At 42.6% G+C, this 135076-nt stretch overlaps 1 protein-coding gene across 3 annotated transcripts; it reads left to right on the forward strand.

Moving 5' to 3' along the window:
* Positions 1-45164: 45164 nt before the first annotated feature.
* MBNL2 (muscleblind like splicing regulator 2) lies at positions 45165-118048 on the forward strand (the record flags this gene model as incomplete). 3 transcript variants are annotated; one of them, XM_082337935.1, is made up of 9 exons in its annotated part: positions 45165-45338; positions 82733-82897; positions 85992-86192; positions 87365-87622; positions 94161-94214; positions 94868-95021; positions 98368-98403; positions 99821-99915; positions 115129-115251. In XM_082337935.1, 9 exons carry the CDS (start codon positions 45165-45167, stop codon positions 115141-115143), a joined length of 1152 nt encoding a protein of 383 aa, XP_082194061.1. In that variant the 3' UTR covers positions 115144-115251. The 3 variants fall into 3 exon arrangements, with proteins under 3 accessions (XP_082194061.1, XP_082194060.1, XP_082194062.1); XM_082337934.1 differs by lacking the exons at positions 94161-94214; positions 98368-98403; positions 99821-99915 and having other exon boundaries at positions 87365-87628; positions 115129-118048; XM_082337936.1 differs by lacking the exons at positions 94161-94214; positions 98368-98403; positions 99821-99915; positions 115129-115251 and adding an exon at positions 97228-97265 and having other exon boundaries at positions 87365-87628.
* Between the last annotated feature and the right edge of the window lie 17028 nt (positions 118049-135076).

The raw sequence follows: 135076 nt of genomic DNA on the forward strand, positions 1-135076 counted from the left end.
AGGCGAGTACCTGTCTTCAGCTGCTAATAACGCATTTCCTTAGGTCATGGGTAATTCCAGAAGCGTATTGTCAAAGTTGCCTCAGTTTTTAAAAGCCTGAAAGGACCTACTGAATAATTAATGGTGTCATTCATAACCATAGCAAAGAGATTGCTAATTTGGGACCTTATTAACAAAACTTAGAGGCTAAAATATAATTAAGATCAGTCAACACGGCATCCCAGATGGTAGATCTTACTACAGTTCTTTTGCTGGGGGAGGTGTCTGTGCTTCTTCACTTGCTTTGAAAAGTATGTAATTCTGAGCGCTGAAGGTGACTGTGTTCACATAACAGCCATTGATTCCTTCAAAGCTTCTTAGTCAATACCACAATAACACTGATGTAAAAGAACTTCCATTATACGAAATTAACATTACATGGATTGAAAACTGACTCACTGGTTGATCTTCAGATGTCACTGTTAATGAAAAGACATAAACAAAGAAAATTATTGTGATGAGGGTTTTTCCCCCAGAGATCGATTTTTTTTGCCTAATACTTTTATCAATGATCTAGACAACATAAAATATTGTGGTAAGTTTGTAGATGATAGTAGTTATTGAAGAGCATGTACTACTTTTGCCAGTGGGGCTGAGTCACCTGATTGAGAGTCACAATTCAACAAAAAGGCAAATTAAAAGGGCCAAATACAATGTATTCCACAAGGGATCCGACCAGACTAGCTGTATCTACGGGGCAGGAGACTTGAGATCAGAAAGGAGTTTTACAGTTTGAGGCTTGAGAAACGCAGCACGTGTGGTTTAGCAAAGACTGAAGAGAATTAAACTGACTGCTAGGTATAGCAACGAGCAAAGGTGAGATCTCAGTCAGGGCTGGCTTCTGAACCTGCATGGCAAAGGTACAACACTCTTCGGTGGCTGGAAATTTGAAGTTGGCTAAAAACAAACTTGAAATGAGAGACAGCGTGCTAGCAGCAAACATAACTGTTGGAATAGGTTATTGGGGAAGGTGGAGGACTCATGCTTACTAAGTGGGTGAAAACCTAATCAGAATTCTTCTCCATGCATATAGTTTAGCCTAGTTTCAGGATGGATGGTCATAGTGCTGCATGTTTCTTTTGGTTGAGAAGCCTGTGAGGTTACGTGCACGCAAGTAAACTGCACAGGGCAATGGTAGGGGCTCAGCACTGGCAATTTGCATTGGTCCATGCTGTTTAATGACTACCTAACACATGGTATAGTTACACGACAGCTAACATGCTTTCAGACACCACTGACCATGCAAACAGACACCACCGTCCCCTAAGCTCAGGGAATAACCGCGCACACCAGGCAGCACAAATGTAGCCAGCTTTATTGGGTGCAGAAGAAAGTTTATCCATCTGCATGCAACCCACGCTGTGTCACTTGGCCATAGGGTCAGAGAAGAGTTGTATGTAGTAGTATAGAGATGTCCCTCTACAGGCCTGCTGGAGGATATAAGCACTGTATTGCCCTGAGCACGTTCATTACATGTGCAGCTCTTCATTAAGACAATGAATGTATTAAAATCTTGTATGTCTGGACTTCAGCTGGTTGGCTGTCACAGTAAGGAAAGGCTCCTCTCTCGTGCACAAGAGCCCAATTGTATTTTGTGGGCAGAGGGTTATCTCCCTCTGACACACTGGAAATGAGTCTTTCCTAAAGCTAGAACATAGGTGGGAAAGCACTCGTTTTCTGAAATCATATGGAGAACCTTCCTTCTCAGATGCTTGTCTGCGAACAAAGTGCCAAAGCGTACAACAAATTTACAAACGGGAAAGAATTTGCTTCCAAGTCAGGGAGATCCTATCTGGAGCACAGGGCACAGGTTTTCTCTTAGGATCATCTGGAGATATGGCACCACTGTAGATTGAAGAAGAAGCCAGCCCCTTGATCAACCTTAGTTTCTCCTTTTTTTTTGAGAATAGCACACAAAGCTCAGTCTGCTGTGGGACAAGATGGCTTCTGCTGTGACTGCTGAAGATGAGTAACAAAGTCATTGGGCTGTCTCTCTGTGGCTGTGTCTTGAGAAAATTTAATAGCACATGGCGCATGGTGTCTGTAATCTACTGATCCATGATGGCCTCAAGTGCTGAAACAATGAAGGTCTGTGAAACTTCTTAATAAATGTATCATGAAGGTACTGGAAGTATTATTTCCAAAAAGCATCCTGAACAGATGGGGCAGATGCCCCAGTTGTCATATGAACATATTTAATGTTGCATACATGAAAAAAGGTGTTGCAAAACTTGTACAGAAGCAGCAGCTTGCAGACTTGGTTTCCTTGGATGATGGCATTGCACAAACTTTGGTGAATTGTTTATGGAAACCTGATGCTCCAGCATTAAATAATAAAATATTTGTTCAATTAACTTGCATGAGTTCATAGGTTAAGTAAGTTTCATGTTTTCTCCTTACTATAAAAAAAAAGGAAAGAAAAGAATGAATTATAGCACTGGCTATGAATCCTAATGGCCTCTGTATGTACATATAGGTGCCCACATATAGGAAAACTTCATACTCAGCTGAATTTTTCTGTTCTTTAAAAAAATGGGACAGGGTTGAACTGACATGACTGCCTTTGAAACAACAAATTAATCTCAACTTGTGTAGACAGGCATAACGTCAGTGAAAGCATGCCAACTTTCCCTTGCTGCAGCATGTGAATATATAGATACTAAAAAGGGTCTTTTGTAAAGTTTCTTTTTACTGGTAGCCTTGTAAATTAAGGGGCAAAGAGAATTCATGCCTAAACTTAGGAGTTTGCCATGATCTAAAACAGGTTGTTGGCTTTTCTTGGTACCTACTATTATTCAATTAAAAGCACGGCTTATGCCAGTATGGGCTCAAGTTATTTCACTCCATACATCTTCCCTTGTGTGAAATTCCCAAACTGACTTGAGGCTCCAGAGAAAGGGGCTGCACAGTGTGCAGATCATGTACGCCACATTTCTAATGTCATGTACAAATTGAGCAAATTCCTGGAATCCCAATGTTTGAAATTCACGTGTGGAGACACAGGAGGGCACCACTGGGCGGGGGATGGCTGCTGGTGGAAAATTGATGTCTACGGGCACCTTCGGCAGGCTAGCTCCTATGAAGCTCCTGACTCCAGGCAGGGGACGTGGCTGGTGGCCTCACGGCAAGCCCCTGAGGTGCAGGTGGTGCAGCAGGGAAGCGCAGAGTGGAGACCAGAAGAACGGGCTCTCATGCTCTGTTAAAAGATTTGACAGATCGGCTTTAAGTGTGCTCAACATTTCTGAATATCGTTTTAGTGTTTTGTAAAACATGGATGGCCCTATTCATACGCCTGGTTTTAATGGTAAGATATCTTGAGCCTTTGTGGTATGTTCCCAGTAAAAAGTAATAATACAAATAAGACAAAACCCCCTGCAAATATGAAAGAGTTAATGGTCTTTAACTTTGTCTTGCTTTCTCATCAATTTTCTAGGCTGCAGCTTTCAAAGTAGGATAATAATGACCAAGCCTCATTAAACTGACTTAGAAATTATATTTTAAAGAAACATGCAGAATTAATGATCCATGTTCTAATATCAATAAGCCACTTCAGAATGTACATTGATAAACTATTGCTACTAAAAAAAATACTCTCAACTGGTGGAGAGTATCCAAAATGAACAAAATGAGGACAAGTGCTTAGTAGGCACTTAGGAAGACATGAAATTCATACAGGGAGCAGCTGGCGAAGAAAGGTGCTGCTGGCACTGGCTCTCTACACAGTCAACATGAAGTTACCATTGCAACAAAGACAAATCTCGTTGAGGATTTATTGGCAAATAAGCTATATGTAAGTCACCATTGACTATTCTTTATTCATTACTGTTGAGGCTTGGCTGGTCCACAGTGCCCTATTGTGGACATTACATTCAAGTGTCTGGAGGAGAGCGACGAGAATGAAGAAAGTTTGGGAAAACATGACAATTTGAATCAAAAAGAGAAGTCTGAAGGGAAAATATACCTCATGATAGCTTTAGATGTATATGTAACGATTGTCATAAATAGGATAACATCAGTTGTCCTCCACAATCACAAGAGGAAGACAAAATTTAATTGGGTTAATTTGCAGAAAGAGGGGCTTGCGCAAAAACAGTTAATGGGCACAGTAAGTTGCCTGACGAGAACAGGCCCTTCACTTGAGTTTTTTAAAAGCAGAGTAAAAAACATGTTGGATTTGCCCTGAAATATATTTAATCCTGCTTCACTGTGAGCAGATGCCTGATAGAAGGCCTCAGGAGATCCTGCGTTTTATGATATCAGCTGTGTACCAAAGTCTTATTGATGGAACGTCCTGTGGAGGCTTTCTGCATACTTAACATCTTTTTCAGTTCTACCTTCTCTCATTTAACAAAGATTAAAAAACAAGGTGCCAGGAAAATTTTTACAATCTCACTTATTTTCCTTCATGGAACTGCCATTCACCAAGACCAAAATCGTATAAATGGAGGGAAGGAATGGGTAGAGATGTTGGTGTTGCTGCTCCTGGTCGCCTGGGGACTACCGTCTTCAGCAGTGGCTTACGGTGGAGCAGCAGCAGCAGATTTTTTTTCTTATTATTTTTGCCCCTTTTCAAAGCCATTCTTTCCTCCTCCCAACAGGGGAGGGTGCTTATTGTACCTGGTGGCATCCTCAGCTAGGCTCTGGCTGGGCTTTGTATTTATTCCATTTATTTTATTTCCCTTTCAAAGCAGAGCAATATTAACATACTTTTTCTCATTGGTTATATTCAAGCACCTTTATCCACGGGGTCGCCCTGAACAGACTGGTTAGAACTGGTTTCCAATTAGCCTTAAAATATTAATTCATCATTCTGCTCATTACTTTAAAAAAAAAAAAAAAGGATTTTCTTTTTGTCTCTTTTTCAGCCTCTGAATGCCGAAGGAGGCAGCCAAGTTGAAAGGCTCACTTTCTTTCTCAAAATGTAACGCACTTGGCAGTAGCAAAAATCTGAAAGTTCAGTTACTGATTCTTGCAGAAGACCTGAGGGATAGACTAACACAATTTAGTTGAAAGTGAAGTGCAGATGCTTTCTGATTTACCCTTACACAGTGGTGCTCCAGCAGTTTAGCTCCACTCAGGGTGGGATCCAAAACGCTTGGAAACGAATTGCGGGGTTTGTCCGATGAGGCTTCAGCCCTTCCAGCCCACAGAGCAGGGGCTGACCGAGATGGTGGGGAACGAGGGGACCGCAGGGGACCCACGGCCGGAGTCGGCAGTGCCCCGACAGCTCCGCTGAACCCCACCTTTGGCTTCACCCGGCAGAGCACGAGCGCAGTTTGACGGGCTGGAGGCAAACCGGGAACCATTGCAGCTCTCCTCTCTCTCTGGCTGGGGATACTCTGTGGTTTTTAGGGAAAGGTGCCAACCCTTGCTCCAGGGAGAGCAGCTTGCAGGAGAACAGGGGCCGAGGGGTACCCTGGGCCTGCGCTGGCTGCTGTGGGCGAAGGGAGCGCACTTTTTTGCCTGTGAACGTCACTTAAGTGGAACAGAAAATGTTCACGAATTCGGGTGAAAAATCTGGCGAGAACGAGCTCTGGGCGCCAAACCACGCGCTTGTTTCCCCTAGGAAATCGCCTGCAGTCATGGTGACACTCCGCGGCTCCGGCAATGAGAAGGAAGCAGAACAACACGCCTCACGCCCCGCATTTTGGCCCCTCCGCTGCCGCCCGCCTTGTTCTGCGGAGGAAACGCTCGGGTTTGTCCCCGGGGCGGGCCGGGCTCCCGGCAGACCCCCGCGGGGCCACCCCCACCCCCGCCGGCGCCCGGGCCCCGGCCCGCGGCCCCGGCCACCGCGGGACGGCGCGGGGGCGGTGCGGGCTGCGGCGGGCGGGACCGGTCCGGCCCCGGGGCGGCGCGGCGCGGCGCTCGGCCCCGGCAGGGAGGGGCCGGACCGCCCCTACGCGAGCAGCCGCCGCCGTCGCGGTCGCGGCGGGAGAGGTGACAAGCCGCTGCACGGAGCCGCCTCCGCCGGGTGGGAGAAGCGGGTGCCCCCCCCCCCCCGCCCCGCTCCCGCCTCCGCCGCCCCTCCGCGCCCCGCTCCGAGGTAAGGCAGCCGCCCGCGCCGCCGCCAGCCTCCCCCTGCCGGCGCCCGCCCCCGCCCCGCGGCTGCGGGGGCACGGCGGGGAGGACGGCGGGTCCCGCGGCGCCTCCGGGTCCCCCCGCCGCGGGGCCGGGCCGGGCCGGGCGGGGACGTTGCGGGTGCGCGGCGGCGGGAGTTTCGTTTCTCCGCCGCCCCGGGGAGGAGCGGTGGCGGCGGTACCCGCGGCCCCGGGGGGAGCCTGGCGGCGGCCCGCGGCGCCTCCCTGCGCGGGGAGCGGCGGCCGGGGCGCGCCCGGCCGAGCCGCTGCCCGTCCCGCCGCACCTGGGCGGGCGGCGGCCGCCCCCCAGCCCGCCTCGGCCTCTCCTCCTCCTCCTGCTGTCGCTGCCGCCCCGCCGAGGGCGCGGGAAGGCGCCCCGGGCCCGGCGCTTGCCGGGGTCCCCCCGCCCCTCCTTCCCCCTCGGCTTTTCTGGGGGAGCCGCCGCGGCGTGGGACGGGGCGGCGGGCGCTGCTGCCCGCCCGCGGCGTCGGGTCCGGCGGTGATTTATGGTTCGGGTAGCGCGGCGCTTGGCGCGGCGCGCTTGCGGGGAGCGGCGGCGAGCGGGAGCCCGAAGTTTCTGTGACTTCTGGAAGGGGGAGGGCAAGGGCTCCGTGGGGCCGGGGCCGCCCCAGCGGCTTCCTCCAAATCGCCCCCCCCCCGCTCCGTGCCCCCCGCTTCAGCGCTGCGGCCGGGGGCTCGCTGTGGTCAGCAGTGAACGGCGCTGGGCAGGTTTTGGCGGGGGGCGGGGGTTGCCACCCGTGAAGGTGAGGGTGACAGGAGGGAAAAACTGTCAGAAATCAAAATGTTTTTCTTACTACCAGTTCTGTGTAGAAACCCTGGATGTTTATTCCTTGTGCGTACATATGCCTATATTTATCTGTGCATACATGGAGTATATACCCATATTTTTTGAGCTATGAGAACATTGCCTATAGGCTTCTGTTTCCAGATGTTTTGTTTTCTGGTTCTTTTAGACATACTTGCATTTCTACTAGGAGGGGAAGAGGCAGCAGTAATGTTGCTGAATATGTATTTGAACAGTAGCATGGAACAACTTGTATGCCTTTAATTCAGCTGCAGAGGATATCCATGTGGGATTAATATACTTAAGCGATCATGTCACACTGACGTATCTTGTTCAGGCTTGTAGATTTTTAAAGCAGTGTGGACTTGTAGGTAGTAGCGGAAGTGTAATTAATTTTAAACATGTGACTTGGCCTAGTGCTTATGCTTTTAACGCAGTATTCGTACCTTGGCGAATATGCATAGATTTAGCCATCTGTCCTCCCTTTTCCCTCTGCGTGTGCACATACCACACTGTGCAAATGAAAGAAGTACCTGTAGTAGGCTTTAGGGCCAAATATGTATTTAAACTCTCCTGGGAAATCCTCTAAAGTTACTGTCAAGGACTAGTGGAAAGCTTCTTTCGTACAGTTTTTGAGTATGTTTTAAAAAAAAGAAAAAGTTGCTTCAGCATCAGCGATGCCAATTTGTAACTTGCATTTGGCGTTAATGCTATTTGCATACATCCAGTACAGCTGATACTGCTGCTGGGAGGCATGTAGCTCTTCCCGCTGCGGACAAGGCCCTTTTGTGTAGCGTCAGCTTCGTATGCTTTTAGAGGGTGTATGAACCCCGGGTAGAGCCCTGCGGTTTCTCTCTCCTGTGATAAGGCGGTCAGGGGGTGCCAGCCGGTGTTGCTCGCTGCAGACCTTGGCAACAAAACTTCTGACACAGGCTGGAGCTCTGAGTTGGGGCGCGTCAGTCTTTGGCGCTTGCTATAGTTGCTGGTGTATGTTACGGCTCACCTACACGTGCGTGAAATTTGGAATAGTAGTGGGCTACAGCGGTGATTTGCAGTAGCATGAGGGTCTGTCTGTCCATCCAAGGTAACTTGGCGGGACGGTGGTTATACAGTAATGTTTTCCTGTAGCCGAAGAGATGGGCTGTTTTGTCATGGTATCCCTGCTGTCGCCACAGGGGTGGTCCTTCTGCATTGTGCAGATCGGTGGGTGGATGACATGACATGTGTCACCTCAAGATACTTTCCCGCTGAAACTTACCTCCTTTATCATTTACGGCCCTCTCTCCGGAGAAGTGGCCTGTTTTTTAGACATGAGCAGACCTGCCAAAATCTCAAATCTTTGGCATTGGTATGTTTGGGATTGTGAGTATGAAATCTTCATTTCAGCATCATTTTCTTGAATTTGGCTTTTGTAGAATAACAGTTGTCATAAGAAGATTAAAAATAAAGTCTACTTGCTGCTAACACTTGGGTGAAATTTTCATCTCTTCTACTACAGCTGCTCTGTAGCTTCTCTGCTGGTTGTGGAGTCTCTGGAATTGTAGTGTGGAGTACTGAATAGACTGCTTTTTCTACTAACCTAGGGATTCTTAAACTGTGGTATACCTGCCGTAGCAAAAGTGGTACGTGAATCCTGCCACCGGTGGCACGTGACTGCCATTTTGGGCTTTTTCTTGGCTCCAAGACACTGGAAAGAGTTCTGTTAAAAATTTATGGCAGGAAGAAGAAAAAGCGTATTAAATTGGTATTCCCATTGCTGCCTGATGGTGTTAGATGTTTTTGCATCCTCTGGGTAACTCTTGGAATCTTAGCAACACTGCATGATTATTTTACTCCTTACGCTGCCGAGTAAAATTATACAGCCTAATTTATTTAGGTTTGGCATGTTCTCACTGAAACTCATGCCATGTTAGGTGAATGAACAGTCTGCTTGTTTATATTGCCTTTTTTCCCCCCGATTTTAATAGGCCCTCTTAGGTCTTATTGTGGTTCTACTGAAAGGCTTCAGATTCTGGTCCAACCTGCCAATAAAAACAGAAATAAAGAACCATGAACCATGTTAAACCTGTTATCGAAGAAGGTGTTTTCATACTGTCAGTTATCAGGTTAGAAATCTCACTTCAGATGGCTCCAGCCAGTCCTACAATCACATTTACTGCTCTTCTATAAATTTTTTTTCTGGCAGTTTATTGTTAGCTGTCTGGGGCTGAAGTACTCAGGACAGATGTGAACACGCTACCTTCATCTCTGCAGAATTACAAAGTAACCTAATTGGCTTCCAGATCTCACTGTATCTTTTGTCATGTCCTTCTATCATAATTCAGACTCTTTCTGTCTACTTATTACTCCTTTCCAGATGTCTTTTTACCAACCGAATCTTTGCAGGATCACTTCCCCAGCTGAATTATTATTCATTTTCTCAGAGGCATCCAAGAAATAAAATGCCTGATGGCATTTTCTTCCCCCCCTCCCCTTACCTTTCTTCAGTATTCTCCCACGTTAATTTGCAACTTTACGTAAGTAGAGCTAGTTAGAAAGTGTTCATTAAAATGTCATTGAAGTGAAAGTCAGGAAGAGTGTTGATCAAAAATGCTTTTCAGTTTCAAGTCACTCATTTCTGGTGAATAAACCTTTAAAAACAAAAACAATCTCTTTCTTTTCTACTGCTCATATTTCCCCTGCGCTTTTTGCTGTCTTGATTGTTGTGGTTGGATTATTTGTGATAACTGGGTTTGACACAATCAATTCGCTTATGGCTTCAGAGAAATGCAATATCGAAACACTCAACTAAATTTGGAATAAAAATGTAGTCGGTATGGCTCAGTCAGCTATGGGTATGAAGAACGAGTAGACTTCTTCAGAGAGCTTAAAGTGTTGAATAACTCAACAGTTTATCCTGACTTACCGACATTTTTGGCTCATGTTGGGTGACTGGTGACGGTGATGATGGTCGGGGACTGTTCCTCTGTGGAGCCCAAGGTAGCCCTTTTGCTGCCCAGGGCCGGGGCCACAGAGAGCCATAAGATTGCAGGTAGGTGTTTGAGCACTGTGAGGATGCAGCCTGGAAGACGGGAGGATGATGGTACGCAGCTGTATTACTGAGGAAAGACATAGCATGTTCTGGAGTAATCCAGTTTCCTAGGCTGGAAGGCTTCATGAGCTGCCTGCAGTGTACTGGAGGTGCAGGTCACTCTTTGCCTAGATAGAGCTGAGACAGCAACACTGTCATTGAGTAATGTTTCAATATGAAAGTATAATGTCAGTGTAAAGTCCAGAAATACTTCTGACCTATGACCAGCTGGAATCACGTATCTTAAAGCAACAAAACCAGGGTCTGTCTGTGGCTGCAAACTCTTGACGGTGCTTTCCTCTGCTTACCACCGAATTCCAGGTTTAGGTTTAACTTCAGCTACTCTTCCTCGTTTTGATGGTTCTGCAGCTGTTTGTGCTGAAGGATAAATAGGTCTGTTGTGTCTCCACATTGAGAGAATTTGAGACTGTTTCTGGCTGGTTCACCTGGTGGTTTGATGCTGATGTTAGAAAGCAGCGTGGAGGGAATTGAGCTCTGTAGGTGTCTACAGGGGAAGGATCGAGTGATGGGGGAGCAGCTTCCCACTTCTGCTAGATTGTACTGCTGCTTTTTTCCCCATTGCTCCTAGTTTATCTGGGAAGGACCCAGACTGCTCATCATATTTTTGTGGGCCCTTGTGAGGTGTCCCCACCCCCCTGGTGAGAGACAACTATTACGTGCCTGATGGTTTCAAAAAGGAGGTCTGGGAGGTTGAGTATATATCGGCCCACACCTCCTCGGACAGGAGATAATTTGAAGTACAGGCAGGCCCATGTCGTCCCTTTAGTTTGGCGTCCCTGGTCTCTAGCATTAGGTTTGTTTAAGTGAGCCGATAGCTGGCTTTGTTACTGACCTTTTTCAGGAATGGGAGATTTGGCAGTAGCCAGTGGTTGCTCAGGACAGTATGTCCATGGCGAGTTTCTTCAGCAATGGTAGCACTATTACATTTTCAAGGAGGAAGGAAACTTTCGAGTATTTTCTTAATGATTTAAGACTGGAAAGAGTATGGGTTGAATTCACGTGTCTCAAAAAAACCCTGTTTTAAGGTACAGGGGTGTCTACTTGAGTTGTGTAAGCTGGCTGTTGGTGGGTACGGGTGAAGTGCATTTTTGTTACCTGAGAGGGCCTTCCAAGTGCGCACAAGATTTTCACGAAGTAGAGCATTTCCTTGCAGTGCAGTTTGTCTATATGGACGTCATAGGCCCTGAGCATTGAAGGCCGTAACGCTTTGATGCGTTAATTATTTCAGCCTTTATTTGCTGTTCTCAAATCTGGAATTTCTGTCCTATATGTGTATATGGTGAGATATCAAAACATCAAGGTGATTTGGGGGTTCACTAATGGAGCAGTGGTTGTTAGGAGTTGACTCTATTTTGATCATTGCTAGTGGTACTAGTTTGTGGTTCCCTGAGCCCTCAGGCCCTTGCCCTGTGGGCGGTTTGTGAGCTGGAGAAGATTTTGGAGTTTCTTGGTCTTTGCTCTACTGAGGCTTTCTGTAATTCCTGAGAAACTGGACATTCTTTCACTTGTTTGAATGAGGTGATGCTTTTTCCATAACAGCAGTAGTGTTGTGATATCCTTAATGTTCAACTTCTCTGTCAAGGGTCAGGTCAAAAATATGACCAACTCCACAGGTCGGACCAGAAGTGACCTGTGAAGGTGCCAGGGGGACTATGAGGAAACTGGCTTTTCATACAAAACACGAAAATATTAATTTGGGGGACTTCAGCATGTTCAACCTTGTCAATGTATGTGTTGAAATTCCCAAGATTTATCATTCTGGGACATTTCGCTACCTTCTGTTACAAGATATTAGTGCTAGCCTTCATAAAGCTGTTCGTTTACTCTAGTCTTTAAGTGAATAAATGTTAGCTTCAGCTTTTCAGATTAATGAAATCTAATAAAGATGCCTTACTAGAGGCACCTTAGATTTCATGTTTGCAGAACAGGTGAACGAAGTGCTTCCTGCCATCTGCTTGTGCTTGAGTCTTTGATTCAGTATTGTGAGGGGAGAAAAAAGACATGGGATTTAGATCTCATCTAGGCAGCTTTGGGTGATGCAATGCATATCAGGTATTTCACTCTTGGGATTGTGTATTGCCTGTTGGCAGTTAGAGGTAGGTCTTATGTTACTCAATTCATTCACTTAATTTCATAACGCTTAATGCTCTTTGCTTCCTGTTTGTGGTGGAGTGTATTTCTCCTGCTACTTAAGGCTTTTAGAAGGTATCTGATTTCTCTGGTTCTTTTCCTAATTCCTTCAACAGCCTATTCCAGTTTATACCATGGCAGATGAAGTGGGCTGTGCCATTCAGATTGCTGGGTGCCACGGGAGAGGCATGGACACCCTGTGATTCTTTCTGGAGGTGCAAGCTGTTGAATCCTGGGAATGGTTAGACCTGGATCTGCATCCTGTGGCAGCAGTGGCGAGTGTGGACAGAGTGAGGGGCGTGACAGCCGTAATGGTAAGATTAAGGCACATGCCAGCAGAAGGAGGTGTTGTCGGTGGCTTCAGTCAGTCATTTCCTTGAAATAACATGTCCTCGCTGTTGTGAATTAGAGGAAGGGGGAAGAAAAATCAATACGCTCTCTGAGCTATGAAGAGGCCTCTTGACTAATAGCGTGGTGGTAACTGGAAGCCAGAGCTGGGTGGAGCTCAATACTCCTCCCTCATGAAGCAGCAGAGCGGTCTGGTCATCTGAATTGTGGCCATGGCCCTAGGGCTGACAGGAGGATTATTACAGCATTGTTCTCGCTTTCTACAAAGCTTACCTCTCATTCTTCTTTACAAATTTCAAAGATGATTGAAGCACTTTTTTCTTATGTGGTACCAGCAGTGCCAAACCTGCTTGAGCTGGTCCCTGCTGCTGCCGCCGAGTCCCTGGTGGTGTTTGCTGCTGGAAACAAACTGGAAAGGGGGAAATGTCAGTTTGTGTAGTACTGTGCAGGCGGCCCTTAGGAATGAGACAATGAGTTTTCTAAACAGGAGGAATGATTGAAACTGCTGTAGTTCCACTTTGCTTACTTCAGCAGGATTTTGTCAGTGGGTTCATAGTTACTTATTGCTTTCTGCATAATAGACTGAAAAAAGGAGCAGAATGAATGGGATATTCTTAAAGGTGGTTTTGGTTTGTTTTTTTTTTTTTTTTCTTTTTTTCTTTTTTTGAGTGCCAATACACTTGAAGTTATGTTGTCTCAAAAAGAAATCTTTGAAGATGGCCATAACTGGAAGCATCTGTGTCAAATTTTGGGTTTTGAAGGACCTATAAAGAACTCTTCTAGAAAGTAAGCACTGGTAACTTCATTTTTTTGTTGTTAGGTGGCTTGGTCACAGATATCTTTGTAAAATGGAAGTGCATTCAATATGCAAAATATCTGAGAGGACTGAAATAGTAAGGTCTAGAATTCTGTGGACCTTTCTGTGCAGGATCCAGAGCTTTTAACCTATCCCTTCTGTCAGCAGTTCAAAGAAGAATCAAAAGAAGCAAATGCAAAACATCTGAGTGATATTCCCTTGTATAGGCTGCCAACAGTAAAGGGAAGAGACAGAAATAGAAGTCTCTTTAGTTCATCCATTGGGAACTGAGCACATGGTCACTGCTTTTGTCAAAGGCAGTACTTCTAGCTCAAATGAAGTTCTGTTGCCGTGTCGAGATCCAGTGAAGAGCTACTGTTATGAATAAGGGTCTAGGTTGAGGGAACTGGGCTGCTTTAGTTGGATGGAAAGGAGGCTAAGGGACAATCCAGTAGCTGTTTACAGCTGTTTATAGCTACTGGAGGATGGCTATAAAGATAAAAGGGCCAAACTCTACTTAGTAGTGCCAGATGGCAATGCCAAGGGGCAATGACAACAAATTGTTGCTTTGGAGATTCAGGTTGGATGTTGGGAGAATCTTGTTACTGGGAGGGTAGTGCAGGACTGCAGCAGGTCATCCAGAGAAGCTAATATCGGTCCTCAGAGCTTTTCAGGACTCCTCAAGGAAAAGCTGCAGCTGACCTGATCTGCTGTTGATGATAGTCTTGTTTTGAGTCAGAGGCTGGACTAGGTAACCTCCAGAGGTTTCTTCCAACCAAAGTTTCTAGGAGCCTGGCTCCGATTCCCCAAAAATGAAGAATTTTTTAGAGAACTTTGAACTGAGCTGACCAGCTACTGTGGGATGCTTGGTAGTAAACTTAATTTCATGTCCTCAATACAGCTTTTGTAGTTCATACAATAACGCTTCAGTGACCAATACCGAGATGAGTATCGTTGGCCTAAGTATTTATGACCTGAGGACCTGCAGGTTATTTTTGTCAACAGATTTCATTTGGTCTCACCTGGCCCAGAGGGAAGGGGCAGAACTCTTTGATGGCTAATACTGCCCAAACAGGCAAACCCCCCCTTGCGGGCCTGCCAAAGATGGCTTCAGGGGATGAAGTGGCATCATGATCGCCAAGAGGGCAGGTGGACTGCAGTGAGATTGACCTTATGATCTAAAGTTCATAGGACTATACACCCCACAGCAAAAGACACGTGTAATCTTCATCTGGCGCTTTTCCTCTGCGGTCCCTTTTGCCTAGTACTACCTTTAAGTAAGCCAAAGGTAGCAGACAGGATGCCTTCTAATCTTATTTTGGCTCTACTGATGTGTATTAGTGCTAATATTTTATCATTATTAGAGTTGGTATGAGGGGGAATAGCCAAATGAATGGCTTTGTCAATTGTATAACACTCTTTTTGAGAGAGGGAGGGAGAGGAGAGTCAGAGAAAAATACAGAAGAGGTGAAGTACGCCATGTTAGAAAGCTGGATGCTATCCACTTACAGACTTTTCCGTACAAATAAACTCTCCGTTCTATCTTTGGACCTCTGGTGAATGAAGTCCTGTGTGCATTTTGATTTTTGAGGCATGCTTTCTGTAATTTACTTCATTTTTGAGGTGGCGGGATTAAATCTTGACATGTGCTGCTTGAAACATGCTGTCGTCAGAGATCAGGCTTTTGGATGCCATTTTATCCCACACCTAGTGCTTCTGCTAGAGGACCTTGTTTCTTGCCCTTCATTACTCTTACTTGTTTGCTTATTTTTCCTGAGTGAAAACAATTCTTTTTCTTCCTGTGTATACAGCTACTCATTTTTTGGTTTCTGTTACGTGACATTGGGAAAAATGAAGGTTCATGATCATGTATCTAATATTATGTGGCAAAGTAATTAGGCAAAGATCCACATGTAATGTTTAAAAACATTATACAAATAAAAGTATCCTGGCACTTCACAGTAATCAGAGCAAGCTGAAACAAAACAACCTCTTTTGAGGTGAAAATGCAAATTTGGTGCAAAACTCATGACTGTTGAATGCATGTAACTGCTGTTTAAAGAAAAGCTTGCCTATGTGAACACAAACTCATAGACTTCACAAAACAGAGCTGCCTGCTAACCAAAAGACTAGTTGCTTGCCAGCAGTTCACTTGGCATAGCTTTCTCCTACCTGTCATCCATACTTCACAGAAAGAAATAAAACCCTGTACTTACATACTCCAGGCCTTCCCTCCTTGCCAAAGTAATGCTTTGTTAATTATATGGAGTCCTCTGCTCTTACATGTGCAGGTTATTAATGGCTGTAAAAGGGTGAGGGATTCAATCCTACTCTTACTGATTTTTAAAAAACAAAAATTATCCAATTGGCTCTCATTTTCTGTGAAGTCTCCTGGAGCCTATTTTCTCTGCTTACAGTGGAGATTGCTTGCTGATTTTGATGCATGCCTCTGAGCATCTACCCTATAGGCTCAGGCTGTTAAGTGGCATCTTGTAGGGAAACGGGAGCTAGCATCACCTGTTAAATAGCAATGGGATGTTTTACACCTGTATTGCAGTAGTGTGAGAAAACAATAAGATAATTTTAATGAATTAGAAAGAGTGAGAGGAATTATTTTTGTGCTAATTGAAGATGGGAAAATTAAAAATGTGGCTTAGTTTCAGTGGCATCTTTTTCCATTTGGGTTTATAAGGGAGTAATAAAATAGAGCTTTTGGATTTGAAGGATAATTAGAGAGTCCTCATTACATCACTGGTCAGAAGATTTATTATTTGCAGCCATTGCTTGAATTATATGCAGGATCTGGGATCCATTAGAGGCTGATAACTGAAGCTTCAGAGAAGATAAAAAAAATATTTGGTTTACCTGCAGAAAACGTAATCTTCTCTCAGGTAGTTACATGAAGTATTATTTTTGGTAGTTTAGGAACCTTTTAGAGGACAAATCTTGCTCTTGTGTCTTCCCAGTAGGTTGGCTATTATGGGAAGCCAGCAAATTCTCAGGATAAGGGGCAGAAGTTTAATATATGCATCCTCCACCTATGCTCCCTGAAACACAACAGGGTTTTCCTATGCCCATGTGACTTTGTGGATGAGGTTAGTAGGTTCTCTGACACAGTGATTTATCAAATGGTTTCCTCCTGTTGTGGGTTTAAATAGGAGCTGCTCCAAATCTGAAGCCAGAACAATAGCTATGGAGGAAATTAGTCATGGAGGGATCTGAGGAGGAAGGAGCATGTTTTTATCAGCAATGGAAGAACTTCCCAATACACAGGGGTCTTGCTAAAGATAATTTAGGCATTAGTGAGTAGTGGCAGTTTATACCTTCTCATTGTTTCCAGCTGGGTATTAAAGACTAAAGGGTACAATGCTTGCTTTCTTCTTAATTTGACACATTTGGAAAGTATTCTTCATAACCACGTGGATTCAAAATACATTTTTATGAAGACTTAAGCATTTGGTGTTTATTTCAGCTGGAGTGAGAGGCTTGGGAGACTTCCGTAAGATAATTCCCTGGTTATGGTGGATGCTGTACAAAATAGGGGGACACGAAGTCAGTTAGCAGAGAGAAGGATTTATCCTGAATTTATGATATATGTTGCTGGCTTAAATAGCACTTGTGCTTTTACCCTGTGATTCCTTGTGATTTGTAAAATATCTATTCTGAGTAGGGTTCAGCGGTTGAAGATAAAGGATTTCTGTTTTGTATGTAACCGTTTTACATTCTGCTAGAAGAGTTGGGAAGATCTATTCTGATATGTATTGAGGAAATGATTTACATTTTTGGACGGGTACAGGCACCTAAATATATGGCATCTAAAATGACACTAGACCATTTTATATCTGGGACATCTGCACGGGGCTGGCAGATACAAGCCAGGACATACCAGTAACCCAGTCTTCCCAGCAGTGGCCACTGGAGGCCAACAGGAATTCCCTAGGGCATCTAAGAAGGCACTAGATGTCTGGTTTGGATGACTAAAATTTAAATGTTAATGTCTTAATACTTCTGTGATTTGGTATTTCAAATCAGCAAACTGCAAACGGCTTTTTTTTCAGCTGTCATGAGGAAAAATAGAATCGCTTTCCTGGAAAAACTTTTGCATAAGTCTGCATTCTAAGAGTAAGGCAATATAGGTGGTTTGCCAATTTATTTTACCTAGCTTATTATTTTGCCAGTTTATATTACCTAGTTGATATAGACAGAGTCAGCAAGATATTGGTTGTTTTACCAACCTTCCCTCCCCGCAAAAATGCCCCCCTCCAAAACCGAAAAGAAAATCAAGAGGAGGATCCCAGTCCAACTCCTCTTAGGTTAATTTGGTGTCAATCAGTTGTTCAGAGGAAGAAAGCGTGAGTGAGTGAGTGCAAGGATTGATGTTCAGTCAGGGGGGAAAAAAAAACCCTGGAACATGTTCAGCATAGCTTAGAGAACAAGCTTATGTAGCTTATATAGCAACATAGCTGGAACATGCTTATGGCAAGCTGAGGATTTACACCAAAGCTGTAACTGTACATTGTCAAAATACAGGTGTTCTTTAGCTATATGTTAATGTCTTTAGTTATCTTAAATGAATTTGAAAATCAAAAGTGCTATCCCGTGCATGTAACTTAAGTGTCTAAACATTTATGTTCCTGATAAAGCTGCTTCTGTACTAATATTTCACCTCACGTTTAATGAAGGACATGATAGAAGGAACTTAAGGGTGACCATCTCAGGTAGCCAATAGAGAAACACAGATGCTTTTAGGATATGAGAGAATCTCTTAGAATAGCTACTTTGGGATAGGATGAATCACAGCCCACAAATGCCTATTTCTCTTCAGTGACTATAAAGAGAGAGGGGGAGTAGAGTGACTCAGTGAGATGTGGTTGTTTATATTTGGTCAAATATATTTCAAGCTAAGTGCACAGGGCTACAATCCAGAGGCAGCTCAGCTCTCCATGGCACCTGGGATATGTCTCTCAAACATTCAGCTACAAAGCCTGGTTGGAGTGTGCTGCAGCTCTCCTCTGGCTGGTGCCTTCATCACCCTTCCCAACTGGAACCACCCTGTGAAGGAACGGTGCGCGTGTACTCAGTTTTCCTCCTGATGGGGAATTGGTGTCATCCCAGAATAAAGTCAGGATGCAGACTGAACCTGTGTGTTTGGATCTCACAATTTAGACATGGCTTAAATTCCTTGTGCAACCAGCGGAAGGAGACAGGGGATTTGGAAGGCCTCCAGAAGCCACCTTAATTTTGGTAAGACTGAATCCTAACATGTAACTTGAATATATGCTTCTGTGGTGTGTTTTCATTTCATATTTCTCTCAGCATATATGATGAAAATAGAATAGTCTGTTTTCATGTCTGTGCACAATCAATTTCCAGTTTTCCTAGGTTAGGGAGATGTTGGGATGTCTGGGTGCTAGGAAGTTAAAACAATTGAAATCCTGAACTTAAAGTTCTTCTGATAAGCATGTTATTAAAAGCAGATTTAGACCTAGTAGTGTCCTTCCAGAACAGCATACCTGCTTCCAGTTAGTAACTTGAATTTTGGCATTACTCTCTATTTTTCTAACTTATAATGATTTCTACCATCACTTCAGCCCCAATAGAGAGACCAAGAGAGTGTGTGAGGTATTTTGCAAAGGCTAGCATCAGTGGTATTATGCATGAACGTCTAGGTGCCTAGTTTTAAAATCTTGGCAGCTGCCTTGACTTTTCTTTATGCTGTCATCCAGACCATAGCTACCAAGGTTGAATTTTGCTGGCAGTAGCAGTTGTGGGAAGTTACTAAGGGAAGAGTCTATTACTGACACAAGAAATAGTTCTGCAGTTCTCCTTGCCATTGCTGAACTTACCAAAATGTCACTGTTACCATAGGTCATCTATGCAAGGCTCAAAATCATTCTGCTGTACTGAATGTCACATAAGTTGCTTGGTGTCTTCAATGTTAGTGTTAGATATATTCCATGCTTCTTGCAAAACTCCCTTTATATTGAGAAGTTTTGTTGTTTTTGGGATTAGACCTCATCGCTATGATTCAAGGGTAAAGAATCCAACTGTGTGGATTCTGCATGTTCCAGTTCTCCTCCTTTTTACTGCTTCCAAAATAGTCCACTTTTCTCCAGAAGTTATATCTACACCCTTCAGAAAATTGTGTGTAATAGTCACCTTTAGCAGCATTTTCCCCTTGATTCATTAATTACAGGAGCACGTCAAGCAGAGCAGATGGCATTTTCTGAGTTGGGAATGTACTTTTATTTGTTATTCTTCATTGTGTTCGACATCTGAATTTCTCAGCTTCTCTAAGATAATGTCATCTTGCAATTAAATATATAATACAATTGTATAAATTGGCCTGAAAATTGAAATCCTGGCCTTTTTCTTTGTAACTGATGTGAAAAATGAATGGGCGCATGGGCACATCTCAATTTGAGGTCAGTCACTTTGGAACTCCTCTCTTCTCAATGTACAGAGCAGGTATTTTTAAAAATCTATTTTTCTTCAGTCCATGAACTCATGCCTTATTTGCTGCACACTACTCAAGCGCCATTTTTGAGAAAGATCATACATTTTCTCTTGACCTTTTTGATGGGGCCTAACCGAGGGGTTCACAAATGTGACGTGATTTATTTTCAGCACGCCCTGTTGAGTTGAGGGGCTTCTGATCTTTTGGCAAGGGAGGAACTAAAACATAATAACCCACGTGAGGAGCTGGGTGGGCACGTGGCTGCTAGTTTTGCATTCATGATTCGAGAGTCCTGGGAATGATATCTGGGAGCACCTCAACCCTGTTTGACTGCAGTTGAAGCTCTGCAGTGGTCAAAGACTGGCGTATGCGCTGTGAAGCGGTGGTGCTGAAATAGGGTCATGCAGGCAGTGCTGAACCCTCGCCTTTTGCGGGGTTGTCTTAGTGACTTGTCTTGGGATTATGGTTTTTGGTTTTTTTGGGGTTTTTTTTTGAGGTAACTTGCAAGTTTCCTCCCTCTTTAGAAGCAGACTAACGGACCACAAAAGCTCTCGGTGTGTGTTGCCGTATGAATGTGCACGTGGTCTGTGGGGAGGGCGGCTGGCTCCTGTTGACTGGTGGTGCCAGTGCTGCTTACTCTCCCCAGCTCCTCATCCAGCGTCGGCCCCATCTTCTTCCTTGTTGTAACCTTCTGCTTAACCAACCAGACCCAGGATTTCCAGACTCTGGCTCTTGCATCTCATCCTTCCTTTCCCTCTCATTGCTGTCTGTCCCTCTTCTGCCCAGCTTCGTGTCACATTTTGGTCCACCCGACCTTTCTCACACCCCCTCTGCAGTGCACTCTGGAGGGCCTGTCTCCTGCACGTCCGTGGGGCACCAGCCGAAGGGTCATGAAAGCAACAGGCAAGGTTGTCTTCCTGCTGTCAGCTCCAATGTCTGGTCTCTGGCAGATGGGAGCAGCAGTTACAGGGGAAATCCTGCTAATCTCCTGTAACTTGAGCCCATTACATGCTCAGTCGCACTGTGGGGCTGGTGCCTTTCCAGCCACATACGGACGGACGGCTGGAGGAGGCGGTGGACACTTACTGCAGAACATTTGCTGAGGCTTTCACTGTAGAGATTGGGGGAAAAAAAATTAAAAAGAGGTGTCTATCAGCTGAATTTTAGCAGGTTTTAATGCTTTGTCAAATAGGAAAATATTTTCATAAATATAGCAAAAAACGTAGCCTTTACTTAACAAGAAAACAACCAAAAAAGCAAGGGATCAGCACTCTGCCAAATTTCAGGACTGCCCCGACATGGGCAGGGGAGCCAGAGTTCCCCGGTGAGTGAGTTACAAGGGTGGCAGAGCAACATGTTTTTGTCTAGGCTATCTCAGAAATGGGCAAACTGTGTTTTGGCAGAAAAGTAAATAAATCCTGCAGCAGATGTCCAGCATGGAAAATTTTTAACACAGGCAGCTCAAGTTTGGCAAAGTCAAAAGAATGTGGAAAATACCGACAAGATGCACCAGGCCATCTTAATAACAGATGGATTTACCACCCCTGTCCCCGGGGTCTCCCGAGACCCACCAGAATCAACTATTTGGGTTTTTTGGGGGGTTTGGTTTGTTTTGTTTTCTTAAATAGGGCAGAATAGAGCAGAGTGGAGGGGGTGATTGAGCAAAGAGCGACGGCTGGCTGGCAGAAGCCTCCCTGGCAGGAGCGCATTTCAGCTGTGCCAGGGAGGGGAGGGTTTTCACAAATTGGGTGGGAGATGGTAGAGCCCAAAGGAGAGGTTTTTTTGCTTGCACGACAGAGGAATAATGGATTTTTGGGAAGCTGCGTTTATAATATGCAAAACAGTCCATAGGAAACAATGGGGCCTTGGGACAGAGCTGCCAGTGAATGAGCGCTTTGTTTTCCTCTTGTCTATTCATATTTCTAAACTTTTAGTGGAATTTTAAACACATTTTACACATTTTTTTATGTAATGGCTTGAACTGCATACACTGCTGTCTAAAGCAGTCTTGCACTGCAATCTTTATCCCTTTCTGGATGAAGATTGACTTTCAGCTTAAGCTCCTTTTTGTATTTTTCTTAATTGCAACTCTTGTTCAATAATCCTTGGCTGCTTTGTTCTCTTGTTTTAAAACTTCAGCAAAATTTGTGGGAAAACTGATTGACAGCAGACCTTGTGTACCAAGCATATCGAGCTGCCCACAGTTTGACTTGAAAATGGCAACTGGTATCATAGTCCTTATGCCAGGACCTTGATACAAATGAACATCAGTTGTAAGCTAATCACACAAAGCGCAGTTTAGATGCTGCTGATGTGATTTGTCTGCCAAGGATATTAAAACACCATCATATAGATTATGTTTTCATCGAGAAGCATCCCATACCTGCAGTCCCTAACAACTGGTCTCAAATATTCGGAAAGACGTTATGCGTGTATTGCTGTTAAATACAAACACTGCACAGTAAGATATGCAGTATTAAAACATTACTGCCTGAATTGGAGTGTCTTTCAGCTGCATGTTAACCAAACAATCTATCCTCTATTTTTATGATGCACAGCTCACCTTTACAACCAAGACAGCATCATTGCAGTTCTGCAGTTTTGGAAACGTTGTTTGTGCAAGCATTTACGATTAGCAAAAGCTTCGAAAATCCTTCTGCAAGAAATGGTGTAGCTGCTGTTGCAGTGGAGGGGAAGGGAGTTGTTTGCTTTTGCTGCGTATGTTATTTCACGGCCTTACCTCGCCAGTAAAACTCCTTCCCTGCACGAGGGAAATTCCTGGTTCATCGGTATGGATGCATTGTTTTTACACATTGGAAGTGCTGTGTTGCCGTGTCAATCATCCCGTTCGGATCAGTTTAAGAGCAGTCGGGCTGACGAAGCTGGGTGTGATTGGCTGCCATATGCTGGGAGGGCTCTGGGAGAAGGAAGGGCTGCAGTCTTTCAGCAACAGAGTTTAGGCTGTGTCTTTGCTTCATCATCTGAGGAAAAATCCCCAGATAAGCCACAAGGCTTTCTGAGCGCGAAAAAAAAAAAAAAAAAAAAATTACGGGCTGCTCATTGTTTCATGTGAAAATTGCTTACCATGATGCGATGGGAAAGATACGGCTGTTTGTTTATATCGGATGTTCCTGTTCACATTGGGAATGTGCCGACTAGACAGGGCTAAACAAGGTAGGAGGGTCGTTGTCTTTTATTGAATGTTTAAAGAGTTTGCTGCAGTATGCTGCATACTGTATGTGTTGCTTGGGGGAGTCGGGGAAACAACGTTTCTCCGGTGAATATATTCTGTTTGGGTGCAATAGGTGGATTTTATGGTAACTTGTTTTCAAAGGGAATTAATTTCCCATGTAAATAGCTCTCTTCGGAAATAGAACGTGAGTATACGCATATTAAAATAACGCAAGTAAAAAAAGAAATAGGTCAGTGTGTTTCAGAAGTGCTGTTACCCTAATTGGATTTTTAGCTGGGCTGTCGTCTGGTAGTGCTTCCTAGCTTTAAGAAAGAGAAGGAGTCAACCTGGAAATCTGTGAAGTTTATAGCAGATACGCTTGAAGATTTAGGTGAATTAGACTGGCTGATCTAAATAATTCCCTATCGAAGGCTTTAACTAAAGCCAAGACTGCCTGTCTTAGACGTGTAGGAGCCATGCGACGAGATGACAATATTTTACCCCATTATAAAAGTATGGGCGTTTCTGGCTGCACCGTGATTCCTTGTGCTCTTGAAGGCAAGCCGGGAGAGTTTTTCATATTGTAGTTTAGCTGAGTGTTTCCCTTGCCCTTTCCAGGTCTTTGTCTCGCCAGCAAAACAGAACCTGTACACAAAAACAAGGAAAACAAGGTTAATAATACGTGCTGCAATTATCTGATCTTTATACATTTTTAATGAGAGAACACACAGCTAGCAGAATAATTTAATGAGCAGGCTGGCTTTTAGAGCAATGATTTCACTGTGCTGAGGCACATCAACTTTCTTGCTGAGGAGGAGCCTCAGGAAGGAATGGAGATGATTTATGTTAAATGCTCTGGAGAGAAGGAAAAGGGTTATTTAGGTAGAAGTCTATAAAATTCTGGAATAATAGAGGAGTTATTAATTATTATTATTTATGAGATTGGAAGCAAACTTTACCGTCATATTGCGGGAGGGGTCTGAAGACATTGCCTCATCCTGTGACGTGCTGAAGCCTGTTCAACTTTTCTTAGACTGCCATATGCATTGGTGGTACTCAGTGCCTTTCAGGATCCCACCCAATTAACCACCTGAATTAATATGCTGTCTTCAGGTGCCTTAATAGCAGCATCGTTTATATGTACAGTATATAACATAGCTTTTTCTTTTTTTTTTTTCCAACGTTAACAGTTGGTGAAACAGCAAGAAAATGTTATCATCTTGTTTCTCCTGTAGTAGCCATGAACATTGTATATAAGTATTTGTATTGAAATAGGATGTCAATAGAAAAATTAAGTGTATGAGCTGAGGAAGACTAAAGATTAATTTCTTAAAGAAGAAGTTAAGTGAAAGAACCTTTTACTGCCTAGAAAAGCTTTCAGTGGCGTAATTTTGGAAAGTTTCAAGATTATTATTTTTTTTTTATCCTAGGAACAAGTTACACTAGTTTTAGTATTGCATAAAACAGGCCCTTCTAGACCAACTGTCCGTCCCCCCACCCTTTTCCAAGGAGAAGTACAGGACACGGGCTCAAAACTCCCGATGTCGCCTCCCAGCTCCTCCCGGCTGCCTCTGCTCAGAGGTTTCAGATTCAGCTTCCCCCTTCCCTGGCTGAATACTTGCTGAAGACCTGCAGCTAGGTTGTTGACACATCTTCAGTTCATGAAGCGGTTATTTTTCAATGCTACGCTCTTCTAAGTAAGATCAACCTCGCATCTTTTGAGAAATTCAAACTCTGCTAACAAGTGAAACACATGTCAGGGTATAGAGCATCATCATTAAAAATCTGTGGGCTATGGATATGTATGTTTAACTGCCACTATTGATGTTTAAATGTGTTGTTTGTGTGCAGAGTGTGTTAAGCATGTGAGGCAAAGATTGATAATTAGAAGCAAGTCAAATAATCTTTTTCAAGCTATAAAATGTGAGCTGAATTTTAAATTTTTGCAAATAATACTGTTTTCATGCAGAGAAAACTTTTTCAGTCTTGTGTTTTGAGACTGTCTCTTACTTTCAGATAATTTAAGTGGCTGGTTTTTATACCTTGGAGATTGCAACGTATAGAATTATCCTCCTTATGCCTGGCTGCCAAAGTGAAAATTTGCTTTCATCACTCAATCAAATAGTTTGTATCAAACTATTGACAGACAATCAAGTGACAAAAGGATTTAAAAAATATTTTCTGCTCAAGGTGTATATGTACTACTACTACTATATGGATAGGTAAGTGGGCTTTCATCTTGGAGGGTAGAGGTCACAGTAAATGTTCTGTATTTACATTCATTATGTAAATAGTTGGTAACAAAAGTATTTTGGAGCAGATTCTAGTACCTCTTTTCATTTAGTAGTATCTTTTCTGCTTAATTGCTCTGTGGATTTCATCAGAGCTATTAGTGCAGCGATGTCTTACTGTGCGCAGTCTGTCTGTTTTCAAGGAATAATTACTCTGTTTGGAATTAGTTTCTTCATTTTCCTAAGGTAGGATTTTCTAATGAGTTACAGGTCCTGAAGCACAGTATTTGACTGTAGAGTGTTTGTAAAGTCAAACCAAGTTCTTCATTTGTAAGCATACATTTTATAGAAATCTAAGATAATAGTGTGCTACAGATGTGGTTTTTCTGAGCAAGAAAAATAGCTCTAATGTTATGTGGGATTTCAGGCACTCAGGTCTGGTAACTCATCTCTGCTGTGAATGAATATTCTTCTCTGTTGCTCACAAGTATGTCAGGAATAATCGGCACTGTGTTTATTTGTAAAAAGCTCTGTAAAATGTTCCATTTTTATAGTATTGAGAGATGAGAAAAAGACTTAGTGTTCAAATGAAATTCTTCATTAATGATTTCACATACAGTTTTAATCTTCTAAATCATTAGTTAGACACATGGCTAAGATTTAAATTTGACATAATAGCTATTAGTGATACCTTGTTTTCTAATGTTGCTAGAAATTTCTGACTTTGAGGATTTTTTTTCTCCTTCAGGGAAGAAACACTTTTTTTTTTTTTTTTTTTTAAAAACCCAATGATTTTTTCCCCTTTTTTGTGAATATGGCTGTTTACAAAATTGTAGCAAAAGAGAATAAAATCACTTGCTTTCGAATTTGTTAGTATTTCTCTTTTTAAAACCATTTTCCAGCCTTTGATTGTGAAGCTCATTTTGATGTGTTACTTTTAATACAATATGTTATGTTTAATACAATTTGTTATGGTTAACTAGTGTGAGCCAGTGCTATGTAACTGGTCTGTAAACAGGCTGAAATTATAGCCTGAGGAAAATAAAACTCATTTCAAGAGGGTGTCAGTGTCGAAAACTAGTTCAAATAATAGTAGTATTAACTGCTTGACTAATTAAACTAATCTTCTTATACATTATTAGCAAATGCAGTGACAGTTGTTGGTTATTGATATACGGAGTCCGAAGTCTTTTAGAAACAAACCTCTTGCCTCTATTTCGGGTAGAGGGTGCATGAGGAGAAAAAAATCATGCAGCCCCTTTCTAGAGTCTGCCAACTTCTTAATCTTCCCAGTTTTTTTCTTATTATTCTGTTCTTAACGAGGTCGTTAAAACACCAAGCTCTCCCTCTGACAATGCTGGTGATGTGAAGTTCTTAGTTCAGTATTTTGGGCATGCTAAAAAAGGAAAACTTTGGGACTGTGAACATTGAGGAGCATACCCAACAGGAGATTAAATGCAAAATCCTTATAACTAGCACAAAGAAATACTAATTATGTAGGGGACTCATTGTGCTACTGATGATTACTAAAGCTGTCGAGAACTGCCAGTGTGCGGCTTGCCGCTTCTGCAGAAGACCTGTAGGATTCCTGGAGCCGTGAGTCTGGCCTGGTGGGTTTGTGATTTGCGAGTTAGAAGAGCTCAGCTGTAAACAAGAGGGATAAACACACGTGTTCACACTCCCCCCGCCCCGACCCCCCGCCCCGCCCTATTTTTATACTTAAGTGTATGTCCGCAAATCCATACGCACGTATGTAACATACACACACTCTCATAACAATACCATTTTTCATTTTTGTGACTTTTGCAATGCAAAACCAATAGCTAATAAAGACAGTAGGAGGGATTTAGCGGTACAGTTGTTGCGTAAAGAAATGGGTCAAGAAATAGGAAAAGATGGTTCATATCATAGTCTATTATTTTTTTTCTATTTTAGATCAATAATTTTTTAGCAGTTTCTGGGCAGATGATGAACAGTGTTTCAGGAAGGTCTGGGTGTCGCACATTGCTGAACTCACAGATAGAGACAAGGTTGGTCTGGAGGTTCATATGCTGTAAAATCTTCTCTCCTGCAGAGAGTACAGCGCCTCTGACAATAGGCAGAATTAGAGAATACAGGTAAGGAAAAATACAGAAATGTTTTCCCTCTGTAGTTTTATGGAAGGAAACTAGGACTCAGTTAGAAATGCCCCCTCCCCCCGCCCCCCCCGTGAATTCTTTTTCAGTATTTTTGTTGTGTGTGATCACTTTTAAGATATAGGCCTAGAATTTTATTTCTTTTTTTTAACCCTCTAGCATTCTCTCCTATCCAGGCTGAATACTTTTTTTTTCCTCTGGGTTTCTAAGGATTTTTTTTTTTTTTTTTTTTAAATGCTCTGTTATGTATGTTTCGGGTATACCAAATGGCTCAGCCTGCCCCCCCGTACCCCCCCCCCCGCCCCCCCAATTTCCTGAATCTGTCATGATTTTTGCACTTTATAGGTATTATGGGCAGTGTACTGAACTTAGTCTAAAACTAACCTTAAATTGCAAAGTGGCAGGATTTCTGTTTATTTTCAAGCACTCAGAAGGATGGTTTTCAATGCTCTGTTTCAGCGTGTTGGGTTTATGCCTTAATGCTCTCCTCTGGCAGCTCTCTGTGGGAGTCTCCTCCTGACATCGAGGTGGGGGAAGCAGCTGCTTTGTAGGATATCAAAGCTTAGTTTTAGTCCATTTTAATCTCTTTTGGATACTCCTTCCCCCTTTTCAGGTGGTCTGCGGTGCTGTTAGCAGCAGCTATATGCATATTGCATCCCTACAGCCGCACTGGTTTGTCAGCAAACACCTCTGGCCGTGCCTCCGGTGGGACGGGGAAGCCCATTGCTGGCGGGAGCATACCTCTGCGCCCCGTTAGTGATTCAGTACTTCAGCACTGCCTTGCTTTTATTTATTTAAAAGGCTGTGATAACTCGTACAAGATTTCCCTGACGGCTGTGTTCACCCGTGGCACAGCATCCCCAGCTATGGCCTCTGACTGCTGCGAGGGGAGCAGCGCTGGCTTTCCCACCTTCATCTCCTTGCCCTGCAGCCCAAAAGCGGTGGGGCCTGGGCACCTCCTCTGGCTGGTGAGAGGCTTTTGCGGAGGAGGACGCCGGTGTGTGGGCTGCTTGTGCTGGGGATTGCAGTGCTGCAGTCCTTATTGGCATGCTGAACATGCGCCGGCAGCACGGCGCGCCGCTGTCCTGGAGCTCTAGCGCTTGCGGTTAAAAACTTTTCTCTTCACATGTTGGGGGTTTTTTTGGGGTTTGGTTTTTTTTTGTTTTGTTGTTTTTTTTTTTTTTTTTTTTTACGGTTCGCTGGTGTATTTTAGTCCCCCTCTGCTAATCCTAGGACACACTTTGGGGCTGGATTGCTTTATTGCCATAATTTTAAGGGGGTGGGGGGAAGCCTAAGATTTTCTTTGCCACAGTGGGGAAGCGATGAAAGGTGTTGAAAGTGGCTGCACTGATGTGTTTATAAAGCCAGTGCTCTTTTTTTTGGCTTTTTTTTTTTTTTTAAGACCTCATTTAATGCTCGTGACTTTGTGCAGTGAGGCCACTTTCAAAGGCGTTGGTATCCACAGTAGCAGCTCTTTGAAGTGGAAATGCCAGCGGGGGACAAGCTGGTGACTTAATCCTTGGTGTAAAAAGTCCGAAGTGGTAAGAATTCACAACGTCTCCATCTCAAGGGGGGAAGCTGGAGAGCAATACCTTGAACTAAATCCATCTCCTGGACCTGAACCTCACCCGTGGAACTGGAAGTGGTTGGACACTTCTGTAGGATGTGAGGGATCTCCCTCCTCTCTTTTTCTGGTTTCCCTCTTTCTTTCTGTTCTCCCCTTCTCTCCCAAGTCTCTTGAGGAGCAGGACACAACCACTGAAGGGCAAGGGAGTGAGGCCTGAGAACAAACACGTGTTTCTGCGAGGTTTTTTTGCCTTCCTAAGTTACTAAGTCATCCCTCTGGAGTGCAGAGCAGGTGGCACAGTCACTCGTGCAATCTGCCGGTCCTTGTGGGCATGTGTCTGTCTGGTTAGGTCAGTGGCTTCATGGTGGCCCCAGGAGATAAAGCTGTGCCTTCACATTCTGAATAGTCCTTTGAAGGTGCTCGTCACCCCTTTGGCATGAGGACAATGAAGGAGATTGTGGTTTTTGGTCACCAGTGATACATTTGAGTGCCTGAAGATAGGTGGAACGAGTCCGCCATCTCCAAAATCTGTTTGTTTGAAATAGGAGATGAAAGTGTTGAGTTTCTCATGGAAGGGCTTGAGGATCAGTGTGTCCCTCTGGGTCCGTAGCCAGCCCTGGCTGCAGGACTAGGCTGCTTGTAAGGTGCTCCTGTCCCGAGGCGGAGAAGGCAAAAGGGTAAGCTGAGGACAGGAGTACGTGCCTTCACTGGCACATGACTCTGGCCATTAATCGCCAGGGGTGAGAGACTTTCTGAGGAGGACTTTCCTTCTCAACCACTGAATTTAGTAGCCATTGGTGATTCTGATGACTATTTAAATAATCTGATTTTTCAGGTTCAAAAGTTATTTTAAACTTGTTCATATTTTTGACCTTCAGTACATCACCTGCCATTTAACTTCACGCTCTAGCTGTTTGCCATATGCAAAGATAACATATGTCTGTTGTATGGCTTCCTGACGGGTAATTCACTGACTGTCCCCGGCCTCCTAGTCAAAATTTAGTGGTCCTCATCATCAGTCTGTATGAATGTCATATTCTTTCTATTGTCAAAAGCCTCGCCGTTGCCTCTTTGTATAGGTGAGCCTTTCTGTAGCACTGATGGTGCCGTTGCTGTTCTCCCTCTCTTTTCTAGCTCTGCAGTAATTTCTTTGAAATGGGGGGGATCTAACTTGATTTATCACTCAAGAGTTACGTGCTCCATGACTATATGTAGTGGCGTAATTCCTTTCTGTTTTCCTTTGATATTGCCAAATGTTCTGCTTGCTTTATACTCCATCAACTGCTGAGTATTTTGCTGAAGTTTTCATTGAATTGCCCGTAATGTCCACAAGATCTTTCCTCTGTAGTAGTGTCTTGTTTGAACCTAGTGTTTGTGTGTACTGTTTATTATTTTTGTTTTTTCCCCTCATCTGCATTATTTTGCCTATCTTTATGTTAAACTCTGACGGCATTTTATCACCCAGTGTACTCATTATCATGAGATCCTTTTGTAACTCTTCACAGTTGGCTTCAGGTATGACTTTGCAAAAATTTCATGTTAACTGCAAACTATCTTTTATTGTTTATGGTTATGTTGCAAAGCAGAGGAGGACAACTTTGTGGGTAAACTTCATTATGAAAATTACAGCAGATTATTAGAAGTAAAAGCATGATATTTAACCATGTGAGTTTGTTGGGTTTGGGGGCTTTTGTAGAATTTGTTGACCCTGAACTTGTGCTCTGACTTCAGTCTTTATGCCATCTGCAAATGCTTAGCACTTTTAGCTACCCTTTTAAATTAAATTTCTTTTAATATCCATAAGAGTCACGTCATCATGAGAACTAGGTCCCACAAAAATCATCAGCTTACAAAAGTGAGATGTTTCATTTGCTTTTATTTTGCTTAATTTTGAGCTTTTAGGATTTGTATTTTATAGCTTTTCTCTACAGTTGTCAGAATTGTACTCTTTAATAAAAAATGACAGTTCCTTGTAAACATATTTGTAGGTGATAAGGCTTTATGAAATGCACTTGATGTTTTCAGGCTTCCAGTGAAATGGGTGAGAGGTACCGTGGTAGGATTGTGTAGTGGGTCCTTTAACTTGAGGATTCGTGTTGTACGAATCAGTATAGATGTGGGTTTTTTTTCTTAGAAATGAAATTAAAATGGACTTAGTAGCAATGGTCTGCTTTGGTAAAGATAACCACCTGTATCTCAACCCTCTTGGCCTCCAAACACCAAAATGTTAGCAAACTTCACTTAGGGGAAAGGTAAATGTGATCATCTTTTGAAGTGCTTCACTGCAACGTAAAAATGATTGCCCTGAAATAGGACTTTAGAAACAGTGGGCAAGTGTCTACTTTTCTGATTTAAAAATGCTAAACTTTTTTATTTGTCTGCCTGTGTTGACTCCAGTGCTGCAGTTATGAAATTTAGATTGCATTGCGCCTTGTGCATCAGCAGGAATGTTCTTTAAAATTTTCCTGGCGGACCTTCCTCATCTGGTGAATGTTTGGCCATAATGAAGCCAGAAAAAATCTGGAACCTGAAATTGTGTGTTTCCATCCAACTTTACAGAACCGTAATAATTAAATTAAAACAAAACAAAACACCCTCTTAATATCTATAATGAGTGAACTTTGTTCCTAAAAGCATAGAAGTAGAATACCACTGCATCTTTTTAGTCTCTCCCTTTTCTGTCTTTTCAGAGTATAATAGTGCTTTTTTTGGTAGCGGACAGGCAGTTCTGTTCAGTTGCTGTAAAGTGGTACCATGGTTACTACTATTTCAGATGATGGGGAGAGGGATAAACATGGAGAAGGGCCTTTCAAGTAGGTTTTCAAGATTTCTGGAGTTTATGCATTGTATTAAAGTGGGTATCTCTGTGAAAGCCAAATAATGGTAATGTATACTTTGCAGCCCATAAAGTTGCAGAGGATTGCTGGAGGGCATAATTTTGACTGAGAAAGAGTTGGTTAATTTGTCTGGGGTTTTCTTCTGGTCTGGTTTGATTTTTGTCTCACCTGCTTTGTCCTGGAAATACTCTATGAAATGGAAAGAAGTTCTATCGAGCGTCAGGCGCCAGCATGTGTACATAGGCTAGAGGTAAGAAGATAAAAAATCTCTAATTTGCAAGCTAAGCAAATATTGCATTAAAATGAGGCACATTCAACACAGAAATCTGTTAAGTCATTTTTGCAAAGCTGTTTTTTGGAATAGAAATATGTGTAAGCATAACAGCAAAAGTCCACTTTTTATGTTTATAAATGGGCAATTTTTTATCTCTGAATATTATTGATGTTGTTTATTTGACCAAATCCAAAATATTTTTTGTGCTATTTATTGACTTCGTAACAGAGAAAATTTGACATTATCTTTCAAAAACAGTGCTGTCTATCAAGGTGAGATTTATGCAGGGTTAAAGGAAATTTTTGAATTACAGTTTAACACAGAAGTTGTGCAAGGCAATACAAATCGTACAGTGCAAAATGAAATGTGGCTTTAAATACCCATTTGGGACTAAGCTTGGAGTACAACAAACAAATTAAACCTTTGAAAAGGACAAAACTGTCGAGACTTATTTTAACCAGTCCAAATTTTCCACTGCAATGTGAGCAGAAAACTCTCTCTTGCCAAAATCCAGTTTGCTTGTACTCCATGTCATGAGCGTATCCGTCCCTTTGGGAGCACTGGTGAAGACCAGGCTGTGTTTAACAGTACTGCCATCCCCAGCAGGAGGGAGAAATCTCTGCGGTTACAGGTAAGCAGAGATAGTAGAAAATGGCCTGGAAAAGTGCTCTGTCAAAACATTTCTGGGAAAAGTATTCAGTTTTCACTGAAAAAAAAAATATTGCAATTCTTTGTCTCAAAGGATGAAAGAACTCTTTTTCAACTTTCCTATTGAAACACAATTTACTATGTATTCGTGAATAAATGTGTGCTTATCCATGATAATATTTAAGTTATGATAAAATGATTCAACCATATGAAAATACAGTGTTGAGGTGGAATTGTTTCAATATTGCTAAAATACTTCTACTTTTCCCCCCCAATATTTCCATCTTTCAATCTGAGGACAGTTTTCAACAAGACATAATGAGAGTAGGAAAGACTCTTTCCTATTCCTCTCTTTCCATATTAAATAGCTGAGTGAAAATAGAGAGGGATTGTCATTTAAATATTGAGAAAATTTTTTTTATTTAAGGCAGGGACATGCCTGGGTCTGGGACCTAGGAGTACTGGACTAACACTGCCTAACCAGTCAGTATTGCTGCCTGAATCCGTTCCCTTTTCAACTTTTAAGCTAACAGAAATGAAAAGGAAGAGTCTGTACATTAAAGTTGCTTTTACAAGAAACTAGCAGGTTTTTTTCTTTCATTCCAGAAATCTGAATGTAGTTTATATCCACTTTTACTGTTGCAGACAACTGAACTATGCACATGGCAGAAAAATGTGTATGAACTCATCCGATGTCCTTACTGTAGACTAATAAACTTTCTGAGTTTGTTCCTGTGCATCCTCTCTGTCCGTTGTTCGAAGTACTTTGTCTCCTGTTACTTATTAAAAAAAAAAGTCTATTTTCTAAAATGAAACTGGGTTAAAAAGTAACTTTCTTCAGGTGGCAACGGGTGGTGAACTTTTTGGACCAAGGGAGACGCGTTACACAAATTAAAACAACAGATCGATATGACCCATTTTTATTGGGTCAGTGCTGCTTAATTGGTGCTCAAGCAAAAAGGAAGGTCAGTAGCAGTAGTGCACACCAAACCCAAAATTCATCGTCCTAGAGGTCAGGAAAAAAAAAAGCGTTTGCTCTGGTAGGCAGTATCCGCAGACAGTTACTGTGCTCGCCTTCCAGTTGTAACTCCATTATTTGCCTCAGGATTAAATAGGAGTTTTCAAGATTTCAGGAAAACAGAAATTCACCAGAACTTGCAAGTACTTTGGGAGAAGCTCTTCTTTGTTTCTCTACCACCAGTTGCAAAAACAATTTTGGAGGAATAGCATTCTCTTTCTGAACTCATGATACCTATTTGACAACAGAATAGTGGTTCACTAAATGCAAATTTATTTTATTCCAGCGAGAATAAATTTCCATTTTTATGTATTCTCAAACACAACACAGGTAGCCTCTGAGGTTTTAAATGTTTGTTTGGTTTTGCTGTTTGCTGGCATTTTTTTGTGTGTGCGGACAAATAAATGGCATGAATTTTGAAAGAAAAGTCTTTTACTGTCATCTTCACATTGAGCTTGATTAGATATTTTCTTTATCCGCCTTGGAGGACCCAAGATAATCAGACAGGAAGCAATCTTTCTGTTCAAAACATAAAGAGGCAACTGACCTTCAGCAGGGACCAATAACCTGTTGAATACCACTTTTTTTTTTTTTTTTTTTTTTTTCTTTTTCTTCTTCTCCAGGGCTGTGCCAAAAAAACCCCATTACTGGCTTCTCCTTGACTGGGAAGGGTCTTTGAAAAATGGCTTTTAGTGGAAGATTTCAGCTTCTGGCATATAAAATATTGCTGTGTGAATGTTAGCATAAAAACATTATTTAAAAAATAATATAAAATTGCCTTTGAAGGTACTTGATAACAATCTGCTATTCCATAGGTGACTTTAAAGTTAGGTTACTGGTCTGTCTTTTTAACTGCTGTAAGATATAAAGTATTCTGACATAGACGCTTAATCTGGCTTTGCAGTATGTCCCGTGAGATATGTAAGAAGTAAAGCACTTGCATATGTTCTGCTTCGTGAGGATTTCTTTACTTTTGGAAGTAAATAAAACTGTAGTTGCATGTTACATGCATACTACTAATGGAGAGATAAAGGGGAATTGAATCCTTGTGATAAAATGCATGCTGATGAAGGCTTGCTTGGGCAACCCTCTGAGAAGTAAAGACACTATTGAGGTTTTTTCTTTTCCCTGTTGGAGGCACTTTCCCACTGTGATGAATTGCTGTTTCCAAAATGTGTTTGAGATGGTTGTGAAATGCTCTGGGTCTGGCAGAACACGATCGGAGTGCCTCGCTTGGGCTCCTTTGAGTACGCTCTGGGGTGTTTCTCCTTCTCTGTTGGATCGCTCAGAAAGCGTTGCTTCTGGGAACGCTCCTAGGAGATGCAGCTTGGGGTGCAGAAGAAGGGATCTTGGTGCTTCTTCCCCTTCTGGTAGGTTTTAAAAGAGCTATTCTCCAAGCTCCACTTTGACTGGAAGGAAAAGGCACGTTCTCTCTTCTAGTTCAACCCATTCAGGGGTAATAAAAAGACAGTAACAACACAGATTTACTTAAGGGGTTTTGTCATCAGTCATCTTGCTTCCCAGCTCCATTTGCTGTTTTCAAATTTTTGTAAATCTCCAAAGTCCTGAATGGTTTCCTTCCGTATCCATGCTCCTCTCCTGAGAGTCCAAGCTTTTGTCAACAATTGTGAAAACCAGTCAGGGTCCCTCTTGGTATCCTACTTCCTACGCACGTGATGATGAAAGACTCTTCTGACAGAGCAGCGTTCAAAAAGGGACTGGGCAATGCCATGGAAGAAAAATCCAGTGAGACCTATTAAATACAAAGACATCAGTTACAGGTTGCTGGGAGAAGATTCATGGAAATTATCACACTCTGCCTGCCCTGGTTTTGCACTCTTATGTAGACAACTGATATTGGCTGCAGTTGGAGACTGGACATTGGGCGAGATGGACTTTTTGGCTGACCTGCTAAAGTCATCCTTATGTACTTTGGTATCGTGTTCTCAGGTGAAATGCAAATGGAGAAAACAGCACAGAAATGCAGGTATTTTATTTCAGAACAGTGATGCTGCTTGGATTTTGTGCGGGGAATCTGTTCAGCAGAATGGGTTTAGCACTTAAGAGGCGGTCGGAGTTAATAGCATTAGGTAATGCTCTTGCTGCCCTCGCCTCAGGAGCTTTGTTTGGATGTGCCATGCAACTTCCCTGAGCTGGGTAATTTGTGGGAGTATATTATTAATAATGCTATTGGCAGTCTTAAACATATTTTCAGCTTGCGAGTTCAACATATCTTAATTTACATGGAGTCCTTGGTTTATTCCGACCTATCCTTGTCTTTCAGTGTAAAGGGATGCTGTTTGTCACATAAACAAATACCTCGCTAAGAGTTCTGCCTTCTGGGCTTAGTGTGAAATTGGAGTAGAGAAAATAGAAAATTGTCAACAGCCTGAGCTCTTTTAAATTGTGCTCCTGTGTAACAGCATGTTATCGGTCCTTTGGCAGGTGAGAACAGTCATTTGATCACATGCTCCCTCTATGCCAGTCTATAAAAATTTCACAGTACTTAAGCACACTTTTCTATAAATATTTTTACAGTCCTAAAAAAAAAAAAAAATAAATACAATGCACGTCTGCAGCTGGGTGTGAGTAGAAGCTCCTAATGCACTGGGGTACCTTTCCCTGGGGAATTGGGTTTGATTAATAGCTGTTATGTGGTGCACTCTGCCAAAAGCAAAACATTTGTGTCCACAAGAGGCCAAGTGATAACGTCATTGCTGCCGGGGATGATTAACTCTGCTCACAGAGGCACAGAAACAGAAATTGCTTTCGTCCTCTTGTCAAGGTGGGAGCAGAATTTTGTGTATGAAATTCATACTGCTAGAGGATAAAATCAGGTTTCTTTGGACTTAGAAACAAGAAATGTTTAAATTACAGACTGTGAGAGAAGGCACAGACCAAGAGAGGAGGAGAAGGTTCAGTGGATGAAAGTCGTTGCCAAAAAAAAAAAAAAGTTTGCTAGAAGAAGAAAAACTGTTTTCTGCAATTGCATTTTAACTGAAGCATAATAAGCATTAGTCTTATCAGCATGGCTTCGAAGCACTTTGATGTTAGAAGATACTCTTGTGGGCTCCAGTCGTCTACTGACTTAAAGTTCAGGAGAAATATTTCATGGTTCATTAGCAAAGAAGTACAGTGGATCGCTGAAAAGGTCCCAGGCTGTGCCTCTTGTTTCGCAGTTGGCTGTACCCCTTCCTCCTCACCTGCTTCCCCGGCGACAAAGGACATTAGTGTTATTATATTCTAAAGCCAGCTTCAAAGTCAACCGGCAGGTCTTAATAGGAAGCTCATTGACATACTGTAAATAGTGTGGGACATAATAAAAAGCCTGAATCTGGCACATTGGTGATCTTGACAAGGAGAATATGGCTCATTTAGCAAAACTGGTATTTGGAGGTCATGCTCAGTTTAAATAAAACAGACCGGCATTTTCTAACCTGTCCCTGGACTTCTGTTGGCTTAACTAAAATAGTTAGCATCAACTCTGGGTAACACGTCCATCTGAATTACAACTGACAAGCGTTCATCTCTGGTTGTATAACAGGCAAAGGAAGATGTTGCAATAGTTATCTCCAAGTCAAGCAAATAAAATAAATAATGGTTCTTTTGTAAGTCAGGACACTTTTGACTTCAGCAGAGTTCAGGTCATATTAATACAGGAACAGGGATTAGAATTTTAGTGTTTTTGGCTCCTGGCCACTTGGTCAAACTAGTGGGCTGCTTCTCTGATAGGGCAGTTCTGACTTCTTCCTCATTTGAGCAATACCGGTTTGCTCAATGCCAAATGGAAACTGCTTAACGTCTTAACAAATTGGAAAAAACCCTCAAAATAATTAAACAAATGTGCACAAGTTTCATTTGAAATTTATGGAAGAAAATGCATTCATCACTTTCTGCTGTAATTGAATGTTTTTTCTTAAAAATGTTATGGTGGCAGAAGGGTTTTCCATTCTTATTTGCCATCAAAGAATGGATGATGTTTCATGGAAGTCTGTCTTGTTTTCTCTTGTTTCTTGAATATAGGGAATATTATTTTTGTGACTTCACAACAGTTTGGAAAAGAGCCAGATGCCTGATTCTGCTTTTAATGCTGTAATTTTACTGAACTGTGCAAAGACATTACTAAACTGTACTGTATATTGTCCAGTCTTACTAGCTACTCTAATATTAGTCTACATATCAAAAATATGAATGAGATGTTAGAAACTGATTCAAGAGAAGAATACGAAGCTGGCATAGTAGTCAGTGATAAATGATACCTCTCTGCTATCGCATCATTTTCTGATCCTGTTTCCTAATGTGGTGGGCTGGTGGAGTGAGAAAAGCCCATCCGCTACATGAAAATCTCTTGCATGTTCTCTCTTTCAGAATGTAATTTATTTAAATGTGATTAACAAGCGTACCAACTGTCATATTATTTGTCTGTAAAATTACTTGGTTTTTTTTCATTCACGTTAGGATCTTTTGACATAAGATCCTCTCTGTATTGGTTAGTGGCGGATTTTGCATGGCGAGGCTTAAATTAGCGTGCAATGACTAAGAGTCAGCCTTGCTCCCCAGGGACAGGGAGCATGTCCCGTGGGATACCGCGTCGTAATTACAGGAGCCTGCACCGCGGAGCCAGACCTGCCGCAGGTGGGGCGCGAGGGAGGGAGCGGGGCCGCAGCCGGTGCTGTCGTGCCCCGTCACGCCTGCTCTGCTCTTTACTCCCGTCAGATGTGGGGCACGGGCAGGTGGGCATGTCTCGGTTGAGTTGGCCAGCACGCGTGACGCGGGGTGCTTTATGCTGCTGTGGTGGCTTTATTCTGCACCTGAGGAGGCAGATCGTAACGGATCCAGCTGTAGCCTAGGATTAAGCTGCAGCCTTGCTCCCCTCGGCAGGGAGTCTGAGGGAGGGCAAGAACACAGCACAGGGGAGTTAAGGCAATGGCACGTAGCTGGAATTGAAAGCAGTGCTGGAGTGCGCTCGTGGGATTGCGGCGGTCCTTTGGCGTGCAGCTTCTCTTCGGTTTGGAGGTCCTGAATGCTATTTAAAGCACAAACAATGGGGAAAAATGTTACATTTAAAAGAACGCAACAGTGAGGTTTAGTTGGAAAAACTGAAGTAAAGTCCCACCATCTTTTGGACTAAAGCACCTGCCAGTATCTCCTAAATGCATGGCTGTGTCCTGAGTGCTTTGAAAGTGGAGTCCACTGTGCAGCTGCAAACAAGAGGTACAACTTAGTGGGATTTGGATGCCTTTTCCTGGCCTTAAGGGTTAGGATTCAGTAGTTGTCAGTCTTTCAATATCTGTATTTCCATTGTGAGTGTTCAAGATACTTGACTTGATCTGGTTATAGAAGGATCCCTACGTATTAGACTCATACAGGGAGTCTTTCCACTAGGTTTTGGCTATAAACGTAGTGAAATGCAAAGCAAGTTTCCTTTGCGAATGTGGTCAGCCGCTGAAGGAGCGGTGGCTTTTTGAAGGAACACAATGCTTGTCAGTAGTCTGAAGATGCATCTGTAGAGTGGGGCACATTGCTTCATTCTTGTGTTTGGATGTCATGGGATATCCTGGGACATCTGGGAATGGTTGTATTTTGTCCCACGTTACCTGGGACAGGCAAAGTCACTGACTCAAAACTAGTAAGTCCAGGCTGAAGGGAGTGGCTAAACTGAGGGTATTATTTCTTATAGATTAGTTTCTCCTGGACAAATAGGAATGTCATGAGAATCTGAGTTAAGGTAATATGTGGTTAAGACGTTGCTGGTTCGTGAACTTGTATTGTGGAGTGTGAAGCCAGCGATTGCTTACAGTTAACCATGTCTAAGGGTAGAGAGCCTGTTTTCTGCTGCTTACAACTTCCAGTCAGAGCTTGAAATTTCAACCTGAAGTTCTTTGTGCCTAGTGTCTCCTGCAGGGTCATTGGTTTTTTTTCTTTGTTAAAAGATTCCTGAAGTGAATTTAAGACTATGGACGTGATTTTCTGGAAGTGAGCAACATGAATTTGTGTTGATGTGTAAGCATATAAAAGTTGTAGCAGCTACCTGCTTTGGGTCAAAGGCTTAAAACTGGGCAGTACCATTTCCCTGGGATTAGAGATATGACTTTGGTCCTCTTGAAAGCATTCCCACATTTGGCTAAGCTAACAGTCTCTCTCTGAAGAGTTGCAGTGTATACGTGCTGGGTTTGAAAACTAAGTTTTCAAGACATTCTCTTGGCATTAGAGTATCCAGCAGGTCAATTTTGGTGACTGTAGGTAGGTCCTGAAGGTGAGTTTCATCCCACCTGAGTTCAGGTGTATAACTGAATTTGGGCAGCAATCTGTTCTGACAGTCAATGGGTTTCTGCCCTGCTAGTGACCTAAGAAGGAACAGCCTGCTTCCACAGCATAGTGAGTCTTTGTTGGGGTTTTTTTTTTTCAATTATTTTTAAAATTATTTTTAAACCAGACTATTGTAAATGATAAAACTTGTAAAGCTAAGTACATTTAGCACATCTCTTCTAGCTTGCTGGGAAGGAAGAGTTTGTATGCTCTAAACTGTGGAATCCCTCTTCAGTACAACTGAGGGTTTTCTAACTTTTTAATTCTTGACTTTCTGGTGTATATGTAGAAGAAAGATATGGATCATGATGATAAACTTTGACAGTCGGAGCAACAAATTGAGCTCCAGTCTTGACATCTCTTACTGAAGATTTTAATGTGGTGAATAATAGAGAGTGCTTAATTCTGTAAGAGTAAAGTGAAAAACTGCTTTAATGCCTTTTGAGTTAACTTAGTGGTTCCAGTAGAGATCTGTGTTGGGACCATGTAGAGGACTCTGCCCCTTTACTGGATGTCATCACCTGCAAAGTTGACTTTTTGAAGATTAAATCTTCGCTCATTACTACGCGTTATCTACTGAAGTATTCATGCTTCAGTCCAGGAAGTCTCAGCTTCCCCACTAGACAGATACTACATAATCCATTGCCACATAATCTGTCTGATAAGTAAAACTAGCGTACCAGAGCAGCCCCTATTTTGTATATAGCGAGAGCTCCTGTTTTCCAGCCGAGAGATCCAGCTGTTTGTAATACGGCAGGGCTTTGTGCTTGCTTGCAGCTCCTAAAGATGCTGGCTGCCTATCGTTCCTCAGAACGAGAACGTTTTCTGGGAGCTCCTAGTGTGTGTGTGTGCTTTGCCTTGTTCAATAATTAAAAGGATTTTTTTTTTTACTGGCAAGTTGTTTTTTTTTTTTTTTTTCTTACTTGGAAAAGGAGAAATGATTTTGTGGTTTAGAACAGAAAGAAGATCTGAAGCCTAACACAGGCTCTTTCCTGCTCTCTCTGGAGAACCTGAGATTTGCAAAAGCCTCCTACTCCTCCATGCCTTGCTAGCTTTCCGCAAAAGGGAATTGATGCTTATCTGAAAAGAGGGGTCTAAAGCTAAATAGTTTCTACAAATACATGTCCATGAATTTATTTTGCTTAGCATATGAAAAACTGCATTTGTAGATGTGTATTCTGGATCAATTCCATTGATCCAAGTGTGTGAGAGACTGAAAATAAACAGCAATAGTTGTAAAAAAAAACACCAAACAAAATCAGTTCTTTTATACTTATTCTGTTGAGTGCTTTCTTCAGCTTCAGTAAGAACATTTTGCGTCTCAGTTGTCAATGTGTAAGTTTTGGTAGTTTGTTTAGCTACAGTGGGGAGTGTAGGCTTAAGTTGGAATCATTAATGACAATAACAACAAAACAACTAAACAAACCCCCAAGCAAATGAAAAAGCAAACCTTCTGCCTGGATGAGGGGCCCCGTTGGTGCTGAGGGCTCTAGGCTGGTGAGATCCCGTTGGTTTTGGCAGGACAGCTAACTTTGACTGATATGTTGGGACACAAATAGAAGTTAGAAGTAGTGGAAAGAAGAACAGAGTTCACATTTGCTGGAGGCCCTGGTGTTCTCCATATGGGTGGGTTTTGCAACACATAAGGTCAGGGTGGGCTGTGATGTTAGTAATGGCCTGTGGTCTGGAAGGCATTTTATTGAGGAGTAGTATTGTATTTTCTTCTGTAAATCCCATGTTTCTTTTCCCTCATTTACTTCCCTCTGTTTACCCAAACTGCTGGATTTTCTCCTGTAACCATAGTGTCTTCTGCTTTCCTTCTAAAATTCCTTCTTGCCCTTCTCTCCCCTAGTGTTCATATCCTCCCTCCATCTTTCTTCCACACCCATCTTATTTTTGCCGCGTTTCCCATGAAGCCTCTCCCTTCCTTCCTTTTCCACAACCAGCCATTTCACTTTCCTACCTTCCACTCCCATTTTTTCCTTCTCTTGAGCTCTTTCCTCATACTTGAACTCTACTTTCCTTGGTTCCTTCCATAATTTTTTTTTCCCCCAGTTTGTCTTTCCTCTCCCTTCTCCTTGTATTTCTCCCCTCTCATGTTCAGTCTTTCCAGGTGGCATCTCTTCCTTCGCCCTCCTGGTGCAGGTGATGGGCAGAGGAGGTATGGCAGCTGCCTAGGATGTGGTCATGAACACACAGGCCATGTAAGTGGCAGGGATGAAGCACTCCAAATTCTTCTGTCTCCACTGTGTTTGCACCTGCCTCCTGCTGAAGGCATGGCCTCCTTCGGAAAGGTCTCAGCTCTGTCTCTCCTAAGCCTGCATCAGTAGAAACTGCTGAAACACTCAATGACTCTTGAGAAATCAGATAGTGTTGTTATTTTTGACAAGATGTGGATTTTTGAGACTAACTTTTCATCCCTTTCTTTAGAAAATGTTCATGTAGTAAGAAGATAGGAAACAGGCTGATGCTGTGTTTCACTCCTCTTCTACCCTCTACCCCTCAATTGCTTTTTTGGTATTAATTCTTGCTGCAGTCTCACGAATCTGGTATGTGATTCCGTTGTGCGCTTTTTTTAAAACCATGGCTACTGCCATTTATATAACGCGTGCTGTTTGCTTCGCCGCCATGTGCAATGTCTGGTTTTCTTCAGTCTTAACACCTACTACTTGAGAAACGACTTTGTCAATTTTAGTAGTATGCAGCCCGGCAGAGTATTACTACTTGTGACTTTCAGCAGTGTGTGGCATAACATTTACCCTTTTCCCAAAATTTCCGTCTGTCTCCTACATCTATTACTGAAAACCGTTACTGACATTTCGGAGTTGGAATGGGTGGCTCTAGGGAGAATATTTCCTCTCTTACATTTAGCCAGCTAAATCATCAGCCCAACAAGCTATCAGCTCAACAAGCTCTTGTGGAGAGGCTCACCTTGTCTTCCCCCCCTCTTTTCTTTTCATCAGTTATGAGTATTTTCTCACCTCTTTGTATGTTTTCAGCTTAACCTCACTCTTCATTGATGCTGTGGGACAACATCAATGGAATATTTATTTGAGGACTATTTAATTCATATACTGTACTATGCCTCAATTGTGTAGAATTATTTAAAAATGTACTAATTTTATTGCAACTTGTTATTCTTGATGACCGGCTAAAGCTAGCTAAGTATCATCCAGAGCCATCTTATTGCACATTGGACTTGAAACTGAATTTTTTTAGCAATTAGCACTGGATTACCTTTATTCATGCTAGCAGTAGCAAATTTTGGTGTACATATCAGTCACATAGTAAAACCCTTTCTGGTAGCATTATTAAGTAATAGAAAAGCCTTTTGATGTGAAGACCTGGAAGTCAGAACTGGGATCTGTTCCTGAAACTGTGTGAGTAATTCTTACTCGCATTACTAACAATACTGACTTCAATTAAAATCAGATGAATCCAAGCACAGAATGGTAATTATTCTGGCATGGGAAAGCTGACAGTGTTTTTAGAGCTATTTTTATTGATGTATTTTAAAGCCTCACTTATTCCAGTCCTTCCCCCTTTCTTTATTCTTGCACAAAAATAATCCATCAACTGTTTCTGGCTGTTACCTGCAAAGTGAAAGTTGTGTTCCTTTGAAGCTGAATAGGAGGAAACATCATGTCCGTGGTTTCACTGTCTGCATATAAAATATAGTCATTTATTAAAAAATATTTGTAATATCTAACCCTTTGCTTTTCAGATCTGTTTATCTATGAAATATAGATAAATACCTATCTATCTATAAATATAGATAAATATCCTAGGTATTTTATAGTCCCCAAATAGCTTAAGGTCCATATTTCAGTCTTAGATTTTGATGCTGAACCATGTATTTGTAAAGGTACGTGAAGGCTACTTTAATCAAAGGAAAATTTAGATAAAGACTGCTTCATATAAGAAAGAACTCATTAGAGAACGATGACATAGCAGTGAGCCCTTTCATGAAGCCTTTATGAAACAGCCTTTAGCTTAACTGGGAAACTAACTCTATTTTCTGGGTATGGAAGGGGTTTTTTTTTTTCCCCTGTAATTTTGGAATGACAATTTTTTTTTTTTTTTTCTTCCTTGAGAAACAGAGGGAGAGACAAAAAATCTGAACAGGATACTACTGTCCTCATTTCTAAGGAAGAACAAATAACAAGTAACAGCTTATAATGTAGTAACACAATCTAAAGGGCCAAATGATAAATTAATGGAAATGGGTTCTTGTATATTGTTTTGGAGACTAAGCACATTAGATTGAATTGTTTCACAACCAGCATGCCTAATTATTGTGTCTGCCACATTCATCTATTTAAATCATTCCCAACTTTTGGATTGCTGCCTAGAATATTAGTGCAATACATGTTTCAACTGGTTATTCCCTTGTTGCGCGTGACTTCACGAAGGAGACTGATTTTGTTTGGAAAAAAGAAATACAAGGGAGCATTGGAAGTATGTTTATAATAGCTGATAAAACGGGTTGATAGGTTTCGCAATGTTGATTTGAATGAGTTGCACGTGAACTGATACTGTATTTGTTTTGTCAGGTCAGTGACTTAAAAAGTGCCTTTGTCAAGTCACTTTTATGAGCGAGGACTGCTACGCCCGTGTTCTCAAAATCCTGTCTTTGCCAGCCAGACATTGCCTTCACCTTACACCTGGCGGAAGATACCTCAGCTGTCTCCATTTGCCAATTAGTTGATGGGAAACTGAAAGCAGAAAAAGAGGAAGAGTAATTATTATTATTCCTGGGACATGAACAAATGACTGCATTGCTTTTCTTGTGTAATCAATACCAGCAAGCAACTGTCAGAGAACTACTATTCTATCAAGGAGTGCCATTGCATTGAAAGACCTTGGCTTAAAACTGGTACATCCGTCATACAATCAACCACGTGTTTTACAGACAGAAATGCGACTGAGCATGGTTTTCCCCAGCCAAAAGTCTACAAGCGGGACTTAATGATTGATGAGTGACTGCTTGCTGATAAACTTTCTCTGTTTATTCTGCTTGGTGTGCGCTGGACATCGTTAATCGTCCCCCACTTTTTTTTTTTAACTTTCTTTTCAATTGGAATTGAAATTATTTTTTTCTGGTTGTTATTTTTTTGTTGTGTTATTTTTTTCTTCTTTTCCTCTCCCTTCCCTTCATCATTGGTTTTGGAAATTTCTTTGGCATCATTCACTTGACAGCAATTTACAAATTTGAAATCAGCTTTTCATCATGGCTTTGAATGTTGCTCCCGTAAGAGATACAAAATGGCTAACATTAGAAGTGTGCAGGCAATTTCAGAGGGGAACTTGTTCACGCTCTGATGAAGAATGCAAATTTGCACACCCCCCTAAAAGTTGCCAGGTTGAAAATGGAAGAGTTATTGCCTGCTTTGATTCCTTAAAGGTAAGAAAAAAAAAACTTTCATGTGTAGTGAACGTGCTACTACATTGTACTGAACGTAAAATGTGAAATGATGAGTTACAACTAGACCAGATTAATTAGAAAGTGATTTGTTCTTGGTAAGATGTATATTAATACACATGTTATTTGTCATAACTTTTATTTATTGAAGCTTTGAAAAAATTTCTTTCTAAGGATTGTCTTTTCCTCTGTCAATATGTTGTTTACAAAAATTGCATATGACTGTGGGATACAGGATTGCTTACAGCTGGTGGGACAATTGTATTCTCCCGAGTACATTTTATGAATTATAATTGTTTCATGGCAAATGAAAATACACGGTGGCACACTACATTACCAGAGTCCTAATGAAACAAATCACATGGAAAGAGCGCAGATTCTTTTGTTTAAATCAACAGAAGTAAGAAAAGTCTATCCATTACTTCAATTTTGACACAACGGGTTGTTTACCCTTGGTATTGGGGACTCTCAGATAAATTAATAGCATTGATAATGACATGTATGGGTAGTGCAGAAAGCAGTGTAAGTTTAGAACAGAGTGAAGGGATTCTCTGCTTTGGAGAATATTTAGCAATTATGTTGTTAGGCCATCAACAACTTCTGACTTCCTAATGGCATCAGGCACGCTTTAGAAAACTATTTTAAAAGTTCTGTGAAAATACTTGTGTACTGCATAAACGAAGATTAATGACCCTGTGGGATTTGGGGAGTACAGAGTGTTTTTCTGTGATGATACATTTGTGTTCTCATGTCAACAGAAGGAAAAAGCTTATTTCATATAAATAATTAAAGGGCAAAATTGAGCATTTCAGATTTTATTTTGAAAGTTTTAGTTGTGGCTTTGTCTTTGGGGCATGGGAGAATGTCTTGGCTTGCTTTTTAAATTTAGCTCTGTAGATCAAAATTTTGGTTACTCACCAAGAACTCTTACTGTCAAAACATCAGTGTGAATGAGAAGAAAATTCAGTGTTATTTGAAAATATTAATTTATTTTCATTATAACTTTTTTTTGGTGTAACGCAAGATAATTGTGCTAGGCATCTGTCTTCTGGATTTTCTTGTTTCTCCTCTTCTTTTGAAGATTTAGAAGAAAGTAACTCGGGGGAAACGTTTGTGGGGGGGTTACGTTCTGTATATCCTGCAAGCCAGGACTGCACCTTTGGAGTCATGGCAGTATGTCATCGAGTGCTATTAATGACCTTAATCCACGGATTACTGCACGATAAACTGTAACAGCTTCTTTGTAGATGTTCTTGTATATTGGTTGCCTGCCAATGGGATCTTTTTTTTTTTTTTTTTTTTAAACAGGCAGGCTAGCGTCTGCAGCAAATGGGCAATAATCAGCTTTTACAAAAAATAAGCAAGGCTGTAGAAGTTTTTTTAAATACAATTTTTAACTATTGTAGAGACTCGGGGCTGTGGCTGGGAGGCTGGAGGCAGGCAGGAGGGCTCAGCCACCCCTGGGCTGGCAGGGCGGTGGGTTTGCAGTGCGAGAGGTGCTGCTGCTGCTGCATCATCCTGGCCGACGGGGCGATGTGCCTGTCCTTGCTGCCCAAAGACAGCATTGCTCTCCCTGGCAGTGTAGGGCACTCACGGCAGAGGTGCCAGCTATTCAAGCTGGAGACTTTTGTGCAGGAATGGTTATTGCTCGCAAATCGAAACTGGAGTCACAGCCTAAGCTAATAATACCATGAAGAGAAATCCTGAGGGATCTCTGTGGATAACTTACTGACAACCAGCATCATTGCTCAGTGGAGAGAAGTCCAAAACCATGTAAAAAATGTAGTCAAAGCAAGCAGGCGTGTTTTTGTGCTAGTATGGGAGGGCATCTGCTCCCAGGGGCCAGCTCGCTCCAGCCCGGCTCTGGTGGCTGAAGCGGTGCTGCGCTGTCCTGCTGCCCGTCATCACCCTCTTCCCAGCTGCCAGAAGGGAGCATGCACCTGGGCCTCCCATCTTGCATTTTCTAGTTGAGTGTATTGGGTTAAATTGCTGGTAAAGATGGGATTATACCAAGAAGCCAGACTGTGGCCTGAAGCAGCAGAGGTAGTAGAGATTTCTTCCTGCCAACCCTGCTGCAGGCAGCGGGAGATCCGATAGCGGGACAGCGACGACGATGTCTTCGATTGCAGCTCCTTGCTGCTGGGCATGAGTTGGAGCCGTGCGTTTCGGTGTGCTGCCTGACCCCGCGGAGCATGAAAACCTGTTAGGGATCACTGCGAGTGCATGGCTCTTGGCTGTATCAGCTGGTATCCTCACAGCCATTACCTTCGTTATTCAGAAGAGTGTTTGTAAATCACCATATGTACAGCAAGAATATGCCTGGTTAGCTCGGTTTGCTCATACTGCTGGTTGAAGGACTTATGTCATTAGTCACATAAATCTATTTGATGCGTAGCTTTCGGAAGTACTGGTGTTAATCATACAGTTTCAGAATAAGGCTTTGGCACTCAGCAAGCAGGATAACTTTTCATGTAAATAAAGAAACAGAACAGTCTAGAATTATAGATAAAATCAGAATTTAATTAAAAAAAACCAAGAGCTGTTTTCCTCGCTGAACACTGAGCCACACTTTAATGCAGGCAATTATTTAGAGTTTATTTACATAATACCTAGAGCTTTGGAGACTTAGCGTTTTAACTGTCTTGGTTTGGTGTACCTGCTGTAAAAATAAATTATAGCAAGTACATTGAGCCTCTTTGAATAAACATCTTCCTACCCAGAGAAGACAGAGAATTTTTTTAGTTTCAGATTGAGGTATGTGTTACATTTAGGTGGTACCTGGTAGTTACAGCTACTCCCTAAGAAGTCAGTCAAACACAAGATACAGCACTCTGAGACAAGCTTTCTTTTACATGCTGATAAATCAAGAGTCCCTGTTTTGGGAAGGGACATGCACTCTCCTGCATGCCGCCTTCTTTCCAGATTTCCAGGGTAGATGAGGGAGCATGGTATCAGTATCTGCCAGCTGGACCAGATCAGCCAAAGCACCAGTGTGGAGCTACGGGAGAGAGTCCAGCAAAGGGCCAGAAAGATGATGACGGGTCTGGAGCGACTTTCCCATGAGGAGAGGCTGAGAGAGCTGGGACTGTCATCCTGGAGAAGAGAAGGCTCAGGGGGATCTCATCAGTGCATATAAATACTCAAGGGAGGGTGCAAAGAGGAGGGAGCCAGGCTCTTCTCAGTGGTGCCCAGGCAAGGGCCAGGGCCAGAGGCCGTGAGCACAGATTGAAACACAGGAGGTTCCCTCTGAACATCAGGAAACACTTTGTCACTGTGAGGGTGACCAAGCACTGGCACAGGTTGCCCAGGGAGGTTGTGGAGTCTCCATCCTTGGAGATATTCAAGGGCAGTTGAAGGTCCTTGGGCAGTTGGCTCTGGGTGGCCCTGCTTGAGCAGGGGGTTGTATCAGATGACCCCCAGAGGACCCTTTCAACTTCAACCATCTTGTGATTTTGTGACCAGAAGCATCTTCCTGCTGACTTGCCCAGAGCCTTGTTCTAAGCTAGCAACAACTGGCGTTGGGACGGAAGGAAATAGTCTCAGCCAGGGACGCCTGCTCCCATGCTGTGCCACGTCCTCCTCCCACTACTGGTGGGTGTGCTCCCACCACTGACTTTGTGATTGGGCCGTGCACCAGGTTGGGAAATGGATTGTGGTTAAATCTAAGTAGTTGTTGTAGCTGCTGACAGAAGGGAGAGGGGCTGTGTGATACCAGCAGAGCACTAGGTCACTTCTGCTGGTGATAGTGCTGTGGCCTTAGCCCAGGCTTCTGGAGTAACATGATTGCATCAGAATCCAAATTTTCCCCTATTAAAGAAGTATATTTGTAGGTCTGTTGGTTCCAAGTAAAAGGTCAACAGAATTTAACGGACCCTGTTTGCTTTTAACTCAAAAGGGATTTTTGGCTCTGCATACCTGTCCTTGCAATACTTGACTTTAAACCCAGCAAAAGTTGCAACAGCAACCCACTGGACTGATTACAGTTTTGGGGATCCAAAATGCTCACTGTTGAAGACTGTCTGGGCTCTTAATATCCTTCATCTGTGAGATGCTTCAGGCTAGACAGAAATAGCTAAAGACTAATGAGCCTGGTTCAGATTCAGGCCAGAAACTTGCTGATTTCAAGCCAGGTTCTGCTGCATGGGCTTCTGAGATGTGGCTCAGCATTTATTTCTTGCTCTTTGGTGAAGGACAGAGCCTGGTGTGTTCTGAACAGGGCATTTTTGGGGTGTTAGGAGAGTGTAGGTGGATTATTCCTGTGCAGCCGATGGATGTAGCAGTCGGCCAGATGCATGCCCGTTAGCTGGTCATAACATTGCCTTCAGCAACGGGGCTCCCTCCAGCAGAAGCCACTGTGACTTGGCCAGCCAGTGCAGCCATGTGGGCATACCCAAAACTGTACTGGGCAAGTGGCCTTGGTGAGCTTAATTTAAGGATGAAAGTATCTCCGAGCTGATCTGGTTGACTGTGCCTGAGGTGAATGAAGGGACGCTTCCATGGCGAGGCCCAGAGCCATGCTGGTGGGTGGGAAGATGGAGGATGCAGAGGAAGCACTGCCAGAGCCGGAGCCTCATCTGCTGCCTTCAACCCTCCTGAAGCTTTTTTGGAGCCCTTACAGGCGGCTCCCCTTTTGGATGCTGCAGTGTTTGTGCAGTGGGAAGGGTCTGTGAAGAGGCCTGTCTAACCGGGAAGTTTGAATTTCAGGAACTGCTCTGTTTATATTTTTATACTTCTCGCTGGGTTCAAGTAGCTTAATTTAAAAGTGACGAACCTGGATATATAACACTTAATATATCACATTTAGATCCCTCCAGGTTGGACACTATAAGCAAACCTGTTTTCAAGGCTTTCTTGTCCTGCCGGTAGTAAAGAACAAAATCCTTTCAAAGGAATACTAGTATATAATATAATGTCTGGGGACACGAACATGCAATACTTTGCTGTATTTGAGCTGGAATTAAAAACAACAACAACAAAAAACACATTAAAAAGAATGGTGTCATCTAGGAGGGGGAGATGGGAAAAGCTTGGCAGATAAGAAAATACGATCATGTGCAGTTTGCTGGGAGTTGACTCTCATGTTTGCAGGCAAGTCTGGGTTTTAAATTCTGGTGTTATTTTTCGACTCATTTATACGCTTTCTGCAGGTCATCTACTAGAAGGATATGTTGTCTAAGCTAATACAGATTACAGAGGAGGTATCCTGAAGATACTGTCATTGCAAGTTTTATGGTGGTAACAAGAAAATGAAAGCTTCTTTAGGGCTACAGATGGCTTTTTCTGTGTTTTTTATCTATTTACTAGTGTCTAAACACTTCGAACTGTTCTATTTATTGAGCCAGCAGACTAGTGTGAACTGTTCATTTGCATTTTCATGAAAGCCTTTTAAGAATATGCCTATCTGGTTGCATTTGGCACCACAGAATAAAAGGTAATTGAAAGCTGTACACAGAGACCTGTTTACCAAGTTAAAAGGGTTCCAGGAAAAAAGAAGAAATTTTAGGAACATCCACTTCATTGAAATGTCTGGAACTGAAAAGAATCTGTTTAAGATGGCCTCAGCTTTATTTAGAAAAAGGAAAAAAAAAAAAGTCTTTATAAAGTGAGCAGGCTGTTTGTAAGAGAGTAAGCCCAGAGTTGGTATGCAGTAGGTAGTCATTTGCCTTCCTGTGATTCTTTTGTGGGTCTCTAAATGTTTTACAAATGTCAAGGACTCAGGATCATCTCACACTTTGAAGTAGGCGATGCGTGCTCTCACTTGGCAGGTGAGGCAGCCTGGACAGACTGTAGATGAGCACCATATGCAGAGGGGATTGGCTAGTTTTGTCTGTACTAGAAAGCATTTAAATGGGTGTTTATAGTGTTCTCACTGGCTGAATTTCTGCCCGTCGCCTGGTTATGTGGTGTGACACTGTTCAAACACAAGGTGAGTTCAAGGGCTGTGCCTACAGCTGGTGGGGAGGAATGACTGAAACGGGCAAATTCATTTCTCCTGGGCAAGAGAGTGGCTTAGTCCTTCTGGGCCCATGAGTTTTGCCTGCTTTGCTGCACAGTGACCCAATTTCAGCAGGATTTCAATTCAAGGGCGGGTAATAGGCTGCTCTTTTCAGTAGTTGTGGGCTCTGGAGACGTGGAAGTTGCAGGCTGAAACCTTCCAGGTGGGGGATGCAGAATTCAGATCTCGCTCTTCCTGCAGAGCAACAAGTTCAGTCACATCCTTTCTTTTTCACCCACCTCATGTTTTTTCTTGTAAAAAGTCCAATAAACTACAGGTAGTCTGAGAACACCACCTGGCAAAAGCTTTTGTGTGTCTGAGTTGCTGCAAAGTGTGGGCATGAAGAGAAAGTGTCAATCAAGGCCAGTTTTAGATGACTGAGACTTAACTCTGTAGGCTCCCTCTGTATGCAGAATAGCAGTGGCCATCCTGGGTCAGACCAAAGCCCCATTTAGCCCAGTGACCTAGTAATGGCCAGTAGTGGATATTTAGGAGGTGGTGTGCAAACACGCAGTGGCTTCCTGGAGTGCTTTGCTAGCTCCTAGTGATGTTCTGCTCAGGGACATTGAGAGCCAGGCATGATATGGTTGTACTTAATAGTTCTCAGTGACCATCTTTCCCCTGGATTTGTCCCGCTGCTTTTTGAACCGTGTACACCTTCAGCACCCACAGCATGCCACAGCGAGGACTTCCACAACTTCATTACTTATAGCGTGGAAACCAACTTCTGTTGTTCATTTCCAACCTCCTCGTCTCATGGATACCCCCAGTTCTTGTACTGGAAAAGCAGAAGAGAATCTCCTGTGAATTGTCCTAAGGATGAATCTGGATGGGTTTTTTCCACTGACTTATCTCTGGAAGGGGCATGTTTCTCCCCAGTGAGTTCAAAGGAAGTCTCATGAGAGAAGACTCGTTGTTTTAAATCTACTCCATGAAAATACTGTTGCCAGGACAGGTATGATTCCTGAAGGCCCTGCCTTTTCAGGCTATGGGAATTTTTTGGCTTAGAATAAAGTGCAGAGCATCAGATGCTGCATGAAATTATGCCATCCTATTTCCTGAGACTATACTTCACCTTATATCCAACCTGTGCATCTGTGAGCTGCTGCTAAAAAGAGATGGTTACATCCAGTCCTGTGTCCTATCACAGCTAGCTCCCCTTTTTTATCTTTGTTCAAATGATCATGCGGCCATGTGACTTGTTTGAGTTGATCCAAAGGAAAGGGAAGAACTGCATTAAATGTAAGGTGAAACTTATGAATTTAGGCAGCAACATCTAGCATAAATTGAGATACAACAGGGTTTAAGAAAGGGGAATCTCTTTCTGAAGACATTTCCCCCCCCCCCCCCCCCCCATGTCTGAGTTTAGGGACTCTTAGTATTCCCTGCATTGTCAATCACCTGTTCTTGTTAGTTTTCTGCAAAAAACTCTATTTTTATTTTCGAGTTGTTTCCTGTAGTCCTCCCAGCACGCACAAGTTCCTTTACCACTTCCTTTTCCCTGTTTGCCTCCCGTCTATTCACGTACCTGTCACCATGCCAGCTCTTCTGGCTTAACTAAAGGTAGGGTTAAAAACCAACTAGCTGAACTATTGGGCGGACACCTGTAAAAAAAATCGATGAGCTTGGCTTAATTGGTTAGGAGAGAGTCAAACAAAACTGTAATAGGCCTTTAACTGTTGTGTTACATGGTGTTTAGCTTTTTTTTAAAATAAATTTAAAAAAAGCCGTGGACATTTACTCACTGCAGAGTGGGCCGTGCCGTTCTCTAGGACTTGCCCCTCTTTCGAGAGGGACATTTCTCATCTGTTTCGGAGCAAAGTCCGGAGGCGCAGCTCAGCCCCGTCGCCGTCGTGTTTAGCCCGCGGGAGCGTGCAGGGGCAGGAGCCGCCGGCAGGCTGCCAGGGCTGAGCCGAGGGCTGGCACCTGCGGCAGAGGGGCACTAGCCATCAAGTCAGCTCGGAGGAGCGAGTCCTAACCTGCTGCTGCTGTCTCTGCCCTCAAACTGCAGCTATGAAAAGCAGAGAAGTTGAACTGGTTGAAGTTCATTATGTAGGCTGTTAGAAAAGCCGGGTGTCTCCTTCAGGCCCTGCTTTGTTTCCTCGTTTGTCTCTTTCAGCAACAGCACTGAGAGCTTGAAGCTGTCCTGGCTGTCACCTGTATCCCCTGTCACCACCTGACCTGTCAGGTTTTAAACCTGTGCACCTTGTTTTAACTTGATGTAAGTTACATTCACAGAGGAGAGCCTGGCTGGACACTTGCTCACTGAGCTACCCAGACCCTCCTTCCCTCTGAAGGCATGGGAAGCCCCTCTTCCCAGTTGCATGATTCAGTGGCATAGCCTCTCGGTGATCAGAGCACATGCCTTTCACAAGCAGGAGACCTGTCGCAACAGCTTGTGCCTCCTTTGGCCCGTTACAACCGCCCGATGTGAGCGAGTGGGTGTTCACTGCCAGTTTTCACTGTCGTTTTTGGTATGGTAGAACTTGCTGAGCAGGTCGCCTGGCCCCTGGCCTGGGGAGGAGGATGAGCACTAGGAGCAGAAATGGTTGAAAGAAAAAGCACTTAAAGAACAGTAACTGAAGGATGTAATAAAATATATCTTCCTGTTCACTGAATCGTGTTGTCCTAAGGGACTAAAATAGCATTTAGTAGGTCCTGGGCAGTGGTCTTGCTGGGTTGAGTTAACTCCTGGAGCTTGCTGCTTCCATAAACCCCAGTGGAGACTCGCAAAGAGCATTCCCAGGTAGTCTGCCATACCCCTTCATCTCTGATGCAGCTGCCACTCAGTTATCGGTCTAAGTCTGATTACATGAAGAAGAGCAGCTAGGCAGACTAGTTAGAGCTGCAGGAAACCTTGTGTGAAAGGGCATGGTGTTTGGCAGATATTCTTCAGATTTTCGGGCACTCGGGGGTGCTTCATATGCCCATCGATTCACTGTGTAGTTTTTGTTGCTGCACCAACCCGTGCTCCCCTAAGCTTTATAATAATCAGTCTGCGGGTGTAGTGAAGTTAAAATTCAATCAGAGTCTCTGACTCATCCTGTCACTAGGATTTTGAACACAAGAGCAATTGCTCGCTGCCCACTCCTCCCCCACGCTCCTTATTAACTCAGGTCACTGTTCCCACAGGCTTGCTCTCTTCAGGTCTCCCCACCTACTCCTTTATTTTTCTGGCAGGTGGTTCCTCTTTCGTTCCAGGCCGTTTTTTTCCCCCCCTTGGCCCTGTGCATGTAGCTTTCTCTCAGCTCAGGCATCAGCTGTTCTTCCCAAGCTGTTATACTTCGACTGCATCATCAATACAAAGGATGGGGTTGTGTTCAGATGCAGGGAGCTTCCTGATGTAAAAGCCTAGCAGAGACAAGACCCATGTTCCTATTAGTCCAGGTCATCCCCAACACTGGAAAGGTATTTTTAAATCTAAAAAACCAAACACAACAAGAATCGGGGAGTTTATTTGCAAGTCTGTTTGACAACCATACCCTTCTCCCAACTCATATCTCCTCATATGAAGACTGGCACCTTGTTTTTGAGGAGGTGGATTGTATTAGAAATCCATTGCAATAAAAGGAAAGCTGTTGTGATTTTAGAAACACATCGTTGAAAGGCTGCTGTGAGGTACCTCTCCCACAACTGAAATGCAAGAGGAAATCATAAGCATCTGTTTTCTTCCACATTGATGTGTTTCTGGTGGCTGTGGGCATGCTGTGCCACCCAGGATTAGATTCCTGCAAAGACTTGACTGCAACAAAAAAGAAATTACTAACGGGGAGAAGAAACTATCTTCTCATCTGCTTTGTCCATGAGCTGTATGGCAAGGTGGTGTGAACAACGCCCGAAAAGTCAGATAGTCCTAACGCTTGGAAAGACGGATCATTGAGGAGTAAAAAGAAAGAAGTAGACAGTCAGTAGAAAACAGCGTGGAAATGGATGAGAGACATAGCAGCTGTGGTGCAACACCCGTATGTGCACTTGGCAGCTCCAGGGGCCAACAGAGCCGTCCTGCTCCCTGTGGGCAGCCGTAACCCTGCAGGCTCCCGCGTTGCTCCGCAACATGGCGCTGTGCAGTGCCGCGCTCCTGACGGAAAGATGACCTGGTGCAGTCACCGCAGTCACCGCACGTACCCTTTTTCATGAGGCATTACACGTTTGCAGCCTTTGCTTCCTCCTGGGCTTGTTTGGCTTGAACAACAGGGGATCTACAGTGTGCGGTGTCGTGGCAGCTGCACGGATGGCCTGGGCTAGCAGCTCATCAGGTGCGCTGCTGCCACCTCACCTGCGTGTCCCATAGGCCAAACACTTTTTAAACTTTGTAAAAACCTAATTTATTTACTTTTATTTGAAATTCAGTTTGGGCCTTGAGCACTCTGCAGTGAAGCTGTTCCTCTGACTGAATGGGTTCACGTACCATCTTACATGTTGTCAGGAGAGGAGCTTTCCAAGTGTCAGTCTGGTGGCACCTGTGACGATACACGGTGGCCATAAGAACAGCTCAGCTGTGATTCAGAAGCTAACTGAGCTGCTGGGACCTTCTCTGTTGGTCCACAGTGCGCCAAAAACTAAAATCCAACGTGTCAGACACTAGACCAAGCGCCACTGGCTCTTGTCAAACAGGCCCCTAGCTCTCACCCCCAACCAAGTAAAAAACTCAACAAGAGCCAACTTTTTAAGCTAGATGTAACATGTGGAAGTCAAGAGATGTATAATGCTTTTTTCCCTAAGATCACTTTCTAGATTAGGCCATCACTTTAAAATTAATATGGATTTATTTGCTGTGGATAGGACCTGAGGCTTTGGGCTTGATTCAGTTGCACAAACAGAAGCATCTGATAGTATTTGAGATGCCCTGGAGTGCTCTTGATGGCTTTCCAGTGACATGTCAGAGGAGCATGTCATATCTGCTGGCACCACGCGGAGGTCCGGGATGTCCCGGGGTGCTCCAAATGGTCCTGCTGACTTCTCTGTGGCAACAGACTGAAGCCCTTCTCGGGAGGCTGCGTCAGCTCTTGTACTAACCGGAGACTCTGACGTCAACTGCTTTGAGTAAAAAGGTGGACAATGTATTTGCCACAGTGATGACCTGGCTGAGGGGAAAGCTGGGGTATAGGCCAAACCCAGAAGAAACTGTCTTCTGTAGCAGAAGAATGCCCTTGTGGAAACCAGGAAGGGGGTGAACATTTTCAGCGTGTATTTTATAGTTCACCAGTAGTAATGCTAACAACTAATGTAAACTCATTAATTTGAAATAGTTGTGACCCATGTAACTGGGCTCGTCTTTTGCTATCTCTGACAAGAAAGAAAATCTTTCTGGGCATAGGGATGTTATGACAGTCAACTCAGTCTATTTAAAAAAGATTGGCAACCTTTTGCAAATTGAAATTGAATAGCAACCATAACTACCTCTTCGTGGAGATTTTAAAGCCAGAAGTTAACCAGAATATGGTCTATGCGTTTGAAAAACTATGAACGTTACAAGAAAGAAGTCCTGTTTCCCTGAGGCATAATTCTCTATTACTTCATGTGCAGATGTGAACATATGTCAAGTGCCATCAAATATGCTTGTAGTTGGTTTCTGATACAAAATGGGAAAAAATATTTTCTTTTCAAAGGGTATCTTAACGGTGATTTTCCTGAGGTAGTGGGTAATAATGAGTGTCATGAAAATGCAGGCTACTCCCCAAACGTATTTTGCCTTACCTGTGTGCTTCACAGGACTGGTCATACAATATATGTCAGTGTTATTAAAAATGGAGGCATGGGGTTTGCATGTGCAGAGGTGCAGGTGTGTGGATATAGCTATGGCGATACTGTGAGCATCTGTAAATTACGGTGTTGGTATGAAGGTGATTTTCTGCTTCATGCTGAACACATTGATGCCGTTGAAGTTCTAGCCTGCAATAGTCCTCAATATAAATCAATACAAATATTAATTTGCTGCAAAACTCTCATTACTTCAGTGAGAGCAGCGTTAGCTGATTCGTGTGCATGAACCGGTTTGTGTTCAAAGTGCAGGTAAAGTCTGTGGTTCTCTTTCTTTGATTGAACCTTCTGGCTAGAAGTGTTTTTAGCCTGGATTCTTGAGGAAATGAGGCTTACGCAGTCAGGCTGCCTCTCTTTCCCTCCTCCCCCACTAACTTATGAACCCACTGGCCAGTTTTAGCCAAGGTTGACAAAGAGATCATAGTCTCCAAGAATAAATAAGCTCCTACAGGTTTTGTAAGAACAGGCAGCCAAATAGTAGGGTGGAGAAGGAGGGAGAGACCTACAAGCCCTCCCAAATGAAAGAAGAGGTTCTCAGAGAGCGCAGGCAAGAGAAGATCCTTAAAACTCAGTTAACCACAAGGAAGACGGGTTTTGGGATTTGCAATCAAATGTGTAAAGCCTCTGCCTTCATTTGTGCCGGTGCTTGCAGCGGTACCCTTTTAATGATACTAGCGGTCTTTGTGCTGAGCAGAGCTGTTGCAGAGGACTACTTGCAGTCATTCCCTCTTACCTTCAGTCTCCACTTGCTTGTTAAGCATAGTTTTCATGATATTTTCCTTTTTTGACCTTTCCAAATAACAGATTTATCTTACTGAGTTGTCGGTACTTACCTTTGCTTCTTTTTCTTCAGGGAGAAGGAAATTTCCGTTAGCTATGCAGGTTTAGGTCTTATTTTAGATGGGTGTGCAAGGCAGTGAAAGGGTCATGGATGGTAGGTGGGGAAGGTGACACTCCTCACTGAAGCTGGCTGTTGTATAGAAAGCACCATAGAAATTATAAAAGGCAGTAAGAGAGAGCAAGAGAAGGTGTAGCGCTCTAGAGTATGTGGTTAGAGCTCATCTGGAAGGAGGGAGTTTGCAGTTACCATCTCTGCTGCTAGGTTTCTTGAGGCATTTTTTCTTTAGACAGGCACTTGATGAAGAAAGTGAAAACTGTCCTGGAAGCAGAGGTGACTACGTTTTATGTAAGAACCATATGCCATTTTGTCCTGAGCTCTTAGCATCTCATTTTGTTTTCAGGGCAGCAGCCCACAGGGCTCTTCCTGTATCCTGCTGCAGGTGTAAGCTGGTCTTTGGCATTACTCAAGGCTGGCCTAAGAGATGTTTGCTCTTTCTTTCTTCTCCCAGGCTTGACATTTTTGCAGTGTAATTAAGTCCTCCACTATTCCATGCATAGATGGTCTTTTAAACAAGTACTACTATAAAAAAACAGATTTAGCCAGCTTTCCCTAAAGCGCCAACAATACTATAAGTAGGTTTTCCTTTATCAGATATTTTAGCATGCCAGCTGTTACAATATATGTAATGTGTTTAATGAGCAAGGGAGTTTATTATTAGGTAATTGAATAAGACTCTTCTTTCTAATTAGTTATTTGCCTTTCAGTCCTGGATGTTGCCAAAAGATCCGCTGTGATCTGTGTCAATTGTATCTTGGTGTGCTTTGATTTGCTGTAAAGCAGCTGTGCATCTCCGGGATGCACGTGAGAATCAGGGGTGTGAAAGTAGCCAGCGAGTTTTTTATGTGAAATGAGAAATATTATCACCAAGTAATTAAGTAGCAAGTGAAGGTCAATTAAATCATAACATATCTGTAAACATGGCCAAATTCTGTTTAGTGGGTTTACTTATTGATGTAGATGTGGAAATACCAAATGGAAAAGTAGTGCAATAAGTTAATAAACGTGTAGCTTCTTTAGACGCTATAAAGAAATGATGGCAAATTGGGTTTTGGTTCAGTTCAACATAAGTTAATTAACTGATATACCTAACAGGTTTTGTTGATCCCAGTGTGCTTGTGATCTTAGACTGCTTTATGGCTTGAAACGAGATGCGGGTAGAGCAGCCCAAAGGAAGAGAAGGTGACACTGGGGAGGCAGCAGAACCCAGTAGTAGGCACCGGTGCCCCGCATTGCTGCGGATGCCAGGAGGAGACCACAGAGAGGACAACACAGTTTTGGAAATGCTCCGCTGGTTTTTCAGCGACATTTGTAAGAATAAAGCAGGCGCGTAGAAAGGGGAAAGCTGCGGGCAGAACTATGTGCTGCTGGTGCACGTAACGTGAAGCAACCTTCTTTCTAATCTTGCTGTTTTCTGGTATGATGATAAAAACCAGCTGGTACAGAGAGTATGGGAATGCCAGTGTTGTTATTAGGGTCTTTAAGATGGTGTTGCATGTTCTCTGGCTTGGCTGTTTAATTCAGACTGGCTTGGAGAACAGTGTTATCACACGGATTAAAAATCTGCTGTGCAGCTATAGACAAGGAAAAATGAAAAAAGACCTTAAGTGATCTGAAGGGAGGGCTGAAACGTTCTGATTTGGCATCTACAGGATCATTATTAAAAATGATTAGTTTGATTTTTTTTTTACTTTACGTTTCTTATGTGCATACTGTATGCAGTTAAGACCCCAGTTTAAATAGATAACCATAATTTATCAATAAATACAGTAACTTTAACATGCTTTCTCTTCCTCAAAGAATGTGGAGGGGATGTGCTTAAATTTTATTTAATTACAATTTTCTAAATGTGGTATTTTTTTCTGTTTTCTCGATAAGGCTGCATTTTTCTGACAATGAAGCACAGACCTCTTAAAAATCTGTGTAAAATTTACAGTATTAGTAAATCTTTTCTTAGTTATAGTTCTGCTATGCGTATGGCTTTCTCTTATACCAATCTTAAAATTAGTGAGTGGTAAATCAGAAGATATCAATCTTTATACATATATTTAAGCACACCTCTGCTTGCAAAATACTTGTATCTGTCTGTTTTGAGCTGAAATAGTAAGTCTTCAGTCTACAAGTCATAGTAACCACTCATGTCATAGCAGACCTCTACTGGATAACAAATAGATAACCATGGATATTGGAAGATGTTTATTTAAATGGTGGCTTTTGACATGATGTGTTGTGTTATTTGAAGCAAATTGTTCGACATCTCTGTCCCTTTGTTTTCCTCTTTGTGAAAGGGATGTAACTGTTGGGTTTTTTTAATTTGTATTCTCTTTTTCTTTTAGAAGTAGGAGAAATTAATAAACTGTTCAAGGTTAGTAAGGAGAGACAATACTTTCTATTAGACCTGTGAACATAGCTGGGAAAAAAACAGACAAACTTTTGTGCTCACACGCCCTTCTTTGGGTCGTATTTATAGTATAGAGTGTCTTGGAAATACAGAGCATGCTTGTCAATACTCACTCGTCAAGAAAAAATAGCATGTTAAAATATCTGGAAGAGGCTGCATCTGTAATGCAACTCATTATTCACCTAGGAGTCCATGAATACAGAGAGAGACGCGGAATATTTAGCGTGTGCTGTGCACTAGAGTTGGTGGACCCAGAATGCATTGGACGTAGAGTCATGCCTGCAGTGCAATGGCAATTTGCCTGCAGGTTCCTAACACCCAAAAAACTGGTAGACTAGGGTGGAGCGGTAGAATTAAGAGGAATTAAGAGCACCGTAGATTGCTTCTGCAGCTCAGAGAAGAGATTCATACCCAAAATTACAGAGGGACCTTTATGTACCTCTAGCAGCTTGCTGGTTGAAGTGTAAGTTGGAATCCAATGCTCAGGGGAAAAACAGGTCATTAATTTAGGTCCCCTGGATGTAGTACCTAAAGTCGGGTCTCTCCCTTTCGAGCTGTTGGCCCAGGTGTTTAAATTTGGGCTCCCCAAAGTGGAGGCAGGTTGCATGAGGAGCCCCTTGAGTGAGGGACACCTCCTAGCCGCCTCGCAGCTGCACCCAGAGCCCGGCGCTACGCCGAAGGCTTTGCAGAGAGTGGGTTACAAGTGCTGATTTGCACTGGAAGTGACTAACGTCTGCTCCTGCAGGGAGTGAGACTTCATTTCCAGCTTTTTTAAAAATAAGGCATGCCAGAGATTCTCAAAACCTATCAAGCACACAGTATTTTTGTTTTCATGCTAGGGTATCTGCTGAAGCCTGATGTAATCTTCTCTGTTAACTTCTGAGTGGGAAAGTGTGCTCTTTTGTTGAGGTTTTCTCTAGTCATCAAAGCTGACCCTTGAAAGGTATACGGTAACATCTGAAGGCACTCTTTCCTCACCTTTTTCAATTTTTACCTGTAATGCAGCTCTTTGGTGTGAAATTGGAGGCTCAAAAATCCAGTGAAGTTGATTGTTTCTTTATTCTTTAATAGATATTACATATATATGATACGTATTTTCTATATATGTTATCTGTTTTATGTTTATATATCCTTTGCCCCGCCTGCTGCTCAGCAAAGGTTTTCCCTTCAGCATCCCGCTTCAGTGTTTACGCTCAGTGCTTTGCTGAGGCAGGATGAACCGGAGCCCACTCAAGTGCTTTGCTTATTAGTGGTCTATTGAGCAAGGACTTCTGAATCCCCGATGCCATTCTGGTACATAAGCAGATAACCTATTTTATTAATGACAAGTTAGAAAGATAGCTTTGAGGGAGTTGTGGAAGTCAGAGATTTCCATGCTGGTTTTTTTTTCACAGGCAGCCACATCGCCTCCTCGCTAAAGTTATTTACTAATCTCCATACTAAATGTGGGTGGGGTTTTTTGGAAGGATTTTTTTTCTGCTCCCATCAGAAGACTTTCCTATAGCTTCACTTCTCATGTGCATTCTTCTCATTTCCAGCGTGGATTTATTCACTGCCAGTTTAGCTCCGTTCAGCTGAATGCCACCGTTATTCTGCAGCTGAAGCAACTGCGTTCACCCTTCCCGCCACTTCTCCCTGCCGCCCCAACTTCTCCCGGGACATTCACTGGAAGCAGGCATACCCCTCCTCAGCCTTTGTTTTACTCAGCTGAAAAACCCCACCACGCTGTATTTCTCTGCTTGTAAGACAGGTTTTCCTTTCCTTGAGTCACCTTGGCAGCCCTCGCCTGTGCCTGCTCCAGGCCAAATCCATCTTATTTGGATGTTGGTGACCAGCAGCATGCGCAGCATTGCAAGTAGAGATTCACCGCAAGAGAAGAAGCCTTGCCACCACAGCCGTCTGCCTTTCCTAGACAGTCCTTGTTTGATACATCCTTGGGGCTGTGATTGCCTTTTCCACGGTTTGTCAGACCAGTGTCTCCACCGTCAGTCAGTGGTTGATGAAAGCATCCATGACACTTGCCTCTGCCACGGCCAGCTCCATCCCCAGGTTATAGCTGAACACCTTCCTTATCTGTGTCGGCACTGATGTGTGGGGTTCATATACTTTGTTCTTTCATACTGGTTTTCGTTCTCCAGATTTCAGTATCTTCTGTCATACCCTGATTCTTCTCTCTTTCCATTGCCAAATGAGCTTGAGTCATCGGCACATTTCATTAGTTTATCTGGAGCTTCTGAAAAACACAGATCTGGTGTCCTGGAGATATGAAGCTTAGCAGTGTAATCAAAGTGGTTGGTTTCTGCATCGGTGACTTTATAGCCCCTCCAGCCTATGTCCCCATGGATGACTTCTGCTAGGACTGATCCCATGTCCAACTGAGCCAATTGTAAACCTCCAGTTGATTTCATGGGGCACTTCACTGTCCCCACATTTTCTGTACCTTTCAAAGTGCAGCGTATTTTGCCTGTTTCCAGTATGGTGCCTTAATGGTTGTTCCCCTACCTGGGGAATTAAGTGGAACAGGCTTTCCCTCTGTCTGAGGTATATACTTTTTGAAGCTGTATTTATAAATCCATTAACTTAAATACTTTGGGAGCTCTCAGCTGTGATATCACAACATGAATCCCTACCTGTAGGTTTCCACAAGAACCCTTTCGCAGGAGAAAAGCCATTGACGCTCATAGTCAAGGGTTCTTAAAAATTACCTGGCCAGTGATGTGCATCAATGTGTGCTGTCACTGTTTCTGTGAAATAGCAAGTGAGATTCTGTTTTTTTCTTGCTCCTGTGAGCTTCTTTTCAAAAAAAAAGAAGAAGGAAATCTGTAAGATTTATCTTCCCCTCAGTTCTCTTTATTTTGAAAGGAATGTTTCATGCTTTTGCAAAGGGTGTGTGTGTGCTGGACTCTGTTTTCTTTTGCTTTTTTTCCCTCTTCTGTCAAAATTCCATCTCTGTTTTCCATCAAGGATATGTGAAAAATATTTTCAATATATATCATTAAATGGTTTCCTTGTTCTTATACTACTCCCTAGGCATCTGCTGCTGATGCTTTTGGAAACAGGATACTGGGCTGGATGGACCTTGGTCTAACACAGTACAGCTGGTTTTATTTTCTTAAACGCTGAATCATTTGTCAGAAAAAGTGATTTTTATTTATTTACTTGTATGCAGCTGCAGTGGCTCTTGAGAAACGGAGTCTGCGGTTTGCTCTTGAGAACATGAAGGAAAATTCAGAGGTGTACAACAGCTCATCTAAGTAATTACAGAAGTGTTCCTAATTGTAACCTTCTGCCGAGTACAGTGACCGTAAGCATGCGTTGCAATGAAGTGTACAACTTGCAGAAAGTCTGCATGTTTGAGGAGGAGAAGAGCTGGAGACCCCAACAGCAGAGAAAGAGGGGAGCTACCCCAGCTTGCACTCTGGAGGGAAAAAAGGGCTGCCAGAGGGGAACAAAATCTGCCTGAGACTTGGTAGCTGTTGTTGCCACTGCTCAGGAAGGGGAACAGGAGAGAACTGGGGAGGGGGTCCAAATTCCATAATACCTTATCAAAACTGTAGATGGTGTTTTATTAAATAGTCAGTTTAGCAAAACTTTAAGGCCCCACAACTACAACCTTTCACCCCTTCTTTTTGAAACTTAATTTTGATCCTTAAATATTTTTTCCTTTTAATATGTAGAATAATAAAAAGTGTTCTTTTTTTTTTTAAGAAGCAGGCATAGAAATGTGAGCTCTATTTCCTTATAATGTTCATTTTTTTGTATTCCTAATTCGTATACCACTGAAGTCATAACAGATTTGTGGTATGCTGCAGTGAGCCCAGACGTGGCTGAGAATCATAGAAATACTGTTATTAATGACAATGAACTAATGAAGATGGTCTTACAATGATAGCCTCGGAGTGAGATCTTTTAAGATTCCTGGGCATTAATTTTACCTGTTTACGTGGCCATGTGTAAAGGTGAAATTTTTCTTGGGATCAGGATTTGCCTTCACAGAATTTCCAACCAATTTCTACATTTGGACATCAAAGTTTGACTTTTACTTTACTTTCACTGTACTTTTACCCATTTAATCATCAGAATTGATTCTGTAATTAAGTGCACTATCATCTGATTTAATTATTTTCCCCCAAGGTTACTGTTTTTCACTTACTGTTTTTTTGAAATTTTATTGTTTGATGCATTCACCTCTACCTGTATGTTCTTCTTTATATTTTTAAAAGGAGCTAGAAATTTTGAAAACCTTACCCTTATTTTTATGTTATAAATTGTCAGAGCATTTACTGGGCTTTGTTGACTTGTTGCTCAGGAGTTAGTTAAAGCTGGCTGAATGTCTGTCCTAAATACTTCCTGGCTGCGGTACTTGGAATGGCAGTTTTCACTTCTCCAGTGATGGTGAACTAGCCAACAGGCAATATATTTTTATCTGACTCCACTGTCCTTGAAGCACTTCCATTTTAAGGAATGCCAACATGTATTTTTATTTTAGGTTTAAACAAAGAAAAGTTTAAACTTCTGGAATATGAATTTATTTTTTCTAACTATAGGGCAGCTAAAGAGACATAGGAATATTAGTCTTAGCCCCTAATCTATTCATGGACATGAGCAGAAGAAAAGACCAGATGCAGTTTGTTTTGTGTATAAGTTACCATTCCAAACGGAAGATGATGTTTATCTGAAGACCATTAAATAGATGCTTATGTATAGCTAATTATTTGAACACACAAGCTCATGGCTGGCCTGCCCCATGTTTTGTGGAATCTGCCAGTGCTAAGGTGACGGGAGGGTGGGTTGGGTTGGATGGGGTTCTTTGCTGTCTTTTCTGCTGGGTCCTCAGAGATGGGCACTGGCTTGTAGACAGCACCAGCAATCCCACACTTCCCAGTGCAGCTACTCAGAGCCATCCTGGATAATCCCTCTTTCTGTGTGGGAAGAGGCAATGGGAACTGGGGGCATTGAATATTGCTGTGGAGTACGGTGAGGTGTCCAAGAGCTGAGGGACTCCACTGGCCTCCGTAGACAGCTCGCTGCTTGGATCCATGAGCCATGGTGCCTGCTTGGGCCATGCATGGGCACGGAGAAATGTCGCAAAATGACTCTCTCATTCCTAGATTGGCAAATGCTCAATTACCCGTACTCCCCTACAGCATTAAGGGGTTTGTGGGGTTTTTTAGAGTGTTGGAGAGCAGTGGTAGCCATCACATTTCCATCACAGCAGGGTTGTCATTGTCCTCTTAGCCGCAGTGAGAGATCTCTGAAAAATACTTCATTGTACATCTAGGATCTAGTGTGTGTGAGAGTTTGTTTTTAATAGCAAGCATAAAAGGTAGATTTAAAGCATTAGAATCATGCTTTAGAGGTCTTCGTAGGTTAACAGCTCTTTGAGTGTCTGCAAGAAGTACGTGATAAATTGGCAGACAGCTGTTTGATGATATATAAATTGTTTTCTGGTACTCAAATAGCTTAACATTTTCCAGCTATGATCGGATGTACCTGAAATTATTCAGCTTTACTCTGAGAGACCTTCACTTCCTCATTAATTCTAGTACTCCATGAGTAGTTAACAACTCTGTGTAAGGCTTTGTATTTCCAAAGAGCCATATTTAATTACCTAGTGATTTAATTACCTTTATGTTGGCCTTTATGTTGCGGTTTTTTGTTAAATGCTGAGAAAAGTTCTTTGTATCAGACTTGCTGCTGGTTTTCATTGTTTCCCTGTAGTCTCCAAACTGGTAATTCCACTTGTTAAACTGGGTTGGCTTTTGCAATCTCCTTTGTTGTGGGATTCTCCTTTGCTTCCCCCAGTACATTCCAGAAATTGTTTGCTTGCAGGCAACTCTATTTATAAGCTTGTTTCATTTCTCTTTGATGTTTGAAAAGGTTTTTCATAGCTCTTACCTTTCCTTTGGTTTTGCTATGATATGCTAATCAAAGGTTCCTTAACTAGTTAAAACTGAACGATTTATTTGTTAAATACAGCCAGCCAGGGGAATCCTTCAGGCATGCATCCCCATTCTTTGTTGTCTCTCTATTTCATTGTTCTCAGGATTATAGCATGGGAAAACTAATAAAGCATGGTCTACAGGATGGTGGGTGGCTGTACGTATGACGAACCTTGGAGTGAGGCCTCGATACCTTTAAAATCTCAAAGCAGAGTTGACATTTAAAGCTAATTTGGCATTCTCTGTTCACTGAAACTTTGATACTGGGACTACCATTGCTGAGAAGAACTCGGATAAATACTTGCTGATGAAACACTGGGCTTTCAGTGTGGGACGGTAAAGTAAAATAAATAAAAAGCCCGGTGACATCTACTGGAGGAGACAATTTTCTTTAAAAACATTAACAGCACTGCTGTAGTCTTAATGTCAGTTTAAAATTCATTAAAAGATGTCTTCCCCATTGACAGTTCCTTCCTTTCTACTGAAGTTACTTGCCAAGGAAGACTGAGATTATTTACTATATTTCACATGATCTTCTGTAGGAAGGCAAGATACTTCTAATTAGTTTGTTTTTAAGGTATCTAAAAATGTATGAAAACAAATGGAACTAAATAATTGTAAAGCTAATAATGACATGCTTGGGGTGCATTCGTGGTTAACTCCTATCCAAAGCAATCTCTGCATCAGAGGCCATGTCTTTGGAGGTATAGAGGTACCCTTATAAAAATCTCACTTTTTGTGTGTGGTTGGTCTGCCTATATATATAATCCACATATCCTGTAGTGTGCGGCTTGCCTACCAATGAGGGGAGTGCAATCCTTCCAGCCTCCTGCATCTTTTACCTGCGTGCTTGTGATCCATTTGGCAGTGCTTAGGGTCAGAGCTTTGCCCTTGTATGAAGATGCTCCATCTGGCTCATAGGTCTTCCAGAGGATCCCTAATGAGTTTTAGGTTCCCGTACTGTGTTTGTTGGTACCCTGATACTTAGCCCTACAGAGCAGCTTGTGTGCCCCCAAGACTGGCCTAAAGATGTGAAAATGTCTTTGAAAGTAGATCTTTCTTTTTGCTTTCATTGTTTTATTTATTTACTAAGTAGTATAGCATAGGGATTTAATAGCCTGAAGAGTGAAATTTTGTAGGCTGCCTTGTGAATGAGTGGTAGGTGGTAAATGACGGCTTGTATCAGGAGCTGTAGCTTTTGGGCATGATTTTAAATTACATTTGACAAAAAAACCCTAACTTAGTCTTTGTCTTGCTAACATGGCAAAATAGCTGCATACGCCAATGTTCATGCCGTCACTGTTAGTTGAGAGAGTCCTCTCTCTGCTGTGCTGGAAACCCATGATGAATATTGCTAGGTACTACAGGCTGGTTAAAATGGTAAAAATGTTTTAAAATGTTTTTAGTATGTTAGTGTTAAATTTGTAGAATCGTCTGAACTCCCTCCCGCCCTCTCTCCATCCAGACACTGAATCCCCAATGATTAAACAAGGGAGTCGGTTAAACCCTGTCTAGATGCTGGTTAGTGATCTCATATTTTGACTATTTCTCCTGATGAATGGTACTCATCCATCACAGTTTTTCTTCACTGAAAAGCAGCAGGATGGGAAAAAACACTGATTTGGCCATTTAAATACTTCTTTTCCAGACTGTCTGCAATTACAAAGGCTTTTTGAAAAATCTGAATCAAGATTGTTTCAATTATAATTAACATTTCGTACCATACTACATTTTAACCTGAATGTCCTTCAGATTGAATTTGACGTGCCACGGCAATTGCAATCACTTTATGGTGTGCATATCAGACAAATAAAAATAGAAAATAGAAACAAATACTTCATGGTTCCTGGCTGTGAAAGAGCCACTCTTGTGAAAAGCATGAGATCATTATGCATTTTTTTCTTCCATAAAACTTTGGTTTGGTTTGTGGAGTTTTAGTTTTAATATGTTCTTCAGCCTCATGACATTTATAAAGAATATTTAAACCAAAGTCCTGCGGTGTGGCTGTGATGAATGATTCTCCTGGGAATGATGAAGACACGGTTCAGCTGCACTGCCAGGCCAGGTGGTGAGCCGGATACCTTCTCAAAGTCTGTGTGCAGTTTTGACGACTTGGTGGTTGTGGTCTTCTCCTCCTTCCTGCTCCAGAGAGGAAAGTTCTCAGCGCTTCTGTTCTCTCCAGTCCTGCTCAGGATCAAAGAGGGAGAAGGTCTGTCAACCGCGGGTGGTGTAAGCTTCACCTAGGGTTTCTCACTTGGTTGTTGTTGCCACTTTGGCTTAAAAAGCAGTGATGGAAGCCTTGGCTGTGCCCTTGGCTTCTGACCGCATCCTGTCTCCTCCTCCTTGGCACCCAAACAAAGGGAAGCATTTGACAAAAAGATGTTTGATGGGAATCTCTGTCTTGTGACTGCTGCTCAGATAAGGTGCAGACACTGAAAACACTTTACCCACAAAGGAAAGTCATAAATTCTGCAGTCCTTTGGTTCCTGTTTGGAGAACAGTATTTCAGACCCTGTGTTAGTTTCTCCTGAGAAACAGAGGAGAGCGGTGCCAAACCTGTGAAGGCTTCCAGGAGACAGACGCTGAAAGCAGTCAGTTTGTCACTCTTGCAGGAGAGCCTGCTTGTCTCCTGTAGAAACTTTAAGGGGAAGGAAGAACAAGTCACAAAGGTGGTTCCTTTATCCAAGTGGGTTTGCGCATTTTATAGCAGATCTCGCCTGTCAGTACTTGATGAACTTCTTTTACCTGCTAAGAGTTAGGGTGGGAAGGTATCATCTTCAAAATGCTGAAGAAAACAAATCAGAGAAGAAATCCTTATTCAAGTCAAATGGTCATGACGTTTTTTCTTTCTGCATAGATCATTAGATCATTTGAGGACATGGTTTAGTGGTGGACTTGGCAGTGATAGGTTAACGGTTGGACTCGATGATCTTAAGGGTCTTTTCCAACCTTAACAACTCTATGATTCTATGATTAGGGCTTTGCTGTGACACTGGAAGGACTTGGTACACTAGTACATGATCCCTTTCGACGCAATTTGAAATACAACGAAGAATTTACCTTGAAATGATATTTATATGCTTATAGGCATTGTATTCTCCAAAACACTGTTCGGTAACTCTTTATTCTGTCTGTGGAGTGCATCAGCTGGGACGTGTAATGACTACTTGCATGAAAGTATTTCTGGACAAATGGTCCAGCAGATTTCATTTTTAACATGTTACTGAATGTTTTGTTTGCTGTCACTGTGTTTAAATACTTCTGTTTTTCCATAAGTGCTTGGAGTTCCTGCCATCATTAGCCTTTGGTTGGGTGTGTTGATGGGGCACACATGAGTGTTTTATATTACCAACAGTGTGCCATCATCACCACCTGGATTTAATCTTGGCCACCACTTTCCAAATAATATCGTCCTTTTCTGCGGTTTGTAAGTCTTTCAAAATGCAATTATCTGGGCTGAAACATATGAGTGACTGACTCAGAGTGTTTATTTAAAGTTTCAGTGAAACACTTCAACCATTTTTGAGAAACAGCTGAGACACAAATACCTTGTTTTTCCTTCTTAAGTGTTTCTTAAAACTGGTTCAATAATAAACTTGATTTCTCATTGTTTACAGCTGAACCTCGAAATCTAGCAGCAGAAGGGTTGCTCTGATATCAGTAATTTGCCTTATGCCGTTTCTGTGAAATTTCACCGAAATTTAGTCATTTTGTAAGTGTGAAAACTCGCCATCTATGCATGCCTAGCAGAGGCCGTGCGCGGGCTGGTGTGCAGATCAGCCAGGCTCCGTGTGCACTGAGCTGGCTTCAGACCGAGGACCGAGGGCAGCTCTCTCTGTGTTTGCTCTGTTTGGTGTCAGGTTCTGGTGCTGGGAGTCGGGAAGAGGCGATGCCGAAGGTGAGGAAAGGCAGAGGAAGAGGAGAGCTGGGACAAGGTGGGAGTTCACCCAGTTGAACTGGGTGGGAGCCAAGAGTTGAGGAAAATGTGTTGGAGATGTGCTGTCCAGGTAACATTAGTGTGCGCTCTCTTCCAGCCTTGTATTTTCCTCTGCCTCAGTGGGTGAACGTCACAGCTTTCTGGAGAGGGGGTCAGGTCTCCATCCAAAGGGTGCTGGTGCAGTAAGCGAGGTGGGCAGCAGCAGAGTTGGCAGGAGGTGGCCTCCTGGTCAGGTGTTCACTGCTCCTCTGGAGACCAGCGAGCGAGTCCCCAAAACTGGCATCTTCACCGCTAGCCCTTAGGTGGTTGGACTCCCAAAACCCAAGAGCAGTAGGAGTCTAGTGGAGCGCCTGCATGTGCCACGCGGATGCAGCGGCAAAGTGGAAGGAGGGCAGAGATCTGCAGCCAAAAACTGCAGGCACTTCTTGGCTCTTTAACCATATTTGGTCTCAGTTTATTCTGTGTAGAGTGGGAGTGATGCTGTCTAGTCTCACAAGAAGACTGAGAAATCCATTAATAATTTTAACAGAGCCATTCCTAATGTGATCCTATAGTGCCAGCCCTATGGTTAGGCCCAAAGGAAATGAATAGCTTGCTTGCAGGCCAGGAGATAGATGAGCGTGCGTTTTGTGGATAGTACTACTACCATAGTACTGTCCATAGTACTGCTACCCACTGACTATCAGGGTTGAAAGAAACACCATTCAACTGCCTCTTCGCTGTCTGGGAAAGGAGGCTGTGTAAAATAGTAGATGCAGTCATGTAGTTGAGATTGGTATCACCGCATCTACTCACAACACTGATGAAGACAGGTACTGTGGACATCAGAATACACTGACAATGTTGTTGCAGTATAATAAATGGTAGGGAGCCCAGTGTGTGTGTTCCACTGAAAGTCACGGATATACGCCTTGGAAAAGCTAGAGGCAGTATTTTAATTTGAGATTAACCTAGAATTTTATTTAGTCGGTGCTGAATCTGTCTTAAGGAAGAGAATAATTATCTGCTCCTTCAACACAGTATTGAGAAGGTATAAGCACTCTCAAGACCACAATCACATATTCTAGTACTTAGATGAATACAGCATTCAAGGAAGGTAGTAAGACATCCTAATGTGTCTTATCTTTTCTCAGAACTGTGATTTAGCTGCCTAATTCTGTAAGCTACCATTTGAGATAAATGTAACTGCATTATACTTCTTCCTATTTTTGCTAGATCTTCTGGAAGCTTCCTAATACCGGGTAGAAGGGCATAGGTAGCCGTTCAGCAAAAAGAAAAGGGTTTTTGGGGGTTACTGGGATGCCAGGGCTTCATTCTTTCCTCTTGCTTGAATTTCTGGACCTCTTGCCACCCTCCTCCCCTCCCTTTTCTTTTTTTAAGCTGATCTAGTTTGTTGATTCTCTGGGTATTTCTCACTGATAACTCTCATGTCCTGCTGCTTCAGGGCAGGGCTCTCACTGCCCCTCCTGCTTGTAGTGCTGGTTTCCCCGTTCCCTGAAGAGGTAAATCCGAGGTGTGTCGGGCTTCAAGAAGAGACAGAAACTGAAACGTATCACTGATGTTACGAAACCAATTCCCAGAAGAGGAGGAGCATGGACTGGGTATGGAAAAGGCTAGGAGAGGTGCCTGCTTACCTTTTGCTTTTCAGGTCTGGCACACTTGGTTGCTCTCTGTAGGTGGCCCTGTAGTGATATGGTGTCTTCTCATCTCGATAATTTGTTTGCCACTTCTCATGCGGTTATAGATAGTATGGTGGATTTTACACGTAATTCTTCTCTGGAAACACAAATATATTTTAATTTTCAGGAGTTTTTTCTTTAATTTGTGTTTTTTAATGCAGTTCCAAATACATGGGGTTTCTAAAACACTGAGAAGTTTCTGTGTGTTTTCATCAACTTTCCAGTGAGTTGAGAGCTGGTGTCAGACTCCAGCCCTCGCTGGCTCATCCTGGGAGCGAAGCCGATGATTTATTAATAACGCAGCTGCGGTTCCAGCGCTGCCGCTGAGGGCGGGTGAACACTCCTCCTCCGCAGAAGGACAAGACTGTACTTTTCACCTCTGCAATTACGTAAGGTGTCCTTGGCAATTTGTGTATTTAACTCGGCCCTTGCTTTTTCCTTTTGATTGTAAAGTGATTGGCCAAGAAAGTGTGAAATCCCCAACAAGGAGGAGGCCCAGCAAGCCCCAGCTGGACTGGGAGCCCCAGGGCGTTGTTTGGCGCACACATGGGCGTGGGGTGGCCTGGCTGGGGTGAAAGCGTCCCCGCAAAGAGGGGCAGAGGGACTCGCCGATGGCAGATCAGGTCACCCCCATAGCAGTTCATGGCTGCTGGGCATCCAGCTCCAGAGCTGGGGGCTGTGGCATGCCGGTGGCTAAGGTGGTCACTTGCTCCTGGTACATTAGGTCCGGCCTTCTCCATAGCACACCAGTGGGATCCTTGGTATGTAAGGGACTTGCTACATTGGGCTGATGACCTTTTCCATATGGTGGGACTCCTCCAAACAATGGGCCTTTTCCAAATCTCTTTTGATTCACTGCAGCTCTCAAATGAAGCATCTTCTCAAGGCTCCCTTGGGCAGGTGACTCGCTGTAGGAGGCTAACGTGGTCAGTTTTAGAGCACTCTCCTCCCATTTCTTTCTGATCTGGTCAGCCAGGCTTCTCATTGCCAAGGCATGTCTCCTGCTCCTTTTTGATGCCATATAACTGATTTTATGGCTTTTTCTGAGGCACGTTAATATTTCTGCTGCTTTGTTGAGGGAACCATTGTCAGCGTACCAGCCCATACCCTGGTCCTTGCTGGGCTGCTCACTGTTTGGGCTCACAAGCATCCCAGAAGCAAAGACCTCTTCTGACTACTTGCTCTCTCTTTTCTGACCTGATTACAGTGGAAGATGTGTGGTATGGACGTCAGAGGGTATAGTCTGTGTGCTGAGACACGATGGCTTTCTTCACAGAGAGAAATAAGGTGTCTCAGGGCTTGACTGTCAGTTCTGCAGTTATCTTTACCTTTTCACTACAAAGTGGTTTTTTCCAAGCCAGGGGAGTTTAATCTCAGTCCTGTTCGTACGAGCAAGCTTGCATTAAAGTCAGCATACGTCTGCTTGAAGGCTTTCACGGGAATTGTAAAGGAGGTGAGGAAAGAGGTGCGCCAGGAAGTGGCACCATGCCATGCCCATCTTCTTGCTTGGTCTTCTGCTGTTCTGCTACACCGCTGTTGCCTTTTCTCTTGCCAGCTGACCTGCGGTCAAACAACTTGCCTTCCTCTACTGGCATTACTTCTGGAATGGCTATTTTTGTCTGCTCTTGAGATATCGAGAAAAGCTGAAGAAAATTGCCTCTTTCCAAGCTCTTATCTTCTTTTACAGTTCAGTCAAGTTAAACTTAATGGTGGGGTATGTTGTTTACCAGCAAAAAATCCATGTCAGCTTGAGTTACCGTGTGGACCCACCTGCAATTTACACAGCTCTCTTCTGTCTTCCACGAAAACACTCGATCCTTGTGATGAGTGGGTGCGTTAAAACTGCTCAGCCTTCAGTTAACCGTGTGTAATGCTGTATCGTGAGACTCCATAATGGTTTCAGATATTTTTTCTATAATGCAGGAATCTGAAAATATGTTGACTTCTCCAAACGGGCAGAGTTGGAGGGCTTAAATCACTGCTCTGCTACTGCAACCCATCTTGAGTCGCATGGCAGGCTGCATCTAGTCCTTCCACGGGAGGACCTGAACGTTTGTTAGAGCCCTGCACAAGGCAACTTTGCATCCTGTGAAGGGTCTCACCACCCGTGTAATAGAAATCAGACATTTGAGGAATTTTAACTAAACGAGGTCATGCTTCTCTCTGCTTTCTTCATGTTTGTTCCATAGGGGTCTTCCCCTATACTACACACGGGCTGCCTCTCATTCCATGAAAGTTGCCTGTGTGCATTAGAGTGAAGATTTATTTCAAGGCTTGTCCACAGTTGCTTGTGATGTACTGATCGATGCCGGTAGCCAAACATGAAGCTAAGATAAAAATAACTGGTTTAGCTTTTGAGTGCTAGTGAGGGGGGAAAATGGGAAAAGAAAAAGAAAAGGAGCTATGTAACCGGGGAAGAAATAATCTTTATTTCCCTATTATTCTCAAATTATTTTCAAGGCAGTAAACAGAGAAATAAAATAAATTTATATTTGTTTAAATTGTTGTTTCTTTGTCTGAATTTTCTTTGTCGTATTTGTTAGAGTAATCTTGAGGATGTGTGTCAAATGACTTAACATTTCATAAGTGTCTTTTTTTTTGGTGTCTGCAATATCTGTTTGAGTTCTTTCTCTTCTGAGCAATTTAGTATTGAGTACACTTCCCTTGATATTGCAAGGCAAATTATTAAACCATTCTCTATAGCCATCCTTCTCAACATTTGTTTGAAAGAGCATCTTGAGAGACTCTGAGTTCTTTGTGCATTGCAAATGTGCTCTTCAGTAGAACATTTTGTCTTTTTCCATTTAAATAAATATCTCCTATTAAGTCTTTAGTGTTAAGACTCTTACATCATTTCGACATTCCATCTTTTTTTAAGACTTCCATTTTTCTTCTTTTTTTTTTTATTTTTTCTGTTGGTTACTGGCAGTTCTTGCTCTCTAACTTTATGAATAAAATGATCATTTTTATTTTACCAGCTTTTAGTTTCTTACAAATAATTGAACTCATTAGAAGAGCAGCTACTGCATTTTCTTTGCTTGGTGGAAGCCGCATCAAGCTGAAGTCACCTGAGAATTTTTTGCTTTCTTTTCTACTTTAAAGTAAGAAAGTGAATTTGCCTTCTACTTTTTCTTGAAACGGAAGTGTGTAGGTGCATATAAATATGTATGCACACTCACTAACTTCGGTGGGCGGACTTGCAAAGTGGCTTTAGAAATACAGAATTAATTTCTCAGCGAAGTTTCTAAGTTGTTTTTTTTGGTGGTTTTTGTTTGGTTTTTTTGTTTTTTTTCCAGGGAAATAGATCCAACAGCTGAAATATTTCAAGTGTAATATAAGAGATGCTTGTGTTTTTTTGAAATACATTTTTTCCATTAGGTCTTTGTGTGCTGGTAAGGTGTGTAGCAACAAGTGAAGTTTGAGGCATTTGAACTCTCCATCAAAAGCTTAATATTTCTGTTACTAGTACAGTTTGGTCCTTTTGAAATGATTTTTCTTTCTCTCAAATAGTTCGAGTATGTCTCATTTTCAAGATAAGGGATCTTATTCTGATCTCCATTTCTTTCTATAAAATTAGATCTGAATCTACTTAGGCTAAACGAATTGTGTTTTCATAAGCATGCGTATTTGCAAGTCAACATACTCTACATGTGAAATTATACAAAATTCAAAAAACGTTTGAAGCTTTTTTGTATACCTTAAGGAAGAAATAAAATGCTAAATTACATTTTAAAAAAATCTATGACTAGTCATTCTTCAGGCTTAACTAAATCCCCTAAGTCCTTGCACATATGCTTAACTCTATGGGCATGTGTAGTCCTACAGATTGTGGGAGATGGTACATATTCCCAGCAAGTGCAAAGGGAATACTTTAATGGAGGTGTGGTATCTGTTTTTTTACTTCCTGAGAGAAGTTAGGAAGCAGATAGACCTGCACAGGAAAATTGAATTCCCACATTGTGATGCTAGATGGAAAATACTTTTTAATTCAGTCCAAACTGAAGTCTAGTGGTTTTCCTTGAGTGTTCCTTTTGATGATTGAGCTTTCATGTCCTAAAATATATAGGGAAATGCATAAATGCAAGTCCTGTAGAACAAGAGGAATCATCCCTCTCTGCATACGAATACATAGTCAGTGTTTTCTCTAATTTTTTTTTTCTTTTTGCTATTTCTGCATTTGAAAAATGACATTTGAACTGGATGTTTTGGGGTGGTAGAGTTAGCGTGGCTGTCTATGCACAGGAGCAGAAGCTTAAGTATCTCAAAATACCCTGCCCTCCTATTGACTGGGTCTATTTTTAGCCTCAGGGAGCCCAGGCTTATTGGAATTGAGAAGTCCTGATTTATGCAATGGTGAAATTGTTAAATTGATTGGGTGAGGCCACACACGTTCCCAACCAGAATTTGCTGAGGGGTTGCTGGGAAAGAATCCCAAAGGAGAAGAAACAGTTTCTGCTGTTGTCCGAAACTCTTCCAGAGGAGTATTTATGGCTTAGGTACCTCCACAGCTGCTGACATTGCTGTCTCTGTGGCTATTCTTGCTGTGTGCTGCCAGTGCCCCAGACAGTGGCCTGTGCTAGCTCTTGCTCTGCCAAGGTTTGAACAGTATGTAATATCTTCAGGTATCTAATATCAATATCAAGCAGGTGATGTCTAGCTAACCAGCATGCCCACAGTTGCAAGTGCATTAGTTTATCAAAATGTGATCTGATCTTTACAACCATGTGCAAGTTTGCTGAAGCTGCATGATACAGAAAATTGCAATTTTTTTTTCCAGTAGGAGAGGTGATTGTGGCATCAGGTGATTATTACTTTTTAAAAAAATTTTTTTTTTGGTGTGTCTTTTCCAGCTCCAGCAAATGTTTGGATCTCAGTGTGTCTAGCTGGAAACGAGAAAATCTTTTTGCCCTTGTAGAACCAGTTGCTCAGATGCCTTCTAAAACCATTCATGTCTTGGAAGTCATATACTTTTTTTTTCCCCCATAAGACTGCATATTTAATCCTGAGAGATCATACAATTTCATCTGCATTTGTTAGTTTTAGCTTGTTTTCTTAAGGAAACAGGTTTTGCATAATTGCACTATCCATATTTTTGCCAGCATCATCCTCAAACTCTAATAACTTTTGAACACCCTGGCCAGTTTCAAGCGAAGTTGCTAGAAGCCGACATCTCAAAGACGTATCGCAAAGTTCTTACTGGTTATGCAAGAATCAGTGTCTGGGTAGAATAGAGAGAGCCAAATTACTACCCCATTAAGGAAAAGGCTAGAGCGAGCACTGAGCTGCTCCCGAGCGTGGTCTGCCAGCCGCGTGCACATTTTGGCTGGCCCTTCAGGACATGCACAGCTTGAGAAAGTTATATTTATCGTGTGAGTTGTTTCCTGGTCTATAGTTAGGAGAGGTGGGAGGGTGTTCTGGGGGAGAAGGAAGGAGGGAGGTGGCGTACAGGAGGAAGCTGGGAGTTTAGGGAGAACAGAGGTGGGTGGGGGGAGCTGGAAGCATCCTGGAGAGCGGGGTTAGGAACAAGGGGCAGACGTCTGCAAGGAAGCAGGCCTCCCTTTTTCTGCTCCTCATCTCATAACCTGCCTTTTAAAGGTGATGGGGTGTCCCATGTCAGATGTTAGGCTGTGCTGTGAGGTGGGGGAGGCATGCTCTGTTGTTTCCCACTAATAGTATCAATAAGTTGCCTCAATTAACTTTGGATTTGTACGCTCAGCTTCAAGCTGGACTTTCCCCATTTCAACTATTTAAGGAAAATATAAATAATTTGATTGGTTCAATGATGGATAACACTGCCACTTTGATAGGATGGCAGGTAGCCATGGCTGCTGCCTTCCCAAAGTGTGAGGTAAAGCATAGAGAATCACAGAATCATAGAATTGTTAAGGTTGGAAAGGACCTCTGAGATCATCGAGTCCAACCGTTAACCTAACTGCCTGGTCTACCTCTAAACCATGTCCCTAGAAGTCTTAAAAGTCTTAGAGGGAGTCTTACTTTAGCTGGTATGGTTTAAAAAACCTAACATGTATCCCTCAGGGTTCAAACCTGAGACAGGCACACTCACAGAAGACAACATGATGACATTGCATGATGATGCTCCTCCTGTAAGAGCAGCCTCCAAGGGCAAGGGGGTTGTCCAAAGGTGCAGCCCAGCTCCTCATAGCTGTGCATGGTGGGAAGACATGAGGCAGCCAGCATAAGCTGAAACTAGACAGGTTCAAACTGCATATAAGGAAAATCATCATGAGGACAGCCAAGCAGTAGATCAGATATTTCGGAGAGGTTGTGCAGGTTCCACCTGTGGAGGTTTCCAAGACCTGGCTGGAGCAACCTGGTCTGACCCCAGGGCTGACCCTGCTCTGAGCAGGTGCGACTGGCGACCTCTCAAGGTCCCTTCCAACCTGAATTAGCCTCTCCTTTTGCCAAAAAAACCCACTACATTGTGCTGCAGAAAAGTATCTTACAGCAGTTTTGGATTGACTGTATAGATTGGGGCTGTTAGATTTACTAGTGGGGCTTCTATGATAAGCATACTAAGAATATGTATTGAACCCCGTCTTAAAAGCAGAATTCAGTACCTGAGTGAAATGGTTGTGGATGCATTAGTTGATTCTCGGCTTAAGAGATAAGAGAGACATTATTTTGCCCCCTTCTTTTTTTTTAATTCAAACATCTTATTTTTATGAAAAATAAAGGCAATTTTAGTAAGTAAAAACTAACTCATTATTATGCATAAGCAATTCCCAGCCTGGATCTGGATGAATTATTATTATTGTTACTATTAGAGCAATAATAAAATACTGAAGAATGCTGTGGATTTATAAAATATTCAAGACAGAGATGTGGCCGTACAACTTGTAGACAGGAAATGGGTTCTTAGTGTCTTCATATGCAAAGTTACAGGGTGTTACTTCTGCACTCGCTTCATTTTCCTTATTTTAAAATTATAATTCTTAGCACATACCTAGCTTTTTAGTATACTCCAGTCTGTGGTCTGTCTTGTGCCATTGATGTTAGGCAAACTACCTATTGTTCTTAATAGGGAAAACTATTGATTTAAAAAAAAAAGTCAGTGGTGTGACATGGCTTGTTAAGGGATGTGGTTTTGATATTAAGCCAGTCAGGTAGCAGCTCCCATGACCATTGCCCCTGCAGAAGCGGAGCCTCTCGTTGCTGTGCCTGGGTGATGGGCACTGGAGTCCTTTGAGTTCCCAGCTCCTTGGTGCACCCTTTCCCTCTCCCACTTTTTTTCAGGAATAAAGCCTGTGGCACACCCCCAACGCAAGCCACAGCACGTTCCCAGTAGAAGAGTAGTTTTTCTGCTAAAACTTTCCATTACCTGCCTGAAATGTGGCCCTGCGCGTTAGGCTAGTCTAGTTGTAGAGCACAAAGGCAGAGAAATGAAAGGTCAGAGGTAGGTACCATCTTTGTAGGATGAGGGGAGTAACAACAGTGCTGGGAATTTAGTCTGAAATCTACTATCCATTGCAGAGAAGGAGACAGCTCATTGAAAGTGATTTTTTCAGGTGAACTCGCATGGGAAGTGCACAACAGCTTGTGATGTGCATGTCGATAACCTTTGCTTCACGGGTGACAGGAGTTTCTAGGGACCAAGTTTCAAACCAGTCTGTCTGTGCCCTCAGTTTCAGGACTCTGACTCACATGCGGGAACAGGTTAAAAGTTGTATGAAGCAATTATTTTCCCTGCTGCCTGCCTCATCCTGCTGAGAGAGTTTGTGCTGCCGTGCGCCGGCGGGACTGAATGTCTGTGGAGCAGCTCCCGAACTGCTGTGGTTTTAAGAGCTGTGATGAACCAAACCTTGCTCCACAGGCTTGATACTGATGCTCCCTGAAGTTAAAACACTCAGTTTTGTCTCTGTATTTGCTATGAGGTGGCCTGCTCGCATAGTAGTTTTTTGCAAGAATCCAAAGTGAACTCTTATTGTAGACGTTGACCCAACCAACATGTTGAATACCCCTGCATCTTGCGTACAGTTGCCTGTTCTACTGTTTGCTTGATACATGCTGTCATCTCAGTTGGGCTTCGTATTTGACTTTTTAATAAAGAAAAAAATCCAGGGTCCCATTTGACTGAGATGACACTACAAATTTGAATTTTTGTCCTTGCAGTGATCAGTAGTTGGGAATCAGCCAGGTTCCTCTCTGAAACTTATCTTATCAGGAGTTCACAGGGACATGGAGCGTTTGTTAAAAAAAGAATGAAAAGTTGATTATAGGTGTTTTCCTGCAACCATTGTAGGTCCAAAGAGTGAAAGCTGGTCTCAGAATTTATTTAATTTTGGTAGCTAGGGCTGGATTAATTCACTATTTTCAGTGCTCATTCCGCTGCGGTTTATTTTGGGTCATTTAATTTCAACAAGGCTTGATCTGTTTACAGCGCTTTCTATAGTAGCGTGACGGGGCCACGCAGCTCTTTTATAATATGTTCATTGCTAACCAGGAGCTTAAAAAAACTAGCAAATGAGGCACAGACATGAATAAGTTTAGAGAGGACAGTACATTTTTGTACGGTTGGATTATTTTGGAAAGTTTTCTGAAATAACCAATCTTTTGTGCACTGTGGGTCGCTTTGCAGAACTTGAAGTGATGGTATATAGTAGCCATGTGCTTTCAGAGGTAAGAGTGGAGGGCTGGCTGAAGGCACTCCTCAGGCTTAAGGTACTTCAAAAGTCACTGTGGTTGAGAGTTGCTCTCAATCCTTATTTGAGGAGCACTTTTGTTTCCATAGGTAGATATTTCCATCAGGTAGAGTAGTTTGATTTGATTTTGCTGTTTTGATTTTCAGATTTGCTGTATGAAGCATTCATATATAAAATAGATTAAGGTTGAATAGATCTCAGTTAGCAATGTCTTAATTAGTTGGCCTCATCAGCCAACGCAAAAGCGTATGCTCATTGCCTGCGCCGAGCATGCTCCAATGTAACGTTATGAAGGTGATGGCCTTGTTCCCCCTGAATGGAAGAGCCAGCCTTCTTCTGTGCCCATCAGATCGTGACTGTTTCTGGTTCTGCTCGTGCCAGCTGACAAAGTAACATCCATTTCGTGTACTTCATTAAACCAGACAGCATTAGCGACTCGCACAGCAGAAGTCAGAAGGAAGGCATGATGTCCTGAAAATGGCTGCATCTATGCTAGCAGGTTAAAACAGCACCAAGAAGTGTTCCTGAGCACCAAGACCTTTTTTTTTTTCTTAAATCTTTAGCTTTCTTGAACTCTTCTGGCCTCTGCCGTTTCCCATACTCTCGAGCAGTGGCCAGGCACAGTTCAGGAAAGGGCTGTTCTCAATGGTTTTATAGTGTGGAAATAGCCGTTTGCATTCCCGTCGGCCTCGGTGCAGGAGAACCTTCCTGAACATGTTTAACTTACTCCTGTGTACGTATTTATTACATCCTTACAGCAGATTAGAGGCCGAATGAGCAGTGTTTTGGCGTCTGAGTAAGAAGTATAACCTTAACACTGTTGTTCTGGGACATTCGAAGCGTATTGAAGGTTTTGTAGCAGTGTGTGTGTGTGCCGGTATGCATACACAGAGTCAGTGTACGTGTGTCCTGTGGGATGTTCTTGCATAGGGATCTTAATGTTTTCTTGGCTATGGGAGGATATTCCAGCTTGGCTACGAATTGTAAAGCCCTTATACCAGTGAATGGAAAGTTTAAAAAGCACTTTTTAAAAATGTCTCGATTTGGAAACGTACCTTCTGCAAGTTGAGTGTGTCAAATGCAGTTTGACTAATAATCTAGGTCCTCTGGTCACAGCTCTTAAAACTTTGTGGCTGTTTGTGAGCTGCGTCATCGAGGAGCTTCTGATCTCAGCAGGTTCAGCCCTGCAGCTGCACAACCTGCTGGTGCACCCTACGATTTCCCTTTCTGGGCAAAAAACGTACCAGCATGTCTTATGCTGCTCTACCTGCATTTTGGTCAGCATGCACTGCTTGTAGAGGTGTGCTCCATGTCCATCTGCTCCAACACAAGCCACCTCAGAGGTGACTGCCCACCCGTATTTTTATTGTCTCTTACTGTCTCATAGCTGCCTAAAAATTCCTGGTTTCAGGTTGATTGGGAGCTCTCTTTTTGTTGTGTGCCTTCACATTTAGCTCCGTGCACTGCTTCTGAATTTAGGCTGCGAAAGTACCAGCTTGACTTCTTTTATACTTGAATGGAAATAGTTCAAAGTTGTGCTGATGTAATGAAAACAGGAGGCCAGGAGGCAGTGAACTGGAATAAGGGTGAACGTATGAGAGAACACAAGCAGAGAGCGGCCACTTTAGATCCTTACTGCCATGAACACACAATTGTTTTTTTTAATATAATGTGCTTAAAAGCTGCATTTCTCTTAAAGAACGTTTGAATTTGTTGTTCATAATGTAATGTCATTTATAAAAACATTTATGTTACGGTAACACCAGATAGTCTAGCCAAGATACCATGAGAGACGGTTCAGGCAGTCTGTGTAATACTCAGAGTATTAATTGTATAGCAGTGATCTGTACGTTACAATGAAAATGCCATCACCTATTTTCAAAGTGTTTCTCTTTTTTCATGGCTAATAACCTTAATGATCAGTCAGAGGTAGCGGGCTGAGGCAGAGCTCAAGGCCGTCAGCTCCTCCCAGCCTGCTACATAGTTCCCAGGAAACACCCTGTATTTCATCAGTTCTTGCTTAGTTTATGGTGTAATATTTTGCTGGAAGGCATTAGATGATCATCAAAAGCAGCAGATCAATTAGTGTGACTTCTTTTTCCAGGGTCGTTGTACAAGGGAGAACTGCAAGTACCTTCATCCACCAACACATTTAAAAACTCAGCTGGAAATCAATGGCAGAAACAACTTAATCCAACAAAAAACTGCAGCAGCAATGCTTGCCCAGCAAATGCAGTTCATGTTTCCAGGGACACCACTACAGCCAGTGGTAAGTATATTTCTCTGATGGTGTTATTGGTAAGTAAAGTTGAAGACTATATTGACCTGCAAAAGTTCTCTAAACTAGTGTCAATAAAAATAGTCCCCATCTGTTGACTTAAGGAACTGCTCAGATGCTAGAGATATGTTCATTTATATTTGCATTTGAAGATACAATGGAGTGTTGCTGTAGATTTTATATATATTTTTATCCCAGACTCATTTGCTTTTTTTTTTTCTTTCTTTTTTGTTTTTTTCCCTTCATTCAGTTCATGTCAGGTTTAGTCTAAATTTGCAAGATTTTTACCTATAATCCTTTTGGAGGTGAAAATTTGTAGAATAATAATAATAATAATAACAACAACAACAACAACAACAACGATAACAACAACAACTAGTAAGCTATTTGAATAGGAATGCAGAATTCCCCTCTTAGGAGTCTATGGGTTTGAGTGGCTTTAAGCAGTGTTTAATCCCAGTACCAGGAACAAAGGTTAATGTCATTCTGGGTAGCGTTTTTTTACTCTCTTGAAATCTGAAGTGTCCCAGAATAAGACAGAGAACTGCTGGAGCATGCACTTTACAAACTCAGCGTTTTATCTTAAGGTAATGCGTATGGTGCCTGGGACACTTCAAATCCAGAAGGTAACATAAAACTAGAGTCTAGCAGGCATGAGCAGCGTCTTTGGATATACATAAAAACTGTCAGTTGCTCTGGGCTGCCTTTGCAGTTGAGCTCCTCATTGTACCAGACTTCCAGAGCATGGTTAGGCAAGTAATCTGAATTAAACTTTTCACACATGGCTGCTAATGATGTTTTCTCAATCTGAATGCCTGGTATAAGGCACTGGAGTGGGATTTCTTTCTCTAACTTGAGGCATCTGGAGTGTTGGCATCAACTTCTGCATTGGGCTTCCAAGGTCCATTCATAGTTTATCAAAAGACGATGGCACTTCTAATTGCTATTCACTTGGCTTGTTTCAGACATCTGCATTCAGATTAGATTATTTGGTTTTTTAAGTGCCTTTGTCTTTCCATGGGCTATCACAGGAGCCAAGCGTAAGCATCTCAGAGGAAGACATCTGTATTTGGTCACAGGAAGCTCACCCCAGATGTCTTTTTCAAATGTGTTCTTACAGTTGAAACATCTGCTGTAAGGTGGGAGACATGAACAAAAATTGCATGTCAGGAGTCCCTGAATGTCTGGTAGATGTTCATCAAAATGTATCTTGGTATATTGGCATAATGCGTTTTAATATTTCCTGTTTCTTTACTGCTTGAGTTTTCACCAGAAAAAGTTTTGATGAAGTAATAGATTCCACCTCTTAGTATTATGAGAAAAATTGAAGTGGCAAAATCGTACTTTCCTCTACTCACCCATTTCATCATTTGAACTTCACAGTTTCATTGACGTAATGCCTTCTGTACTGATTGCTGTGATAAAAGTGCCAGGTTTTATTTTTCTGTCTAGCATAAATTACCAGATTAAGATGACTCAGCCTTGACCAAATGGATAAAAAGTGAAAGAAAATTCCATAGAAGTCATTTGACATGTGGATTTATTCTTAAAATTATATCTGATACAAAGCTGTTATTTATATTATACATAACACATATTGTCCTCAATATAGTTGAACTGTTGTTTCATATGAATGTTCATTATTATGCTCTAAAGAATTTAGCTCATACTTGACATATAAACTGGGCTGTTTGATATCAGGCAGTTTTGATCTCTGATAAAAACAGAGCATTATTCACTTTTAACTCTCTAGGGCAGGTAGATGCCATTTCCGTACAGCTGAGTATCCTGGCTAATCTGCTGCTCAAAGCATCTTCTTGGTACTAACTCACATTCATTTATAATTTAGTAATTGGTTCCAAAGACAAAAAAAAAACAAAAACAAAACCAAAACAAAACCAAAACAGAAATAAACCTTCTAGCTCCTATGCTTTCTCTTGTGTATTTTCTACATATTGTGTGTGGCTGCCTTCCCTTCTCCAACAGAGGCCATGCAGGCCACCTTCATGAGAAAGCCACTCCTCCTTTGTTAAGTGTTTTTAAGTCTTTCCTTAGTGTTCTGCTGTTGCGTGGTTCATTTCTAGCTGCCGGCTTATTTGGGAACTTAATTTCTGACGAAGCTAATCTGAGATGTGTCCTGTTTTTCTGCGCAGTTTTTCCTCGTTTATAATTATAGCTTTACTCTCTGGGGTAAACATCAGCTCTGCAGAAGTAAAGCACTTTCCAGGTCTGACCGTGGTGATGTTCTGCCTCCACCCCCCATGGAGCTGGTGGTAACAAACTCACCATTCTGCCTTGGCAGGCCTGTGTTTCAGCATCACACAAGTGCTCTTTCTTCTGGTCATGACTTCTCTGACTTGCCGTAGGAAGGCATGAAACAGATTTTTAGACCCCTATCATTCCTTCCAATCAAATTTTTTCCTAAGATGAACTCTAGCTAAGCCTGAATAATCCCTTTCTAAATATTGTGTCCAACTGAGATTATAATATTTATTCTGCTTGCCACTGGTGACAGCTGAGCACACAAACATTCGCAAAGGTGAGGTTTTTCGATGTGTGAGCCATAGTAACATATAATTGCAGGAGGTGGCAAAATAAGGCATGCAAACAGATGGAAGTTACATGCCAAAGAGCTCATTATATATAGTCTTATTAGAAATATGGCTTTAATATAGTTAATAACGCTTCACCTATGAAATCTGGTACTTTGAAAAATAGCCTGTTTTCCCAAGGAAAACAGGTATTGAGAAAAAGCAATAAAATCTATGTTATTTCTGCTTTTAGATGTGTAAATAAGCCTGCAATGTAAGCTGGACCTCCATAGAGATTCAGGTTCAAAGTACGACTTCCTTTGCATTGGCAGCCTCTTTTCCAATAATAGAGCTACAAAGGCGGTTCTTCGTATGCCGCCTGGAATGTGTTACGTGATTAAAAGAAGAGAGTATGCCATGTGTTTTGCCAGCTGTTTGAAATTTTTTCATTAAGAAAATGAATCAGCGCCAGAAAGAACGTGCAAAAGACAACTAGTAAGCTCTTGATTAAGGGGTTGTTTTTTTTCATCTTGGTCTGTGTTTTCCTTTTGCAGCCCACGTTTCCAGTGGGTCCCACAATAGGAACGAACACAGCTATTAGCTTTGCTCCTTACCTAACGCCGGTAACACCGGGAGTTGGCTTAGTCCCGACTGAGATCCTACCCACGCCGCCTGTCATTGTTCCTGGAAGTCCACCGGTTTCAGTCCCCGGTTCAACTGCTACCCAGAAACTCCTCAGGACTGATAAACTGGAGGTACTGTAGACACTGCCGTGACTAGAAATACAATCCTCTGTTAGGCTGTGTGACAGATCTTGAGGGGAAAAACTCTTATTGTTTTAGAAACAATGCTTAAATTTAGTTGCTACAAGTAAAGACCTTGTAACCAGGCAGGATTTCTACACTTGCAGCCAGTGGTAATTAAACACTGTTACTTTTAAGGTAGTGCATTCGCTCAAATTTAATATACAGACACCAACATGAATTTTCATCTTTCGTAAAGTTCATCTCCTCCAAAATACCTCAAGTGTACATGCCTGTGAAGGTATGCCTTGATGAAATATCTAACAAGCACATTTTTATTGCAGTATTAATTCTGTCCCGCTTTTTATGCATTGATATTAGGGGAATTTTATAGCCTTATGGATCGATGTTAGGGGAATGGTATAGCCCTTCAGCGTTGAGCTACAGATGGAGATGTCGAATGTTACGATCCCTGCAGCAGGCTGAAGGGGCAAGCCCCCAGCCATGTGCAGAGCCTCCCTGGTGTTGATGGCTCTCCACATGGCTGGGCTCGGTGGAGTCTGTGATCCAAGTATACGAGAAGGCCAAATGGCTCTTGCAGAAATGAATGTCCTTTCCCAAAAGCCTAAGCACTAATGTCTTAGAGCACGTTTCTTCTTAGGAAAATCAGCATATTCATTCCTACCGTTTTTGAAAATTGTTTTTAAGGAGGGTTTCCATTTTATTTGTAGACTCCATAAAAAATACAGTGCACCTGATGCATATCTTCCCCAGGTCTCAGCAAGAGATCAGTGGAGCTGCAAGAATATAAAGTGTAGTCAGAAAGGGACTGAATATTTTGTGATTCCCAGCTAGTTTTGCAGGGGCAGTTACTTCAGTAAATGTCCTTCCTAGGTGTTTTCTAGACAGGGAAAAGGAAAGGCATTTGGGAATGCTTCTGTTGCCTGTCAAGTTCATTTAGCCACCATACTGCAGAGCTACCTGAGGAGCCAAGCACGTAAGGGCAAAATAGATGTGTTTCCCTGTCCCAGAAGAAGTTGAAGGGTTTATTAAATTGAATTCTCTGAAAAACTTGAACTAACCAGGGAAGGGGGCAGGTTTGTCTTTTGGGGGTGCGGGGCTCTCCTTGCCCTTTCGCGTTGGGCCGAGCTCTTCCCCTGCAACGCGTGTTGTTTTGCACGTAGGTGTGCAGGGAGTTCCAGCGGGGAAACTGTGCGCGTGGAGAGACTGATTGCCGCTTTGCGCATCCAGCAGACAGCACAATGATTGACACAAACGACAACACCGTAACCGTGTGTATGGATTACATAAAAGGTCGTTGCATGAGGGAGAAATGCAAGTATTTTCACCCTCCTGCACATTTGCAGGCCAAAATCAAAGCGGCGCAACACCAAGCCAACCAGGCTGCGGTGGCAGCCCAGGCAGCTGCGGCAGCTGCGACTGTGATGGTAAGTGCTGGCATATATGGCTGCCTTTTTTTGACAGAAGCTCTTTGATGCCTATTTTGCTTCGATTTAATGCTGTTTGCTTATACTTTCTTTTCTCTTTTGCCTCTTTTTTTTCCTTTTTTTTTTTTTTGGTAAAAGATAAGAATTTATAAAATTATTACTATTGCTTGATGGGAGGAAGCACTTTTTTTCTTTATGCCCGTATTTTAATGCTGTATTTCTATCCAAGACAGTGAAGCAAATGACGCTCTATACCACTTCTGTTCTCTGCCTTGATTATATGTTAAATTTGCCCCTAGTATTTCCAAGCAGAAATAAAACTGACAAGCTTCAATGTCCCCTGGAAAATAGGGGCACATACACTGTTTTAGCTCTTTGATGACAGATATACATGTGGAAATTTGGAAGAAAAGGAAGAAAAGCAAAGAGAGAGCTTTTGCCTCAGAGATTGGTAGTTGAAAAGAAACCTGTATTAGGATTCAACTTGCCCCACCTTAGATGTCAGGCAGTTAGATAACGGAGCCTAGCCTAGCCACCTTGGTCTCGCTTTATAGGTAGTGGAGAAAAAACAGCGCATTCATCTGATCTACCACTAGTGCCTGTCTGAGGATGAAAAAGAACTGCCCTCTGTAGATACACATCTATCCCCGCTGACTAAAAAGTGTTGACTATATCTTTTTGAACTTTGGTTAGATCAGTCTCACACCTAGAGAGTTCTCTTGCCTCTCCCGCTGTCATGGGCAAGTTACTTGAATCTCTCTATGATACAATTTTTCTATTAGAAAAACAGGGTTTAAAAGTAGTAAAAAGTGGGAATCCTTAGGAAAAAGCATAGTGACTATAGTCAGAAGAAAAGAGATTGAGGGCTTTCTATTTTCAGATATTTTAAGCTCTTACTGAAAATTGTTCAGACAAGTCAGCCCATCCATTTACCAGTATTGGATATCTCTTACGGTTGCTACCAGGAGAGTTGATAAATTTAAGTAGAGTGGTATTGATAAAGTTAAATAAATCAAGCATGCACGATCTGACTTGGGAGACAAAATTGCTCGCAGCAAATCAAAGAATCATTGTCCTCATTGCTGGCAGTGGACGAATAATTAAGCAGATGTGGTTTGTGGACTTGTGGGCAGTGCATACAATAGTTATAGACAATACAGTTATTCTCTGGGTAAAAAGCTGACCAGAAACACAATACAGTACAGTATATAACTACCCCAAGCTATTGTATTTAGCAAATTAGCAAAGACCAGACTTTTCAAGGGACAAAGGGTAAGTTATGCAAGAAAGTAAACCTCCAAACAGAACATTTCTTAACTTTTAATATTCTTTCTCTTATAGTATCCCCAGTCTCTGTTTCAGATGAGGTGATTTTTAGTTAAACTTTCCTGTGCTTGCAGAACTTGAATACCATCTGGAAATTAAAGCAAGTGAGATTTTTTTTTTTAAATTCTAATTAGCTTCTACAGTGCAGTATTTATTGTCCATTTAGAGAATGTAATATTTCTAGGCAATATACTAAAGAAGAAAGGAGAAAGATGAGGTTCATGTTTTAGTGCTTCAGTAACGGTTGGATATATATCCTGTGATTTTAAATAAGCTGTAATTGGAATTGCATTAGCCTCAAAGCAAGATGAAGCATCTTTGGAAACACAGAATTGAAATGTTAGCATTCTAATGTCATGGGAGAAGGCATCAGGGACCTGTAATTCAGGGTAACTTTTTGCAGAAAACTATGTACAAAATATTTTAATGGCATATTTAGACTACTAAACAGAAAAGATTCTTTACAATCCAGCTATTTTTTGTTTAATATAGATTTGAAACAATCAGACAGAGTGAATGAAAAATCACCGGAATGGCAATAACAACAAAAAAGTGGTAGAAAAGACACGTGCCTGCAAGGCCACTCAAGAACGACCAAGAATACTCAGTTGGGTCTAGAGAGCAAAAGTGAGGCAGAAATATGAATGCTTACCTGTAGGGTTCACTTGCAGGTTGCTCCCAGGTTGAAATTGTGTAGAAGAGGTTTTCTTTCCTGGCTGGGAGCTGGCTGCGTTGCTCTGGTCCAGAGGGTGCTCGTATAGGTGAGCATTGTGGATAGGGTTAGAGCACTGCAGGCAAAGCTTGTAAGACCATTGAAGGTCAATGAATTCTGCAGCCTGGGACCTAGCAGAAAATGCCCTGTCTGTATTTCTGTACATAGAAGTTTAGGAATTTTTACTCGTCTATCTTAGGTGACCCTGTCATTTGAAGTAAAAAGGAAGGGGAAAGACACTGTGAAAGAGGCTGTAGACCATGTACAATGCTTAAATGTGAAGAGCATTAGAAGGCAGTGTCATCTATCATTGTACTCGGGGAGCTCCAAATATTCATGTGGTGCATCAGCGAGTATAAAAAGTCACTGAAGAATGTACAGCCTAAATTAAAATGTGAATTCATCGTTGGTGTTGGAAAGGACCTCTGGAGATTGTCTAGTCCAATCCCCCTGCTCAAGCAGGGTGAGCTAGAGCAGATTTCCCAGGACATGCCTTGTTGGCTTTTGAAAGTTTCTGATGGTGGGGACTCCACAACTTTTCTTGACAACCTGCTCCATGGTTAAATAATGCTTACAATACAAACCCAAAAACTTATATTTAAATAGAATTTTTCATATTTAAATTTGTTCCCATTGCATCCTGTCCTGTCACAGGGCACCTCTGAGAGGAGTCTGGTTCCATCTTAAGTCCCCCATCAGGGATTTATATACATTGATGAGATCCCACTGCATCTTCCCTTCTCTAGGCTGAACAGTCCCAGCTCTCACAGCCTTTCCTCATATGAGAGGTGCTCCAGTCCCTTAATCATCTTTGGGGCCCTTTATGGGACTGTTTTCTAGTATGTCCATGTCTGTCTTGTACTAGGGCATCCAGACCTGGACATAGTGCTCCACATGTGGCCTCACCAGTGCTGAGTAGAGGGGAAGGATCACCTCTCTCGACCTGCTGGTGATGCTCTTCCTAATGCAGCCCAGGACACTGTCGACTGCCTTTGCTGTGAGGGCGCGTTGCTGGCTCATGTTCAGCTTTGTCCACCAGGACCTTGAGGGCCTTTTCTGCCAAGCCGATTTCAGCTGGGTGGCCCCCAGCATGTACTGGTGCCTGGGGTTGTTCCTCCCCAGATGCAGGGCTTGGTAGTTTCCTTTGTTGAACTTAATGATGCTCCTCTGTGCCCATTTCTTCAGCCTTTCCACATCCTTCTGAGTCGCAGCACATCTATCTTGTGTATAAACCATTCCTCCGAGTTTTACACCACTCGTGACTGGCCTCCAGCAGAACTTCGTGTTGCTGATCACAACCCTTCAGCCTGGTAGTTGAGCCAATTTACAGTCCACCTCGCTGTTTCCCATTTAGCCTGTACTAAATGTATTTGTCTATGAGGATGAAATGGGAGACAGTGCTGAAAACCTTTCTGAAGTCAAGAGAAACAACATCTGTTGCTCACCCCTCACTCACCAAGCCAGTCTCATTGTAGAAGGCCGTCAGGTTGGTTAAGCACAATTTCCTCTTCATAAATCTATGCTGACAACTCCCCATCACCTTCTTGGCTTTCATGTGTTTGGAGACGTTTTTCAGGAGGATTTGCTCCATCACTTTCCCAGGGACTGAGGTGAGGTTGACCAGCCTGTCATTCCTCAGACCTTCCGTCCTGCCCTTTTTGAAGATAGGAGTGTCATTTACTTTCTTACAGTCTTTGGGAACTTCCCCCAATGGCAGTGACCTTTCAAAGATAATTAAGAGTGGCCTTGCAGTGACATTGGCCAGCTCCCTCAGCACCCGTCAGTGCATCCTGTCAGCTCCTATGGGTTTGTGTAAATCCAGTTTGTTGAAATGTTCCCTAGCCTCATCCTCCTCCTCCAAGGGTAAATCTTCCTCGCTCCAGACTTTCCCACTGGTCTCCCACTGGCCTGAAGGACAATCCTACCAGTAAAGACTGAGGTGGAGAAGACATTCAGTACCTCAGCCTTTTCCATGTCCTGTGCCACCAGGTCGCCTGCCCCGTTTAGCAGCAGGCCCACATTTTCGCTAGTCTTCCTTTTGTTGCTGATACACTTGGAGAAGCCCTTCTTGTTGTCCATCACATCCCTTGCCAGATTCAACTCCAGGTGGTCTTTGGCTCTCCTAGCCCACCCCTGTATGCTCAGGCTGTGTCCTTATTCCTCCTGGGGCATCCGTCCCTGCTTCCACCTCTTGTGTGCTTCCCTTCTTGCATTTGAGTTTAGTCAGGAGGTTCTTGCACATCCATGCAGGCCTCCACTGTCTGGATCTTGCTCGTGTTCCAGGAGATATTATAGCATACCAGTGTGACACACGGCAGACAAATACTATGCCTCAGTATGTTTGATCATTTTTATTACTATCTTTATTTCCTCTCCATAGCCTTTTCCTCTCCAATCTGTAGCTATTGATTTATTTGCTTGTTAGTTATGTAGGAGATCAAACATTGAGCAGGAGATTACCTGATGGAACAGAAGGAGGCAAAGGAGGTTTTACTGTCAGGACAAAATGAAAGAAAAGGTGAAGGTGGGAGAGAAAAATGGACAGTCGATCTGAAAGCCTGCAAAGAAGGGGAGACTACATGGAAACAAGGTTGATGAGTAGGTCTAGAAACAGATCAAGTTAAAGCCTTCAGGTTGGGAAAACTGTGAGACTGAACTTGCTGTGAAAGGTGAGGGGAAAGCCAGCAAAAAGCTTCAAAACAGGGAGGTGAGGTTAAGAAGAGCATGGAGAAGTGGAGAAAGGCAATTGTAAACACAGAGATAATAAGTTAACGAGTGAGATCAGATAAGATCTGCATTTGGATAATAAAGGTAATTAACTGAAATGCTTTACTCTTAATGATGTTGATTTGAATTTGTGGCCTTCATCATCACATAACGCTGAATTCAGTTGTAATGTGTACACTTCCATCCGTGGTGGATGCAGAGTGGATCTGAGGCTGTGCCCCATGCAGACAGAGTGATGTCCCCTGTGGGGATGCCCATGGGGGGTACCACGTGTCAGCTGCACAGCGCCCTGCTTAGATGCAAGAATGCTCTCCAGAGCCTCACTTTGCACCAGGTGTTTCTTGTTCTGTCTGAGTCTTGGACCCAGACAGATGAGCAGATCCTGTAGATCAGGGTATGTAATCCAGAAATGTGCTGAAGGAGAGATGGGGAGGGCGTTGGGAAGCCTCGTGCAACGTGGGTGCACAAAGTCAGGAACAAAGAATAGGCAAAGCGAGGGCTATCCTGCAAAATACCCTGTTGGCACTAGCTAATCTTGTGACCACAAGCAGTTTGTAGGCATTTTGTGCCTTGTCCTCTTTTTTTTTCCACTTTTGTTCCCTATTTCCACATACTGATGTCAAGGTAGGCATAATCTGCGTATCCTAAAAAGAGCTAAATATCAGTCTGTGTTTAAAAAACAAAAGTAAAAATTCTGATTTCTAAGTAAATCTTCCTTTCCTTTCTAAAGGTTTGTAAGAATTATTTACACTGTAAAACTTGAAAGTAATATGAGAAGATTTTTTACAGAATGCCATCATATCAGCCATAAGTTTGATCTTATTATGGAAGTATACATAAATGTATATGCCTATGTATTATGCCTAAATATTTTCTTTTTAAAAAATTAATAATGCTGGACTAGTGTCATAACTCATACGTTAATGTTCACTTATGAACTGGGAGCAGTATTTTTACTCCCTGCTCCTGAAGCTAGTACTGGAGGTTTTAGCAAAATTTAGAAAATATGTTTTAAATGCTGAAAGGCTTTTTTCCCTCTCATTGTAATGTGGTAAGTTACAAGGAAAAAAAAATCTACAAAAATGACCCAGCTGTAGGGGAAAAAAAAAGGAATTAATGATAAGTTAGTGTAACTAGACGTATTACTTATTCTGCTTTGTATTGGAAAAGGAGAACCTCTCTCATTTGGAACGCCAAATCTATTGAATGATGCACTTCTCTCAATTAAAAGACCCTCACCTTGCAAGCACTGATATTAATAGCATTTGTAGTGCATTACAACTTTCACTAGTGCTTTGTATTTGAAACTGTAGCCTTCCAAATTGATTTTTCCGCTTCAAAATGTGACTTAACTAACTTATCAGGAATTCTTATAGGCGTATCCTTACAACATCCTGCATCTCTGTGAAGTGTTTATATGATGCTTAATAGTGTCTGCAAGCTGCTGTTTTACTCAACTTTCCTGAATTTCAAACATCTATATTTTACTCTCTTATATGCTTTTAACTAAGGTATAGTAGATGCATTTTTGCTTCAGTACTAATTCGAAATGTAATATTCATTTCTTTAGAAGACATTTTTGTTGTTGTGCATGCCTAGTGTTTTGTATGTTGTATATTGCATTCAGAATATTTTTTTCCTTCTCACCTATCCACAAATGCAATGCCGTTCCCATGATGCACCTCTGCTTGCTGTTTACCTGTATGTTAATTCGCTTGAATCCCATTGGCCCACTGCCATCATGTGCTCGCTGCCTGTTATTAAAAGACTCAGTCGACTGCCAAAGCAATGAAGCGACCTCTCGAAGCAACTGTAGACCTGGTACTTTGACCTTTCACCTTTTGCTTTGCATGTAGCTTTTTGTTTTGGTTTTTTTTTTCAGAAAAGCAACTAATGAAATTTGTATCGCTTTACTTTTGAACATCAACTGGAAATGATTTCACATACTCGTTAATTTACCGGAAACTCTATTTATCCATCTCATTCTCATACGTAATAAACGCAGACGATTTAGTTTGGTTCCTAACATGGTTTCATTTTTTTAAATATCCTCTCATGAAAAGTCAAATTGAGATAAAACTGCTTCTGTAATTGAAAACGCTTAACGTAATCCATTAATCTATATAATAATAGGAAACGATATTTAAATTAAAAAAAGAAAATACTTGGCAATGAAACACAAGTGGTTTTTTCTCCCTATAATATTTGAAAACCTATTTAAAGGCAATGCCATTTTCGTTGCTTTAAAGGCCTTTCTTTTCAGTAGTTGTGCTGCTACAGTTTTAGGTTAATAGTACCATGCTTTTGCTATCAATAACAAAATTTCACTCATTTTACATTGCTGTGCTTTGAGTTAATATGCATGGCGAGGCATCTTTAGCCGCTTTAAAAAATAATAAGTTTTTGTATTTATGTATCTGTTACAGACAACGTCTTGAAAATGACACCATTTTAACTAACTTCCTTATTTACAGGCCTTTCCTCCTGGTGTTCTTCACCCTTTACCAAAGAGACAAGCACTTGAAAAAAGCAATGGTGCCAGTGCTGTTTTCAATCCCAGTGTCTTGCACTATCAACAGGCTCTTGCCAATGCTCAGCTGCAGCAACACGCAGCGTTTATCCCGACAGGTATGTTGTACCCACGTTGAACCAATTTTCTGTTGTTCCTTAGGTAGGCTCCGTCTCAGGCAGTTGCACTTAACAGAAGGTATTGTTATGCTCCCTGCCCTACTTGAGGTGAAGTCTGCACAGATATTTACATGTTATTTTAATTCCTCCTGCAAAGTGCGAGAATTGAAGCAGAAATTCCAACACGCCGTTAGGCTGCTTTTTACATTCATAGCCTCGTCCATCATTGTCCAGAGTTTGCCCCTTTTTTCCTACCTTAAATTGGCTGTATTTTGACTTTTATCTGCCAGCACTCTCCTAGGAGACGAGAGGGCAAGGTTCCGCTAGCAAAAATGCTGGGAAAAGCATCGCTCTTCCGAGATGCCATGGGAAGTGTGCTGTGGCCGAGGCGCATCCTCCTGCTCCCTCGGGTGCCGTTTTGCAGCCGTGGGGATTGCCCCAGCCGCGCAGGAGCGGAGCGAGAAGGGGAGCACCAGCTGTACCCTTCCAGTCGATACCTGCACGAAAGCATTGGCAAAACACATCGCTCCCCGCAGCTGCACTAAAGGGCTTTGGGGCATCGGATGCGTTTTCGTGGTTTTCATTTTGGAACGCCACCAGAACTTTTCCTGGCATTTGCAGCTGATAGCTGGGGTTATAATTCTTCATAAGGGTGATCTGAAGACGAGTGAATGTAATTAGCATTTCAGTGCTCGGAACTCTGTAAAAATCAGAGCATTCCGAGCTGGCTTGAACTGCACCGTGACTGGTGGCAGGGCTTCTCTTTAACACTGCGAAAGAAAGAATGTGCTAGGTATTCATGTAAACAATAGCAACATAACCCTCTAAATTATGCCAGTCACCCCTCCCTCCAAACTTCCCAAAGGTAGATATCCTGCCTAATGAATTCTGTGATTTCATTTGTAATAACAAATTACATATTTTTGTATCAGAATGTTATCAAGTGTGAACTTCCAGAATCATTTAAAACTATGTGTTTGCAAATGCGCTTGACATTTCAGCGATATTATTTTAGTTTATAGAAATAATGTCGGTTAAACAAGGAGTGAAACGCAACACACGATGATTTCCCGATCTATCAGCATTCCCATATGTTTTTAAAGATAAAAACAAACACAGATGGCTTTGACTTCATGGAATTTTGCTATAAGGCCTAGTAACAACCTTGAAGCCTGCCCCTGTATTTATAATAGTAAGTTAAAGCATGCCGTATTTTTAGCACATTGGTGCACCAGAATATCTCTGGCAGAAAACATACTGACATTTATGGGAGTGTTTGAAAAAAACAAATAAATTGTGAGACTGCCTATTTGGACATGAATGGAAGACTGCCATGCGCTTACAAATGTACAGAAATTTCCACAAATTTATTTTACATTGTAACCCTGAGAATTTGCAGTATGATATGCATTATTCCTTCTCTTAAGCACTCCCTTCCAGGGCTTATTGCTATTATTTGCAATTGCCAAGGATTTAAAATTAACTATGGAAAATACAGTAGTTTAAACCTTTTTCAGTGAAATAGCATTTGAATATTTTCCAGACTTTTGGAGTGCTCATGCTTCCTTAAGTAGCTCATTCTTTGTGCTTTTTATTGTCCATCCCTCTTTCCAACTAATGGTTGTAATTATAGTTTTATCTTACAAATTTCTGATGGTAGGAAGGGTGGATCTTGGAACCAAACCTTAAGGGCTAGGTTGTTGGCAAGCCCCGAAACAAGTGCATGAAAAAAGAAGGAACAGAGGGATAACATAGCAGATGGAGCCCAGGCCCAGGGTGGAAAAGCTTTCTCCCTCTGCTGAACCTCCTGCTCTTTGAGCACACCATCAGCACCTAGAAAGGATCTTAGACAGAGGAGCGGGTATGGGGGGAGGTTAGGAAAGGGGAAACCCCTCTGTAGGAGTGGGCGTCATGAGCTTTTCATTAAAGATGCTACGCCTGATATTCCCACGGTTCCTGGGAACGTTGGATTTGGTGGGTGTAAGGACTGTCATGCCACCCAGGTCTAAGGAGCAATGCATGACATTATCTGTTGGATTTTAAATGATGATGTGATATTTTCTGAACTGGTATAATTTTCAAATGTGTTCCTTGTGTGTGTTAAGTTAAATTTTAGAGACAAGTTTTGCTGCTGGAATATATATAAAACTTAATTGTTTTATATAACTTCTCTGCTTTCTTAACCACTTGCTCCCCTAATAAAAAGTGTGGGGCTTGACTTAGCATGGCTTACCTCCAAAGTTCTGCACTTTGTTTGTTTTACATCAGTTTGATTGCTTTGTCACCTTCTCCTTATTGTTTGGTGAATGATCTTGAAAACAACAGATCTTTTCTCTCTTCCCATTGCTGTTTGTTAGTGTTCCTGTAGCCTCCAGAGGAGGAACTTTGTGTATTCTCCGGGGACTGTTCTTGGGTAAGGTCATTCATAGTTACACTGCTACTGCGATGGTCCGATAAGGGGCTGCTGTAGTAGTTAGGCAGGAATACAGGAGGCATATTTGTCTTTGTATCAAATACGCGTGTACCTGGGACGAGTCTCCTTACCTGCTGACCTGCACCAGCTTGCTGTATGCACTCTACCGAAAATATGCTATTCTTTTTTTTTTTTTTTTTTTTTCTCTCATTTGGTCTTCCCAGAAAGGTTAAAGGTGGACTAGGCACCAAACCTAAACTGCATGGCAGGTGAGCAGTCCTTCCACAGCATCCTTGAGGTGCGCTGGGAGCCTTTTGCTGGAACATTAGACACTTTGAGGTGTTTAGCTTGGGGAATTGTCACAGGAGCGTTTTCTTTGGTCAGAAGCACCTTTCCACCTCAGGTGTTGTGTTAAGAAAACAAGTGCATTAAATTTGGCAAAGCCCCCGCAGAACAGTATCGGCTAATTCCATTTAAACTTCTTTCTCTGCTGCACATCAAAAAGTTGGTGAGTGTTGATCTGCGCAACACTGAGCTGTCTGAATTATGCAGTGAGTTCTGAAATTCCCAAATAATGTGATATTTAACCAAAGATGTATGGTATTTAACCAAAGATGTTTCTATAAACAAAAACCTGTTGCTGCAAAAGTACTAACTGAAAGGATAAAAGTACTAAATAAAAAAATTTATGAAGTATCTTGTATATATACAGAAGTGTGCCAGAAGTCACACAGTTATCTCAGGTAGGAGTTTAGTGAGAACGTAATCACCTTTTTTGTGTTAAAGCAAAACTATGAATGACCTTACAGTTTCATTTAACTAACTTACTTCTCTGTGGTTATGCTTGAATCTCACTTTGAATGTTAACTCTAAATGGCTAACCTGTTTCTTCCCTTTATCCACTTTTTTCACCTATCATTGCATGACACGCAGGGTCAGTTTTGTGCATGACACCCGCTACCAGTATTGGTAGGTTCCAAATTTCTTTATTGATCTCTTTTTATACTGTATATGATGTATATTCACTTGTTTCAAAAATCTTAGGCAAGATTTAGACAATGACTAGAACTAAAGGTTCGCTTGTCCTTCTGGTTGACTTTGCAGAGTGTTTAGATTTGTAGATGAAAAGCCACAGTTTAGATGTGATATCACCTGCTATAACAACTACACTGCAAAAGCATAATACCATGAATTCCAGTCTGCTTTTCAGTTTTCAAAGTTTTATTTCTCTTTATATTTTATATTGTCTAGTACTATAAAATCATAAAATACTGGGAAAAGCCAGCAAATTTCATCAGTGTTTTAAAGTTTCATAGTGGTGTGCCTATTTCTCCTTTTTGCTGTGTGTTCAAAAGTTTTATCAGCGTTTCCCAGAAATGCCTGCTTTGATCCACAGAGGTTCTGTTGAAACCCGTGATCTGAATCTCGTTCCTCCTTTAAATATATTTGCAGCTTGGAATTAACGTTTTGGGCATGCAAAATGGAAGTCCAGTGCAACAGCCTCTAAGACAGAAAAGTAATCTTCTTCTATTCTATAGCCCTACCCCAGTGATTTTTTTTTTTGTGGGACTACTCAGATAAGCAGTTAAAATATCAAGCCTTTAAAACATCAAGTTCAGAATTCTCCCATGAAGGTGCTGATTAAAATTCATTCTTAAAATGAGCAAAAGCAGCAGCTTTCACAAAATCAACCTTGCTTTTTTAGATGAAACAAAGTAGTATTTAAATCAGGAAAATTATTATCATCCTTCTCCTGATTTTTGCCTCAAAGCAGATGGTAATTTAACTCTGATAAAGTCTAACAGTTATGCAGTGCTAGTAGAAAAAAATGCATAAATTGGATTATAAAGGAAGACAGTGCCTATCTGGCTTACTTCAAAATGAAGATACATGAAAATAATTCATTTTTTAATTGTGTTTAAAAATTAAGATAAACATTTATCGGTTTCCTTCCCAGTACAAAGCGCTGTATTTTTTTTTTAGTAGAATTTTATTTTGGAGTGCTTTATATTGATACTAGGGGAAAACAAATTGCCCACGTAACTTCTCAGGTAACGGGCTATTTTGCTAAAGACCTTATTTGCACAAGTAATCCTGTTCTTAGAGATAACGCCTGCATTTTCAATGGTCCTTGCTCTTTTTTTTCTGGGAATCGCCGATTGTGTTGACAACCTTCCTTTAATTGTACTTGTAATAAGCTATTTTCCCTTTTTTTTTATTTCTCCGCCACGCTTTCTCGCTTTGCACTGTGATTGCATGCCATCTGCCGGTTTAACCCATGACGATGGCTTGCCGCTCTTGATATTCACCATGCCAAAAATACCACTTCTCTTACCATAATGCTGCACCCTCCTGTTCATTGCTTCCATGGTTCCCCTCCTGAAAGTACCCATGATGCACAACGCTACGGCCGCCACTGTCTCTGCAGCAACAACTCCTGCAACAAGTGTTCCCTTCGCCGCAACAGCCACAGCAAATCAGGTTTGCTCCTTTTAAAGCTTTCTTTCACAAGATCCCGAACTCTAAATGAGTGCTGAGATTTTTATTTCAATTTTTTTTTTTAACAAAAAAAATTCTCCCGGAGAATTTTTTTTTTTCCTGTGTTTACCCCATCAAATTTTACTTTTATTTTTAAGTCGTTTATAGCAAGTGTTTGTGGGACAGGTTGCACTTATTTAGAGTTAACATTTGTTGCAAATAATGATGTAGCTGTGTTTTGTGTTGCGATGTTTGTACCTAATTACTGTGTAATTAACCCAGCTGGAGTTAGAATCACCGTAGTACTGGACTACTTACAAAAGTCTATTATTAACTCCTAAGTTCAAAAGGAAGACCATCACACGTTTCAAACGGTTCAGGTGTGTTAACGTAGCCTTCTCCATGCGGTCTGTGGAAGTGACTAATTTGTAAGCATGGAAGCTCTCTAAAACTACAAGTGGGACAAGGTAGCTGAAAAAAAAATAGAGAAAAACAAAATTGAATGTTTTCTGTGAATGGTAGTGATCAAAACAGCACTTGAGATATTTATGACTATGCCTACTTTATGTTTGAAAGTGTATCTTTAACCTGGGAATTATATTTCCCTGAGGAAGGGCGTTGTTACGAAGAACCCCTAGGGTTATTGGCGGAGGCAGGCTAGGAAAGATGATACTTTCTCCTTTTCTTCTGTGGTTTGTTGTGTTAATGGCAGTTTTCATTTTGGTAGGGTTTCCCCCTCCTGTAGGACCTGATTCCCAGGGTAGATGTGCCTGTTGCAGCCCTGAGTGTGTAGCTTTGACTTCTCCATTGGGGCTGTAGACACTCCCACCCCGATGCGCCCGGCATCTGCCAGGAGAGGGGTTTGCACAGCGGTTGGGTCACTCCGGCTTTTCTGTTGCTTTGGGCACTTCCACCTGAGAGCTCTTTTCCCTCAGGTTTTGAGAGGTCAGACTGAGGAGGACGCGAGCAGATTTGCTCACCAAGCAAAAGCAAAAAGGGCTGTGTTCCCATCACCTTCCCTTGCGTTGCTCCTGACCAGACCGGCAAGCTGTTGCAGACCTAGTAGAAACACTCACCCGTTGATTCATTCCCCTCCACCTGCCAAGGAATTACAAAGAAATCACTGAAAATGTTCTGCTTAGTAACGTTATACCAGCAGATTTTTTTTTTTTTTTTTTTTACTGTTGGTCCCAAAACTATTTAAGTATTCCGTGGAAAAATAGAAGTTGCCACAAGAGTTTATTTCTAATAATTTAGGAAAAATATACTACCTCTGAAATACTACTTTCTAAAAGAAACACAAACCAGTCCATTTTCTCTATTTTTTTTTTTGAAAGGCTCATTTGCCAGCATTGTGGTGTTTCTGCTTCTAGCATTTTCATCAAAAGAGCGTTGTCATTTTGCGTGTTCTTTGCTGAGAGCTAGCTTGTTTTAATGAAAAAATGCTTGGGACGAGGAGGAAGGTGCAGCAGGCAAGTGGTGCGTTTCACTGTCCTTCCCAGAGCAGCATCTGCAGCAGAAAATTGTTTGCTGGTGTCCAGTGTAGTTTTGTGATCCCAAAGTGATGACAGTGGGACTTGAAGATGCCAAGGGACTGTAAGAAAACGAGGCGGTTTGGGGAGGGGGTCAGCTGGGGACCCTCTCCAGCATGGGATTGCAGCCGGGGCAGCTCCACCACCTGCACTCCGGAGCACCAGAGGGGCTGACTGTGGCTGAAGTAGAATAAATACATGTACACCTACAGAAGGAACAGTAAGCAGTCTTTATTTTTTTAGTTAATGGGAATACTTTCACATGAGTAACAAGTGCCACTAGGGAGACATAGGTGTGCCTTAATGCACTTTCTCATCTAGCAGGATAGCAGGCAGAGCCCCACCTTTCCCGGTGCACATTTTGTTTGCATTGTAGGATTAGAGCATTTTAAATTTAACAGGAGTTGTAAAAAGTGTCTGTCTGTATTTATTTAGTTGCATATATTTGTGTGTGTGTGTATACAGATAGCTTCATGCTGAAATTAGAGGATAGTTTAACAGGGGGATGGGTTTCCACTTGTTTAACTTCAGCCATTTGGAAGTTCGGCATCCAGTTCATCTGCTTTTCTAGAAGTCCGTGTTAGGGCAAGGTAAATTGCCCTGGAGGGTCCCGCCTCTTTCTCTTGCCTGTGGAAGGAGCGTAGGTGCGTAACCAAAGCTCTGCACCACTGCACGTGGAGCAGATGAGTCCCACACCAGCAGCTTTTCTCGTTGGCTTCTGTAGTGTGTGCCATCGCTGTCTTTTTCTTCTCACTCCTGTCTTTGTTTTAGTCATTGCAGATCTTGAAAGGCTACTGTAAAAACTGTGTATTTGAAAGTAAGGGAAGTAGTAGTAGTTACATCTTCTTTACAAGAGGCAAGTCTCCAAGTCTGCTGTTTATTTACAACCTCCTAAGAGTTGGAGACAAAGCTACAACGCTGGGAAAGGACCCATAGAAACTCTGTGGTCCTAAGTCTCAGTATTTCTTTAGCCCAAGAAACACAGAAGGAGCAGGTGATTAACGTGGGTTAAGACTTTGTTCGTGGTCATAACGTCCTTTGTTTGTGTCCTCTTGGGTGGATTTAAACTCTCCTGTGTATTTCAGAAAAGGACTTTTTTATTCCCATCTGTATAAAATTTCCTTTCCTGGTCTGTGCCACACTGCTTTACGTATCTGTGGGGTACAGTTTCCTACCCCACTTTTTTAATCAACCTGCAGCCTTCAGCCCATCTCATTTCAGCTCCCACAGCTTCTCCTCACAATGCCAGGCACAAAAAGAAAGTAAATTGTAGCAGGGCTTAATAATTTTGCTCAGTATCATTTGGCTTAGTATTCTGGCCTGGGGGAAGATTGCTGGACTTCCTTGGGTTAAGTGTGATGATCCTGGTGTCCTTGAAGCACCAGTGGAAGGCAAAGTCAACATCTCAAAAGTTACGGAGTCTCAGCTGATGGCTAAAAAACCCTAACTCTGTTGGGTCCAGTAAATTATTTAGTATGTGCTGTCAGCTTGTATTTTGAAAAAAGATGAACTATGTCTCATGTCTGCTCTATGTCCTTTCTTTCTGAAAATAACATGAATAACAGCTCAAAATGTGCCTGCATTGACACACACACACAGTTGGTCACGCTTGGCTGGCAACTCTACGCGTTGTGGGTTCAATGTATGGCCCAAGGCATGTGAGAAGATTGTGTTGGGTTAAACGCTATACCATAGTGTATCCGTGCAGGGTGACACCAGCTAAGAATATATGGAAAATTGGAAGTCTCTTGCTTTTCCTGACTTATGGAAGTTAGGTTTTAAAACCAAAATAATTTTCTTGTAGTGTACTTCAGAGTGGAGAAGAATCACTTTGGCTCAGTGTAATGAAAACAGGATGGAGCAAAAGTGCTTTAGCAAACCCTGTTTTACAAATCCTGATTAAAAACTGACTCAGTTGACACAAGAGCTGGTGGTGTTGCCGTTCACTGAGTGTAGACATCTTGTGAGGGGGTGTCCCCGCTTACTCTAGCTGCCAGGCTGTGATGAGAGGGGATGGAGGGGGGACTTCAGCTTGGGATTTCCAGTGAAAGGCAGGTGAACTTCCAAAGGTGTATGAGGAGTCCGGGAGCGTGACCAGTCAGAGGTGAGAGGTCCTTCCCCTTTTCCTCTTTCCCCCTTCACAACTGCTCCAGCCATTCCCACCAGAGTGGGGCTGGAAGCTGCAGCTGCTTAACCCCACTTCAGGGTTAGATCTTTAATGAACTTACATTCAGTTGTTGTTTGGGGATGCTGACAACGTTTTCTTGGAGGATGGAACCAGCAGAGTTTCAAAAAGAGTGAAATGACGGTGAGCAGCAGTGTTGGGCATGTATATCCTGGGTTTGGTCCTAGCTCCCTCTAGTGCATGCATGTAGGCAGAGGTATGTAAAACATCTTATTTAAAATATTAATACAGTAATTGTGTGTAAATATATACTTCAGAAATCTTTAACAAAGCGTTTAATTATTGCTCCTGTAGCTAGTGGACTAGCAGCACTCGAGCAAGCAAGGAAGCTGTTACCTGCTCAGCTTCGCTCACAGGTAGCCATAACATGTCACAGAGGATGATTGATCCTAACATTATTTCAGAGAGGTGTTATTCTGAATTCTGGGACTGAATTTCAATTTTGAATAATGCCAACACCTGTTTTGGGGAGCTTTAAATTTCTAAGTAGAAAGCCTTACTATTGCTTCATTTATATATATGCATTGGTGAGTCCTACAAGGATTAAAAGGTTAGGACTCAGCCCGAAATTAAGACACCTAAGTGCTGGTGTCTGAGTATGGGTGTCTACATGCAAGCTAGAAGTTTCAGTGACCATTATATACTGTGAAGGTTATCAGCACAGTCAGATGAAGTCTGGAGGACAGTCTGGCTCACCCTTCAAAAGTCACGCAGGGCTTGGTTCAGTTGCCTAAACATGTGTCTAATGACGTTTAAGATTGTCCTAAGATAACCTTGGATGTCTAGGTTATCCAAGACATTTTGACAAGCTTGGCAGATGCAATTCAGGACCTACAGACAAATCTGCACGCTTGTGAACCGGCAGCTGGACGACAGGCAGGAGACCTTAGCCCAAATGGGACTAAAAGCTGGGTGAGCAAATGACCTGAGCCTGCAGTGGGTGATCGCATGAAGTGATCTCCAGGCTCCGTCGGCGCACTGACGAGGTTGTATCACCCCACTGACTGCGATGGGAGACTAGACACCAGCGTTTCTGTGTCTTAATCTGTGTCTGCAGGCTCAGTAGGTGCTTCCTTAGTTCTTGGTTATTACAAGGCAATTACCAAATCCCAAATTATTTTAAAGAAAATAGTCTTGCTCACAGAACAGAACAGTACATAGCTTTATTTTCTGTAGCAATGAAAATGGGTCAAAGACTGACAGTATAAAAATAGCATTACAGAGAATGCTGCTTAAAGATGTTATTTAGTGACAACATTATTCTGCTGGTTATATGACCTTTAACCAAGAAGGAAAAATTAAAAGGTAGATCCAGTAGAAAAATTAAATAGTTGTAAGCCGTGTCTGAAAAGAAATATAAGATCAACAGGCTGGCTTGTGCTAAGGCTTGTGATTATCAAGCACAGCTGTTTTAAATTATGCATCAGCATTCGCACTAAATTAGGTGGCAATTATGCAGATATTAATTATGAAATCATTCTGTAGCCTTCAGTTTTGTCAAAATCTGTAAAAATACAATGAAGTGAAAATAAAAATAGTTATGTTACGTTCGAGTGCCACAGACAAAAGAACAATTGAAATATTTGCCCCAGAATTTAAAAAATAGTTAAGATACCATAAAATAAAAACATGCTAAATGTTTAGTGGGGATTTGAGACACCGTGCGTGGCAGCTCCCTCGGGAGGGAGGGGAGCCAGGACGTGCAGCAGCAGAGCACCGCTCCTTGCCAAGGCGCCTGCAAAGGCAGCCGCCGCTCCCAGGGGCAGATTCCCCTTAGACCGAATGTCATGCGGCACCTACTCAAGCTATTTTCTTCATCTGCATGAAGGAGAAGTGCCAGTTACTCCTTCTTGCAGATATTCCCTGGTGTCCCCGAAAAGGGCTTCCTCTCCCGTCTAACCACGGGAAGCCTTCTGGCAGGGCAGAGGGCTGTCGTCAGCGCTGCTGAGCAGTGGCGAGGCTTTTTCTGTCTCACGTTCCCTTTCCTCCTTGTGGAAACCTGCTGAACTTGTAAATGGGGAGAAGAGTAGCAATATACTGAGAAAATGAATTGAAAAATCTGGAAGGTAGTAGGAAACAGCGTTTTTTGTTGGTTAATAGCAAGCTTTTGAGAAGGAAGGTGGGAAGGGGAAACAAATGTTATTTACGTCTTTAGTGCTAGTATACAACGACGTTACAAATAAGAGCCTGTGCAAAATTCTTGTTAGTGATTAAGAAAAAAAAAGAAAAGAGAAAGAAAGCTTTAATTGCAGTTTCCAAGGGAGTGGGGGAACAGGTAGGAAAGCAATTCTCCTGTGAATGATAAGTATCTAGAGAATTTTTGTCTTTTTTTTGACTGCAAGTTTTGGTCTAGAAATTCCATGAAGTCCCACGTTCAATACTCCTGTAGAAGATTCTGTCCGAACAACAGAAAAGGTGATTTGAATAACAAATTCCAACAAAGGAGCTAGAAGAATAGGTTCCTTTCTCAGACGCGTTATCAGAGGGGATGTGGGCAGGGAGCGAGCCCTGGGCAGAACAGTGTTGGGCATCTAGCGAGCCCATGTGAGGTGCCATGCTGCTCCACGTAGAGGTACCGGCGAGCCTTGGCATCTGGGATGCAGGACTGGACATCTCACCTTGTTTCTGCACCACTGTGGAAAAATAAACCTAAACGATCCTTGATCATGAAGAGTCATTTTTCTGGGGAAGGTATTGAAATAGCTATAGCTTGTCACGGTAGGAAAGGTAAACATGAACCGCTTCTTGCCTCTTTCATGCTAGACACTCAAGCATCACAAGCCTCAATTCAATCAAATTATCTTGTCTGAAGACACTAAGCTACATCTAAGTAGCTGTAACTTTCAGAATTAACAGTTTGCAGAGTCAAGAAGTGAGAGTTTCCAATCTTATAGCCCACAACAAATCTCAAGCAGTGTCAAGAAAAGACCCTCTGAATCGCCTTGAAAGAACTGACGTTACAAAGGACGTGGCAAAATTTTGTTTTCTTAAACTGTAAGGCAGCAAAGAAGCAAAACCAGAAGATTACCCTGGAAAATCTAAAGGAACTCAGTTTTAAGTCTCATGCAAACTATAACCAAGTCTTTATTTTACTTTTGCTTTGGTCTCTTAAGATAGAGTGTTGTTTCTGTGTAGATGATGAGGACTTCTGGCAGGCTTGCATACAGAATTTTAGATCACATGCTCATATACAAGAAGCCAGTGGGAAGAAACGGAAAATCTCTGTTTTGGTTTTTTTTAGAAATTCCCTCCTCACACACCCCCACCCCTGTAGAGGACTGAAACCTGACTTCCCCTGGTAGCCTGCTAGATGGCAGTGTCACATAACATGAGCAGTAAGCAAAGGCGAACACCTACCCTTTTTATATAACAAAAACCAAGACATATTTCCCCTTCCTGTTAGAGACTGTTTTAGCTTTCATATCACTGTGATTAAAAAAATGTATTTGTGTTTGATATGATAGCTTCGTTTTGTGCTCTTGCTTTCAATTATTCAACAAATGATACTTTGACAAGTTGAGTAAAAGTCTTTTGTGGCATATATTTATTATTTAAACATAGGAAAATTTTTCTGAGGTCAACTCATTTTGTAGCCATTTGGGGAAAAATGAGTTTGTTTCATTGTGCTTAGCATGTACACACAGCTCATGTGAGTCTGTTTTTTTCCATCATAAAATTTTAACAACACAGTGCAGTGCAGAGCTCCGGACGCACTTGTTTGGGATTCTGTTCTTTGAAATAACTGCATCTGGACATCTCTAGATGCTCCAACTATTTTCCTTGAATTAAACGAATATCATATTTTTATCTCAGTGTATGATTTATTGCCCACCAGAAACGCCAGTCTTTGGCTTTGACTGTGCAGGAGGCTGCCCACGTAACCACAGCAGAAACATCTATTTATTTATTTATTTGTTTGTCGTACCTGTCATGACTTTCAGCTTGAGGCAGAGATTTGTTAACTTTGACTGACTTCATTTTTGGCGCAATATTATATGCAGTGACACACAATAGTATGCGTGTCTGTTTATGTGAGAGTGTTCAGAGAAGAAGAAAATTAAGGAAGCAGGAAGCAGTCAAAAGTCAGGAACATTAAGATTTCCTCAGAGAAGTTACAAGTATAGTGAGTTTTATAGAACTGACACAAGTGTTACAAGTGTGGTGTCCGATGAGTAACCCTGATGAACATAAATTTGGTACCTTTCTCTGTTTAAGTTCTGGATGTTGCAGTGGACCATCTCTTGCTTGGAAGGGAGTCTGGACTGGAGAGCCAGGTTTTGGGAGAGGAGGGGTTTCGGAGCGGTGGTTACTGCTGGGGAACCTGCAGAAGTGCTAGCCGTGCTCTGCATGCAGTGGCAGAGTTCGCCTAAAAGGGATGCTATATGTGTAATGGCAGCCACATCTTGCATGATTTGGGCATGCATGATGTGTAAGAGGAAAATATAAAGCAGGTTTTGTTAACAGAAAAAAAAAAAAAAAACCTAGGTGAGGACACCTAAGAAAATGCAGGTTTGGAGAAGTAGCACCCCTGCAAGAGGAATACGGGCACTTTCACAGGTAATGCACAGCTTGTGCTTGGCCTTTCACTCCTCACTGCTCTCAGTTCCTCTGCGTAAGCCTATTCTGGCAGTTTCTAAAATTCAAGAAGAGAAGGAAAATGACCTGAAAGTAGGAAGTGAAAAACACAGATGACTGCAGTAGCTCAGACCAGCTGAAAGGTAAAATTGAGTGGCTATTCAAAACGGTCATGGTACGAGTGCTCCTAAAATATTACAGCAGTGGTTTTCTCATTTCTATGTAGTCCATCTGCTGCCTATGTGATTAGTTAAAAATAGATTTTGGTAGAATATATTAGAGTATGTTATGATCAATTTTTAGTACTGCATTATTTATTACTTTAAAGAAGAATAAATAAAGCCAGATTGCTTTCATTTCTAAAACAACTAGTCCTGTTTCTTCAGAGTAAATACCTATTAAGTTGAACTTAAATATTAGACATTATTACTTGAGTAAATACCTATTGAAGCTTATAAGCATGCTAAGGAGTTGGCAGCACAAGTGGCTTTGGACTCTCTGACAGGACCTCATGAATATTAAATGAGAAGAATGATGCTGTTGAACCCTTGAGCCCTATGAGATCCCATAGTTGCCTTGATCTTTTCTGTAGATCGTCATGAAGAACTGGATTCAGACAAGGTCTTTGTCAGCTTTATGACACCCTAGTGGCCAGCAGCTTGTGCCTGATGGAATGAAAATGTGCTAGCAGATGTGTCCACTTCAGCATAGACATCCGACCCTCAGCCATTTGCAGAGGCATATTATCAACACATGGGACAGGCAGAAGTGGGCACGCTCAGATTTAGGGAAGAAAAGAGAGGATGGAGCAGGGCACCAGAATTACCATGTCAGGGGATGAGCTGTGAGAAAGCCAAGCAAAGAGGACCTCCACCCCTCAGGAAGCAAACACCTGATGCCCCCAACATTAGCTACTGTCTGGGCAGGCAACCAAGGAGATCATCTATGGCCTAGGCGTCTCACCTTTTGTGTACAAATCAGAGGTCACCTTATTGATGAGCAAAGTAGACAAATGTATTGGGGATGCATTGGATTAACAGAGAAGCAATAAGATAAAAATCCTCTTTTGCCCCTGAATTGAGGAGAGCTCCACAGTGAGAAAAACAAAGCACGTATACATTAAATCATAATATACTGGAAATGAGAATGAGGTTTCTGGCCGTCAAGACAGGAGGAATAGCAAAGGAAAGAAGCCAGCAACTCAAGGTGGAGCTCAGTGTGTTTATGGAAAGTGATGAAGTGATTGGCAGCGATAGCAGGGGGTAACAAATTGCTTTCAGCAGGTCCCTCCAACCCTGTTAGTAGTTCCTTTAGGTTTTGTTTAGATTTATTTGGGGGAGTGTCGGTGGGAGTCCTGGGGCCAGGGATTGGAAAGCTCAGTTCCGTGAAGATGCTGCTGCTGAAGCCATGGAGAAATAGGAGGTGAAAAAGTCCATCTGTAAGGCTATGTAAAAATTAAGTAAGACCAAGCATAACTGATATGATAGTGATTACTCTCAGTAAATGTCTGAATATTTACTCATCCTTTTCCACTTTTGATTAAAAAAAAAAAAAGACTGATTTATTTTGAAGAAAAAGAACAAGGCGCATGCCACAAAAGAGCATTCTAAGAGAAAATGAAAAATAAAGAGATGGAGGCATTTCCCAAAGGCATGGAGAAATATAAATAGTCTTGGGTTTCATGTCAAAGGAAAGAAATACTTGGTGTTAGTTTTATTTTTAGAAAGCAGGAGAAGTTATGAGGCAGCCTGATACGAGTCGGCTGTCTGAAAATATCTGTCGTTTTTAATGTATACCCTAGATATATCTGACCAGTCTGCTACTCGTGTGAAAAGCATGAAAATAGAAAATGTCACTGTGGTAGGATTCATCTGCCCTGAAGCAGGTGTGTAGAGGTTAAATACCTTGGTGTGAACTGTTTGCCACAGACTCTTACAGTTTGGTGGAGGAGGAAAAAGCATCATAAGTTCATAGTCTGTCTCATGCTAAAATAAGTTGCCTGAGGTAGGCTGGGAAGATGTAAAATAGGGTGACCAGCTGAGGCATACGTGTCTGAAATAATCTGAAATGAATCTTGTCTACAAGAAACTCCTATTTCTCCATTGCCCGTAAAATGAAATCTGAGCAGTCTAAAACATTTACTATTTATGAGTTCATTTTTGGAGGGATAAGTGCTTCACAATGTGGAGGTCGAATACGATCTTAATCCCCCCTTAAAAATGTATTAACGCCGATAGAGCAAAGTGTAGTTTGGAGAAATTATTTCAAAACTTCTGAAAGAGAAACATCTCAGAGGTAGATACAAAGGCATGTTTTCAGCTGATCCACTGTGACAGGTCTTTAGTTGAACAAGAGTTCATGTACACTGAATTCATGCGGAATGGTAAATTTTCTGTACTCTTCATTGTCTAATAAATCTGTATCTGGAAGCAGAATTTAAGACACAGGGAATAAAGAAGCTTCATGAGCTGTAGCTTCAAAACAGAAAATCTCAAGCCAAATGGTGTTCTTGACATTTGTAGTACCCAGTCATGATTCTAGGTAATTTGCTTAATTCTGTGAATGGTATCAAATAAAGCAGTGCACATAGTAGCCTGGGTGTCAGAAAAGAGTTCACAAGGGTAGAATTTCCACCTTAATTTAAAAGAGATTCTCAATTTTACCTTTTAAATCTTGAGGCAATAACCGGTCACAGCCGCCGGTGCTGGCTCTGAGGAAGTCCCAAGCTGATGTCGATGTATCTGCTGCGTACCGTGGCTTGGTAGCTCGGTGAGAAGCCGAGACCGCTGGGAGTAACACCTCTCTTGGTCGTCATTCCCATGGACCGCACTGCAGAACTGTATCGCCCTTAGGAGCAACCCTGGCTGAATTTAGGGATGTTCTGTGTTGTGCAGGGGGCTTAATGACCACTGTGGTCATTCAGAGGTCCTGAAGGTAAAGGTCCAAAAGAGCCATGCTCTGATAGAAAAGAGAGAAAGTCTTGGCATTTGGGAGCTGAAAATGCCACCTCTGAGGAACTGGAAAATTTGGAAAGGCAAATGCTTTTTGGTGGTTAGAAAGTAGTTTGCAGAAATTTGGGTTCACTCTGTGTATTTGCAGTTTCAGTGAGGTCTAGTAACTAACATTGGCACAATTTTAGTGATTTTAGTCTAAAGGGTAGACATCTTTCTGGCACTTCAAAGAGGTACCAAGCAAGAATGCAGTGGAGAGGGTACCCTATGTCTGTGATTGCCTCCAAAAAATGCCCTTTGCTGTTATTCAATCTTCCGTGCATTATGACCCCAGACTGTAAGTGCCAGGCCATTCTGCTTCTGCTAGAAATAGTGTTCTTATTAGATCTCTTACTGCAGCAGCAGAAGGTATGTTTTCTGGCACATCTGTATCCATACCTGTGGATCTTATTCATACAGAGCATGAGAAAATGCTTTCCCATTCTTGACCTATAGACCTTTGTACATGGGACTCATTGTGTAGTCTTATTTTTCATTTTTTTATGCTTATATATACCGTGGTAAAAGTGTCAATATGTTATCTCAAGTTGCTGTGAAGTATAATGATATAATAATATCACTGGAAATACGAGGAGTCATACATATGTACATTTGAGATGTAATTCAGTAGCGAACATGAAGGTCGTCGGCCCTATTTACAAGTAACGAGGGAGTGCAGACTCCGTAATAGGTGTTTCCAGGGATGGTCCTCGGTCGGTATGTTCTGTACAGCTTCTCCTTTTTCAGCATGCAAGCGATGGAGCAATTAGCAGCGATGCAGACTTAGATAGCCTCTGTCTTCCATCACAGCTTATTACTTCGTTTGTAGATTAAACAGAAGAGGTTCGCAGTGTGTTTTCCATGTAAAGTAGTTTAGCATTTTATGTTTCTCTGTCAGACACAGTGAAAAAAACAGTTGCAGAAGCTGATACATGTGTATGTAGCTATGGCAGAGTTGTGATATCTTTTGAGAAATAGGGTGTGAACATATAATTAAAGACTACGGGATACGTTTTACACTTTGTGGTTAAGATTAAAAAAAATAGCTCCTCATTTCTGCATCTCCACACTAGAGAAGCTTGTTCTGAAGGAGAGACTTGAGGTTTTTTTCCTAGGAGGACTCCTACGTGTACTAGAAATAGCCGGGGTGCAACATGCCCCAGTTACATCCCCTGCACGAGCAGCGGCGCGGCGAGGACGACGTGGTGGGAGCAAGCCGGCTCCGTAGCCGCTGGCAGTGGGAGAAGCCCGCAGCGGGGAGAGCTCCAGCTGCTCCTCCTGCACCCGCAGCCGCGTAAACAGGACGCGTTGTGCACAAAAGGAAAGTGTTGACATTGTCTTCGCTGTTTCCTGAGTTTCGAGAGGAGGGGAGACACAGCAGGAATAGGGACGGGGCGGTGGAGGTCCTTACCTGGCCTCTGCCACTCGCCAGAGCAGAGCAGAGACAGGGTCCCTGCTCTTTAACGCTGCCCAGGGCCCCTCTGTCCCGCCTGGCACGTGGCAGGGTGAGCTGCACTGGGTTTAATCGAAGCGCCAGGGATAGTCCTACCCTTTTCCCAAGATACAGCCTGAGATTAGGCCTTCTGCTTCCTCTGTCACGCGTTTTGGAGGAATTAGGTGCATCGGTCTTGGGGGGCTGTTTGACCTTTTAGGACGTCTTGGCATAAGGGGCAGTGGTCTGTCTCCCCGTACAGGGAGAAAAAAGCTATAGGAAAATGCAAGTTTATCCCCTCAAAAGTTGGCAGACGATGTAGGCAGCTGCAGTGTCTGAAATTCTGTTTTTTTACACTGAGTAGATTTCAGGTTGTGTCCCATTAAATCAGACCTTAGGATCCTTTAAATACACTTGCGTGATTATGGCTAACCCAGTATAGCTAAAGCTGCTTTATTAATTACACTGACATGTTGGGTTGTAACATGCTAAAAATATCAGTGCTGATAATCTTGGTCACTTCTTATTTTCAGCACGGCTGCATTCTTTGCACGTACTGTCAAATCACCGTGCTGTAGGTGGACCAGGGCTAGCACAGGCAGGCCTTTATTATTCCAGCAAAGGTATTTCTTTGTTATTTCAATAGGAAACAGAAGATAGGCGATAAGCTAACAAACTCACAATGGGTGGAAGTTCATTAAAAATATATGTCCTTGTTGTATGTATGATGTATTTAGATGTCAAGCCCTTTGGAGCAGCAGGTGTTTGTACAGTGTCATTACAATGGGGCCTCGCATGTCACCAGATTTTCAGTGCTGATGGCAATGAGAGACGATTTTTTGGCATGCCAAGCAAGTTAGGTGGGGTCAGGGAGCTGGTAGTTGTGTACAGAGAGCAAATCGCGATGGAGACGGTCCCTTGCCTCCCAGAGCAACGGGAGTTGTCACTCCTGCTGTGTCAGTGGGATGGCAAGCTCAGGCAGACGGGACAAGTTGTGAGTGCTGTAGGAACTGGGGTTCAGAGGTTTTGCATAACCTGCCTGTCTCCAGAACTGGGCTCTTCCCCTCCTCCTCCAGGAGAAAGGAGGGTGACTTTCAGGTGTGACAGCATTTACATCGCTCCTGCAAATGCTTCACCTCATTGGCAATATTTTTGTTGAACTGAGGTCTCTAGGCAGTTGTCTGTAGTAGTTAGGAGTCTTGGTGGCGTGCCACGCCATGCTGTACCTAGAACCTCTCTGGTTTCCGAGCAGGCTTCACGCAGTGGCTGCGAGGGTGTTAAAATGCGACGGGGCAGGGGACTAAACAAGCGCCTTCCCTGCAGAGGCGAGCGTGTTTCTTTTTGGCAGTCTGTATGTCAGAGGTAGTATCTTGCTGAAGTTATTTTCAAAACACCTTTTTTTTTTTTTCCTTTTAAAATAAATATTGCATTAAGCAACGGTCTAGCTTCGTAATACACAAGTAGGTCAAAGTGCTGTCATGACTGTCTTGCATACCACCTACAAATACAGCTTAAAAATATGTCGAGTGCCAAATTAAACAGGAGGAGCAGGCGATGCACTCTGGTTCCTTGACTTGTGCTTAACTCTGGAGCCCAGATTAGCAATGACGTGATAAAACATCACACCCCTGGCTTTTGACATCACTTTCACTGACAGCCATTTCAGGCAAGTGATGGAAATCTGGACTGTTTTCCAGTACCGCGAGCAGGTTGAGTCGGTTGCTGCATTTAACCTTCGCAGTATCGGAAGCGCGAGGGTTTGCGTCTGTAAAATGGTTGCTTCACCCTCAGTTTGAGACATTGTGGAGGTAAAGCAGCAAGGTTAGTGGCTAGCCAGGCTCACAGAGGTACCGTTACGATCATCCCCCTGGATCTCCTGACATAAGGAAGCGTGAAAAACCTCTCAAGTTTGCTGACCTGCAGATAATATTTTTAGGAAATAAGCAGCTGCTAAAAGTGCATTGAAAAGACACTTTAGCATGTTGAAAGCACCCAGCCCCGTACATTTTTTTGCTTGTTAGTGGTGAGGGGCCCTGCCTCCACCTTTTCCCTGGTCGTTCCTGACTTTGTGGGAGCAGGGTGGGAGCTGGAGAATCGCGCCCGGCACCGATGTGCTTGTGAGGCTCCTCGGGAGGCCAGGGCTGCTTCCCCCTCCGCTGACAGCCGGGGCGCTGAGGGCGTGCACCCTACCTACGGCCAGGCCCTTCCTTTGCGGCTTCGGCGCGGTCTCCAGTGTTTTGACACATAAAACACCCCCTCTGTGCGTTCTCACGCGCGTGAGGACGTGCGCACGGGAAGAGGACGACCAGGTTTGTGAAACGCAAACGCCTCCCAGGCAGCGCGAGGATACGGGATGCTGTCCCGTACGGGATGCTGTCCCATATGGGATGCTGTCCCGTACGAGCTGCGCCCAAGCTTAGTTAGTCCAGTGCCGGCCATCTGGGCGAACTGCTCTCCCCGCGTCACCTAAAAGCGCGATCATACTTTCCTTTCTCTTAACAGATAATCCTGAAATAGCTGGCAGGAGCGGAACGGAGTGTCACGAAGCCTCCCTGCGGACGGCCAAGCACGGCTACTGTACATACTACCCCGTCTCCTCCTCTCTAGAGTTGCCACAAACTGCATGCTAAGTCAAGAATTTGTTCTTACGGACAAATCACAAACTCGAAAAAGCTAGTGCTGCTATGTCATATATGAATATTAAATATGGTATGCTTACTATACTCCAACCTAAAATAGTTAACTACCTGATACCAGCTGTGATGTTTCAAGACATAAAGGGTAACATTTAGTTTTAAAGATTTTCTAAGCATAGTTTAATTCTTGCAAATATTGTCTTTTCTCCATAACTATACCTAACGGAAATGGTCCACTTAAGTTAGTCTCGTGAGATTCAGTGCTTATGAGTCTTTCGAGCTCAGCAATAATCGAGTTGTATCGGCTAAAAACTTACCCCAGTTGCAGGTTTTAATTTTCACCCGAACTATGATCGGGGTTTTTCTTCTCGGTTAAAAAAAACCTCTTGGTTTTGCTCCCCTAGCGAGTTGATTCCAAGACAGAGGAAGTGAAACGCAGCCCCGTGTCCTGCACATCACCCTGCCAATCTGAATATTTTTAGCCAGAAGTCCAAAGTAAAGCACAAATTCTTTAGATGCACATGGTTGGTGTTTGACTTGTATGGAGAAGTTGCATTTGAATCATAGCAGAATAGCAGAAGAAAATTAAAAAAAATTTGCACAGTATGAACTTCATACCCCTTTCAATCCCCAAAAGAACAAAGTCTTGAGAATATTATTTTACAAGTATATTTATAATGTTTTTAAAAGAGACTTTGCAGAAGTGCCTAAATTTTGTCACATCAGACTTGATGAAAGTGAGCCTGATGCCAACAGTCAAATCTCACCGGAAGCAAATAATCTTTCAAACTCATAGTCAGGTTACCAAAAAGATCCAAGCTGTTAAGAAGTAACTTCTAGAAGTGTAAAATCAAACAAAACCAGACCAAACTAACAAAAGGCGAAAAAGAAGGCGGTAGATTAAGAGATCTGTATGATGCTCTAATTTAATTAAAATTCAGTTGAGTCACTGAAACTTCATAGGTGACTTTAATCTAGACTATTAACTGAACACTAAGAATGTAGAATGAGATTCAGTTTAATAAATCATTACTGTATTTGCATTTTTTTTAATTGGATTATACGATTGTAACCAGATTAGAGTGGAGAAAAAAATAGTTCTTTTAATTGTTTTTCTTTGAAAACATATTTTATGTCACAAAAGTATGAAGATATCTTTAATACAATTATATACATATTATATATACATACATATATATGGATGAAGCAGATTTTAATGTTGTTTACTTTTTTAAATACTTTGTTGATTTACAAGGTAATTATATATGTATAATTAAAATTTCATTTGTTTGATTTGAGATTTGTTTCAAGCACTATCGTACCAAATATTTCATATTTCACATTTTATATGTTGCACATGTATCACATAAATGACATAGTTTTTAAATTATTGTTTAAAAAAACAAGACAGCTGTTATAAGTGGATATTATGTATAATTGTTTGCAGCATAAGTTTTCTATGTGGACATTATTAGTGATTGCAGTATTTTAACTTAACCTCTTCAGATTGATTGTAAACTATTTTAAACTTTGGCAGCACTGCCTGTTCTGAACGACTGAAGGCACTAACCATATAATTATTTGTCTAGGAAATTATTTTCCAGGCTAAATCTTGTTTGTCCGATGTCTAATTACTATCTATTTATATATAAAGCTGGAGATTTGATCATCCGAAAGAAAAAAATAATCACAATTCGATTGTAAAATTAACATAGTGCTTGTAACATTGCATTAGTTTTAATTTGTGGAAAAATAATGTATCTTAACTTGTTACTTTAGCAGTTAAGGTATCACCGTTATATACTATTAAAACACTAATATTTGTAGACTTTCTCAGTCATTATAACTAGGTAGTTGACACTGCAACTTGCCTATATCTGTCAAAGTTGTTTTTATTTTTTTATAATAGTTAATTTAGGCATTTGGGTAGCTTATTGTATAATACTAAATGGTAAATTATCCATGTTGTTTAAATATTTTATGTAGATAACTCTTCAAGACATTGTTTTGTGTGAACTTTTTATGTTTCGAAATAACTGTTATTCTATGTTTTTTACAATTAATCCAATACTACTATTTTTTGCCCATGGATGACGAAGCTTCAGATACATCAGGTCTTTCATCCAGATAAACTGACAGACAAAAAGAGAAAATGTATTTTTAATAAGAGATCCACTTTCCGACTTTATGACTTTGTAATAATCCTGAAAACTGTACAAGTACAAACCTATGCTAACAGTAAGGAGGCAATTACAGAGATGTGCAAATACATGTACAACAGATTCTGCATTTTATTTATTTATAAAGTAATTTTATAGACTATTTCAAAATTTGGGAAGATCTAAAACTATTTTTCTGTATAAATATTATTTGCCAAAACTTTGTTTATATTTAAAAAAAAAAGTCTAATGAAAATTATTAAATTTTAAATGCTTTGTTTAATTAAAAAAAAAAAAACAACAAATAAAACCCCCTAAAAGAACCATGAGATGGGCCAACACAGAGACAGTGAATACTGTAGCTGGGACATGGTTTCAAGTTACTTGAGATGTCTCAGTGTTTATTTTCTTCAAAGGATACAGCACCTCACCAAAATACCTTTTTGTTTGCCTCTCTCATCCAGCATAATTGATGACGCGTACGATGAATATTTCGGTAACAGTTAAAAGAACCCCTCCATTCACTCTTTTTCAGCATATAACTACTAGTGGTCTGTTAAATAGCCATTCTATTTCTGTTGTGACGTTAAATTCATTCACCCAATGTACAACCACTGAAATAAAAAGAAGCATTTTAAAATGAGAGCGGAGTCGGGGCAATCCTTTCTTGTGGCGCGGCTCTGGGAAGAGGGGCCTGGGGTAACAAAAATAGTCAAAGCGGAGGAGTCTTTAAAAAGTATAACATTTTATTATTTTATTTTATTTTATTATTTTATTTTATTTTATTTTACTGTAATTTATTCTTTTTTTTCCCTTAATTGCATGTTCAAGTAACAAATCCTTAAGTGCAATCCCCTGGTGCGGGACACGGGCAGACGCTCTCTGAGGAAGCACGTACTCTTGTCCTGCTGGAGCCGGCGTGCCGAGGACGCCGCGCTGCGCGGCTTTAGCCCCGACCCGTCATTTCGTGCCCTTTCTGCCCGCCCGTGCTGCGGGGGTGCAGGCAGGCAGTGGTTATCGCAGCGGTGTGGCTCGCAGATGCCTAACGCTTGGGGGATTTTTTTGCCGGCGCATCCTCTGCATCCTCTCTTCTTGCCTACATCTCGGAGAGTATTACACCAACCAATAATCCCTGTTATCTGCTGGTTCCTCTGGGAACGTCGCAGAGGAGTTGCGTGTCCGAGGGCAGAGATCGCCCGGCAAGCTACTGACAAGGAGGGATTAAAACCTCTGGCTTGCAGCTCCGTGGTTTCTTCACATGATCTTCTGTGATCTATTTTTTTAAATGCTGTAAAGAAAGGAAATAAAATGCCTGCAGAATCCAGAAGAGTTTGTGCCATAAAGTTGTGTACATTGCATCAGCACGGGGCTGGTTTGAAAGGAGCCCAAGGTCACAAGTGATGTGGAAAACCACCAGGCCAACCGGTCGATTTGGATGCATCACGGACGTACTGAGCCAGAAGCCTGCTGAGAACGAGCGTGTGGGATGGCGAGGAGAGAGGGGGATGACTTGCCGGGCCCGAGGAGGGCTGGAAGGGCTGCAAGGGCGTTGTAGAGCAGAAGCAGCAAACGATTCAAATTCAACTCCTAATGATCCAGGAGCGGAAACCCTGTCTGTTCACACTTTCTTAGGTTAAACCCCACCCTGGGCAGTTGTCAGCTGCCAAGAAGGGTCAGGACATGTCGATTTTCTTGCCCTAAAGCTGCTTTGTTTCTTGTCAGCTTTGGCACTTTTTTTGGCAGTGTAGAAGCGCTCCTGGGAGCCATGAGCTTTCGGGAGCCACACCAAAATGGCAATCTTTGTACACCTCTGTCTGTGGAGCATAACCCCTTCAGACGATGTCAGCGTTTCCAAAATGAAGCAAGATACTTCTAGAGAAGAGGCCTTAGAAACCTTTGATATTCCCCCCACCACGCACATCCTCACGGGCAGATGGTGGCCAGAGCTTTGATGCCAAAGGCTGCTGCCCTGCAGGGAGCAGTCCCTCGCCCCAGGCCAAGGCTGCAGCAGCATCGCGTTGCTCAGCATCAGCCTTCTCTAGAGCAGACCCGCCAGGCCCACGCTCACAGCGTTTGGCTATGTATCTCCTCTGGCCCCGTGTGGTGTAGCCATGACCATAAGGCATAATTATTATTTTCAGTACGTTTTGCTTGGTTTTCAGTTCAAAAGTCTGAAGTAATCGGAGGGCTGGGGTTTTTTTGCAGCCCGCTGGAATGAATAGCATGAAAGAAAAGGGGATGTGACATTTGAGGGATCAGAGCCTGCTGGGATAGCATTGCATGTTTGTATACAGCAAAGGAAGCCAAAACTGGTTCAGCCTTGTCTGCGCTGCATTTGGGGAGCGTCTGTTGAGCAAGTTACCGAAACAGCAGCGGGGTTTTGTTTCAGGAAGAGTTGTTTCGCTCCAGAAGAGAGCCTAGGAACAACCCAACGTTTCTGTACTATGGGTGATGATGGAAAAAAGGACTTGTGGGCAAGGCTGCTCGACAGTGTGGGCACTGAGACTTCTGCTAGTGGCATTTATTGCATGAATTCATGGGACCCCAAAAAATGCCTTGCCTGGAATTGCTGAAAACCTTCCTTGGCATCTGATCATATACATACCATGTTCTTTATGCCTGCAATCATTTCTCTAGCCAAGCCTTTTGTCAGGTAACCTGCCTTTTTAATGTCATATAATTGACAGTTCTGGAGGCTTGTTGCACGGGGTCAAGATGATTTTTATTGCTGGAGTGGAGGGGGGTGTGTGAGGGCAATACCAGCTCAGCTGTTGCATTGAAGCAGTTACTATTGCTGGTATGTAATATATTTGAGCAAATAGTGATAGGTATAGAATATATAGTTAGATTAGCTGTGAAGGAATAAATTGCAGAAATGTCTTCTAAATTCTTATTCTTCTAATTCTGTATAGAAATTGTAGAAAATAAATCATGTGTTTCCTTACGTGAAAATACCTTCTGCTGTAGCAGGGGAAAAAAATCGCGAAGAAACCTGAAAGGAAGATATTGGTGTGAGCTGCTTATGCAATGTTGTGTTGCAGTTGCGTTATTTCCACCAAAGCTTCTTACAGAGTGAGGAAAATACACTTGGCTTTATGATTTAGGAAAATCGCTACAGGAAAGACGCCCTGCTCCTCTCATCTTCAAAGAGCTGGATTTGGATACTACTTTTAAGGAAAACAAATTCTGGTGAGTGTCCTCCTTAGTCTAATTGTCACAAACCAGTCAGGGTGTAGTCTGCGTGGTGGGTGGTTCCTCAGAGGGTCACCGGACCAAAGAGGTGCCGGGATGTGGTGGTGACGGGGGTGACCACAATGCTGTAAGGTTCACCTTGTAGGAACAGCCCCCGGGGGTGGTCACGCCGGTGCGTGCCTATGCTAAACCCAAGCTGTGTTTACATTTGCCATGAATGCCTCTCCTTTTCACAGAGGGGTAGAGGGAGGAAATGCTTTTATTTCCCTGTTTTATGGTTGTAGTCACCACAGTGAAAGCCAGCAGAGCACATTCAGAGATGCTAAAGTTGGTAGCTGACGGCACAGCTCAGGACTGCGAGCAAGCAAGCTTTTCACGCTTGGAAAGCTGTTAGGGTGGGATCCAGCTTTCTCTCTGTAGCTGTCAAGTATCATTTCAGGGTACCCACTTGGCCTAAAGCTGCTGCTACGGAGGAGCACAGGTCTGGATGGATATCTTAAGTCTGCCAGCCCCATGCAGGTGTCTCAGATACTCTACAACACCTCAAGATGAGTTCAGTCAATGAATCCCACCTGTTTTCACAAGGGACTGTCAATCGTAACAATGGTTTTGATGGATTTTAAAACACCATCATGCACAAGAAATCACAAAATCATGACATATTGGCTAAAATGGTCTGATAGTTTAAAAAACCCTGTTCTTTTCTGTAGGTATTTGGAGTACATTCAGCTTGCATATTTCAGCTTTTTCCTCTCCTACCATGATGCCTTGAAATGTTTTTCATGTCGCCTAACATGCCCATGTGCTCATGGAGGTAAAGTTAAAGAGCAGCTCATAAAATTCTTGAGAAAGGCATGAAAATTGACAACATGAATTTTACAGATTTGGTGAGTTCAAGATGTTCTTATCTCTTACCATGTTATAGGGAGGCATGAAGAGATACGGTAACCCTTTGGCATGTAATATCATTTCTTCGGCCTTAATCTTCACATGGGCTTTATTCAATTATTATTATGCCAATGAAGGTGTGATGTTATCAGTATAACTTCGTCTGAGTGCAGTTGCAATGGGATGAACTGTCCCTGTATGCAAATAAATCGTTCTGTTTAAATGTTGCATGTGAAATGATTGTACCCTATTCTGTCCAATGTAGTTATGTTGCTTTAATTTCTCTGTCTGTAAGGCTTGATAACAAGCTGTCCTTGGACAGGTGTTAGGTAGAGCCTACACATTCCTTTCCAAGTTTAAGATAAAAGTGGTGAAAGGCAAGAGTCCTGTTTTGTGTCCCTCCTCAAGCCAAATGTGCTCAAAAGAAAAGCTACATAAGCAAGCACAAGTAAATGAGGACTCATGTGGAAAAGAAGTGGTCAGCTTTGAGCAGATTTCGGTAGGCTTTCTAACTACAGGATGTGATAGAAAGCATTTTCCCGTTCTATTGACCTTAAAAGTGATGACTTTATACCCATTCTAGAGGAGATAAATGAGATTGAACTCTTCTAATAGAGAATCAGTGCCCTCCTCCATGGATGTGAACTTTCCAAGACCAGTCGCTGGAGAAGTGCCGGGCTGATGGCACTGCCCATTCTTCAGCTGTCATCTCGGAGTCCATGGTAAGTGCTTATGGGCAGCAGTAGAAGCACACTGGCAACTCCTGCTGTGGCCTGTGGACTTTTCATTTTATTTCCTTTTAATTGGATGATGGGAGAGGCTGAACTTCAAGTCCAATTTTATTTGGAGTTGCAGGTATGTATGGAGATTTTTGTTTGATGTTTTTCTCCCTGAGTTACTTGTTCGATTGATCACACATCCTTTGCAGCTTTTAAGGGCCAAGCTACTTATATTTCAAGTTTGCTTCAGTCATCTTTAAATGCACATTTCAGATGTGCTCATTTGTCATCTAGATAAGTAAGTTCCTCTTGCACTTCACAGAACTTACTCTGCAGCAAGGTATTTCAAATATTCTGCTTTATGAAGCACAATCTAAAAAACAATTTATAACAACATACAGATTCTCCTAGAAATTATGCTAAGGCACATGGAGGACAGGGAGGTGATTCGACACAGCCAGCATGGCTTCGTCAAGGGCAAGTCCTGCCTGACCAACCTAATGGCCTTCTATGATGGAGTGACTGCATCAGTGGACAAGGGAAGAGCTACGGATGTCCTCTATCTGGACTTCTATAAGACCTTTGACACAGTCTTCCACAATATCCTCCTCTCTAAATTGGAGAGAGATGGATTTGATGGGTGGACTGTTCGGTGGATGAGAGGTTGGTTGGATGGTTGCATCCAGAGGGTAGTGGTCAATGGCTCAATGTCCAGATGGAGATCGGTGACAAGTGGTGCCCCTCAGGGGTCTGTATTGGGACCAGTACTGTTTGTTTAATATCTTCATCAATGACACAGACAGCGGGATCGAGTGCGCCCTCAGCAAGCTTGCAGATGACACCAAGCTGAGTGGTGCAGTCGACACGCCCGAGGGACGGGATGCCATCCAGAGGGACCTGGACAGGCTGGAGAGGTGGGCCTGTGTGAACCTCATGAGGTTCAACAAGGCCAAGTGCAGGGTCCTGCACCTGGGTCAGGGCAACCCCCAGTATCAATACAGGCTGGGGGATGAAGGGATTGAGAGCAGCCCTGAGGAGAAGCACTTGTGAATACTGGTGGATGGAAAGCTGAACATGAGCCGGCAATGTGCGCTTGCAGCCCAGAAGGCCAACCGTATCCTGGGCTGCATCAAAAGCAGCGTGGCCAGCAGGTCGAGGGAGGTGATTCTGCCCCTCTACTCTGCTCTGGTGAGACCCCGCCTGGAGTCCTGCATCCAGCGCTGGGGTCCTCAGCACAGGGAAGACACGGACCTGTTGGAGCAGGTCCAGAGGAGGCCACAAAAACGGTCAGAGGGCTGGAACACCTCTGCTATGAGGACAGGCTGAAAGAGCTGGGGTTGTTCAGCCTGGCGAAGAGTCTCCAGGGAGACCCGATTGTGGCCTTTCAATACTCAAAGGGGGCTTATAAGAAAAATGGGGACAGCTTTTTATCAGGGCCTGTTGTGATAGGACAAGGGGTAATGGTTTTAAACTAAAAGAGGGTAGATTCAGCCTAGATATAAGGAAGACATTTTTTACAACGAGGGTGGTGAAACACTGAACGGGTTGCCCAGAGAAGTTGTAGATGGTCCATCCCTGGAAACATTCAAGGTCAGGTTGGACAGGGCTCTGAGCAGCCTGATTTGTTGAAGATGTCCCTGCTCATTGCAGGGGGGTTGGACTAGGTGACTTTTAAAGGTCCCTTCCAACCCAAACTATTCTATGATTCTATAGAGAGAGCCTATAAGGCAAATGAAACTGAATTACATCAAATTGTCAGCCAACTCTGCGCTTCCTTAGTTGCAGCCACCCTGTTTGGGAGATGTAGCACGGTATATATGTGGATTGCCTAAACAGGGGCAATAGTTTTCTTCTGAGCATCTTTTTCTGTGTGCAGCAGAACAGAACAGAAGTATGCTTTTACCACACAAAATTCAGGCCTTTTGCATTCAGCCCCAGGCTTCCTGTATAAGCAAATGGAGAGAGAGCGACCAAGGCTTTGCCAGAGGGCAACAGCATTCAACTTCTAGGCAGGATTGCCTCTTCTGGAGCCTTCCCAGCCCGGCCGCCTACGGAGATGCCAAGGGTGAACCCCTCCTCCGTCGAGCTGGGGCACATGACGAGGTGCTGTGCATCCCCATTCCTGCCCCCAGAGAGCCAGATCCTTCTTGCTCTGGCTTTCACCTGAGCTTCTCTTCTGAGCATATGTGCACCACAGGAACCCCATGCCACCTGCCAGCTTCTGCACCTTTATTTTTGTCTGAGGGTGGTTGTTTTTTTAAAGCATCTTGTTCCTCTTTTCTTCCTTTCATTCTAGATATGATGTAGGCTTTTTTACCATCATGTGGTTGAGGACCATGTTTCAGTCCTTGCAGCATGGCAGCGCTTTAACAGATCATTTAGGCCCATTAGTTGCAATGAATTGATTTCTCTTGCGAGCACAGATTGAGCATGCTGCCTGAAAGGCAAGGAGATGATTTGTAAGTGACCTGTTCTGCAGTAATCAAATACCTTTCCCCACCACTACACACGCACATTAGTACAAATCCTTTATTGCTTTGAGAAACTTCAGGGGGAAAATGTCCTCTTGCTACTTATGGGCAGTATTAGCCAATCCTGTTTTAATCTGTGCACAGAGGCTTTTATCTTCACCCGCTTGATTCTGCTGGCCTTCCTTAGGAGACCCTTGGATCCAAATTAAGAGCCACGCTGCTCTTGGCCACGCAGAGAAGTTCCTTGCAAGCTTACAAAAGCCTGTGCGGGAGTCACTTCCAGTGGGACTGACCAGATGGTCTTCATTTTCATAACTAAAGCGGGAAACTACAACAGTCTGAGCATTTAAAGCGGCGTTTAATTACGGATTTGCTTTGCGTGGAAGTGGTCTAAACCTTCCTGGAGAGGATCCCACTTTCATGCAGGCAGTGCCTCGCCTGCTCCGTCCAACGTTTTAAGGTCAGGGAGAAGATGGAGAGGGCAGGCTGCAATCCAGGCTGGCTGCAAACAAACCCCGCTTCAGCAGCAGAAGCAGCTCTCTGCTTACAATTATTTGGCCAGAGAAATTTTCCAGTCTTTCACAGTGAATGCTGTCCAGAGGAAAGGTTTTGATGAGAGCTTGCAGGGGGACGGTGGAAACCCAATGGAAAGCAGAAGGTGTAGAGCAGCGAGGGGACATCGTACGGCGAGGAGCCAGTAGGGAATCCTTTTCAAATGGAAACCAAGTGCGGTATAATCATTCTCTTATTTGCGTCTCACCTCCATCTACATCAGATGTGCACTCTAAAAGACGTTTCACCACCTCTTGGTGGAAAGGACTTTTTTTTGGACCCGGCATTTGGGAGTTTTATGTCCTTTCTTGTTTATTTCCTCTCCCTTTGCTTTAATTTTAGCCACAAAGCAGAGACCAGCCTTCAGGCTTTGGTGAATGCAGGAGATATAGATACATTCCTCTTCAGGAGTAATTATCAGAGGGACTGCTTTCAAATCCAGGTTTCCTGTGCAATATAATTATTCTTATTTAAATAAAGGACTGCGGCAGTGCTACTCAGCAGCACCTCGCCATACAATGTGAGGGTTGTTTCCCCTTGACACAGCTTTCTTCTGCTCTTCTCAGAAAATGACTCTGTTAGAATCAAATGTTAGTCCGTCAAAGTGCCTAAAAATCAATGATCATTTTATATTCAATTGAATCCTTACTTTTTTAAAAATATCACAATGAAACTGCTCTACTTTACTTCCCTTTATTGTTACTATTATTACCTCATGAATACTGCAGAGAGAAACAGCTGCCTCTCCTTTATTTTTTAGCTTCTTTTGAAGATGTAGCTGGGTGTGGCTTCATGCACCAGGAGTCCATGCACTTGAGCCAATTTGCAATAAACCTGATAAAGAAAATGGCCCTGATAAGATGTGGTATTTGTAGAACTTGAATTTAGTTTGCTCAGCGATGGAAACGTCCCAACGTGAATTTTATCTAGAAACATGTGCTGCAGTGTCGTGGTGTCAGGAGCTTAACGGGGCTGATGCCCATTTGAACCATTGAGTTTGTGGTGGGGCTCCTCAGCAGCGAGACCTGCCGCAGCTGGGTTTCGCTGGGATTAGAATCTTATTACTGGAGCTGGATGCACAGCTGAAAGAAGTAAACTTGGGCTGAGTTACCCGAGCAGGGTATTAGGATAAGCTAGTGTGTGGATTTACAGAGACTGCCTGTGTGCTTGTGTTCTGCAGGAGCTGCAGGTAGCTGCTCTGTAGTGAAAAGTGCCCTGGCTGTTGGAAATGGAAGCAAGCATCTCATCTTTTTAAGCGTAATGATTTTTTCCAGGATCCCAAGGTGTCTGTCTGTGGCAATCAGCACATGGATAACCAGGTTGGCTGTGAACAAGCCATAGAAGGTCTCCTCAGGTGCCTGAGTAAAAGAGAGCAGCTTTGTCCACCAGCCCAATTACTAGATTTACTATAGGAACGTCCTACAGCCTCCTGGCAGAGCTGGCGGCAACAGGAGGGCCCGGAGGAGAGGACTCAGAGGCACAGCCCAGGGGATACGTCTTCATCCTGAGCAGTCCAGCACATCCCTGTGGCAGAATCCTAACAGCCTCACCAGCTATCCTGTTCCTGCACATGCAAAATAATATCACTGTTCAAAACAAAACCCAAAGTCTCCTAACATTTGGCATCAGCAGTAGCAGGACCCCTCTGAGAAGCTAATGAGTATGAAGAAGGAAAGTCTCTGGCCTTTGCAGTAAGTCCTGTTGGCTTCTCCTTGTTGGGATTTCTTCTGCCAAATCTCTGGTGGATGCTAGTGCTGGCTGCCCCGGAGCCATACCCTTCTGCCATGTTTCCTTCTTGCAAAACACAGGGGAACTGGAGCACATGCAAAGACAGAAATGTAGAAGTGTCTATTTCTACCACACTTGGAAAACGCCCTTGTGGGGGACCCGGGGGAGCGGGTGGGTTTTACAGGGCCCATTCAGCCAGCTGGGTTATGACAGAGTCTCCTCAGCTGCAGCCCCTTAAGGAGCCTGAGACTATTTTTAAATCGGTACAATTAAGGCTGCCGGGGAGGTTGATTAGCTCCCATGGGGCACCTACAGAGCTTGGAGGCAGCTGAGGTGAGACGGGGCTTGCCTGCAACGCGCCTGCCTGTGCCTGCCCTGAACTTCCCCTGGCTATCGATGGCTTCTGCTCCGCTACTGTCACTGGCAGCCAGAGGTGTTGACAAAGCTCCTGCCCCTTCAGAAGAGAGACCTGGCTGGATCTGTGTGCCTTAGGCCCCCAACCCTGCAACCCTCCTGCTGACTTAATGCTAGCAACGCAGGCTCACGTCTTCAGCTGTTCCCCCAGCTCCAACCAAGCCCCCCAGCAAAAGCTCCTCAGCCCTTCCCGGCAGCCCTCCACGTCTTCCCTGCATGGGCACGAGAAACAGGGCTTGGCTCGCTGCATCTTTCCCACGTTAGGAAAAGGCCAAGACCCTTACAGAGCATTTTGTACCCATTTAGGGGTGAACTTTGCATTTGTTTTGATGAAGTGAAAATAGCTGGAGGTTTAGGATGATAGCAGCTCGCAGCTGCGCCTGCTGGTACAGCAAACCCGCTGCGCCTGCCATGGGGAGGAGCTGCTCTGTGCTCTGCTGCTGGGAGCGTCCCTGGCCCCTCACAGACCGCTCCCTTTTTCCTCTGGATAAAGCTCGGATTAGCACCTTTTGCCAATCCTCTGCGTCCAAGGTTTGGGTTCATCACTGCCTCTTTTACCTCAGAGGAAAAATAAAATAATTAAAAAATCCCATTCCTCAGGCATTTACATTCCTAACAATTGAGCTTGCCCACTTTTGCCCCTGTGTGTCCATCTACCCGTCCACTGCAGATGGGAACGATTGCACAGGTAGAGCTGGTGGGGACCTGCCATTTAATTCGTTTTGCCCTCACAGAAATGAAGCGTCCGTGTGGGCGCAAGGCGAGTGCTGCAGCACTGCAAGAGCAGCACCTCGCCCCTCCAGTTGTAGCCTCGGAGGACACGAATGTTGTTGCTGTCGTTCCTCTTTTGTCCACCCACTTCCCTGTCGCTCCAGTGGCAAGTGAGGGGCTGGGAGGAAGAGTTTTCTTGCCCTGCCAGAGGTTCCCCAGGAGAAGGGTTTGCCCCTCACTTAGTACTGGAAAGCTCTTCCACTGCCTCTTTTGGCTGCAAATAAAGTGTATTTTTTAGCATGGCTGCAAGGAGACAGCTTCTTTCTTCATCAGTTTGCTCATCTGCAAGACAAAAATGGCAACGCCCTGGTGGGGGGTTTGCTGGGGAGACGTGCAGAGCTGCTGAAGGCTCCCTTCTCCCCTCTGCTGCTTCACGTGATGCTGCTTAAATCAAGGAGCAACACACAAGCACGGAGCTAGGACTGGACCAAAAGCATTATTTATTTTGACCCTGGCAGGTTGAAAGCTCTGGTATTTATACAGTAGTCCCACAAATCCCAGAGGTCATCTCCTCAGGTCACATAAACCAATGCAGCTTTAAGATATTGGAGTTTATGCCAATTTATAGCAGCTGAGACTCTGGCTGAAGGTTTTCAAGGCCGTGGAAAATACCGCAGCTAAGACTGTTCTTGCTCTTTAATTTCCTTTACGTCTTGTTAAATAGATGTTTCTTCCTCTAATCAAATGGTTCCGTGTAACACTATATCAGCATCAGAGACAATCCATTTCTTAGCCACTAGCTAAAATACCAAAATAAAGGAAATAAAAAAGTGCAAAGAGAGTTGTAAATAGTCTGTTTAACCAAAACACGCTGCTTTGTCTTTTCTTTGTAAATAGGGTTTTTCTGTGTGTGCTTGTTAACTATATTATCATCATTTTTATCTGGACAGCTATCTAATTTAGAACATGAGAAAATATTATTTCCTGCTCAAACAGGCAAGAATTAAACACTCTCTAAAAATTCTTGATCATGACCAGGTTTAAATAAAACTCAGTGGTGTCTGAGCCTGTTTACATACACACACGGACACACACAGGGAGAGAATACACTTACATGTCTACACACAGGTACTTAGACAATACATGCAAATTGAATTACCACTTTTTAAAATACAGCACCAATTTTTTTCCAGCACGCTTTTAATAATTTCAAAACTTTGCTTGTAAGAGTATTTTATTAAAAGCTAGTCCATAATTAGACATGTGGTGGCTAATTTGTACAGTTAAAAGAACATTTCAGGGCTACAGTGACCAGTAACTTTTGCTGCTCTTATCTCCCTCTACATAAAGAATAATATAAGGTTATCTGATAGAAATGTACTTTCTCTAAAAGAGGCGTGGGGCATGCCAGCACAGTGGTTACACATACAAGCACAGCTAACATACGTACGCACCCACCTCACCTTCAAACAAGATGGAGCTGCAGCACCCGCCGAGTGTAGCCCTGTGGGGAGCAGGGACACACATTTATCCCCCCCCGGACGGACACGCACCCACGCCAGGCTGCATCGCCACGCTCCCCACATGTGCAGTTAGCCCTAATGTGAACTGCAGCCATACCTACCCCACAGTGGAGACGTACAGGTATAGTGCTGTTCTGCATATACCACCATCTGACACCTAGCACATTTGTTCATGGCTGATCTGGAGCCACTACTGGCTTAGTTTCTCTTCCTCCGACATTAAACTGCAGCTGTTTCTTCTTGTAAAGAATTATTTTGGAGACCCAAATGGTTATTTTCTAGTTTTTGTTCCAAACAACTTCTAAATTACTTCAGGGACACAAATTCCCTGCTGTATCCCATTAGAGACTGTAGCCGAAAAGCTATATAGGATAACTTTTTTCAAACACCTGACTGAATTAGGTGCTCCTGAACCACCTTCACAGGTGGTTTTGGCACTGAAGGCCAAGAGCCACGGGGTGCTACTGCAGGAAAACCCTCCACACCATGGCTGCGTGGAAAGAAATGTCTCTTACCATCTGCTCTCCCAGCTCAAATTTGCATCGATTTCCTGCCAGCTCTCATCCAACAAGCAGATCTCATTTGCTGCATGCTACACACGTGACGATGTCTCTCTGGACCACCACTTTCCACGATTCCTCCCTGGATACTTATGTGCACTCCAGGTTATCTGCTGCCTGCATATTATCTGATGCCTTCACAGCTGAAACTACTGAGAACGGCCCATTAAAATGTTTTTAACTTAAAGGAATGACTGACAGAAAGCAACAGATCAGCTGAGCAGCCTCCAGCAGATACTGCCTGCAGACTTGCCTCTCCCTCCAGGTGTCCTTGCATCCCACCAGGGTGAGGAGCGCTGATGGGCTCCTGGATCAGCGGGAAGCCCGACCAAAGAGCACCGTGCCAGCGTGGCACTGCACCCCCGCAGACCCGCTTAGTGGCGCAAGCACCACTGCGGGGCTCTGGGCCCCAAAACTGCAGATTTGGAGCAAGTGCAGGGGTCTGAATACCACAGCCCCAGGTCTTCAGGCTATGGGTGGGTCTCCCACAGGGCTCCCTTAGGACTTCGTGGCCTCTGTGTATTCACACCGGAGTCTTGCATCTTTATCCAAAGACAGCGGTAAACACAATTCTGGACTTTTTCAGGATCTTCTTTCCTTTGTGTGGATGCAAATCAAGAATTTGATTTGTAAGCAATCAGTAGCTTTGATGCAAGAGTACATTTCATGACACAGCGATGCAAATTTTAGGAAGCAAAGGCAAATATAAGAAAGTTACATGGCGACATGTATTATTAATTAGGCTTTTTTAGTAAAGAATTAGATTTTACTAGCAGCTGCCTGGATGGGATGTGGCTGTTGAGGTGAATTATGTCCCACACCATGAAAAAGCTGAGCCATCACAATTTCTACCTAACTGATGATTTTTTTTCAGTGGGGGCATGATCAGTCGTACAGCCCTATCTAAACAGGTAGCAAGTTTTTGCAGATACGAGCTTCTCGGGGGAAAAAACCAAACCAACCACTACCTAGAGAATTAGATGGAGCAGTGCAAATTATGCTACTGATTACTATTTCAAGCTTAGTGAGTATTTATGTGCTGGCTATGCTAGCTGGCTCAGGTCTCTGTAATCTGCATTGCCGTCACTTTTGTGGTCACAGAGCAGATGCCTCTAAGCTGTATCTGATACACGCTGCTGCTGAACTTGCTAAAACCTAGTTTCTTCTGTAATAACAGTAAAGATAATAAATACTTAATGGATTAGGGAACAATCCAGCAACCAGTCACTTATTGGTCTATTACATCTGTTGGAACAGATGATGCTTATTAGATCTGAGGACGATACAAAGCTTAGAAGGACCTGCAAGTACACTGGAGGACAAAATTAGAATTCAAAATTGTCTTGACAAATTGGGAAAAAATAGTATGAAAACTATGATATAATTCAGTGAAGAAAAGTGAACAATACTGCACTTAGATAAGAATAATCAGCTTCACAAAATCAGGATGAAATGCAACTAGCTGAGTAAATGTTCTTCATGAAGGAGCTGGTTGGGAGAGGCTGATCGCAGATCACAAGCTCAACATGAATTAACTCCACCGTGGTTTTGCTGTAAAGAGGAGTTCCAGGTTATATCGGTAGGTACAAACAGAAGCCTACCCTGCCAAGAAAGTGAGTGAGTCCTACTTACTCAGCTCTGGGAAGGCCTCAGCTGAGGTACTGTGTCCAGTCTGGAATGCCCTGCTTCAGGAAAAAGATGCTCTAGTCAGAAAAACTTCAGGGAAGATGGAAATTCGATCAGACATCTAGACAGTGTTGCCCATGGCACTTCTATCCTGGAGAAGACCAAGGGGAAAATCTGATTTTATCAAAGTTCCTATAAGTCTGCTGAAAAGGGCACACGCAGCTTCATGACCTGAGTGAACTGGGCAAGGTGTAACAGTTAAACTACACAAAGGGAGATTCAAGTTGAATCTCTAACACAGTGCAGACAGCAACACGCAGGAATAGGTTGCTTAGGGCTGTTGTGGCACCTCCATCACATGAGGTCTTTAGGAAGTGGCTGTGCAGATGTCCGTCAGGACTGACCCTGATGCACTCAAACTGCCTCACAGGGGAGCATGACCTATGTGATCTCTTGAAATCCACTCATCAGCCTAATTTTAATGTGGCTCTAAAGAAATTGCAGTTTGTTTCAGTTGTAGCTGCTCATAGCAGTGATCATGACACTTTTGAGTAAGAGGCTTCAGTGCTGTCCCTCTGTAGGGGTGGAAGTAACACCCTTCATGGGTGATTTCAGAAACTGAGAACTATACCAACTGGTGAATGTTTATAGGGCTGGGACATCAGGATGCGATACAGCCAAAGAATTTGCAAATGCTGAACTTCTAATCAAAGCATTGGTGGGGTTTTTGTACCAAGAGGCAGAAAATACCAATCAATCACATAAATGCAATCACAGTTAAAAACCAGAACAATGCTGATTTCCTTCCTACAGCTCCTCAAACTGCAGCAATAGCCCTGCAGGCAGTGACTGAAAAAGGAGGAGTAATGGTCTGCTGGAGCCCAAGGAGCAATGGTGTGTTGGAGCCCAAAGGCTCTGTGCTAACTGGATCAGAGACCACTGGGAGATGATATGGCGAGTAGCTAGTGGGGAGAGTAGGAATTTGGTCATCTAGTTTCCCTGTCAGAGCTAACATACCATGAAAGCATGGCCTTGGGGAAGAGGAGTTGTGAGGACACTACATTAAAAAGAGAAGGAAGCCAAGAAGAAGCCACATGAGGAAGAGAAGTTTGCAGCAAGTGCAGAATCAAGAATTATGACACCATGAAAAAAACGGACCAAGAGATAACTCCCTTGCTGCACAGCTGCATCAAACTTTTTCCTTAAGTAAATACAAAATGTTATGTATTTTTTTTCCCCCATTGCTGAGCAACTGGAAAAGAGATCCAAGTGTGAGAAAAAACATTGACTTGGAAGGTGACAGGAGAACCAGAGAGAAACTGGCAGACACTGACTGCCTTGAGAAGACTGTCGCAGAGCAGTTCTGGCAGATTCATCAGTCATCTAATGTGCCCACTACGTTCATCCCAAACCCATGCGGAAATCTTGTTGGAATCTGCCCCAGAAAAGCTATCCTGATAAAGTTCAGCTCTGTGCAGTGGGACCAGAACTATATGAAAGCTCCTGAATAATTCTGGAAAAATCTAATTTTATGGATTTGTTTAGTGTGTTCCGAGTTGCTCCCAAATTATTTTGCAAGAATCTACCTGCAATGGATTGGGAATTCAGCCTTCACTGAAGTCCCAAGAGGAAATACAAAGACAGGCTGGAGCTAATTCTTTGTATTATTTTCCTCAGGCAAATGAGCTGTGGTTCTTCTTTAAAGTAGCATATGAATACCGTGCACTTGTAGGATAGGCCTCCCACTACAACACTGCTCTGAAAGTTTGCTTGAAAGCAGTAGTCACAGATTGCATTCATGTACAGCACTGAAGACCTAAAGAGGAGTATGAGAGCTTCGTATACCTCACCAACGCTGTTCCTTTTTGGTTTTTACTTGCATGAATCTTTCCTCCAGGCTCAGAATGATTACCGAGCTATTTTTCTCCATCCATAGTCAGTTGCCAAAACTTCCAATTTTATGACAAATTTATGATATTGGGTCTTCTTAAAGCACTAGCTTCTGGAATCAACAAAAAGAAGCAACAATATCTAAAGGCAAATCTAACAGTCAGTGTTGGGACGCAAACCCTCATGATTTTCAGGCCTTTAATGTTTATCTTTGAAGGCCAGTGGTTAGCAACTCATATGTTGATAAAGATCATATACAAAACTCACGATTCTGCAGCATTTAGTTAAAACTTCCTCCTCCACTAATTAGAGGTTGGGTTCAACAAGCTCCTAGAAGTGGCAACTCCAGAAGACCTTCAGGTAGAAAGAGACAAGTTACTCTACAGGTGAGACCTGCCTCCCCACACCCATATCCCCAAACTACCTCCTCTCTACATCTCTGCATTTGCCGAGAGAGGGAGCGTGGGCCCACACCTGAGCTGGGCACACGTGTCCATCTATTTGTGTATGGAGACGGGGTCAGTGTTTGCTGACAAACTGGCTGCTGAGTCTTTTTTGGGGGATCTCACGTCCCCCAGGCAGTGGCCAGCCCCCTTAAAACCTGCTTCTCTTCAAGGACCTTTCAGGGGTCTTAGGCGGTTTGCTTTGGGGACTCCGCGGAGCAACCAGCTTCACTGCCTAGAACAGATGACGTAAATCATAGAATCGTAGAATCGTTAAGGTTGGAAAAGACCCTTAAGATCATTGAGTCCAACCGTTAAATCCAAACACCCAGAACAAATGTGCCTACTCAGACATACACCAAAATGACCAACTCAGTTTTAGGACGTGTACTGAATTGAACTGATCTAAGTTATGAATTGACCACACATGGGACAAAGATTAAATGCTGCCCCTTTTAAGAAAATACATATATAAGAAATAAATATAAGAAAAGTGTATTAGAAATCTTATTTTACTTTACAGTGTAACTCACAGCAATTAAGGCATCTTCTGATTTAATTCAGTTCTGAATATTTTGCTGAAAATAACCATGTAAAAATAAAATATTATTGTGACTCTAATATTAATTTTTTATTGATGCCTACAAAATCTAATGCTTGTGAAATACAGGTCCCTGATGCTTATACTCTAGCTATTAAAAAGAAGGAGTTAAACTTACTTCCTTTCAAGTCTGACTCAGAAAAAAAAATAGCTATGTGACTTGTGACAGATATTGCAAGACTTTTGTACCTTAATAAAAACAGACTATCATTACCTTCACTTTCTCTTAAGTCTTGCAATTGAATTGATTTATTTTTGAACATGATAAGGAGAAAGAAAGAGTCAAATGGAATAATAAATTAGCTGTTTTCAGTTTATTTTACTGTGGTTTTTTATA

This window comes from Platalea leucorodia (assembly GCF_965183815.1).
Source record: "Platalea leucorodia genome assembly, chromosome: 2".
NCBI lineage: Eukaryota > Metazoa > Chordata > Aves > Pelecaniformes > Threskiornithidae > Platalea > Platalea leucorodia.